This window comes from Rana temporaria, chromosome 4 (assembly GCF_905171775.1).
Source record: "Rana temporaria chromosome 4, aRanTem1.1, whole genome shotgun sequence".
In the NCBI taxonomy this organism is placed as follows: domain Eukaryota; kingdom Metazoa; phylum Chordata; class Amphibia; order Anura; family Ranidae; genus Rana; species Rana temporaria.
This window is the reverse complement of record NC_053492.1, coordinates 395,811,850-395,956,028: the sequence shown is the minus strand read 5'-3', so window position 1 is coordinate 395,956,028 and position 144,179 is coordinate 395,811,850. Positions and strand designations below refer to the sequence as shown.

At 41.8% G+C, this 144,179-nt stretch overlaps 1 protein-coding gene across 1 annotated transcript; it reads right to left on the bottom strand.

Annotated features, from left to right (window-relative positions):
* Positions 1-51,966: 51,966 nt before the first annotated feature.
* EFEMP1 (EGF containing fibulin extracellular matrix protein 1) lies at positions 51,967-143,206 on the bottom strand. Its single transcript, XM_040351156.1, has 11 exons — positions 143,008-143,206; positions 124,990-125,068; positions 116,807-116,855; positions 113,739-114,026; positions 86,515-86,637; positions 80,832-80,951; positions 74,390-74,506; positions 69,786-69,905; positions 63,807-63,933; positions 55,729-55,924; positions 51,967-52,188 (listed from the first exon to the last, which is right to left on the bottom strand). Exons 2-11 carry the CDS (start codon positions 125,065-125,067, stop codon positions 52,027-52,029), a joined length of 1,380 nt encoding a protein of 459 aa, XP_040207090.1. The 5' UTR covers position 125,068; positions 143,008-143,206; the 3' UTR covers positions 51,967-52,026.
* Positions 143,207-144,179: the final 973 nt, after the last annotated feature.

The following is a 144,179-nucleotide window of genomic DNA, read 5'->3' as shown; positions in this document are numbered from 1 at the left end:
CTGAGAGACATGGCATTGTGGAGTCTAGGAATCCCTTAATGCTTAGCAGGGAAGTCCATTTTTTGTTAAATCTATCTGTAGCAAGATCCAAGACATCTAGAGGCCTAATGGTGACCTCCAGATCAGAGACAGCTGACATCCTTCTGAGTAGATTGGGTTACAAGGCATGGTGGGTGTACTGCAACATGAAAAGGTGGGCGCCAAACACTTTTTGAATGCAAAAAGATTTATTGTCTCTTGAACAAAACTGTGGGAGAGAGGGTTAGGGCCAGGACACCCTTAAGTAGATGCGATGATAATTGGCAGACTCCGAGACTTCTATAGGTAGACAGCTATACAGGTGAAGGCCTTCAGTCAGTCACCACTTTTATATAGGTAGGATCGCTGTCTCCTATGGCAACAATCTTGCAGCAGTTACTAACGGTAGTTGTATTCAACTATTGGCAACACAAACAGTTCTCTGCTTACCCCACAGTCACTCAATACTCTTCAAGCATCACCCCTGCTGACCCGCTAGGTCCCTGGCGTGGCACCCACTAATGCTCCAAAAACTTTGCCTCTGCTGTCCCAGCCGGGTCCCTGGCTTGGCAATCCCTGAAGTTTTCCCACTTCTTTACCGTCCCCAGCTGGCGAGAAGACTGATCTGGTACTGGCTTCAGCTTACTCAAAGTGGTCTCCAGTAACAAGGTGGTTGGTCCCTTAATGGCGACAGCTTCCCCTTCTACATCCGACCACAGCTGGTTCCTGTCAGCTACTTCTTGGTGGACTACAAGCCAGCAGTCCCAACCCTACGCAGCTCTCCTGCTTCTGGATAGGCCTCAGACAACCTAGCAGTCAGATGTCCCCGGGATAGGCCTCAGGGTGAACACAGCTGTCCAGGTGGCACAGACCCTGATCACCTGACTCCATCCAAATAAATAGGCTCTCCCAGCAGGCCAAGGGACTTAAGAACATCTCTGCCTATTGGGTGAGACACCCCATCCATTCATGTCTGAGCTTGTAAAGCCCCTGTCTTATCTAATGTCACTAGAATAGTGGCACCCAGTGACAGAAGAGAAAGGGTGCAACAAGTCCAGATTTAGAGAGAAATCAATTGATCTCCTAACAATTAGCCAAGGCAACTATCGCCTGGCAACTACATTTGATAGCAACCCTGCCTAAACATCAGGGTGCTACATATCGCTGGACATGCGATTCATGCTTAACTTGGTGTAAGCCTCAGGACTTTCTCCTCAGGAGTTTCTTCATAAAACAAGTTCTCTCTTGCAGCTGGGTCTAGCTCAGCGTTTGGCTCTTAATGTTGCTGCCCATGTGACTTTGTGGGATCTAAAGTAGTTTACTCCTAGGCTTCATATGGTAAGGTAATTGTTCGGACTGTGGCCTTATCTAACATGGAACCATTCATGGATTTTGCATAAGACAAGGTTGTTGAGACCCAGTTCTCCATCTTACTTGGGGTAATTTCTATCTGTCTCCCCAAACAGGACATCCTTATCCAGTTCTTTGGTCTGCCTCCTGTTCACCCAAAGGAAGTTTCCATCTCTTGGTTGGATGTGGTCAGGTTGGAGAGCCTATAACTTAGCCTTTAATTTCCGTTTGTTTTTCAAGATGGACCCCATACTGATGCTTTGATTTCTAGCTCCACCATGTCAAGTCGACTCAGCAGATCAATATTGTTTTGCTTACATCTTTTTAAAAGTTCTTGCGGTAAAAGCCAAGGAAGCTTAGACTTCTGTAGTGTATCAATGGTTTTACTAAACAGAAAACATACAACTGAACAAAACACAATTCGTAGTTACAAAATATGCCTACAACATGCACAAGCCAATTATTCTTTCTAGCAAAAAAAGCATGTACAATATGTATGCAATAAGTAAGCTAAACAGTTACTCAACTTAGTCCAACTCAAAACTTCTGTTTCCTCCAAAGTCTCCATTACATGTCATCATCCTTTGTGTTCCAAATTAACTCTGTCCTTCGTCTCTCCCATGCCTGGTCAAAAGTGTTAAGCTCCTCCCCCATACTTCCTGTTCCTCTGCTTAGCTCCTAAAGGAATCCGACTAGTTTACATATACTGTATATGTATAGCAATGGTGGACTACAGTTATAATATTGTGCAATTTCCCTATGATTCCTCATCTATAGTTATATCTGACTGTCATCATATCTGTGAGTCCAACCAAAAGGACTAGTAGTCTTTCAGGCTGGCGATCCAGTTGCGTGACATTACATCTGGACTACACATCCCAGGGATATTTGCTAAAACCAGAGGAGACTCCTGGGAGGAACTATAAAAGAGTCAGGAGATCAACCCCACATTCTCGTCTTCCTGGGCCCTCCTTAGGACACATCTCTCTGTGACAGAGAGAGAGAGGCTGCGGCCTACCACACAGTAATCGCGTGATTCCAACCCGGCCCTGGAGGGCAAAACTCTGCTTGCTGTTCATCAAACATCTACGTGGCATCAACCCAGCAGATCGACACTACGATCGTCTGCACTCAGCAGACGTGGGTCATTGCTGGTCGCTCTACTGAAGGACGGCTCTTCCCGGGTCGCTGTCTGCAAGGCGTCAAGCCAGTCCGGTCGTTGGTGAGATGGCAATTGCCCATCTTTTGCAACCTTTACCATGGGAACACTTTACTGCGCTTCTATTTGAACACTGCACATAGACACCTTTACCTAAAGTACCACCAGCCTGTTTAAGCCACTTGGCTTGCTATCACATCACTGTGCCTTATTGGATATAATCTAATGAGCTCCAAATGCAGGTGAAGACTATCAGGCCTGCATCTTGGACATTGCTGTTGTTACTATTTAAAGGGCACTATTCTATCCCTATTCTGTCTGGTCTCTCATTAGGATATAAAGGTTGAATAGGCTGGCCTGGGGTTCCCCTTTAGTGTGTGACTGCCAGTATTAAATAGCTAACCCTTTACTGTCCTTACAGGTCATGCTCAAGGTGGTGTTGTATTGTGTATATATATATATATATATACAGTTGTATTCAAAATTATTCAACCCCCACTGAAATTGATTGTTTTGGCCAGTTTGACATTGATTTTGATCATTCAGTCATCCTGCTTACAATTAAATCAAAGAGGCACGTGTAGGTCAGACAAATATAACATAACATTTATAATGAAATAACCACAAATGTCTTTTATGTGCTCACATCATTATCAGTTTTATTCAACCCCCAAGTGACATTCAATCTTCAACATCCTTTTACAGTTATAACAGCTTTTAAACGTGAAGCATAGCTTGACACAAGTGTCTTGCAGCGATCTACGGGTATCTTCGCCCATTCGTCATGGGCAAAAGCCTCCAGTTCAGTCACATTCTTAGGCTTGCACACTGCAACTGCTTTCTTTAAGTCCCACCAGAGGTTCTCAATCGGATTTAAGTCTGGTGACTGCGATGGCCACTCCAAAATGTTCCAGCCTTTAATCTGCAACCATGCTCTAGTGGACTTGGAGGTATGCTTGGGATCATTGTCCTGTTGAAAGGTCCAACGTCTCCCAAGCCTCAGGTTTGTGACGGACTGCATCACATTGTCATCCAATATCTCCTGGTACTGAAGAGAATTCATGGTACCTTGCACACGCTGAAGCTTTCCTGTACCTGCAGAAGCAAAACAGCCCCAAAGCATGATTGAACCCCCGCCATGCTTCACAGTGGGCAAGGTGTTCTTTTCATCATAGGCCTTGTTCTTCCTCCTCCAAACATAGCGTTGATCCATGGGCCCAAACAGTTCTAATTTTGTTTCATCAGTCCACAGAACACAATCCCAAAACTTCTGTGGTTTGTCCACATGACTTTTGGCATACTGCAGTCGACTCTTCTTATTCTTTGGAGACAGCAAGGGGGTGCGCCTGGGAGTTCTGGCATGGAGGCCTTCATTACGCAGTGTGCGCCGTATTGTCTGAGCAGAAACTTCAGTACCCACATCTGACAAATCTTTTGTCAGTTCCTCAGCAGTCACACGGGGACTTTTCTCCACTCTACGCTTCAGGTAGCGCACAGCAGTCGAAGTCAGCATCTTCTTTCTGCCACGACCAGGTAGCGTTTCAACAGTGCCCTTTGCCTTGAATTTGCGAATGATGCTTCCTATGGTGTCTTTTGGTATGTTTAACATCTTTGCAATCTTCTTATAGCCATTGCCCTTCCTGTGAAGAGTAATCACCTCTTCTCTTGTCTTCCTGGACCATTCTCTTGACTTCACCATGTTTGTAACCACACCAGTAAATGTCTAGAAGGAGCTGAGTATCACAGTCATTTTAAAGCTGCCTAATTGGTGCTTATTAGGCTTTATTGCTGCTCCCTGACATCCACAGGTGTTTTCAATACCTGATTGAATACACTTCAATGAACCTCTGTTCTTCAGAGTGGTAGTCTTTAAGGGGTTGAATAATTGTGTAAATGAAGAATTCACAAAAGAAACATTTACTACTGTATTACAAAACCGATTGATGTCATTTTAGTTGCATATGGTTCTTTAAGAAGTCCTTGTAGGATTTCATTCTGAATACAATTACAAATGTACACTAAATTCCCTAAAACCCTTTACAGCATTGGGGGGTTGAATAATTTTGAACACAACTGTATATATATATCTTGTGTTGTTGAACTGTTCCTAAGCTGTCTTTTTAGGGGAATTCTTCTCCCAAGTTTGGGCTGTTATCCAGGACTCAGTTGACCAATTTCCCTCCTTTGTATATAAATACCACACTACTTACCCCAGTAAAAGCTGAGATACTATAAACATATTTGACTTGTGTGATGTATAATTTAACCACCTCAATACCAGGCACTTTCACCCCCTTCCTGCCCAAGGCATTTTTCAGCTTTCAGAGCTGTCACACTTTGAATGAATATATTTTCCCCCCACAAATAGAGCTTTCTTTTGGCGGTGCTTGATCACCTCTGTGGTTTTTATTTCTTGCACTATAAACAAAAGAAGAGTGACAAGTTTGAAAAAAACACAATGGCCCGGATTCACGTAGCTCTTACGCCAACGTATCTCGAGATACCCTGCGTAAGTGTCAATGTGCGCCGTCGTATCTATGCGCCGTGCCCATAGAACTAGATACGCCTGAAATTAGGCTTCATCCGACCGACGTAAGTTTCCTACGCCGTCGTATCGTGGGCGCATATTTACGCTTGCCGCAAGGGGCGCTTCCATTGATTTACAAATCGAATATTCAAATGAGGGAAATATGCCGATTCACGGATGTACTTGCGCCCAGCGCATTCATATACGCGGCTTACGTAAGTCGTACGTCCGGCGTAAAGCTAAGCCTCATAAAGCAGGGGTAAGTCATGTTAAGGTAAGGACCAGGGAACAGCCGTCATATTTTACGTCATTTACGTAGTAGTACGTGAATAGGGCTGGGCGTAGGTTACGTCACATCGGAAGGCAGTGATTCGACACATCTTATGGAGTATTTTCAACGTGATTCTGAGCATGCGCACTGGGATGCGTCCACAGGACGGCGCATGTGCCGTTCCTTCGGCCCATCATTTGCATGGGGTCACGGTTCATTTAAATGTATCACGCCCACTTCCACCTACTTTGAATTAGGCGGGCTTACGTCGGCAAATTTACGTTACGCCGGCGCAACGTTGGGAGCATTTCCTTTGTGAATACTGTGCTCGCAGCTCTGCGCAGTGTCGGCGTAGCGTATATTCGATACGCTACGCCCGCATAAAGATGCGCCGAGGTATGTGAATCCGGGCCAATATTTTTAACTTTTTGCTATAATAAATATCCCACTTTTTTTTGTAAAACTAATTTTTTCCTCAGTTTAGGCCAATACGTATTCTTCTACATATTTTTGTTAAAAAATTGCAATAAGCGTATATTGATTGGTTTGCGCAAAAGTTATAGCGTCTACAAAAGTGATTCTAACTGTAGGAGGAGGTGACTTACAAGGGGAGGAGACCGATCGGTGTTCCCCTGTACAAGGAACACACCATCGGTCTCCTCTCACACACAGATCCACGGTCCTGCTCTGTTACTGGGTAATCGCGGGTACCCGGCGGACGTTGCGGCATGCACATCTGGTCCCCAGTGACGCCCCGGGCGCGCGCACACCCTAGTGGTCCGGGAAGGTGAGGACGCCATATGACGGCGGACTAGAATAATTGCTACCGCGGTCATGGAGAGGTGTCCTGGAACAGGAACTGGACAGACAGATCTCGTCTCCCCCTTTTTTTCCACCTTTGCTTTCCCTTTACACCCTTTCCCTACCACATTTGCTTCCCAATCATGACCTCTTTGCTAATCTTTTCTTCTTCATGGTCATATAAAAAATTCCCTTTGCATTAGAATTACAGGCGAAGTAAGGAGACAACATCATCTGAGGTGCCAAAGAACACTAATGTATAAATTATTGTGAAATCTTAATTTTTCATCATTGTAATGATTTACTGATCTGTAATGATATTATATCTGGGTATCTGTTGAACTACTGTTAAGTAGCGGGTGTTTGTAGTGATTTTATTATGGATGTTTTTAGCATAATTGTAATAAAGTTTATTTTGTTTATATACATACTGCCTCATGTTGTACCCACAGAGTCTGATATTTTTTGAGAATGTTTACTTTCTCTATCCTTTCTTGGTTATTATATATGCATTAGATCTCAATCTGAAGGTTCGTCATCTCTGTGATTTACATTTTTTTTGTAGAACACATAAGTCAGGACTGAGGAGGCCAGCTTTACTATTCTAATACCAATTTGTCCAATTGGCTGTGATAATTATAAGTATACTTTAATACTTTGCGTCACTTTAACTGACAATTGCACGGTCGTGCGATGACATACCCAAACAAAATAGATTTCCTTTTTCCCCACAAATAGAGCTTTCTTTGGGTGGAATTTGATCACCACTGTGGTTTCTATTTTTTGCACTATAAACAAAAAAAGCAATATTTAAAAATAAATAAATAAGATCTTTTACTTTTTGCTATAATAAATATCCCCAAAAAATGTAAAAAAATGAATTTCTTCATCTTCATCAGTTTAGGCCAATATGTCTTCTTCTACATATTTTTGGTAAAAAAAATCGCAGTAAGCATATATTGATTGGTTTGCCCAAAAGTTATAGCGTTTGTTTTTTTTTTTTTTTACTAGAAATGGCAGCGATCAGTGCTTTTTAGCAGGACTGCGACATTGCGGCGGACCGATTGGACACCGAACTCACATTTTTTACACTTTTTTGGGAACCAGTGATTATATTATAGTAATCAGTGCTAAAACTATACACTGTCATTGTACTAATGCCACTGGCAGGGAAGGGGTTAATACTAGGGGCGATCAAAGGGTTAAATGTGTTTCCTCAGTGTGTTTACTAACTGTATGGGGGACTGTGTGACTGGGGAAATACACAGATTCGTCTTCCTCCATAGCTGAAAGACAGGATCTGTGTGATCTTCCCTGTCAGAACGGAGATTTGCCTTGTTTACATACTGTCACTGCGGGGAACGATCACAGGTGGCTGGCGGACATCGAGTCAGCGAGCCCATAAATCGTTGTGCACGAGCCGACGTACAATGACGGCGATTCGCGAGCACCAGTCACATTGCCGCAGTACAATTTCGGCAGCTGGTCCTTAAGAGGTTAATATGGACTTGAACTCAAAACGTGAAGATTTGCTTTGCAAATCCTATTATTTTCTACCTTATATGTTGTTGGAAGGACAAGGATATTGCTGTATACAAGAAGCTTCAAGTGCATGATTTCAAAACTCTGCACAACATAGGTAACATTTAAAATGTTAATTGTGCCTACACGAAAACATACATTTTTTGGGCTTGAATTCCTACTAATAAATAGCAGAGCATGTCCTGTGTCTATGTACTCCTATGTCTTGAGCCACACAGATTTATATATGCAGTGTGAGAGCATCTAAAGCAGGGATATGCAATTAGCGGACCTCCAGCTGTTGCAAAACTACAAGTCCCATCATGCTTCTGCCTCTGAGTGTTATGCTTGTGGCTGTCAGAGTCTTGCTATGCCTCATGGGATTTGTTATTCTAATGATATTTGATAATGTCACCAATGTTCTCCTTGCTGGAGATAAAACTGTACCTGAGGACATGCAGTGCAAGAATCTCCCTGCTTCATTTATTCTGTGCATCTGTGCTTTATAAAGCTATCTTGTTTTTTTAATATTATTTTACCATTTATCAGATCACCAGTCATTGCGGGGGCATTTCTGAAACAAGGAAGCAAAGCTTTCTCTGCTACTAAAATGGTTGCTTCTACGCAGACACACAATGCAGAAGAAGGCATTGTAAGGCAGTAAAGGGGATAGGACCCTCTGCCTGCCTTTTTGGGAATAACTTCCACAGTTCAGGTCCTTTTTGGTGTAGCTTTGCACACAGGTTGCTCCTATCCATAACAACTCAGATCTCAATTATTCATTTTGACAGGAGCTGTTGTTCAGCCTTGGTGTTTTTGTCCTTGATCAGATGCACAGTCAGCAAATATTTTTGGATTACTAATTCAATGGGGGTGATGATGAGAGTGAGAAGTGTGCAGGCGTAAAAATAACTCTTAGTACTAACAAAGGATTTGGTCCCACATGGACTTAGTTGGCTCGCTAAGTCCTCCAACAGCTGGTCTATAGTTTTAATGATTGCTTCAGAGCAATAAACATTCACCAATAGTGCAAAAGTGCATGCTGTTTGTTGTCATAAAGAACAGAATTCAATAACATCCTTTTTTTTTTTTACAATGCCTCGCTTGTTAAATTATTCCTCTGTGGCACACAATAGCTTTGTAGCTTATCAAATGTGGACAAGGTTCCAAACTGCTATTTTGTTTACTTCTTGTAAATGGTTTTCCAGAGTAAACAGAATGCATAAAAAGTCTTAAGAGACAGTCAGTCTCCAGTGAAAATGATCTTGACGGCAGAATCGCATCATTTTTCTGTCATTAAAAATGTAATTTATAACATCAGTAAATGATTTCATCTGGTTGTATTCTGTAGGAGGATTCTCCCAAAAGATCAGAATAAACTTGGATAAATCATCAAAAACATGTCACTGAGAAACTGACATTACAGATACATAGACATGTAGAATGCATATACCGTACTTTCGAAACCTTTTTCATGTGTTCTGTAGAACACCCGTAAGGACAGGCCAACAGGCAGTTTGCATTCAGACTGAGAGTTTATAGTATGTTTTTCTGTTTATTAACGGTTATATTATGTAATATAATTATTTTCATTGTTTGTGATTGCAATAAAGGGCTGCTATAGCCATTTAAACCCAGAAGTATGTTTTGTCTGGTTTATTTAAATATGTGAAGTGGTATTGGGTATTTGGCATACAGCCGGTACTTGAGCAATACCCCAGGCAAGAACAGGCCAGGAGCGCAGACGCAGCGTAAGCATTGGGCCTACATGAGGGGATTTGTCCAGAGAGGCCATGGTCAGTTAAGGGTTAATTAAAATTTTGGTCAATAAGAGGGGAATTAGGTATTACCTCATCAAAGAGGCTAGGGTGGGGCAGGGTGGGTCCTAAGGGTTCCCTGGTGGAAGACGACCCTTCAAGCTTCAGGTGGCTCATGGGTCAGCGCCGGATATGTTTTGCCCGCCCTCCCTCCCCTTTATTGAATATGGGCCTTGGGCAATTTTATTTCATTCTGTTCTTTAGTGTATTTGGTGGATGGAGATTTCAGGATGTCGTAGCAGCAGGCAGAGGTCGTAAGGTTTTCGAAGGCAGGGATGGTTGGGTTCTTTGGTGAACAATGGGTTGGGCCCATCTCTGGTATGGGCGTTCCTGCCCGAATAATACGTGTTGGGGCAATTGGCTGTATCGGCTGGAGAAGTTACCAAACAATTGTCCCCGAGTCTGTGTAAGTTTCGGCTGGGGGCCATGTAAAGGTAAGGTGGTAGCAGATACAGCTAGTTGGTCGGTCAAGAGTGCCTTCAAAAATCCTAAGACATATAAACAGGCAGTTAAATTCAGGCTGAGAGGTTAGGGTATGTTTTTCTGTTTAATAACGGTTATGTAATAAAGTTATTTTCAATGTTTGTGATTGTAATAAAAGACTGCTATGGCCATTTATCCTTGTCAAAAATATTTATTGATTACACAATAATAAGTACATACATTGGTTATTTATGCAAGCATACAGATAATGACGTTTACATAAAGGTTTTTTAAAAATAAATAATGCATAACATAGAATATTTAAAGAGAATTAATTAGATCTTCACTAACTAGATAGCGGGTGAGTAGCATTGTATACATGACTACCGTGCCTTTAATTATAATTAAACTACTGTCATATTAACTACATGAGTTGTGACCTAACAACTTAAACTTATTGTAGTGAAGAACAATATATCTATAATAAATAGGGAGAGTAAAGAAAAGAAAAGAGTAGTGAGAGAGAGAGAAAGTCCACAAGGGCGATCCAAGAATCAGAACGTTGTGTAATGATTACCATTTCTTAGGTATATGGGGTTTGCATTGAAGCGATTAATCAGCTACCATGGCAGAAGGACCTCATCATTGAAATCCGGAGGTAAATGGTGTTTTATCCAAGGTCCAAAATTTTTGGAATTTCGGGATTTGGTCCCTGTCAGTGGCTATGCTTTTGGCATGTGACATTGTGGTGTTCATTCTATGAATTGTTTCTGTCAACCCCAAAGTTGGGGATTTCCATGCTTTGGCTATCGTTTGTTTTGCTTCAGTTAGAAGTGGAATAAAAAGATTAAATTGAAAAAATGTTAAGCATTCCGGTTTTAGGTTAAGTAGTGCTGTAAACGGGTCTAGTTGCATCTGTTGTCGGAACATTTTTAGCAGGGCGGGATTAACATAGGGGCTATTGGAGCTGCAGCTCCAGGCCCCTTTCTCAAGATAGGCCCATTTGCCCCCAAAAAAATAAAATATCGACTTCGGGGGTTGTAGCTCGACGATCAGAGGTCACAGAAACCCCACATTTGGGGGGTAGCCTCTGTGCCTTTTCAGGATTGCAAGAGTAATTTGCTGTACAGGCAGCTGAATTATTGTGCAACAGAAGGGGAAGACCCACAACTGGTCAAAATTTGGGACGACTATCATTTATGATTTCGGAGATACAGGCCTGCTTGCACAGCCTGTCAGAAGCTACATACAGAGCGGCCAGTATAAATACAAGCTGACACACTGCAGCAGACTGAGAGGATCACAGTGCTTATAATAATTATTTGTATATTACTTATGGTAATTAACCCCTTACCACCCAGGCCAATTCTGACACTTCTCTACTACATGTAAAAATCATTTGTTTTTTGCTAGAAAATTACTCGATGGTGGTCTTTGCAACTTTTTATGTTGCACGGTATAGAGCTGAACGATTCTGGCTAAAATGAGAATTGCATTTTTTTTTGCTTTGAAGATAGATCACGATTCTCTCACGATTCTTGTGGCTTAACCACTTAAGGACCAGCCCATGTACATATACGTCCACAATATGGCACGTACAGGCACATGGGCGTATGGGTACGTCCTCCCCTATTAGCGGGTGGGGGGTCCGATCGGGACCCCCCCCGCTACATGCGGAGGTCGGGTCCGCTCGGGGAGCGATCCGGGACCACGGCGCGGCTATTTGTTTATAGCCGCTCCGTCGCGATCGCTCCCCGGAGCTGAAGAACGAGGAGAGCCGTGTGTAAACACGGCTTCCCCGTCCTTCACTATGGCGGCGCATCGATCGCGTCATTCCCTTTATAGGGAAGACACGATCGATGACGTCATTCCTACAGCCACACCCCCAAACAGTTGTAAACACATACACAGTGATCCCTAACTCCTACAGCGCCGCCTGTGGTTAACTCCCAAACTGCAACTGTCATTTTCACAATAAAGAATGCAATTTAAATGCATTTTTTGCTGTGAAAATGACAATGGTCCCAAAAATGTGTCAAAATTGTCCGAAGTGTCCGCCATAATGTCGCAGTCACGAAAAAAATTGCTGATCGCCGCCATTAGTAGTAAAAAAATAAAAAAAAATAAAAATGCAATAAAACTATCCCCTATTTTGTAAACACTATAAATTTTGCGCAAACCAATCGATAAACGCTTATTGCGATTTTTTTTACTAAAAATAGGTAGAAGAATACGTATCGGCCTAAACTGAGGAAAAAAAATGTTTTTATATATGTTTTTGGGGGATATTTATTACAGCAAAAAGTAAAAAATATTGCTTTTTTTTCAAAATTGTTGCTCTATTTTTGTTTATAGCGCAAAAACTAAAAACCGCAGATGTGATCAAATACCACCAAAAGAAAGCTCTATTTGTGGGGAAAAAAGGACGCCAATTTTGTTTGGGAGCCACGTCGCACGACCGCGCAATTGTCTGTTAAAGCGACGCAGTCCCGAACTGTAAAAACCCCTTGGGTCTTTAGGCTGCATATTGGTCCGGGGCTTAAGTGGTTAACATCATCTTTCACATTAAAACAAAACAAAAACAAAAAATGGGCTAACTTTACTGTTTTGTTTTTTTGGCTTTTATTATTCATTGAAGTGTATTTTTCCCCAAAAAATTGCATTTCAAAGACTGCTGGGCAAATGCAGTGTGACATAAAATATTGCAGCAATTGCCATTTTATTGCATAGGGTCTCTGCTAAAATATATATAATGTTTGGGGGTTTCAAGTAATTTTCTAGCAAAAAATATTGATTTTAACTTAAGAAACAAATGTTGGACTTTAAGTGGTTACATTTAGGCATGTGCAATTTTTTAAGTTACGAATACGTTTTCCGTCAATTTTCGTTATTTTAGTTGATTCGTTAACATACGAATGAACAAATGGTTTAGCGCAATTTCAAAATAACGAATATGAAAAACAACGAAGATACGAAAGATGAAAGAAACGAAAACATAGAAACAACGAAAATACCGAACCCAAAAAAAAAAATAATTACGAAAAACAAAATGAACGAAAATGCAAACTTACTAATTTTCGAAGACCGAAAAGAAAACGAAATGCCGAACAAAGGCTAAAAATTGAAAATCAAAACTAACGAAAAATAAATTACGAATCTTCGGAAAACTGAAATGAAAACAACGAAAATACAAAATAATGTAAATTAGCTTTCGTTAGTACTGAAATATTTCTGGACATTGACCAATAGCCACTGAGCGCTGTCCCTTTCCTCTGAAGAGGTTTGTTCCTTCCCCCAATGAGCTTCTTTATCATTACCTCCTGGCTCATTGTGTCTTTTTCTGTGTTAGACTGCAGTGCACTGCATCTAATTTCTAGATTTGTATTTGTAATATCTGACATATTTTAGTTTTCTTCTACGTCAGACTTCATTCTAGACAGGGTGTGTGTGCTAACTAAGACAGTCAAGTCAATCACAGTAAAATCCGAATTACAAAATTACGACGAGTAGTGTGTCGAATAAACGTAAAATGTATTCTAACAGAATTACGAATGCAATAAAATCTACAAAAGTAAGTTTTTACAATCAAAGGAAATTAGACATGAAAATACGAATGATCATAAAGCAACGAAAATATATTTCTTTACGAAAATACGAATGCGGCATGATGGAAAATATAATGTAAATACGAATAGCAAAACAACGAAAATTAAACTAACGTAAAAACGAAGGAACGAATAAAATCATTTTAAAAATACGAACGCGGCAGAATACAAAATATAACGAAAATACGAATCTCCATTCAACGAAAAATAAACTAACAGAAAAAAACGGAAACGGAAAAAAGAGTGTTACGAAAATACTAAAGAGTACGAATACGATAACTAACGTCTTACAAAATTACGACTCGTTACGAATCACGATAAACGAACAGAAACGAAACAGAAATAAACGAAAATTTTTGCTGTGCACATGTCTAGTTACATTTCCTGCATTTACACACAGAAGATTGATCAAATAAGGAAGTTGGTTACAAGGTTTAATGTTGTTACAAACTTGGCAGACTGCCCAGATTTTTCTTTACACACACAGAAGTGTACCCCTTTGATCCAAGAAGGAAGTGTTAGTTACAATGTTTACTGTTAAAAACTTGTCAGACTCCCCAGATATTTTCTTTTGACAGCTGAAAGTCTCTCCACTTGTTATATGAAAGAATCGGCAAACTCTGCATTGGAGATCGTCAGGGGGGTTGAATCGAGATCATGATTTTTTAATGATTAATTGTGCAGCTCTAGCACGGTATTTGCGCAGCAATTTTTCAAACATGTTTTTGGAAATAAACTGTTTCATTCATTAAAAAAACCTCTAAAGTTAGCACGATTTTTTTTTGGTATCCTAAGCGATGCTTTAAACATTTTTTAGGTTACATGTTTAGAGTTACAGAGGAGGTCTAGTGCTAGAATTATTGTTCTCGCTCTAACCATCGTGGCGTATGTAACCTGTGTGTATCTGGCTCTGATACTAGCCAGTGCCTTCCCAGCCACTGACTATTATCTCTCCCCAGCCTGTCCCCACACACCCTCTCACCTGCTGACCTGTGGATGGGGGAATCACTCCTGCAGTATTATTGTGTTCTGCCAGTGGGTTCAATGATTAGTGTTGCTAACTATAGCTGGCAGCACTGATTGTTTTGGGAAAAACCTAACAGGCTGGTTGTACTCAAGTCAGATAATAGATTGACTTGTGTAAAACCAGCTAGCCCATACATAGATCGACTATGGCTGGTCTCTGCATAATTGGCGTAATTTCAATCCATGTATGTACCGCTTAACCACTACGCATTTCCTAAACATCCTTCCACAAACCTTTTTAAATTTTTCCTTCCCAGATTCCTTCATCCTCCTCTCCTGTACATAGTGCTCACTGTCATACTCTCCACATTCCTCTCCTGTACATAGTGCCCACTGTCATATTCTCCACACTTCTCTCCTATACATAGTACCCACTGTCATACCCTACACACTCCTCTCATGTACATAGTGCCCTCTGTCATACCCTCCACACTCCTCTCCTATACATAGCGCCCACTGTCATACCCTTTACACTCCCCTCCTGTACATAGTGCCTGCTGTCATACACTTCTCTCCTGTACATAGTGTCCACTGTCGCACCCTCCACACTCCTCTCCTGTACATACTGCTCACTGCCATACCCTCCACACTCCTCTCCTATACATAGTGCCCACTGTCATACCTTCCACACTCCCCTCCTGTACATAGTGCCCACTGTCATACTGCCCACTGTCATCCACACTCCTCTCCTGTACATACTGCCCCATCATACCCTCCACACTTCTCTCTGGTACATACTACCCTCTGTCATACCCCCACACTCCTCTTCTGTACATACTGCTCACTGTCATACCCTTCACACTCCTCTCCTGTACATAGTGCCTGCTGTCATACACTTCTCTCTTGTACATAGTGCCCACGGTCATACCCTACACACTCCTCTCATGTACATAGTGCCCTCTGTCATACCCTCCACACTCCTCTCCTGTACATAGTGCCCTATGTCATACCCTCCACACTCCTCTCCTATACATAGCGCGCACTGTCATACCCTTCACACTCCTCTCCTGTACATAGTGCCTGCTGTCATGCACTCCTCTCCTGTACATAGTGCCCACCGTCGCACCCTCCACACTCCTCTCCTGTACATACTGCTCACTGCCATACCTTCCACACTTCTCTCCTATACATAGTGCCCACTGTCATACCCTCCACACTTCTCCCCTATACATAGTGCCCACTGTCATGCCGCGTACACACCATCACTTTATGTGATGAAAAAAAACGACATTTTCTGTGAAGTAAAAAACGACGTTTTTGAAACTTCAATTTTCAAAAACGACGTTGCCTACACACCATCGTTTTTTCACAATGCTCTAGCAAAGCGAGGTTACGTTTACCACTTTTTTCCATTGAAGCTCGCTTCATAACTAGCTTCTGGGCATGCGTGGGTGTAAAAACGTTGTTTTAAACGTCGTTTTTTGCTACACACGGTCAATTTCTGTGAAGTAAAAAACTATGTTTTGAAAAACGACATATAAAATTGAAGTATGCTTCAATTTTTTTTGTCGTTTTTCACAAGACATAAAACGACATTTTCCCCCACACACGGTCATTTAAAGTGACATTTTTAAAAACATCGTTTTTTTTCATCACATAAAGTGATGGTGTGTACGTGGCATCATACCCTCCACACTCCTCTCCTGTACATACTGTTCACTGTCATACCCTCCACACTCCTCTCCTATACATAGTGCCCACTATCATACCCTCCACACTCCTCTCCTGTACATACTGCCCACTGTCATACTGCCCACTGTCATCCACACTCCTCTCCTGTACATACTGCCCCATCATACCCTCCACACTTCTCTCTGGTACATACTACCCTCTGTCATACCCCCACACTCCTCTCCTGTACATACTGCTCACTGTCATACCCTTCACACTCCTCTCCTGTACATAGTGCCTGCTGTCATACACTTCTCTCTTGTACATAGTGCCCATGGTCACACCCTCCACACTCCTCTCCTGTACATACTGCTCACTGTCATACCCTCCACACTTCTCTCCTATACATAGTGCCCACTGTCATACCCTTCACACTTCTCTCCTATACATAGTGCCCACCGTCATACCCTCCACACTCCTCTCCTGTACATACTGTTCACTGTCATACCCTCCACACTCCTCTCCTATACATAGTGCCCACTGTCATACCCCCACACTCCTCTCCTGTACACACTGCCCACTGTCATACCCTTCACACTCCTTTCCTGTACATAGTGCCTGCTGTCATACACTTCTCTCCTGTACATACTGCCCACTGTCGTACCCTCCACACTTCTCTCCTGTACATACTGCTCACTGTCATACCCTCCACACTCCTCTTCATTACATAGTGCCCACCGTCATACCCTCCACACTCCTCTTCTGTACATACTGCCCAAAGTTAGACCCTCCACATTCCTCTCCCTCACCTACACATACTTCCCACTTATATACCGTCCATACAAAAATTCAGAAAAATACTGAAACAAAAACATTAATTGCAGCCTCACTGTGCCATCAATTGCAGCCACTGTGCCTATCATATGCAGCCACTGTGCCTATCATATGCAGCCACCTGTGCCCATCATATGTAGCCACCTGTGCCCATCATATGTAGCCACCTGTGCCCATCAAATGCAGCCACTGTGCCCATAAAATGCAGCCTCTGTGCTCCCCCACCTACCCTGTCTGCCCGGAACTTACCCTATCATAGTGGTGGATCAGGCAGCGGGACAGGCAACGAGCTGTGGGACGGTAGCACGGCAATGGCTCCTGTTTTTCCTATGACTCCTCGTATGTTTCTTCTTCCTGTATTCCTTGCGCCAATGGGAGTGCCTGTGCCTTCAACCAATAAGGTGCTCATTATTACATCTGGGACTCCTCTTTGGTTGAGAGGCGGTTCTGGATTGCGCTCGCAGGTCACCTTTTTTGACGCTTATTAGAGCCTATAGCTCTAATCAGGTGCTTCAAAAACACCCCCCCCCCCGCCTATATAATTCAGATGTCCAGCACCCAAAATAGGGGCCGGACGCCTGAATAGGGGGTGTCTACAGTGGCCGTGGGTAGATTCATGCAATGCATGAATCTATCCATAGTACACAGAGGGGGTGGCTGGAGAGAGGGGGCGGCGCCCGAGCGCCCCTAATGGACACGCCGACACTGCACCTGGCACTGGTATGGCACCCAGTGGCCTACAGTATATAAACTGAAACGCTGCAGATGAAAGTTCCTGGGTGGTCTTCAGCTTTTTATTGTTTATCTGAGACCTGATCTACTGATTCTGCCTTTCCATATATGACCTGACTTGCCTCCCAACCTGCCTCTGGACTTCTACCTCTTTGCTGTGACCTCGGTCTGCCTTCCAAACTCTGTTTACTGACATCTGCCCATACCTTCTTTGCCCAAGCTCTTAGATTCAGGTTTGCTGGACTTTGTCTTTATCGCCTGGTTCATTACCAGACTGCCTGGCTATTCCTGATCTAATTTTGTTCCCCAAATCTACCTCTGTCTCCTGATACTGTCCAGCCACTGTATAGTGTTTGAAATTTGAGCTCATTACAGGTGCATTTCACTTGCAGTTGACTTGCTGTTCTGATTTTGGCTTGCTTTAAGCTGCTTTTGCATTCCTTTAGATATGTATTTGGAAAAAGCTCTGAAGTGAAAATAAAAACTGTTGACGCTGGTTCTTCTTTTGGTACAAAAGTTTCAGTTTTCCTAATTTTGGGCTAAGCCCACTTTAGAGCAAAATACCACTAACCTATCATTTCCAGTCCAAAAAACTACTTACTTTGGCCACTGATGAATTATCATTGGGCAGTGTGATGTAGACCCTAGCACTACAACAAAGTCTGTCCAAAATACTGTAAAGTCAAGCCATAGTAAGAAAACAAAAGCAGAACCATGGGACACCGATCAACAAATATGTGGAAGGCTTTTTTGATGTGCAGATTTTGAATTAATTTCAAAGTTATCTGAATAAGTGGATACATCTTGACTGTTACCCAGAGGGAGAAATGTAGTGAGTTCAGTTACTACATAAGTAATAAAACACATTCACTTTTTCCCAGATAGTAAACGAAAAGTACTTCTTTGCAGATATAGAATAACAGAAGAGATATTAATTATCATATTCCTATGCAGCGCTGTCTAAAAATCCTTCCTATACATCACTATGCTGGAATCTAACTTCATTGCCTGAGGCATCCAGGAATTCCTGCACTTTAGATCTTTCCTGGCAATGTAGCAGGAAATCAAACAAAAAAAAATGTTTTTCTTTGAAGTTTTGTTTTATGAAAAACGATGATCATCTGTCTTTCCATCCATCAACTACAGCTTCCAGCGAACATAACTTTCCAGGGAAATAGCAGGTCAGTTAGAGTTAAAGGTTACATATTCTTGGTAAATACAAACTGATGTCTGAAATGATTGTTCCATTTTTCAAACACGGGGACTTAAAGTCAGTTCAGAATTTTGCCACCACATATCTGGTGAAGTGACAAGTTTAGGCCAAACCTGGTGATCTCATATTTATGATATTTACCAAAAGGGTTTGTGTAGCTAAGAAAATGTGTGGGCAGGTTGGATATCATGTGAGCTGCTTAGTCTAAACTCTTTTAACAAAGCAAAGAAATTTGCTCTTGGTCCCAATCACCCAATCAGTTCTCATACCCATCATACTATTGAGTCAAAAGTAATATCAGTTAAAAAAATAAATACTGTTATATTGATCCTGCTATGTATTTGTTTGACATGTTCAAATGAATGTTTTAAACTTAAAGGGGTTGTAAAGGTACAATTTTTTCCCTAAATAGCTTCCTTTACCTTAGTGCAGTCCTCCTTCACTTACCTCATCCTTCCATTTTGCTTTTAAATGTCATTATTTCTTCTGAGAAATCCTCACTTCCTGTTCTTCTGTTTGTAACTCCACTCAGTAATGTGAGGCTTTCTCCCTGGTGTGGAGTGTTGTGCTCGCCCCCTCCCTTGGACTACTGCAGAGTCAGTTGGAAGCAGGACCATTTTTAAGATATTAATTCGGCCTATCCAGGAGATTGGTCTTTTTATAATCCTTTTTATTTCGTCAAGTAGTGGGATATAATTTATTTCATATATTTTCTTGTTTGAGTTAGCTAGTTTAATTCCTAAATATTTAAGTTCCTTCTGCCAAGGAAAACCAAACTCCGCCTTTAATTGCCATTCTTCTGACTTACTGATGCTCACATTTAGGATCTCCGTCTTGTTAACATTTATTTTAAAATTAGATATATCCCTGTTCTTTCTACAAATTTTTAAAAGATTTGGGAGTGTCGATCTAGGGTTGACAATATAGAACAATACATCGTCCGCGAATGCTGACAGCTTATGTTTTTCTTCTTCGACTTTAATTCCTTTCACGTCGGGACTGTTGCGCACACTGGCCAAGAGGGGCTCTAGGGACAGCACAAACAGAAGCGGCGAGAGGGGGCATCCCTGTCTTGTTCCGTTTTCATCCCGAATGCTGGGGACAAACTACCATTAATTCTTATCCTCGCCATTGGGTAATGATACAACGTCTTAATCCACTTTAACATCCTAGGTCCTAAGCCCATTTTTTCCAGGGTTTGAGTCATGAGTCCCCAGTCTACCCTGTCGAACACCTTCTCCGCGTCAATCGACAGGAGTAGCCCTGGGGACCCCTCCTATTGCATCTTTCTAATGAGCAGCAAAGCTCTCACCCCGTTATCCCTTCCCTCTTTTTCGGGTATAAAACCCACCTGGTCCGGGTGGACCAATATGGTCATCAGCCGCTTGCGTCTTTCCCTTCCTTCGGGATTACTATAATTGTAGCTTCAAGGGCTTCCCTGCTCATTTCATATTCCATCCCTAACCCGTTGTAATATTGGCACAGTCTTGGGATCAGTATCTCCTTACACTTTTTAAAGTAGAGCGTTGTAAACCCATCTGCTTGCTTTTATGGCTGTTTGCTGTGCTGTCCAATAATGCCCTGTGAATCATGGATGCACCCTGTATTAAATACTTGTTTATAACACAAGGATTTTACATGAATAGAAACAAAAAAATTACACAAACAGCAATGTAAAAATCTATATATTTGAAAGTTAAGGTAAATGTGACTAAAAAGTTAATATAGTTATCCTTTAAAGCGGAGTTCCAACCACAATTAGCATTTTTTAAATGTATGTCCTTTCATCCTGCATTTTTATAATATAAACCTGGTCACTTACTATTTTACCACTGCCGATCCGCATAGATACTCAAAAAAGATAGTTTATAAAACTATGTCTACACCGTTGTCATTTTGCTTGTGGGCATTGTGAAGCCTACAAGCACTTACTTCCTGGAAGTCTTGGATGGGGAGTGATAATTGGACAGCGCACTGCATCCTGGGAAATGATGACACACATTTCCCAGGAGCATTAGAGGGAGATGATGTCAGAATCCTAGGTGGTTTCAAAGGCAGATTTCGTGGGACCGCATAGCAACAGGCATTTCCAGATGAGTAAAAAATTATTTTTTTCCTTTTTTAAGTCTAAGGAGCACAATAATGAAAACACTTTTTTTGGGATGGAAACTCCACTTTAATAGTTTGTAATAAACCAATAATTTATTCTTATGTATGTGCCTGGCAATGAAACTTAGAGTGGTTTGAAGGCTTATGTGTTCAATTTGTTAATGAAGCAATAAAAGTAATTAAAAAGTAATAAACGTAATAAAATTGATTTATTTGGCAGTAACTTCCTACTTTGATCTATACTTCTAAATAGTATATGCAAGAACACTAATTAAATAGATACAGGACTTTAAATGAGGCCTGTCTCTGTTAATGAAAATAGATATATGAACTATTTAATTATAATTATAAATGGATTTATTATCCCCATCTCGGTGGGCAGTCCATATAATTATAGGTCACTCTTTGTTCTTTAGCTTGTTCTAAATAGTATAGATATGGCCGAATAAATAATTAGAATTTACAGTACTAGCTATGGTTAAAGTGTAATTTCGGGCTTAAAGTGGTTCTAAACCCCAGTCATGAAATCTGAGCAAAACACAGATATCTGCAGTGTTTACTTATCTCTCTCCAAAGCTCTAAGTGTCGTTTCTCTCAGATGCTCTCGTTCCTTTATTATTCATTCAGTCATTTCCCGACACATGAGATAAATTTGTGTCAGGAGGGAGGGGGGGGGTGCTTGTCTATTCACAACACAGCTCTTCTGCTTTGTGAAGGAGGATGTTTTCCTTTCCTCCAATCAGCTCTCACACGCTGTAACTGCAGTCTCTCCACCCTCTCCTCTGTGCTGCAGACAACTGAAGAAAAACAACAATTTAACACAATCTGCATTTTTAAAAGGTGTGTGGAGCGTTTTGAATAACAAGGAACTTTTTGTTTTCATTCTGACTCGGTTTGCGAGTGTTGTCTCGCAAAACGAGCAGAATTCAAGCTAATGGGGTGTGCAGTACCACATTTGGCCAGAGGTGCGGGGGCGCCGGTGACACTCGGAACAGTTCGGAGCCGTTACTCTGAATCACTTGGAAATACTCAGAAATACTCAGTTCCCGAGTGTTTCCGAACCTTTCCGAGGTCAGTCGAGCTGTCCCCGAGTATTTCCGAGGCTCTCCGGCACCCCCCACCTCTGGTCACATGCAGTATTGCTTGCCATAGAAGTCAATGCGGAACAAATAGTCTTTGTTTCCATTGACTTCTATGGGGAAACTCGCTCTGATATGCTAGTGCTTTAGATTACAAGCATTCTCCTGGAACAGATTATGCTAATAATCCAAGGTTCCACTGTACCTATTTTCAGTCTGCTCTGGCCTGGTCACATGATCCTGCTCTCCTGTGTCAGTCAGGGGAAAGGAGGGAGAACCAACAGCGGATGAGCCTTTGAAGTCTATGGGTGACATCACCACTTCAGGCTGGTCAGAGAGCATGTGACTGGAGCATGCTGAAAACAGATAGGTATATAGATTTTTCTTACACAGATTAGTAGGCATAGGTATTAGGTGGGGGAAGGGGAGATTTTCAGGAGTAATCAGGGTTAGGCCTGGAATTGCACTTTAAAAAACTCCAACTGGACCCTCCAAAACAATAGTATGAGCATTTTTTTTAACTTAAAGCGGTTCTCCACCCTAAAGTGAAGTCGTGCTGATCGGCACCCTCCCCCCTCCGGTGTCACATTTGACACCTTTCAGGGGGAGGGGGGTGCAGATACCTGTCTAAAGACAGGTATTTGCACCCACTTCCTGCCCGGCATTCACGGGCAAAAGACAGGCTATGCGTCACATCCCGTCGCCCCCCCGTTGTGTGCTGGGAACACTCGGCTCCCAGCACACAGCGGGAGCCAATCGGCGGGCGCAGCGCGACTCGCGCATGCGCCGTAGGGAACCGGGCAGTGAAGCCGGAGCGCTTCACTTCCTGGTTCCCTCAACGTGGATGGCGGGGGGAGCAGCAGGGTGACGAGCGATCGCTCGTCCTCTGCTGCGGACGCCGCTGGACTCCAGGACAGGTAAGTGTCCAAATATTAAAAGTCAGCAGCTGCAGTATTTGTAGCTGCTGGCTTTTAATATTTTTTTTTGCCGGAACATCCGCTTTAAAAAGACAAAGCATGACAATTCTGTGTTAAAGGGAATTTAAGCTGGTTTTGTTTAAAGGGTAAGTTCACCTATGTTCACCTTTTTTTTTTATTTTATTTCATCTCCCCTATGTACCAATATAGCATTCATGTTCTTTTTTTGCAAAAATATCAACGCTTTCCATTAAATCTACACACACTTACTTTACTTATGATCATCCATGTTTCCAGACGTATCCATTTGTAATGTCTAACTTCCTAAACAGACTTAAGGTCATGATATAGGAAGGAGTTGACCAGCTGACCTCATTAGCACACACCCTGCATTATCCACCCTTTCCCCCCTCCTACCTACCGCCCATGTCCAAGTGCATGTTTTTTAAATGACATGCAATCAATCAGTGATCACCCTTCTCACTAAATGCACAATATGCAATCAGATTGCATAGCGTATGGCTATTTTTTTTAGAAGTACATAGAGGGATTGGACAGAAACACTCAGCTGTCAAGCCCCTTTCACATCTCTGCATAGTGGAGATTTAATGGAAAACGTTTGATATTTTTGCAAAAAAAGTACATGAATGCTATATTGGTACATAGGGGAGCTGCAATTTAGAAAACAAAAAGTGAACACAGGTGAACTTACCCTTCAACCTCATTTTAGAAAATTTAAGCATTTTATTAACAAAACAGAATACTGTATATACTCGAGTATAAGACAAGTTTTTCAGCACATTTTTTTGTTCTGAAAATGTCCCCCTCGGCTTATACTCGAGTCTGTCTGCATACCTGATGAGCCTGTTATGCATTGCAGTCAGGCGGCGGCAATCGATTCCAGTCAGTGTACAAAAGCCGTGCCTCCTCCTCGTTCTTGTCAGTGATAGGGGAACACTCAGGCCTCGTACACACGGACGGACTGTCCACTGAAAATGGTCCGCCGGACCGTTTTCAGCGGACATGTCCGCCCCGGAGATTTCTGTCTGATGGTTGTACACATCATCAGACAGAAATCCGCTCGTAAACAATACGTGGGGACGTGGCCGCGCCGTCGCCGCCACGATGACGCGGCGACGTTGGCGGGCCTGAAAGTTCAAAGCTTCCACGAATGCGCCGAATCACTTCGACGCATGCGAGGGATGGCGGCCGATCGGACATGTCCGGTGAGTCTGTACAGACGACCGAACATGTCCGACGGACATGGTTCCAGCGGACATGTTTCTTAGCATGCTAAGAAACATTTGTCCGCTGGAAACTGTCCGATCCGCCGGACAATTGTCCGGTCGGCCCTACACACGACCGAACATGTCTGCTGAAACTGGTCCGTTGGACCAGTTTCAGCAGACATGTTCGGTCGTGTGTACGGGGCCTCAGTTTCCCAGCAGAGACTGTGTTCAGTGTTCCGCCTATGACGGATGTCCTCTCGTCCTCGTCCCACGGATGAGGACGAGAGGATGTCCGTGATAGGTGGAACACTGAACACTGACTCACTGCTGGGACGAGAACGAGGAGGAGGCGCGGCTTTTATGGGTTAAGTAACACTTTAAATACATGAATCCCTTGGAGCACCTTCTAGTGTCTGTAATTGGGTCAGGTTACTCTAGGCCAGGATAAAGGGCTCTACAGGGCAGGTCATTGATACCTCCCCATGGTTCTAGAAGCTTGGAGAAGCTTCTGGAAGCTAGTGGGCAGAGACTCCTGACCAGCATACTTAAGGGAATCTGGCCAATCCCCAGACAGAAGGGCCTAGCAGGGTGGCTTTGTCAGCCCTAAATATCTTGGTGCTTGGCCAGAAAGGGGAGTCATGTGGTAGATGGAGTGAGGAAGCTGCGTTGTGTGGCCTAGGATGGAACCCCGGGTAGAGGGGGGCTCTGTCTCCAGGATGGGAGATGAGAAAGGAAGACTTACTATCCCATGGTCTTGGTTGGGAGATACCTGGCTTTCACAGAAGAACCTGTTTAGTAGGAGTCCTGAACAGTCATCTCTTTTGGGCAGCAGAATTTCCAGGGACAGTGTGAGTCCTACATCCCACAGGGAAACACGTAGTTCTGCACTCCTCTCTGCCTGCTGTCAGCTGATGTCACAGAGCCAGTCCAGGCTCTGCAGGGATCCAGACAATAATGTCAAGATCCATCCAGATACTTGACGGGCAGCTGGGTCAGCCTCTTAGCATGCTGCTGAGAGCCTGAGCCAGCTGCTCCCACCCCATTCTCAGCCCTCTGCTCACTGAAGACTAAGAACTGAGTGATCCACTGTCTTTGATCACTAAGTTCTTGGTGTAGAGCCCACAGGAGCAGTTGCAGCATTGGATCGATGCTGCAGCCATCTAGGTGAGTATGTATGTCTAATCTCCACAACATAAAGTAATTCAACGGACGGAGGAGCGTACAGGGAGTGCTCACAGTGCCAACTATTTGCTGGCTGTTAATTTAAGTATTAAAGTTTGCTTTAAAATGTGGCTATAGCCAATAGTTTTTTATTTATTTTTTAAAGAAGGACATGATTCAAATACTAGTCAGAGTTTTTCTTTTATCCATCTTTGTCTTGTTAGAGAGATTTTACTCAATTTCCTGTTTTGGAATCACAACAGGAAATTAAATCTTTCTGAAGTGAACTATAATCCTTTTTAGCAAGTTTTCTGAGAAACAGGTCTTTTCATTAAAGATTTGTAGGTAATTTCAGGTACAATGGCGCTAAGTTACGGCGGCGTAGCGTAGCCTGTTTAGGCTACGCCACCATAAATTAGCTAGGCTAGTAATGATTCTCTATATACTTGCCTGCTAATATACGGCGGCGTAGCCTAAAACGAGCGGGCGTAAGGGCGCCTACTTCAAATGGGTTGGGGGGGGCGTGTTTAATGGTAATGAGGCTTGACCTCACGTTTTTGAAGTTTTTTTGTCACTGCGCATGCGCCGGGCGACTACATTTCCCAGTGTGCATTGCGGTTACGTACGCCGCACGGGCCTATTGATTTCGACGTGGACGTAAATTACGTAAATCCCGATTCGCGGACGACTTACGCAAACGACGTTAAAATTTCGAACCTTGCGGCGGGAACGGCGGCCATACTTTAACATTGTTATTCCACCTAATAGGTGGAATAACTTTAGGCCTGTAAAGGCCTTACGGAAATGGCGTAATTCGACTGTGGCGGCCGGGCGTACGTTCGTGAATCGGCGTACAAACTCATTTACATAATCTACGCCGGCCGCAATGGAAGCGCCACCTAGCGGCCATCCGAAAAATTGCAATCTAAGATAGGACGGCGCAAGCCATTTCACTAAGAAAGTGTAAAGAATTGTAAAAAAAAAACACACACACCGTGGAGAAAGTCCTTTATTAAAAAAAATAAAAACTCCAGCGGTGGTAATCCACTCTTGGCCTCCGCTCCAACGCTGTCAGTATCCTGCAACGGGTGATCTCTCTGCCGGGGTCCAGCGATGAGAAGATCTCCTCTTTATCCAGGTCCGGGATCCATCGATGAGATGTCCATCCAGCGCACGCATCGCCTGTCTCCACCGGAGACAGCCCAGCAAATGATGTGGCTTCAGCCAGTGACAGCTCCTATGTAGGTGAGGGCGGGGCCACCCGTCACGTGACCCTGTCCCCCTCTAACTCAAGGGAGGGCCCAAAAAGGCCCGAGGACACTTTGGCTCATTTTCTGCACCCCTGTACCTCAGGCCAAATGAGGTACTGCAGGCCAATGTTCGGCTTTTCTCGGCTCCTGCGCCCCCGTACCTCAGGCCAAATGAGGTACTGCAGGCCTATTTTAGGCTCTGCTCGGCTTCTGCTCTCCCGTACCTCAAGCCAAATGAGGTACTACAGGTCTATTTAGCTTGAATTCTGCTTGTCTTGCGAGTCAACACTCGCAAACCGAGTTAGAATTAAAAAAAAAGTTGCTTGCAAATCAAAACGCTCTCAAACCAAGTTCCTCTTAAACCGAGGTTCCACTGTACTGCAAATTCACTATGGAGCAACAAATGGTTTTGCAAGACCAGATACTACCTTGTATAAATAGTAGTGGCATTATCACTGTGCTGCACATACTGTGGTTTCTACAGAGAGCAGAGTTGTGGAAGGGACCCAGCAGGCGCTACTCACTACAGACTGCCTTCAGAAAACTTTGGGAGGGGCAGAAACAAGACTAGTCATCCTGCACATTGAGAGCACAGCAGTAACCAGTCTTTATTAAAGGAGGCTTCAAAGTGACAATGTTTCACACTGGATTACTCCACAGCAGGGCTGGACTGGGACAAAAATGCGGCCCTGGACTTCATCCAGACCGGCCCAGGGCACAACACATCAGAGTACAGTGCACATCAGGGCACGGTACAGAGCTCAGCACATTAGGGCACAGCACATCAGGGTACAGGGTACAGCACATCAGGGCACGGGGCACAACAGGGCACAACACGTACAGGGCACATCACATCAGGGCCCATCACAGCACATCAGGGCACACCACATTGGGGCACAGGGCCCATCAGGGCACAGGGCACATTATGGTGCACATCGTTTACCAGCTAGCATGCAGAGTAGCGCAGGAAGCGCGTGTAATATGTTCTCTCTCCTGTCACGGCACTCACTCGGCTCCCTGGCAGCCTCTCCTCTCTTCTCGTCCATCCCAGATGATGTCACAAACAAATGGGAATGGATGAGAAGAGAGGAGGGGCCGCCGGGGAGCAGCGTGAGTGCCGTGACAGGAGAGAGAGCATATTACACATGCTTCCTGCGCTACTCTGCATGCTCGCTAAATCTCGATCTACCTGTCAGGCGCCAGCTGTCGGCGATTGACCGGTAGATCGCCGCAGACCTCCGACCGGCCCACTGAGCCATCGGCCCACCGGGAATCTTCCGGTAGTCCCGATGGCCAGTCCATCCCTGCTCCACAGATCTAGAAGAAACATACAAAGCAGGCTAAGATTCAAGTGTGAATGCTTCTTGTTTAGAGAAAATTAGCTTATTCCAGAGTTCAGTTTTAAGTTACCTACCATACATTTTTGGTTTGTATACTATCATTATTGTAGCTTTACATTGCAAGTTTAAGTATACATTTACATTATTATTTGACTGAACAGTGAATAGGTTTGCCACAATTCTCTGATGTTGGTAATGAGAAAAACAGATTAGTGGCTAGGAACAGTCAACTGGTCTCACGATTTTGTTTGCATTTGGTTGACTATTTACTGCAAAAAAAAAAAAGATATTAATAGAAACGGAATCCTTTTGATCTCCTCAAATGCTGAGTCAATTCTCTTGCAAAGCTGGACAGAAAACTGAGGAATAAAAATGAAAGTTTGGTTCAAAATGAAAATAGCCAGAAGATACACGGACAGTTTTGTGGCGTCTGTCCAAGGTAGTAGATTTGAAAAGCCTGTGCATCTGAGAGCAATCTCTTGGTCGTTCTTGGCACGTTTCAACTTCGTGACTATCTGTATAATTTAGAAACCTTAGAACATAAAGCAGAACATCGGGCTTCTCATTTCTGATATGAACATTAATGTAATAAGTCATAATCAGCCTGGATGATAACATGCTATATGAGGATTATCATAATAATTGGACATTTGCTTACATTGGTCTCTTGGTTTATTCTCTCCAGTGTGGTGCCTATTGTAAAAATCTTTCCTGGGAGGTCTTGGCATTCAAGGGATTGTTTCATTGTTTGTTTTGTAAGTCGAACATCCGTAGTGTGTGACTATTTAACATTTTCATGACTGTCCGCAACAGATCTTGAATGAAACACCTATTCCTTTTAAAGGACAGATTTCTACGTTATGTAGGGGAGGGGTGCTTCCAGTTTCAGGTTTGATCATAGTGTGACTGCCAAGTACAGTTTATGGTCATTATGGCAACCAGTTAAAACAGTACTCAACTCCCCCCACCCCCATGCTTGTTTTCCCACTTAACTGTACTGCTCTAGTGCTCTTCAAAGCGCAGTCACAACCAGGTAGTGAAACCAACACCAGGTCTAATCAAAATTTTTTGGGGGGGCGCAAACAAACTGAAAAATTCAAATAAACCCCCATCAAAATCCATCAATTGCAGCCTCACTGTGTCCATCAAACGCAGCCACTGTACCAAACGCAGCCACTGTACTCATCAAACACTGCCACTGTGCCCATCAAATGCAGCCACTGGGCCCATCAAATGCTGCCATTGTGCCCATCAAATTCAGCCACTGTGCCCATCAAACGCAGCCACTGTGTCCATCAAATGCAGCCTCTGTGCCCATCAAACTCAGTCACTGTGCCATCAAACGCAGCCAGTTTGCCCATCAAACGCAGCCAGTTTGCCCATCAAACGCAACCACTGTGCCCCAAATGCTGCCACTGTGCCCAAAATGTTGCCACTGTGCTAATTAAATGCTGCCACTGTGCCCAAAATGCTGCCATTGTGCCCCAAATGTTGCCGCTGTGCCCCCCGTCTGCCAGGCACTTACCTTGTCTCAGGGGATGGCGGCAGGAGGCGAGCAGTGTCCAGTGTCTTTCATTTCTTCCCCGACCCCGATGTCTTCTCCCGCCCTCTCCTCCTCTCTGCTATGATTGGATGCCCTAATAGGCGTCCAATCACAGCGCCTGACGTTTGAGCCAATCAGGTATCACAGACCCTGTGCACCTGATTGGCTGAAAGGGGGGTTCAATGTTAGCAAAGCAAATTCCTTAGTTTTGCTAACACACACAGCTGAGTGAGAAGCGAATGCACAGCGTTGCGCCTGCTTCTCAAATTTTTGGGCGCCTATTAGAGCCAAAGGCTCTAATCAGGTGCTTCCAAAAAACACCCCCACCACTATAATTCAGGTGCCCGGTGCCCGAAAAGGGGCCGAACACCTGAATAGGGGGTGTCAGCAGCGATCATAGATAGATTCATGCAATGCATGAATCTATCTATGGAGATTAGAGCGATGCAGGAGAGGGGGAGCGGCGCTCCTGCGCCCTTTATGAACGCACCGCCGATGTCCAACACTGTCCTGCTGCGATCCACTGTTCAGATGACACACATAGTGGGTCCCATGCCACCATCTTGGTCCTCTTTAGTTGGCTGCCTCTTTCGGGTGTACCAGGTATAAATCATTCAAGCCTAGGTCAGAATGGTGGTAGGGGTAGTGCTAAAATTAAAGAGTTAAAAAAAAAAATCTGCTTGCAAAAGGTGTTAAAGTGCTGAAACTATTTGCTATTGTTGTTTGAAGTTTCCAATGATTCACATATGGTACTTGGAGCCCTACTTCTGCTCCATAGCATAGGAAAGAATCCAACCAGTTAGTTGGAAGATTTTATTAAAAATCACAAAATCTTTCTCTTTTGCTAATGCACAGTTCTATTTGCCCAGAGTGTGAACATGTGAAGAGCAGTGCTTGCTTCTATCAGGGTGTTATGTCCACCGTTAAAGGAAAAGTTTGGGGTAGATAGAAAAAAAAATGTAGCCAAGTCCCGGGGGCCCCTGAGGACTAATGGTGACTTCCAGGGTTAGGGACAGCTAACATCCTTCTGTGTAGAGTTCTTTACAAGGCATGATGAGTGTTATGCAAGGTAGATTGATGGGCGCCAGACACTTCTTGAATGCAAAGAGATTTATTGTCTCTTAACCTCCTTGCCGGTATTCCCGAGTGTGGCTCGGGGTGAAATTTCAGTACCATTAGCGGTAACCCCGAGCCACACTCGGGATTGCTTCGCTGGATCCTGGAAGAGGTTACTTACCTTGTCCCCGGGATCCTGCGATGTGCTCCCGCTGTGTACGGCGGCTGGATCTTCTGCCTCATGCACTGTGTGCCCTGGCTTTTGTTCCCTACGAGCGCCGCGATGCAGGGGGTTGGAACTGGCGGCAAATTCAAAATTATAGAACATAACACACAGATACATTGTATACCTATTTGATTGCATTACTAAATAAAATAAATTGACCTTAGTTTGCCCCCCAGTGCTTTCTCCAGTGCCCTTGCCTGCAGTTTTACTGTACTTTCTGTCTGGAAACTGCAGAACGACCATGGCATCAAAAAAGCAGGCCTCTACCTCAAAAGCGGTTTATGACCTGCTGGAAAACAGCGACAGTGATACAGAATCGCTTCCAGAATTGAGTGATAGCGATTCGTGGAGAAATTCGTCATCAGACACGGAAAGTGATTTCAGCGATGATCCTGCAACTGTGCTCTGTAATGTGCGGACTTGGTGCTCTATTGACTGCGGTACGGAGCACGTAGCGCTCCCAAGATTCCCATTTACTGTAGCATCTGGTATCAAAGTGGATGTTGAAGATGACAACCCCTTGGCATACCTCCAACTCTATTTGACCGATGAGGTTATTGAAAAAATTGTTACGGAGACAAATCGGTACCAGGAGCAACAAGTTGCTGTGCATCAGGGGTTTTCAATAGACATGTGCACAGAATTTTTTTTGTTCTGTTTCGTATCGTTCCGTAGGTTCGTTCCCGTTCGTTTTTCGTAAGACGCCCGTTTTCCTGTTCGTTCCCGTTCGTTTTTCGTACGACGCGATTTTTTCGTATTCCGATCGTTTCGTATTTTGGTTATCGTTTTATTTTCGTACATGCGGGATGGTTCGTTATTCTGTTTAATTCATGTTCGTTACTTGATAGACAATAATTTTCGTGAATTTTCATCATTTTGTACTTTCGTAAATATATTGCGGGATTCACGGCACTTTCAACACGCGGCTCATTCATATTAACTATTGTTAAGCCCCATACACTTGGTCAGACTTTTTTAACAACAAACATAAAAACGATCGTTTTACCGAACGTTCGTTCGTTTTTAAACTCCATCAGAAAACCATTTTTGGGTTCCAGGTTCAAAAGTCTAGCCAACTGATCTCTCCCTTCAGACAAAAATCCACAGAAAAGTTTATTTGGCTCTACTGTACTACTGTACTCAGCACAAAAGAGAAGCTGCTTCACTAACTAACTACACTCACTGTCCATTCAAAAAAACGAAAATGACATCTTATAACAAAAGATTTGCATTCTGTATTTTGAAACCAAATTACGAACAGAAAAAAGGAATTCAGAATACAGAATACAAATCTTTTGTTATAAGATGTCATATGAACATACAAACAGAAAAAGGATTCAAACAAAATACAGAATGAAAATCTTTTGTTAGATGTCATATGAACATACGACTGAAAATCAAAATACGAACAGAACAAGGATTCAAACAAAATAAAGAATGCAAGTCTTTTGTTATAGATGTCATATTCGTTCTTTTGCCGTTTTCGTTTTGTCGTATTTTCATCGGATCGTTCGTTCGTATTTGCGGTTGTTCGTTATGCGACTCATTCGTAATCCCGTCGTTTTCGTATTTTGGTGCTTACATTTTTTCGTATGTACACATTATTCTGTGGGTACGAAAATGAAAATTTTCGTACGAAAATAACGAACGGGAATGCACATATCTAGTTTTCAAGGAGCAGAAAGTGGGAACCAGTGACCAAAGAGGACTTTTGGAAGTTTCTGGACCTAATAATTCTTCAGGGAGTGGTGGGGAAACCAACAAATTACTAGCCACGCCTTTTTCTGGCACGGTCATGTCGGAGTACACATCTTCTCTGATAATGAAGTATTTTCACTTTGAAAATAATGAAAAATTTGATGAGACTACTCATCCAGCACCAAAACTCAAAAAGATTTGAGAGGTATATCAAATTATTCAAAAAAAAATCCAGCAGAGCTATGTACCAGATCTAATGTCCTACAAAGGAAGACTCAGCTGGATACAGTATATGGCGTCAAAGAGAGCACGATTTGGCATAAAATTATTCTTGCTATGTGAATCGAGCACTGCTTATATATGGAATTTGGTTCTATGCACCGGCAAAGGAACCAAATTCAAAAGAAAGAAAGAAAGATTCAGTAATTATAGAATGGCAACCTCTTCAGTTCTTACTTTGATTGAGCCATTGCTGAATCAGGGCTATTGTGTAACCATAGACAATTTTTACACTTCTCCAGAACTCTATCAGTTCCATCTACAGAACAAGACGGATGCATATGGGACCATTAGGGCTAACTGGCATGACATGCTGCCAACCTTTGGCAATAAAAAGCTCAAGGCAGGAGAAATAGTTGCCTGGCAGAAAGGCAAAATTATGGCACTGAGATGGCGACGAAAAAAGATGTGTGCCTAATGAGTACTATTTACAACACCTCTACTGTCATGGTACACACAAAAGGTGGAAAAGACATAATGAAACCACAAGTCGTGATGGATTACAATACCATGTTGACAGAGATGACCAGGCAATGACATTTTATCCAGCGATGAGAAAACAACAAAAAAATATTACAAGAAAATCTTCAAGCTTCTTCTTTAACCTCCCTGGCGGTATGACTATTTCAGAAAAAAGGTGCTGAAAGCGGTACCATTATTTGCAAGGAAATTTGGCGTTTTATATTGTAGGCCTGTAATTCTTAGGAATAACTCACTTAAATCTGACCAAACAAGAGTCTAGTAGGCATCCCGGGTATGATTTTTTTTTTAAAAACAAAATTATAAATTATAATATAATAAATAATTATAAATAATTATAACAAATAATAATATAATTATAATAAAAATTATTCAATAATGTAATCAACTCAAAATCACTGAAATTTGCTCAGTTGCAGAATTGTCGCTGTCATTACTTTTATTTTTTTATGACGAATTTCCCCACAAATCGCTATCGCACAATTCTGCAAGTGATTCTAATTTATTATCGCTGTTTTCTAGCTGCTCTAAAACCATTTTTGACATAGAGGGACACTTTTGGTTGTTATGGACAATCTACAGTTTGCAGGCAGAAAGAACAGTTTTTATTATATAAAAAAACATGTAGGGCACTGGGCAGACCACTAGGGACAAGGGCGGGGTGTATTTTTTTACATACAGTACTGTAATCTATAAGATTACAGTATACTGTATGTAAGGTGTTTGTTTACCTTTTTGAATTTGGCGCCGTTCTTCGCCCCCATGCGTCGTAATGTCGCAGGGAACAGAGATCGGCGGCACACAGAGGCACTGTGTGAATGGAGCGAGGTCCCGCTCGCTCACACAGCGCGGTGGCATCGCTGGATCCAGGGACAAGGTAAGTAAACCAAGCCTGTGGCTGCAGCGAGGCGAGCCCGAGTCTGACTCAGTGTTACCGATCGTAGCCAAAAAATCTCACCCCGAGTCAGACTCGGGAATACCGCTAGGAGGGTTAACAGTCCCTGTGGAATGCCTTCATTCCGCTAAAAAACAAAGAGTGACAAGCCTGTAGTTCATGCAGACTTTGTTTGGAAAGTTGCCAAACTCATATTTCTGAAGCACCAAACACCAACGGCTGTAAATAGAGCTGGACGTCGTGCTGCTGGCGCTGTCAACCCAGAACGCCTGACTGGTCTTCACTTTATGGACTACGTCCCACCAACGGAAAATAAGTCAGCACCTACAAGGATGTGTGTGGTTTGTTGCTCTAAGCATGATGACACTGGAAGGAAAATCAGAAAATAAACCAGGTTCTATTGTCCTGATTGTGATGTTGGACTTTGTGCTGTCCCATGTTTCAAAATTTACCATACCCAGGATGTTTACTGAAGCATTATGACTATTGCACCCTTGTTTGGCCAAAAAAAAGTCAGTGTTTTTGATTATATTATTGATTAAATTGTATTGAATAAAAAGTATTATTATTATTATTATTATTATTATTATTATTATTATTATTATTATTATTATTATTATTATATTAGTATGTGTTATTATTTATAGTTATTTATTATTTTATAATTTATGATTTTGTGTTTCAAACTTTATCATACCCAAGATGTCTACTAGACTCTTGTTTGGACAGATTTAAGTGAGTTATTCCTAAGAATTACAGGCCTACTATATAAATGCCAAATTTTCATGCAAAATAATTGTACCGCTTTCAGCATCAAAAATCTGACATAATCATACCGCCAGGGAGGTTAAACAGAACTGTGGGAGAGAGGGTTAGGGCCAGGACACCCTTAAGTAGATGCAATGTCAATTGGCAGACTCCGAGACTTCTATAGGCAGGCAGCCACGCAGGTAAAGGTATCTAGCCAGACACCACATATGCATGAGTAGGAATGCTGTCTCCTATGGCAACAGTCTTGTAACAGTTTCTAACAAAGGTTGCAATTAACTTTTTACTTTTTCTACAGTCTCCTACTGTAGAACTTCACTTCCACGGAGCTCTCACTCTTTCACTAGACTTACTGATCCACTGCCACTGGATCCCATGAGCTCTTCCAATCTAGCACTCAGTATCTTCCTCAAGCGTCACCCACGCTTCACCGCTGGGTCCCTGGCTTGGCACTCGCAGATACTCCTCAAGCTTCAGCCTTGCTGACACGTTAGATCCCTGGCTTGCCACTCCACAAGCATCACCTCTGCTGTCCAGCTAGGTCCATGACTTGGAGTTTTCCACTTCTTAATTTGTTCCTCGTCCCCGGCTGGCGAGAAGTCTGCTCTGGTACTGGCCTTAGCTTACTCACAATGGTCTCCAGTAACAAGGTGGATGGTCCCTTAGTGGCGACGGCTTTCCTTCTACCTCCAACCACAACTGATTCCCCGGAACCATTACTTCTGGTTGGACTGCAAGCCGCAAACCCAACCCTACACTGCTCTCTTGCTTCTGAATAGGCTCTCCAACAGCCTAACAGCCAGATTTCCCCGGGATAGGCCCAAGGCTTATGGCCTAGCACCCCGGAACATTACAACACACGTCCACCCACACAGCCATCTAGGTGGCACAGAACCCCGATCATCTGGTAGTGAGCTCTGAGGAGTTGCACAGAGGGGTAAGAGTTTCCAGGGGCTAAACATAAATAAGAGAGGTGAGCAGCCTTAATCAGCTGCATACTGAGGAGATCAGTGTGAGGTCTAATGTCCTGTACACACGATCGGTTTGTCTGATGAAAACGAACCAATGGATTTTTTCATCAGATATCCGATGAAGCTGACTTTCATCAGTCTTGCCTACAGACCATTGGTTAAAAATCAGATTGTGTCCAACGCGGTGACGTAAAACACAACGACGTGCAGAGAAAAATTAAGTTCAATGCTTCCGAGCATGCTTCGACTTGATTCTGAGCATGCGTTGATTTTTGACCGATGGATTTCCCCACAGACGATCGTTTTTTTCTATCGGTTTTTTAACCATACCAAAATTTCTATTTTTTTTCACCGGTGGGAAAAAAACGGATGGGGCCCACACACGATCGGTTCGTCCGATGAAAACGCTCCATCAGTCCGTTTTCATCAGACGAACCGATCGTGTGTAGAGGTCACTAGGAGATGCTCATAAAAAAGAGAAGGGCAGAGGTCCAAGTTGTTGTTGCCTGACAAGAAGAGTGAGAGATATGAGCTGAATGGTCAGAGGAGGAGCTGCACACAGAAGATAAATGATCCGTGCTAAACAAAGATAATTGGGGTGAGAGGTCCAAGAAGCTGCCCATGGAGAAGTATGAGAGTTATCAGGAGCTGCACACAGAGGGGGACTACTTTGTGGAACTGCACACAGACAAGATGGACAAACGATTTAGGGAAAGGGGTGGGGTCTGGTTGAACATGTGAGAAATGTATACTGCATGTATGCAAGAAGTTTCCACAAACTCCTACAGGAAGTATTCATCTCTCTTTATACCAGCCATCCTCGACCAGGTTTCTGTGGAAACTCTAGGTTCCTATTCCTTGACCTGTGGCTAACTTACCATCCACTTGGCAAAGCCAAAACATGACATCAATGATCTTTTTAGCAAAATGCAAGGCTGGCCATACATTATTAAATTCTCTTGTACAATTTTCCTTTAGATTTACCAAATTTATATAATATGAGGTCAAACCTAAACACTTTCAATTTGTATGCAATCAGGCAGGCCCTTGCATTACAAAGTTGAAAGAAATTGAATTAGACAATTGTATAATGTATGGCCAGCTTAAGGGTGGTATTCTAACTACCACTAAAGGGGGGAAGTCTACCTTGTGGTGACTGTGGGGAGTATTGATAGTTTTAAGAGACTCTTATGCTGCGTACACACGACCAGGCTTATGCCCAGCCAAATCACATCTGAATTTTGACGGAATTCAATCAGAAAAATATAGAACATGTTCTATATCTAAAGTCCGATGGAATTTCCGATGAAAAACTCAGGGGCTACACACGATCGGAAAATCCGATGGAAAAAGTCCATCTGACTTTTTCCATTCAGAAGTTCTGATCGTGTGTACGGGGCATTAGATGTGCATCTTTAAGGAACACGACATGCAGGGATATGGTAAATAATTAAAGACACTGACACCTACACAGGTTGAACTGGATGGACTTTTGTCTTAATTCAGCCCTAACTAATATGATACTGTGATACCTATTGACCACCAGTGTAAGGGGCATTTTGTTTATTGACCTCTAACGAGAAAATCTTAGCAGGAGTTGCATGAGACCGGAAAACTTTTTTGAGGGTTCCTTTTGGGTAAAAAAGTAGTATAAAAGCTGCTTTATGCTATGATAGAAAAGGATATAGTCCATTTTCTTGTGCATCTCTTTATGTTTTTTAACATAACTTTTATACATTATTACTACTAGCAAAATATGCTGAGGCTTTGAAGTAGATGTCTTAGCCCTGGTTCACACTGGGCTGCGGGAGTGAAGCCGTGCGAGTTCAGCTGAACTCGCACGGCTTCACTCCCGCCGGCAGTCCCGATTTCGGGCCGCGATTTAAGAGACATCTGTGCAGGTTTCTGCACAGATGTCTATGTAAATCGCGGCCCGAAATCGCAAAAAGTAGTACAAGAACTACTTTTTGAAATCGGTGCAGCGCCGCAGATGCGGCGTCGCACCGATTTGGACGGCGCCATTGCCGACAATTGGAGGCATTTGAGATGCGATTTCACATGTGAAATCGCATCTCAAATCGAATGAAATCGCACCCAGTGTGAACCTGGGCCAAGGGTATGTGTGTAATAAAGAAAATGACAATGCAGTTTTTTTAATTATGCAGTTGACATGGGCACTTCAAAATGTATGAGGAATAACATAACAGAAAAAAAAAAAAATGGAAAATCCACGCAAGGTTTTAATTGTTTTAGGGTAGAAATTCGACTGTGTTGACCACCATTGATTTGAAAAGAAGACCACCTAAAATCTATATTATATTGCAATCAAATGTGTAGGCACAGTATGTAATCCTGATACAATAGAATAATACATCATAGCCTAACTCTCTCAGCACAAATGATGACATTGTTCCATTGTCCAAGAAAGTTTTCATAGACTCTAGAGAACAGCACTACACATGCAAGCAATCTGTAAGGAACTGTAGTTTGTGTAAATGTATTTGCTATCCCGAGGCTACCTCTAGTTTCTTTGATATTACTATTCATTTACAAATCAGAATGCCCTTGAGCGGTTTTATATGTTGCTCGGTTATTACTACGCTTCAGCACCCCAAAGGGGAATACAGCACTTGATGGATTGGGATCAGGATCAGAAGGTAACACTGCAGGAGTTCTGCTGAAACCATATATAGATTAAGATTTCTATTATAGTGACTAGGAAGTAATCATACTTACATAACACTAGGGCAATTGAACAAATGCTTATAGCTTTACTTTGTCATGCCATGTAAACTCATACTTCACTGCCCCAGGTGTGAATGACACCAACATGGTATATATATATAGAATGGATAACACATATATATATGAGTTGTTAGTGCTGCACACCCCAATCTGTAGAATTAAATGCAAGATTCCTCAAGGGTTTATTTTAGCAGCGAGATTGTATTAGAAACAAGTAACAATTCATTTCTGTAAAAAAATTGAGTTTATTTAATGTATCACAATATCAAAAAAGTATGTGGGCATAGATACCTAGTAGTCATAAAAAGCGATTCTGGCCATGACATAAAAGCAGAACTCATCAGTATCGGAATTTTTTCTCATATATTCACTTTCAGCTATGACCATTGATTCATTTGACATTTTTGATATTATGATTGAGGGATCTTCCATTTTTATATATATATCATAAATGATCAGTGATCTGAACGGCTCACCACATGCGGATCGGCACACCACGTGATCCGCAGAGCTCCGCTGCTGCCTCGGCCAAAGGAAAGGCCGCAGCGTTGGCCTTGCTCCTGGAGCAGTGGCCATCTTGGTCCATCTGGCATTGGCCTAGGTGAGCCTAGAGTGGCGCACTGACATCATCACCTGGCCTCAACTACTCGTGTTCGGCCGGCTTCTCTGGTAAGACTAAGCAAGCACTAATCTTCCTATACAGTGGGGGAGATGTGGACCATATTACAGTAGGGAGATGTCTGTGGATATTACAGTGGGGAGATGTCTCTGGATATTACAGTGGGGACTATATATGGTGGTGATCTGAAAAATGTATGTACGTTATAATTAATCAAAATTAGTCGATTAATCAAACACAAAATTTGTAATCAGTAACAGCCCTAATAATTTTACAGTTTTATATATATTGTATGATGAAACCTTCAGGAATTGCAAGAGAATGATGTGGAGTGGGTAGTAGAAAACGGATCCCTTCCATTATTGGACCCCTTTCACACTGGGGCAGTTTTTAGGCACTTTAGCGCTGGAAATAGCCTCTGTTAAGCATCTGAAAACTGCCTCCCATTTGTTCAACTGTGACTTTTCACACTCTGGATGTGCGCTTGTGGGACATTCTGAAAAAACCTGCAAAAAGCATCTGACTGAGAGCGCTGATCGAGAGTCTGTCGGCTGCTGGTTTTCCAGAATTCTTGTCTGGCAGAAGCCGACCAAACTTATGCCTTCTGTTGGACAGACCAACATACACATGGGCTGAATCTTTTTTTGATCCGGCAAATGTTTTCCCGGCTTAAGTGCTTCTTTAAATGGCTAGCACATTTGTAGTTTAATTTCAGCTCTTCTTTACTCCCTCTTGGTCTGTTAAAAATATACCTTTTTAAGCATCAGTTATATCTGACAGAGAATGACTAAGAGCAAATTTTAGCGTAAAACGCGTCTACCTGTGTGTCCCCTCCTCCATCTGTGACCCACCTGTCATTTGGTCTTAAATAAAGAGGATTTTTTTTGAAAGTGCAACCATCCAGAATTTTTTTTCCTGTCTAAGGTATTTATTGGTTTTGAACATAAAATATGAAAACAGACAACAACCAGCAGGTATATAAGTACAAAGAAGCATAAGGATGCATCCAGTCATAACAATTTAGAAGTTGCGAGTCAAGGATGGAAGCCTGTGAGTACAAATCATCTTATTATGCCCCGTACACACGACTGGGTTTCCCCAGGGGAAAACTGCGAGGAGCTTCACGGCTGTGTGTATGCTCCTCGCAGTGCTTCTGATGGGAAAACTCCCAAACAAAAAAAGAGAACCTGCTCTCTTTTTTCCCGCTGGGATTCCCCGCAGACTTTTTTCCCAGTGGAAAAACTCAGATGAAGCATACACACGGACGAGATTACTGGCCAAATCTCTCAAATCTCCCGTCAAATCTCCCGTCTGAAAACCCGCTTGTGTGTACGGGAGAGCAGGTTCTCGATCTTCCGTTGGGATTTCCGACAGACCATGACCCGTCGGTAATCCCGACCGTGTGTACAGGGCATTAGAATTTCAGGTCTGGCTCTTCAGAGGTACACTGAAGAAGGTGGCGTGGGTTATCGTATATGAAACAGACAGAAATCTGTATAAATAACGAGGATAGTAATGAATGTGGAGGCAAAAAACGATAGAGAGGAGAGATAAAGGGAAAACAAAAGAGAGAATAGGGGGAAGTGGAGGTGGGTGTAGAGTGGAAGGGTCATTTGCATAAAAACCTGAAGATAACCCTACCTGAAAAAATAAGTTAGAGAAGGCAAGAAATCAGGTAAGTGTGGGAGAGAACTCCCGAGGAGTCCAGAATCTTTTTATCTCACTCCTTACCACATACTTTTGATCTCACAATACCGAGATCCACTGCACTTGGCTGTCACACACCTATAACATCCTCCAGTTTCCTGATTGTTCAGTGCTCCACAATAAACTTGCAAATTGTGTAAAAAGTACATAAGGGCAAATCCCTCGGTGCTTTATTTTTAAACAATTAAATTTATTGAAAAATGGCACTCAAGTAGAGGGATGAAAGACCAGTACATACTGTACATAGAACACAGCACCCCTGCGAGCCCCCCCCCCGGAATGTGTGATGACATCATGATCCAAGGAGTACACCGATGTTTTCTGTGTTTCATTGTGGGCATAATATTCTTTTCACAAGATTATTTTTGCAGGAAAAATGTGTTTTTCATTTTCAAGCAGGACTTACACCTTCTAATTGTTTGCATTTATTGCTTTCACTTATGAATATGATATACATGTTATGACATAGCATAATCTTTGTCATGTTGGGTGTTTGTAATGATTTTGTTCTGCTTAAAAATATATTTTTTATTTATGTGTTTAAGTCCATTATTTCGTTTATTAATGTGCTGCTGTTTTGGTGTAGTTTTGGCACACTGACCACAAGGTTCATTTGTGTAAAATGCCAAATCGCAAAAGGATATTTATTTCAATTTTCAACTGAGACTTTATGTAGCTTCTTTGCTATACACGGTCACATGGATTTCACTATAAAATAATTGCTTCTGGCTAAATAAGGAAATTGTGTTTCTCAGTTACTAAAGTGACATTTATTTTTTGGTTTACTGTCCACTGTGCAGAAGTTTTTAATTTCCTTTTTTGCAGCTATCACATATTTTGGCACTTCACGTATAATATGTAATGCAGATCCTTGTATTACAAACTGCTTATGCTCATATTATATTAAGAGTCAAAACATTGCCAACAATTTATGAAGAGGGTCACAGAAGCTTAACTCCAGGTGTCGAGTGAAAGTATGGTAAAATCAGTTTACTGTAGTTGCACTTATTATATTGAGGTCAGGATAACCAACAAATCATATAAAAACTATTGATTGCTAAAAAAAAAAAAAATGGTAGGCAAAGCCAGAAGAGTATTTATTCTAAAATAACCATAAATTATACTATACAGTTTACACTAAACCAGATAGAATATACCGGTATATAAAATAAGATATGACTACAAAAATCATGCATCGTTAGTGGGAAGGAGATTACAGTGGCTGGTTCCTTTTGGGCAGAAGCAGCATTAGATGACCTATCTATACAGGATTAGAGATAGGGGGTTCCTCTTCACCTAGCACAGCATGTATATACCTGTATAGTGTAAGGGGAACAGGCCCAACTGGTATTGGCAGTGGAAAACCATGCATGACATAGGAATACAAGGGAATAGTCCAAGCAGTTCTTGTGATTGAATTCAGCAAGCCAGTAAACAAACACAGTTAATCTAACACGTCATCACTGAAGCCCTGTACACACGGGCAAGAATCTCGTCAGGAAAAAACCTTGTTTTCCCAACGAGATTCTTGGCAAGAATCTCTTACCGCCTGAGTGTACAGACAGACCTTTCAAAAGAACCGTGGTTCTCTTGAAAGGCAAGAACGCGGTAATGTCATTGCGTACGACGAGCATGCGCTCGTCACATTCGATGCCGTCGCCGCCATCTTGCTTCACCCTACCTATGTCGTGGAAGCTACCACGCATGCGTCAAAGTCATTTCGAGCATGCGTGGGTTTCCACGGCGACAGGTAAGTATACACACTCTCGGGTTTGTCGTCGGGAAACAGGCCGACAAGAATCTCGATGAGAAAATATAGAGCAGGTTCTCTATTTTTCTCGTCGAGATTCTGGGCAGATTTCCAGACGAGAAACCTGAAAGCCTCGTACACACGCCCGGTTTACTCGGCAGCGGTCCATCGGTTCGATTTTAAAGCATGTTTTAAAAATTTGGACCGAAGGACAACAGACCGATGGGCCATACACACGGTCGGTTTGGACCGATAAAACTGAACTTCGGTCCATTCTCATCGGTTTGAAACGACCGTGTGTACGCGGAGTCTGCAACAGACTGGAGACTGGGGCGGAGGTTCACCCTCCAGCAAGACAACGACCCTAAACATATAGCCAGAGCTACAATGGAATGGTTTAGATCAAAGCATAATCATGTGCTAGAATGGCCCAATCAAAGTCCAGACCTAAATTCAATGTGTGGCGGAAAACTAACTGCACATCACCCTGAAAACACCACTCAGGGTGATGTACAGTGTTAGTTTTCTGCCACACATAGCGTTTTCCTTTTATGCCACAAAGTAAAATTTTGGTCTCATCCGACCAGAGCACCTTCTTCCACATTTGCTGTGTCCCCCACATGGCTGCAAACAGGATTTCTTATGGCTTTTTTTTTTACAATGGCTTTCTTCTTGCGACTCTTCCATAAAGGCAGTGGCGTATCTAGGGTATGGCAGCCATGGCAAGTGCCATGGGCGCCATAGGGAGGGGGACTGTAATCTGAATTGGATACCCCAAGTCAATCAATGTATCCGCAACGCACTGTATTACATCAGGTGTCTGAGAAAGGTCAAGAATCTGTTTTCTCAGTACCACCGGAAAGTTTTGGTTCAATCTCTCGTCAACTCCCGGATTGACTTTAACAACATTGTGTATTTGGGTATGCCTCTAAAGTGGCTGAGGAAAATCCAGCTCGTCCAGAACCAGGCCGCTAGACTAATCTCCGGCCTAAACAGGCGGTAGCATATTACCCCTACCCTGCGATCACTGCACTGGCTCACTGTGGTAGATCGCGTTGAGTTTAAGGCTCTTTGTCTCGCCTATCGCGCTTATCATGGGACGGGCCCGCAATATCTGAATTCCTTGATAACGCGATATGCTCCTGCACGAGCACTCAGATCACTAACCGCTGGTCTTGTCACTTGCCCATCTGCCCGTTTGCTTACCTTTGGGGGCAGACGCTTTTCTGTGAGGGCAGCGGCTCTATGGAATAGTCTCCCTGTTTCCATTCGGTCTCTCCCCTCTATTATGTCCTTTTTGTAAAAGGCTAAAAACTTGTTTTTTTTCAGGAAAAGCAGGCAGAGTCATGTTAGTTCTCCCTATTGTTCCCTGGTGATTTGTTTTGTAGTTTTTTTTTTGCTCTCCTTTTTTCTTTTCCTTCTATTTCTTTCCCTCCCTGATTTGATTTATCCATTTACAGTTATGTTTTCTGCGCTTAGACACTGCCCTGTCGGGTCAGTATTTGGCGCATTATAAATCTATTAAATCAATCAATCAATCAAAAAGCCACCCCTGTATGAAAAAAACCCCACCTGTCCTCCCGCACTAATGTAGCTCCCGGCACCGCGCCCGCCCTGCTGAAGCGTGGCCCCCGGCACAGCAATTGCTAATATTTCTCCTTCTGCCTAGGGAGGGGAGTGACAGGTGCACCCAAGATGGCCGATGACTGGCCAGACCGGATCCACGTAGGGTAGTGTAACAGTGGCCGAGGCTGAGCCTAATGCTGCACCTACCCTCCTCTGTGCGGCATCATCTTTTCCCCAGAGCAGGAAATGGGACGTGAGGTGAGGAGAAGAGAGGACAGGAGAAAAGGAATGTATGGCGGACTGATGGGGAACCCCGGCCCCAGCAGCAACACCAAGTATAGCAGCTAGGTACTACTTGATCCTCATCATCATATTCATGTGTGCCAACTGCCAACCAGAAGCAAGCAGCAAAATATAATGCTCAGTGGATTAAATAAATATGCATAGCCATAGATATCATAAATAAACTGTAATAGTGATTTGTGAACAGATGTTGCACAAATCATTTTATTACACTTTATTAATGATATCTATGGCTATGCATATTTATAATTGATGTAATCCATATTGAGCACTATATTTGATGCCTGGAAAACACGCACAAACGCACATGATAATGACTTAAAACGTTTTAGTTATCATGTGCGATTGTGCGTGTGCGCCAGGCATCAAATATAGTGCTCAATATGGATTACATAAATTATAAATATTCATAGCCATAGATATCATTAATAAAGTGTAATAAAATGATTTGTGCAACAAGCTCATTAAACAGTCCACATTCAGTGAAAGTTCAGGTACTGCAAACTTTGCAGTGCATTAACTTTCACTGAATGTAGACTGTTTAATGAGCAGGGGCTATTGATGGGTACATTAGCTGCGGTTGATTGGCACAGGGGCTGCTTTTGATTGGTACATTGGCTGCGCTTGATGGGCACAGTGGCTGCGCTTGATGGGCACATTGGCGGCAATTGATGGCACAGTGGCGGCAATTGATGGCACAGTGGCTGCGCTTGATGGGCACAGTGGCTGCGCTTGGTGGGCACAGTGGCTGCACTTGATGGGCACAGTGGTGGCAATTGATGGCACAGTGGCTGCATTTGATGTTTTTTTTTCAGTTTGTTTGCGCCCCCCCCAAAAAATTTCAGCACCAGCTGCCAGTGGTCCCCAATGTCCCTCTCTGTCTCCGCCATGTCCCTGGGTATTGGAAATATGGGTTTCAAATGTTTTGACAAGGGCGCAGTTTCAGTGCTTGCCATAGGCGCCATTTTCACTAGATACACCTCTGCATAAAGGCCAGATTTGTGGAGTGCATTAAATAATAGTTGTAGATAGATTCTCCCACCTGAGCTGTAGATCTCCTCCTATCGGCTGCTTCTCTGATTAATGTTCTCCTTGCCCGGCCTGTCAGTTTAGGTGGACAGCCATGTCTTGGTAGATTTGCAGTTGTGCCATACTCTTTCCATTTTCAGATGATGGATTGAACAGTACTCCATGAGATGTTCAAAGCTTGGGATGTTTTTTTATAACCTAATCCTGCTATAAAATTATCCATAACTGTATCCCTGACCTGTCTGGTGTGTTCCTTGGCCTTCATGATGCTGTTTGTTTACGATGGCTTACTAACAAACCCCTGAGGGCTTCACAGAACAGCTGTATTTATACTGAGATTAAGATAACACACAGGTGGACTCTATTTACTAATTAGGTGACTTCTGAAGCCAATTGGTTCCACTAGAATGTAGTTAGAAGTATCAGTAGAGTAAAGGGGGCTAAAAACAAATGCACGACACAATTTTCACATATTTATTTGTAAAAAAAATTGAAAACCATTTATCATTTTCCTTCCACTTCACAACTATGTGCCACTTTGTGTTGGTTTATCACATAAAATCCTAATAAAATACTTTTACGTTTTTGGTTGTAACATGTCAAAATGTAGAACATTTCAAGGGGTATGAATACTTTTTCAAGGCACTGTTTGTATGAATGCAAGTTAGGGACCTTAGATTGTAAGCTCCTTGAAGGCAGGGACTGATGTGAAGGTACAATTTACAGTATATGTAAAGCACTGCCTAAATTATTGGGGCCATATAAGTAACTGAAATAAATAAATAAAAATAAATACTGTACGAAAAAGTTATAAATGAACTCAGCAATCATTTTGTTAGTTTATCATTTATTTCAATAAAAACTTTGGACATTAAAGTAAAAACAGTATCAGATATATCAAAGCTCCTAAAATACATGAATATAAAATAATGCAATGCAATGTAGAATCTTATAAATTTTATTAAAAATATATATCTTTGAAAACATACTGAACAGGCACTTAGATATTAGAATATTTGAGATGAAATAAAAGATGTACCTTAAAGCTGATCTCTAGGCAAACAGCTAAATACACAATGAAAGTATATGCAAATACTTAAAGTTATGTAGATTCTGTTTTACCTGTGAAATAATTCCTAATTCTGTCCAGGCAATCCTGAGATCTGCACAGCCCTGTCAGACGCCACAGTCAGGTTGTTGATCTGACTCTTGTCTGTTCCAGGTAAGCAGGAGAGCTAGGTCACCTTCCTGCCTCCAGCTTGGTATTGGACAATGAAGGACCTCTGTCAGCATATTCCTTGTCATCACATGTACATTACAGTTCACCTAGATGTCTTCTAGTGCTACCCCACCCTCTCCCCGTGTGAGTGCTGCTGTACAGGAGATTGCAAGACATTTATACCAAGCCAAGTTCAAGGGCTTAGGCCTCGTACACACGACTTTTTGTTTTCCTCGACAGAATCCATCAAGAAACTTGGTGGCAGAGCTTTTTTGCCGAGGAAAATGGTCGCGTATATGTTTTTCATCGAAAAAACTGTGGCGGAACTCGATGAGAAAAAAAGAGAACAAGTTCTCTTTTTCCTCATCGGGAGTCTCAATTTCCTCGTCGACGAGAAACACGTTCGTGTGTATGCTTAGAAACCCGCACATGCTCAGAAGGGTGGCGCTAGTGGAATCAAACTTCCCCTTTATAGTGCTGTCGTACACATTGTACATCACCGCGTTTGAGAACGAGGAGATTTGGTCTTGACAGTGTGTACGCAAAGAAAGCTTGTCAAGATTTTCGACAAGCCTGACAAGGAACTCTTCGAGGAAAATGATGTTTCATTTACGACGAGTTCCTCGGTCGTGTGTACGAGGCCTTACACTATTGGTATTCAAATATACATTCCATTATTTCTATTAAATACATAACTGCATTACATGGTGTTTTCTTGTTATCTGCCCAGAGTTTAGCTGTAAGTGTTCTAGACAAGCTTATTCAACTTGTTTGTGTAGTGCAATGCTTCGTTACTCTGTTAATATTGGAAAAAAATCTTTTGTGATAAGAAGAATCAGTTTATATAATGTCCCACCTCCAACCACTTGTGTAAAGGTGGTGTAAATAGAAGTTCATCATAGCGTACCTGCCACTGATGGGAGCTTCATAAAAACATACAGTTTGTCATTGGCTTAATAATTATACCTGCTATAATTGGTCCTGTTTACCATTATCATTAAAAGGGAAATTTTTGGGTTGTTCCCAGAAAAGTACTAGAGGGAAAATCTTCCAATGGGGACACTAGTTCTGGTCCCCAAGGAATTCCCTTAATTTGTAGGGATTTCCTCTCACTTCCTGTTTGGAAGTGAAGGCAAATCTCCACAATGGGACAAAAATGGAAAAAAAAATCTCACTGGGGTAATAACCCGCCCTTACTCTATCCAATATGAAAAAAAATGTTTTGCCTATAGTTCTACTTTAAGTAAATCCACACCCCGTGTGTTTTTCACCTGCATAGGATGTGCATTGATCATGTAGTTTTGTGGTGTCATGTGTTGCCCTGTGTGCACAGCCTATAGTAAAGTAAATCTCATTCCAGTGTCAGAATGACACTGCAAAGGTTAATGCATGACCCATGTCTATAGTCTGACACTTTCTGTGAAGTAACTATATATCCCACAAGCCCTGGGTCTCTCAGTCTAGTGCTTTGCAGATGAGAGCAATCAACAGAGCTGAAAGAGATCTGTATGTTTTATCATATTAGCACTCACACATTTGTGAGATAACACAGAAGAAATGGCAAGGCATGTACTGGATGTTACGCCACCCAGAACAAGAAATTGTCCGTCTGGTGAATAGGGACAAGCAGGTGAATGAATACATAGACATAGGGGACATAGGGAAATCCATCAGTCATGATACTACCAACTGCAGTCACAAAATGTGAGCCCTATCATTACAAGGTAAGGCAAACAAACAACACAGGGAATATAACTACCGGTACATTAATACCTAGTTAAAGGCGTTGTAAAGGTTTGTTTTTTATTTTCTAAATAGGTTCCTTTAAGCTAGTACATTTCTGGTTCACTTACCCTTTCATTCAATTTCCCTTCTAAATGTTTATTTTATTTGTCTGAATTTCTCACTTCCTGTTTCTCCTCTGTAAACTTCACACCATCATCCGAGCAGTGTTTAGTCAGCCAGAACAGCTTACTGAGGAGGAACAGGAAGTGAGAAATTCAGACAAAGAAAACAAACATTTAGAAGGGAAATCGAAGGAAAATAAAAATAAACCAACAATGCACAAGCTTAAAGGAACCTATTTGGAAAATTAAAAAACAAACCTTTACATCTCCTTTAAAACAATGCCTTAAAGTGCAAGTCCAGGCAAAACCTAACTAATGCTAAACCTGCTCTCCCATAAAGCAACAATCACTGTACTTACCTTTTTCTGCAACCAATCCAGTGGCGGAAGCTGTGTGCAGGAGAGGACCGACAACGGCTGTGAAATGGCTGGGAAGTGACATCACCCATAAACTTTCTATGGTGCTTCTGTTGTCAACTGGCTCTCCTGCACCTGCCTACACACTGAAATTGCCATTGACAGCTGATGCTGGGACCTGACTGAGTTGGCATCAGAATAGGTAAGTACAGCGATTTTTGCTTTACAGGGTTAGCTAGATTTGGTTTAGAATGTGGTAGAGAGCAGGTTTAACGTTTAGTTGACCTTCCACTTTAAAGGCTGCAAAGTGTCCCTGTCTCTATTAATTTTTTTTAAAGCACCCTGCGTAAGAAAAACAGTGATACTTACTTACCCCATCGGAAATGAATAATAAAAAGTCACTTCTTTTGAAAAATGTTTTTTTTTTTAAAAAAAATTAAAACTTTGGTGGCAACAAATTTGCTTTAATTGCACACAAGGTTCATATACTGTTTTTTATATTCTGATGCAGCAAAGGGAGCCACTCTGCTGAAATATCCCTAATTAACATTTATAAAAATCCAGTGTACCTGGTACCATAGGTTAAGACATCTCCTCTTGAGAAATATATGAAGATGGTGGTGCTTTGGTCTGTAGGCAAAAAAACTGAGCTAACATATTGGGGTAGTCTGATCCTATTATGTTGCATGCCTCGTACACAAGAGGAGAGAAGAGCTTTTGACTGGGAATCCCGGCCGTGTGTATGCTCCTCGCAGTTTTTCCGACATTAAAAATTGCCCAAAAAACAATGGGAAAACCGGCTGACTTTTGCCCGGCGGTTTTTGGCAATTTTCCTATGGGAAACACTGCGATGGAGCATACACATGGCTGGGATTCCTGGCCAAAGCTCCATCGCAGTTTTCCTGTAGGGAAAACCAGCCGTGTGTAGGGGTAGACTGACTGAGCAGGTTCTCGGGTTTCCCCTCGGGATTCCCGGCCAAAGCTCCATCGCAGTTTTCCTGTAGGGAAAACCAGCCGTGTGTAGGGGTAGACTGACTGAGCAGGTTCTCGGGTTTCCCCTCGGGATTCCCGGCCAAAGCTCCATCGCAGTTTTCCTGTAGGGAAAAACAGCCGTGTGTAGGGGGAAATACTGACTGTGCAGGTTCTTGGCTTTCCCCTCGGGATTCCCGGCCAAAGCTCCATCGCAGTTTTCCTGTAGGGAAAACCAGTCGTGTGTAGGGGGAAATACTGACTGTGCAGGTTCTTGGCTTTCCCCTCGGGATTCCAGGCCAAAGCTCCATCGCAGTTTTCCTGTAGGGGGAAAGACTGACTGAGCAGGTTCTCGGCTTTCCCCTCTGGATTTCCGACGGGACCTTTTCCCGTCGGAAATCCCACACGTGTGTACGGGGCATTAAAGGTTGGCACCGGAATGTCAGTAAGTTAATCACAGTGCCTTTTTTCAAGACAAAACATAGTTCATGGATAATTGCATATTCTAAAGAAAACTAGGCTCTTAAATGCAAGTAGCACAGCTCATTATATTCCGTGTTGTTATAATAATATGTCTATGTGAGGCATATAAAAATAGTAACAATATCAGACACATTACATTTACATTTATCTACTGACAATGTATTTACATGATATGAACACAAGAATAATTGCAATATTTTGAATCATATTGCAAAAAAAAAGACATTACACATTACCAATCATCTACACATGGGAGGCCACCATTTTGTGTTAGCCTATCACCTTACTAGAAACTAGTGACATAACTCGGGAGTCTGTTTAAAAAGTTCAGCTCATTTCTAAAGCACAGCGGTGTGTATTACAAATCTGCATTGCACTCTGCTGGCTTCGGAAACCCATACAAATAAATGGGGCTGTAAAGAAAAAATAATAATTTGGAAAGCTTGGTCAGGTGACCTGTAATGCCCTGTACACACGATCGGTTCGTCTGATGAAAAGGAACCGATGGATTTTCTCATCAGATATCCGATGAAGCTGACTTTCATCAGTCTTGCCTACACACCATCGGTTAAAAATCCGATCGTGTCCAACGCGGTGACGTAAAACACAACGACGTGCTGAGAAAAATTACGTTCAATGCTTCCGAGTATGCGTCGACTTGATTCTGAGCATGCGTGGATTTTTGACCGATGGATTTCCCCACAGACGATCGGTTTTTTAACCATACGAAAATTTTAAAACAGGTTCTATTTTTTTTCACCGATGGGAAAAAAACTGATGGGGCCCACACACGATCGGTTCGTCCCATGAAAACAGTCCATCGGTCCGTTTTCATCAGACGAATTGATCGTGTGTACAGGGCATAAAAGTCACATAATGCCTCGTACACACGATCAGGCTTTTGACCGACCAAACTCACATGGGAATTCCGATTGGAATTCCATCGGAGGAAAAAAGAACATGTTCTCTATGTAAACTTCGATGGAATTCCTTGGAATTTCCGATGGAAAAACTCAGATGGGCATACACACGTTCGGAATTTCCGATGGAAAAAGTCTGTCTGACTTTTTTCATCGGAAATTTTGATCGTGTGTACGAGGCATTAGACTTCTCTTTGCTGTGTACAACTCTGTGAACTACTGCAGGCTAAATACTGCTTATTGAGCAATATTGTAAGTATTATAGAGAGCCGATATGGATATTCACTTTCTGTTATAAATTGGCCCCTTAAACATTATAGATATGAAGTAATGTCACTAGATCTTAGTCAACTGCTAAGCTGTATTCCTGAAAAAAATTGGTTGAATACATTTTGCTGCCTCCACTAAGGATAGAAATTCAGTAACCATAAGCAAAGAAATAACAAAGCTATAGAGTGTGTTGGAAATGTAGTTACAATGGTCCTAAGGTGTGCAAAGGCTACATATAAAATGCAATTCAGACAAAACACCTATAAATAATGAGTGATGTACTGTATATTATATCATTTTATTGCTTCCAGTGTGAAAAAGTTTGACCAAGGCACTAAAATGAGTATGGCCCAACTATTATTGTTAACCGTAAAATGGAACTTGAACGATAATTCATTAGGCTGTTAACTGTCACCATTTCCAGGTCAACGATGTATTCTCTCGGCCCAGTTAATTGCTTTATCATGACAAGCATTGCGCTTACTCCACTTGTTTGCTGGAAAACAAAAAATAAAATGGGATTGTGAAAATGTGCTTCTATTGGGCCTTTGCATCCCCCTTTTGGAATGTGGATTTGATTATTGTGTAGGTAAGGAAGGGAGGAAAATGTTTCTGTGCTTTATTAAAGGAAGGAAAGACCTTAAAATGATTCCTAAGGTTGTGATTAAAAAGGAAATGCAAAAACTGTGATGGAGTGAAATAAAATATCTATGTTATCTTTCTCTTTTAACCACTCAAATATTACTTTCCTTTCTTTTATTCTTTTATTCTTTTATTTATTTTCTTTCTTGTTGCGATATGTATGTATATATATATATATATATATATATATATATATATATATATATATATATATGTGTATTTCAGTATTCGTGTGACATGACAGTGGTATTTTTCTTGACTGAGATATATATAGATAAAAAACAGATGTCTTTTAACTACTACTCCTAACCAACTTCTACCCCTCCCATCGAGCAAAGGGAAGATAGCGCTGAGCTGTGGAATGCAGCCAAGGATAGACGTCACAAGAGAAGACCATATGTGGATGAACCAATCAAATACACACATATGTGATGACGTTTGCTTATGTCACTTTGGCTATAAAAGCTGTAACCTTAATAAAGGGTTTCCTGTTGGAGTTGATGATGGAGACTGAAGCAGTGTGATATTTCTTCTACATGCATGCTCACATCATCATGAATTTGGCTCAGCGGCAGAATAGAACATGCATCCTGGAATTGGACCAGGGAAAAATCTATTACATAACACCCTTACCTGCTCTGTGTTTTGGTTTTCCACAGAGCAGCCTTGACCCTCTTCTTTTTGGGTCCCCCACCAGCAGCCCTGACTTGTCCTGTCCCCAAAAGCAAGCCTCTTGCTATGAGGGCGCTAGAGCAGGCTCACTCCTGTGCTGTGCTCCTGTGAATGGACACATAGAGTGTAGCTCGGCCCCACCCCTCTGAATTCTCCTCATTGGCTTACTGGCTGTGCCATTGGCTCCTGCTGCTGTGTGAGCCAATGATTAGAGAGAGACCCAGGAGAGCCACAGCTCTCATGCACATTACTCGATCGAGATAGGGCTCAGGTAAGTATAAGGGGGGCTGGGGGGGGGGGCAAACTGCACCCGGAAGGTTTTTTACCTTAATGCATAGAATTCAATAAGGTAAAATAAATTCTACCACTTAAGGAAAGGAAGGAAAGAAGAAAAAAAAGATAATAAAAAGTGCATACTGTAAGGAATGTAAGAAGGGCCATTTTATGCACCTAATGGAAGAGCCATTTTATGTGCCATATGGGAGGAAAGAACACACTGCATTAATGTAGCTCATGGCAGAAAAGAAGGAAAAAAGGATGAAAGGATGACATTTTTGTTTAAAAAATATGTCATTGCTTTTACAACCTGGACGCGTTTGTTCAACTAACTAGTGGCTTAACTTTTGAGGTGCCATTAGACTAATGATGTATTTTTATACAGGGACGTCTTACTGTTTTTTTTATTTTAGAGTATAAAGCTAAAGTTACAATTTATCTCCCCATCAAAAAATGTCAATTAAGGACACTGTAATTGTACTGTATTATGTCTGATGAAATAATTTAAAGTGAACTACAGAAAATTGAGTTCTGTACACAGGGCTTAAATTTGTTAAATTTAGGCTTTGAAGGGACAGGCTTTAACTAAATAAAGTTCCTATGTGTAAGGTGCAAGCAGTATCCAGGAAATAATTGATAGGAAATGTTTAGGTGGGAGGTATTGTACCAAAAAAGGTCACAATCCCCAAAAGTGCAATTAGGTAAAAAATGAAGTCTCCCTGGTACTCCTAAAGAGAGAGATATGAATAAATAGGGGATTTTAACGCGCCAACAAAGTACATAAAAATAAGCAATATAGAGTAAAAACAATAATATTTATTGTACACCATTAAATCTAGAAATGCATTCTAAAAACACATAATAGACGCTACCAAGCTTATTATACAACCAACAAAACATTTGGAAGAAATGAGGAGTGGTAGAATCAACGCGTTTCACCAAAAATGGACTTCTTCTGGATCAACTTCTTATTCACAACTTTTTAACTGGTAAGTAACACAAGCAATATAAATATATTGGGGGTTATTCACTAAAGACAAATCCACTTTGCACTACAAGTGAAAACTACAAAAGTGCACTTGGGAAGTGCAGTAGCTGTAGATCCGAGGGGGACATGCAAGGAAAATAAAAACATAATTTTAGCTTGCACATGATTGGATAATAAAATCAACAGAGCTTCCCCTCATTTCAGATCTACCCTTCAGATTTACAGCGACTGCACTTCCAAGTGCACTTTCAGTGCAATTTCAAGTGCACTTTACACTTGTAGGGCCAGATTCAGAAAGAATCGCCTATCTTTAGGCGGGCGTAGCGCATCTCAGTTACGGCGGCGTAGTGTAAATCGGCCGGCGTAAGCCCGCCTAATTCAAACTAGGTAGTGGGCATGTTGTATGTAAATGATTCGTGACCCCACGTAAATGACACGCTTTACGAACGGCGCATGCGCGTGCATGCTCAGTATCACATCGAATTTTCTCTGTAAATTACGCCCGCTCAATGCTTAGTCGACGTGAACGTAACCTACGCCCAGCCCCATTCACGGACGACTTACGCAAACGTAAAACGTGTAAAATTTGACGCTTAACATTGGCTGCGCCTCATATAGCAGGGGTAAATTTACGTTGGTCAGACGCCTTACGTAAACGACGTATATTGATACGCCGGGCGCAACTACGTTCGTGAATCGGCGTATCTTACTCATTTGCATATTTTTTAATGAGAACGCCGAATGCGTCCAGCGTAACTATGCGCCCACGATACGCCGGCGTAGGCAAGTTACGTAAGATGGCTGAAGCCATGTTTTCAGGCATATCTAGCTTTGTGAATCGGCATAAAGATGCGACGGCGCACATTTGAAATTACGGCGGTGTATCTGGAGATACGCCGCCGTATCTCCTTTCTGAATCTGGCCCGTAGTTTTCACTTGTAGTGCAAAGTGGATTTGCCTTTCGTAAAAAAAAAACATTATTCTATATCAACACATGTAAGGAAAAAAAAAAAAAAATCCCTACTTTAAAAAGAATCATGTAGAAACAACAGACTTGGGGGGGGGGGGGGGGGGTTGGAGGGGTCGGCAATGGCAAAAGACAAAAGAGTGCATGACCTCATAGGATAATCACTCAAAAGTAAAAAAAAAAAAAAAAGAGAAGCTGATAGAATTAGATACCTGGCAGGTATAAAAATCAAATCAAATATAAAAGACAACAGCCTTTATATAGTCAGTGAACTCCTCAGAAAGATGTATATATATATATATATATAGGCACCAAATGGTGTACAATAAATATTGTTGGTTTTACTCTATATTGCTCTTGTTTATAACTGTACCTTTTTGGCACGCTAAAATCCCCTATTTCCCCATATCTATCTCCTTGGGAGATCTGGGGAGACATTTTTTACCGAACTACTTGATAACGCAAAAAGCACTAAAATACTTGCAACTCACCCGTAAGTAAAAATCACCATTTTCATTTCCAGTTTTAATCCTGAACGTATTAATTGTATTAGCGTAGATCAATGTGGCTTGAATTTGAAAGACATCAGATGGCACAGGTCTGTTGGAACGGATGCTCATGTATTTGTAGACAATGCTGTATGGTTGGTCCCGACAAAGAGGATTTGTTACATGGCACACACAGCGACTGTAAAAGAGCAAAATGTGTCATGTTAACTACAGTTTGTATAAATACAATTACAACTGCCTTTTACTGCAAGAATAAAAATGCTCACTGATACATTACGCATCTGTGTTTTGTTGATGAACTAGAGATCGCAGATAATCGTTAACACATGAGCAAATGTATTTTCTAGTAACAGCACACAAACAACATGTATTGGCAGGATTCCAAAATGATGTACTATTTTCAGACAAGTAGTAAAAACTAAGGCAGACCTTAACTTGATATAGTGAATTTAATATAATTGTGCCAGTGCCACACACGCTTATCCTTTTCTATGATAGCATTTATTCTAAAACTGTCATATTTGGGTATTTGAACAAAACACCCAACAAAGATGCAAGATACCATTGACATTGATTGTTTTGGATGTACCTCCTCATGATAGCTACAGTATCTCACATAAGTGAGTACACCCCTTTGGCCAATCATGGCTCAGGGGGCTCCAGGGGGAGTCCATGCACCACACTATGTTAGGCCCTACAGGTCTGGTATGCATATTAAGGGAATCCCATGGCGCCAAGAAAAAAAAATGTCCCGCAATGTCCATTCATCTTCGATCACAGCGCTGATGGACTGAGAAAAAAAACTCTGCCTCGATGGGAGGCGTCCCCATGACTGCAGGCTTTTTGCGATGACAGCTGTTATATAGCTGAGGCCACCCGGTGACATAAACGAGTGACCCCGCCCCCTCTAACATTACGTGACATTACGTATGGCCTGGTATAGATTTTGGGGGGACCCCCACGCCATTTTTAAAAAGAAAATTGGTGCAGGGTTCCCCTAAATATACATACCAGACCTGAAGAGGCTGGTATGGATTTTGGGGGGAACCCCACGCAATTTATTTTACATTTTGGTGTGGGGTTCCCCTTAATATTCATACCAGACCCAAAGAGCCTGGTAATGTATTGGGGGGAAACCCATGCTGTTTTTTTCAATTATTTTTATCTATATTGCCGGGAACTCGACAATACATTACAGCCACAAGCAGAAATGTCATTTTGCTATGGTACTGTTCTAAACAAGAGAAAGGTGCGCTACTTTACAGGCAGACTAAGGACACCCCCCAGGCACAATATTTCAAGGAATATTTCATTTTTATTGTTTCACTTTAAGCATTATTAAAATCACTGCTCCTAAAAAAACATACATTTTTAAAACTTTTTTGGGGTTTCATGTTCGGCTCATCCCTAGTGGTGAGTGTACAGCTTGTATAACAGTGTAAACTTGCTGTCCCCTCAAAATAACTCACACAGCCATTAATGTCTAAACCGCTGGAAACAAAAGTGAGTACACCCCTAAGTGAAAATGTGGCCCAAAGTGTCAATGTTTTGTGTGACCACCATAATTTTCCAGCACTAAATTAACCTTCTTGGGCATGGAGTTCATCAGAGCTTCACAGGTTGCCACTGGTTGTCCTCTTCCACTCCTCCATGATGACATTGAGGAGCTGGTGGATGTTAGAGACCTTGCGCTCCTCCACCTTCTGTTTGAAGATGCCCCATAGATGCTCAATAGGGTTTAGGACTGGAGACATGCTTGGCCAGTCCATCACCTTTACCCTCAGCTTCTTTAGCAAGGCAGTGGTCGTCTTGGAGGTGTGTTTGGGGTCGTTATCATGTTTTGGAATACTGCCCTGTGGCCCAGTCTATGAAGGGAGAGGATCATGCTCTGCTTCAGTATGTCACAGTACATGTTGGCATTCCCTCAATGAACTATAACTCCCCAGTGGCAGCATCACTCATGCAGCCCCAGATCATGACACTCCCACCACCATGCTTGACTGTGGGCAAGACGCACTTGTCTTTGTGATCCATGTCCTTAGTCTGCTTGTCTTCAGTAAACTGTTTGAGGGCATTCTTGTGCATCATCTTTAGAAGAGGCTTCCTTCTGGGATGACAGCCATGCAGACAAAATTAATGCAATGTGTGGTGTATGGTCTGAGCACTGATAGGCTGACCCCCCAGCCCTTCAACCTCTGCAGCAATGCTGGCAGCACTAATATGTTTATTTCCTAAAGACAACCTCTGGATATGACGATGAGTATGTGCACGCAACTTCTTTGGTTGACCATGGCGAGGCCTGTTCTGAGTGGAACTGCTAATTGTTAAACCGCTATATGGTATTGGCCACCACGCTGCAGCTCAGTTTCAGGGTCTTGGCAATCTTCTCATAGCTTAGGCAATTATGTAGAGCAACAATTCCTTTTTTCAGATCCTCAGAGAGTTATTTTCCATGAGGTGCCATGTTGAACTTCCTGTGACCAGTATGAGAGAGTGAGAGTGATAACACCAAATTTATCACACCTGCTGCCCATTCACTCCTGAGACTTTGTAACACTAACGAGTCACATGACACCGGGGAGGAAAAATGGCTAATTGGCCCCAATTTGGACATTTTCACTTAGGAGTGTACTCACTTGTGTTGCCATCGGTTTAGACATTAATGGCTGTGTGTTGAGTTATTTTGAGGGGACATAAAATTTACACTGTTATACAAGCTGTACACTCACTACTTTACATTGTAGCAAAGTGTAATTCCTTCAGTGTTGTCACATGAAAAGATATAATAAAATATTTACAAAAATGTGAGGGGTGTTCTCAGTTTTGGGAGATACCATATATTGCAGTAGTTTACCAGTGCTGTGACTGCATCACACGTGTTGATTCTGCCAGTAACAAATTTCCAGTCCTGAGATCTCAACGTTTACTCAGTGTATCTATTAGACACGTGCATTTGTTTTCGTCCGAATGCATTTTCGTCCGAATTTCAGGTATTTTCGTTATCGTTTGAACAAATGAAAACGAATACTCAGAATACAAAAACCGACATAAACAAATGCTTTATTTTTGTTTTCATTGCAACAACAGTTCGATATAGATAGGAGATTCGACATGACACTGACAATAACAATCTGTGTCTATCAAATCTGTGGTCGAATGTGCCTAACCTTAATGCCCTGTACACACGATCGGTTTATCCGATGAAAACGGTCTGATGGATTTTTTCATCAGATATCCGATGAAGCTGACTTTCATCAGTCTTGCCTACACACAATCAGTTAAAAAAACGATCGTGTCAGAACGCGGTGACGTAAAACACATCGACGTGCTGAGAAAAATGAAGTTCATGCTTCTGAGCATGCGTCGACTTGATTCTGAGCATGCAATGATTTTTAACCAATGGATTTCCCCACAGATGATCGTTTTTTTCTATCGTTTTTTTAACCATCAGATAATTTTAAAACAGGTTCTACGTTTTTTCACCGATGGGAAAAAAAACTATGGGGCCCACACACGATCGTTTCGTCTGATGAAAACGGACCGTTTTGATCAGACGAACCGATCGTGTGTATGCGGCATTACTCTATTAGTCCAATATTATTCTACATAGAGAGAAAAGATTTGACATTATAGAGAGAAAAGATTTGACATTATAGAGAGAAAAGATTCGACATTATAGAGAGAAAAGATCGCTGCTGGAATTGGATGGGGGAAGTAAAATAAAAATAATGATGATGATGAATGTTATTGGCTGATTGTAACCAAAGAGGAGGAGCAGTAAAATAGCTAGCACTAACTTGACAATTCAACATGAGCGATGAAGATTCGACAAAGCATCGAAAAACATACAAACGTTGAATCTGTCATTGAAGGCTTATGGTGTCTGTCAAAAGTTCTAAGAAGATTCGACGGAGCAGCTAAACTGTACGACACAGGGGTGGATGTAGTGGCGCTTACCAAAATTAATAAACAAATCCTAATATTAAAACAAATATATCCACACAGCAAATCTATGAATCCAAAAGGCTAATCGGTCCCATCCTATGATTAACCACTAGCCGACCAGCCACCGTCATTATACGGCGGCAGGTCGGCTCTCCTGGGCGAGAGCCCGTAGCTATACGTCCTATCGTATAGCCGCCACTAGGGGGCGCGTGCGCGCCGCCGGAGGCGCGCGCGCGCCCCCCGCTCGCCCCCGACTCCCGCGCGTGTGCCCGGCGGGCGCGATCGCCGCCGGGCACACGCGATCGCTCGTTACAGAGCGGGGACCGGGAGCTGTGTGTGTAAACACACAGCTCTCGGTCCTGTCAGCGGGGGAAATGCTGATTTTCTGTTCATACAATGTATGAACAGAAGATCAGTGTTTCCCCTAGTGAGGCCACCCCCCCCCCACAGTAAGAACACACAAGGGACATACTTAACCCCTTCCCCGCCCCCTAGTGTTAACCCCTTCACTGCCAGTGGCATTTTTATAGTAATCTAATGCATTTTTATAGCACTGATCGCTATAAAAATGCCAATGGTCCCAAAAATTTGTCAAAAGTGTCCGAAGTGTCCGCCATAATGTCGCAGTAACGAAAAAAAATCGCTGATCACCGCCATTACTAGTAAAAAAAATATATTAATAAAAATGCCATAAAAATACCCCCTATTTTGTAAACGCTATAACTTTTGCGCAAACCAATCAATAAACGCTTATTGCGATTTTTTTTTACGAAAAATATGTAGAAGAATACGTATCGGCCTAAACTAAGGAAAACATTTTTTTTTTTATATATTTTTGGGGGATATTTATTACAGCAAAATGTAAAAAATATTATTTTTTTTCAAAATTGTCGCTCTATTTTTGTTTATGGCGCAAAAAATAAAAACCGCAGAGGTGATCAAATACCACCAAAAGAAAGCTCTATTTGTGGGAAAAAAAGGACGCCAATTTTGTTTGGGAGCCACGTCGCACGACCGCGCAATTGTCAGTTAAAGCGTCGCAGTCCCGAATCGCAAAAAGTGCTCTGGTCTTTGACCAGCAATATGGTCCGGGGGTTAAGTAGTTAAGTGACGTTTGGCTGTCAAGATACGCGTGAGGATGTGGACGCGGCCGCAGAGCGGAGACACAAGGATACTACACGCTGTTTACCGTCAGATGTTTGTGAGTGTTATTTTGTTTTTTATGTTATAAATCTTAAAGATCTTATACTATGGAAGCTTCCCTTCCCTTATTTTTCATTGGAGAGACATCGTTTTGATCCATGTGAAGCCGTGGTATATGGGAGTGAATCAGTAGGCTGACTGTGGGATCTTATATACACAGGCTTTATTAAAAGCCCTCCTAAGGTAAGGGGCTGGAACACACTGGTTGCCAGACACTGGGGGAAGCCTTAACGGTGGTATCTACAAGCACTTATGCATGATCAGCATCAAGCACTGAAGGATTGATTGGAGCACTGTTTTCACTTTAGAATTATTATAGATTGGAATTTCTGTGGACTGCAAATTCATCTTCTTTGCACGTTTTGTGCACTGGACACTTTTTGAACACTGCACTGTGATTAACAATGATTATTTGGAATCATTATTGATCAACAATTTTTTTACACTTTTTATTTTGGGCACGCCCACTTGCGCATGATATTGATTTTTTTATTATTACATTATGTTTCAAGAATTGTTTTTCCATTGATGGACTCATTGTTCAGTATCTTACTGATTTTTGCACTATGCACCTTTAAATTGGATGAAGCACTATTGGGATTTTCACATATTTGATTGCATTATTATCATCATGTATGGTGATTGTTTATGTTCATTGTGCTGAGGTTGGCACATTTGGTTACCTTATTAGGGATTCATTATTTACCACTCTCATTACCTTCCACATTAATTCTTAGGCCCCATACACACGAGAGAATTTATCCGCGGATACGGTCCAGCGGACCGTTTCCGCGGATAAATCCTCTCGAGGATTTCAGCAGATTTCTATGCGATGGCGTGTACACACCATCGCATTGAAATCCATGCGGAAATCCTCTGGCGATGACGTGTCGCGCCGTCGCCGCGATTATGACGCGGCGACGGGCGCGACGCTGTCATATAAGGAATTCCACGCATGCGTCAAATCATTACGACGCGTGCGGGGAATCCCTTTGGACGGATGGATCCGGTGAGTCTGTACAGACGAGCGGATCCATCCGTTGGGATGGATTCCAGCAGATGGATTTGTTGTGCATGTCAGCAAATATCCGATCTGCTGGAATCCATCCCAGGGGAGATTTATCCGCGGAAAAAGATCCGCTGGCGTGTACACACCATAGGATCTATCCGCAGAAACCCATTTGCTGGGATTTATCTGCGGATGGATTCTATCGTGTGTACGGGGCCTAAGTGTTGGGTGGTATTCCTTTGACGTCATTTTGAGTGGAACATTTATTTCTTTTCCCACAGCAGGTGACGGCTTTGACCGATTAGCCTTTTGGATTCATAGATTTGCTGTGTGGATATATTTGTTTTAATATTAGGATTTGTTTATTAATTTTGGTAAGCGCCACTACATCCACCCCTGTTTCATATATTGTCGGTGTGTGAGCCCTATTAGTCGTGGCTGCTGCTTATTAGTTTTATTGTATTTTTTAGCCTAGTTGCCCGTGGTTAGGTAGATTTGCGCATTAGTTCCCCCCTTTTACATAAACTGTACGACGCTGCAATCATACATTTCCGGTCAAACACTCGGCCCATAGAAAAATTCTAATGATGGTTGACTAGTAATAATGATTAATAAATATAATTATTTCTAGTCATACAACATTAGAATTCTACTATAGCTAGCTTGTGGGCGGAACATTCGACCGGAAATGTACGATTGTGGCGTCGTATGGTTTCACTTCTCCGTCGAATCTTCTTTGAACATTCGACAGACACCATAAGCCTTCAATGACAGATTCGACCTTAAAGCGGTTGTAAAGGAAACATTTTTTTCCCTTTAAAATAACAAACATGTGAGGCCCCGTACACACGACCGAGTTTCTCGGCAGAATTCAGCCAGAAACTCGATGGGAGCCGTATTCTGCCGAGGAAACCGGTCGTGTGTACACTTTTGGCCGAGGAAACTGAGGAACTCGTCGAGCCAAATAGAGAACATGTTCTCTATTTCCTCGTTAGTCAATGGGGAAACTTGGCTCGCCAAGATCCTCGGCGGCTTCACAAGGAACTCGATGAGCAAAACGATGTGTTTTGCCCGTCGAGTTTCTCGGACGGGTGTACGGGGCCTCATACTTACCTCCACTGTGCAGTGGCCCCGATCCACGTCTTCTGGGGTCCCTCGGCGGCTGTCTCTGATCCTCCCCGCAATTACTCACCACAGTCATGCGAGAGCTCGCATGGTGGTCAGTAATTGCGGCCCCGCCCCTCGGCGCGTCACTGGATGTGATTGACAGCAGCGCCAGCCAATGACTGCCCTGCTTTCAATCCATCCGCTCTAGCCAATCAGCGGCCAGGCTGAGCTGCGAAAAGGAACCCGGGACTTTCGATGGGTCAGGTAAGTAAAACGGCGGCGGCAACACCAGATGTTTTTTCAAGGTGTTTTTTTTAATTTACAACTCCTTTAATTCATTCAGATTTTCGGTCGAATGCAATTTCTAACGAAAAATGAAATAAATAAAAACGAGTTTCGGGAGTAACGAAATACATTTTTCGGACGAAAACGAAATTCCGAAACAAAATATTTCAGTGAGCACAGTATCTATTGAGAAGCAGCACTGTCACCCTAGAAAAGAGATACAAAAAACGTCCCTCTTCTTCATTAAATGGGGTGTTTTGTAGTCCACAGATTGAACTGGGAACAGCGGTCACTGATAACAATCAGAAATAGCAGAGAGCACAGAAAGTTATTGCTGGGTCTCTGGCAGGTTCACCAGGTATTTTCTGAGCTTATTAAACTGATATAACAAAACACTTTCAACTGCATATTTAACAGACCAAAAGCAAGTAAATTGGAAAGGTTCATTGGTTGGGGTTCCATATATTTCTAATTCACATCACAGGTACATTTAATATGCACTTCTACTTACTTATCTGACATGCGTACATAAGGTTCTTGGCAAGGGTTTGCTGGGTAACACCGGAATCCACCAAAGTAGTTCCAACACATGCCTTCTTCACCACAATCATGAGTGTTGCTTTCACATTCATTTATGTCTGAAAATATTTTAAACATTCTCTCATTACATAGAATTCTCCTTCAGTAACATTTATGGGAATTTAAAATGAAATGTATGATTGCTATTAATATGATAGTAATCTTTAACTGCTTGCTGCTCAATGCTGAATCATGTATCTGGTACATGATCAGCGTTTCCGGGATGGGGACACATACGCTGCCCTAGCTGTGCTGTGATTTGTTACAGCACAAGCCGATCAGCGGGTCCCGGACAATAATTTATCGCTGGGACCCACTGATCAGCTCCGTCATTCAGGGAAGGGAGCTCTGTGTTGTAAACAACACAGAGCTCCAAACACTGACCTGAGATTTTACTGTTTATTTATTCCCTGAAAAATAAAAACCCTAGTAAAATCGTTTAGTAAAAGCAGCACATACAGTAATACACACATTACACATTAAGTACAAATTTAACCCCTTGATTGCCCTAGATGTTAACCCCTTCCCAGCCAGTGTCATTAGTACGGTGACAGTGGGCTAGATTCAGGTAGATGCGCCCAGTATTACGGCGGCGCAGCGTATCGTATTTACGCTGCGCCGCCGTAAGTTTGAGAGGCAAGTGCTGTATTCACAAAGCACTTGCCTCCTAACTTACGGCGGCGTAGCGTAAATGGGGCCGACGTAAGCGCGCGTCATTCAAATGATGATGAAGGGGGCGTGTTTTATTTAAATTAAGGTTGACCCTGCGTAATTTACGTTTTTTACAAACGGATCCCAGTGCGCATGCTCGAAATTCCGACGCAAATCGTCATTGCTTTCGACGTGAACGTAAATTACGTCCAGCCCTATTCGCGAACGACTTACGCAAACAACGTAATAAATTCAAATTTCAAAGTGGGAATGACGTCCATACTTAACATTGGCTGCGCCACCTAATAGCAGGAGCAACCTTACGTCGAAAAAGCCTAACGTAAACGACGTAAATAAATTGCGCCGGGCGTACGTACGTTTGTGAATCGGCGTATCTAGGTCATTTGCATATTATACGCCGAAAACAACGGAAGCGCCCCAAGCGGCCAGCGTAATATTGCAGACAATTATACGCCGCCGTATTCAAGTTACGTCGGGGGAGGAAGCCTATTTTTTTAACGTATCTGCCTTTGAGAATCGGCGTACAGATACGACGGCGCAGATTTGAAATTACGGCGGCGTATCTGGAGATACGCCGCCGTAACAGCTACCGGAATCTAGCCCAGTGTATATTATTAGCACTGATCACTGTACAGTAAAACCTTGGTTTGCGTGCATAATTCGTTCCAGAAGCATGCTTGCAATCTAAAGCACTTGTATATCAAAGAATTTTTATAGAGGGTATAAAAGAGAAGAGAGGCACCTCTAAGTGTAACAATAAGTTGCTAAATGTTGTACCTTCATTAAATGTAACCATATTGCTACACTTAGAGGCTCTTTTTTATACTCAGTTGTGACATGACGCTACTCTTATATCAAGACATCGCTTGTATATCAAGGCAAAATGTATTAAAACATTTTGCTTGTCTTGCAAAACGCTCTCAAACCAAGTTACTCTCAAACCAAGGTTTTACTGTATTAGCGTCACTATTGTTATCAGTGCACTCCCAGCCAGCATCAGCTAGTGTCATATTGCTCACCGCACTATAAATTGCTGATCACTGGCATTACTATAAATGACTATAAATTAAATGCAAATTCCAGTATCTATACCAGGTGCTATACTGTAAGTTTTACGCAAAACAAATAATATACACTTTTTTTTTTTTTTTTTAACCAAAGACATGTAGCAGAATACATTTTGGCCTAAATTAATGAAGAATTTACATTTTTTTTCATTTTTATTGGAAATGTTTTATAGCAGAAAGTAAAAACATTGTTTTTTTTTTTTCATAATTTTCAGTCTTTTTTTTCATTTATATTGCCAAAAAAATTAAACAGTAGTGATTAAATACCACCAAAAGAAAGCTCTATGTGTGTGAAAAAAAGATAAACATTTAATTTGCATACAGTGTTGCATTACCAGTAAAATTAGGGCAGCGCCGAATAGCAAAAAAATGCCCTGGTCATGAAGGTGGTAAAATCTTCTGGAGGTCAAGTGGCTTTACAAACAGAACCACTTAATTTTTTTTTTTTTAATTTATTCCTCTCATTTTTACACACCATCACATACAATACCACTACCAAAAGATTTCCAACATGTAAACTCTTAAAAAACAAATGCAGCAATATTTTAATGCTGGAAACTGACCTATTCTCCATGTTGTCAAAGCACGGCTGTATCCAATTTAATTTTGTATGTTCAACATGTTTATTACATTAAAACTTTATTATAAAACAACTCGTATTCATGTATTAATTACGGTAACACATACGGTGATAAGCTAACTGCATGACTTTGCATCAGAATACAAACAATAGTATGGAAGAAGTAATGAAACCCAATTGAACTTTCAGTTTAAAAAATATTCCACGTGCAACAAAATAAAATGTGTGCATTTTTTTTTCTTTAATCAGCCACAGCTTGAGTGGAAAAGCCTGTACCCCGCAGGCAAGCTGCAAAGTGGGACCCGTGCTCTCTGTGTGATGGCACACATTAAATTTGGTTTTAAAAAAATATTCAGAGAAGCACCATAGGCACGAAGATTTAAATCCACGTTGAGTAGTAAAATAGGACATTAGCTAGGACAGAGGGTAGTGTCCTTCCCATCCTTTGGGAGGACTGTGATGTGGGCCTGCATAGTTAAATCTCAGAATTCCTGCACATCTCTAATGCCGCGTACACACAACCAGTTTTTCCGTCGGAATAAACTCCGACGGGTTTTTCAGATGGAATTCAGCTCAAGATGTCTTGCATACACACGGACACACCAAATTCCGATCGTCAAAAAAAAACGTTGACGTACAACACTACAACAAGCCTAGAAAAATTAAGTTGAATGCTTCCGAGCATGCGTCTAAGTGTTTACGAGCATGCATGTTTTTTTCTCCATCGGAATTCCATACAGACGAACTGAATTTCTGTCGGGAAAAAAAGAGAACATGTTCTTTTTCTAAGTCCCTCGGAATTTCCGACAGAAAAAGTCAGATGGGGCATACACACGGTCGGGATATCCGATGAAAAAATTCCGTATGACTTTAGAGAGTTAGAGAGTCAGGCCGCGTACATACGATCGGTCAAAACCGATGAAAATGGACTGAAGGACCGTTTAATCGGTCCAAACCGATCGTGTGTGGGCCCCATCGGTCAGTTATCCTTTGGTCAAAAAAAATGAGAACTTGCTTTAAAATCGAACCGATGGACACCTAACCGATAGGTCAAAACCGATTGTTAGTATGCAAAAGCATCGGTCAAAAGGCCGAGCATGCTCAGAATCAAGTCGACGCATGCTTGGAAGCATTGAACTTCGTTTTTTTTCAGCACGTCGTGTGTTTTACGTCACCGCGTTCTGACACGGTCGTGTTTTTAACCGATGGTGTGTAGGCACATCAGACCATCAGTCAGCTTCATCGGTTAACCGATGACAACGGTCCTTCAGTCCGTTTTCATCGGTTATGACTGGTCGTGTGTATGCGGCCTTAGGCCCGTACACAAGAGAGGATCTATCCGCTGGAATTTATCCGCGGATCACTTTCAGCGGATAGATCCGCTGGTGTGTACAACCCAGCGGATATTTATCCGCAGATATTTTTCGGGCCGATGGTTTTCCAGCGGATCAAAATTTCTTAGCATGCTAAGAAATCGATCCGCTGGAATCCAGTCCAGCGGATTGATCCGATGGTCTGTACAGACTCACCGTTTTTTGGGGGGGAGTGGGGGCTTCGTTAGGAGTGGGACTTCCTGTCCCACTTCCTCCTTCTGCCCAGGGACAGGCTAGACGACGTCTCCTCTCGCCCTAAGGTGGCCCATCCCTTTAGGCAATCTCCTGGGACACGTGACAGGTCCCAGGAGATCGCCTGTCCACTCATACAGCGCAGCGTGACTCGTGCATGCGCAGTGAGTGCCTGGCCGTGAAACCGAAAGCTGTCACGCTGGGTGCCCACAGTGTGAATGGAGGTGCCGGCGGAAGGGGGGAGAGGAGCGACGCTTCGGGCAGCCTCATTGCTGGACCGTGGAGAAGGTAAGTGTCTGTTTATTAAAAGTCAGCAGCTACACTTTTTGTAGCTGCTGACTTTTAATAAACATAAAAAGGCTGGAACTACGCTTTAAGGCATTCGCCAACATTCTACTGGGTATGTTTCCAAATTCATAGAACGCTCTCCTGCCCCAAAACATTTTGGAACAGCCTGGAGAGTGGTGGGAAAAAGAAAATAGATGGGAGGGGTAGAGATGGGGCAAATAAAGAGATGGGTAAAAAGGCCTTCTAAGAGGCAAGGATCAGAATGGATATAATCTCAACAAAGAGTTCTCTCTCTGCTTGTATGGGTTTCCCTTGGGTACACCAGCTTCCTCATACACTCCAAAGATATGCTGCCAGGTTTGTTGGGTTCTGTTTAGATTGGCTTTTGCATCTATAGGTATGCATACACCTTAGGCCATAAGTTCCTTGAGGGCAGAGCCTGCTGTGAATGTACCATATGTAAATAACTGTAAAAATAATAAAAAATAAATACTCCAAGTGATGAGACATAGTAAGAAATGAATACATTTCAGAATCGATCTGAAGTCCACCAAGGTCTGCATCATAAGTGACACATCTGAGTTAAAGGCCATGGAGGTCTGCTCCCAAAGCAGCAGGAATACAAAGACTGGATTTTCTCTGATGTGAAGAAGACCCAAAACTGGTGAACTGGAATGCCTGGAAATACTCTAGGGCCAATTCAGTGCTGAAGGAAAGGGCCATAGACTCACAGTGTTTTTTTCCCATAGCAAACCAATCACTGATGACCTGGAAAGATGGGAATGTATAAATATGCATCCTTTATGTCAATGGATGCTAAGAAGACTTCACAATGAAGGGAGGCAATAACTCGAATAGATTCCATCCAAAAATTCTGAGGAAGAACAAAGGAATTGAGAGCCTTTCAATCAAAGACTGGACTAATGCCTTCTTTGAGTTTTGGAACTGTAAACGGGTTTGAATAAAAATCTTGAAATCTTTTGGTTGAACGAAGAAGTTTGATAACCATAGGTGTGCGCAGCTTATTGCATTAGGGTGTGCACCTCAAAGTTTAAACACACATGAATGCCACCTGCTGTCACAGTAAGGAGGCTCTGGTGGTGGGAGACAGTTGATTGGGACGGGTGTAATGTGCTCCTAAGGTTGAATCTAACCTTGAATTTAATGGGGGCATTTACACTGGCCACTGGCACCCCCCAACCACCCACCTGGTGCCACCCCTGGATAATGCTATTGTACATTGGGTGATTAGGGTGTGCCCAGGCACACCCGGCACATCCTGTGCGCACACCTATGCTGATAACCCCTTGGTTGAGCAATTCCTGAACGAAAACGACCTCACTTACACTTAATAAACTGATTCATCAGATCAAAAGTCTTGCAATGTTTAAAGTTGGCCGCCGCTCTGGGAGCTAGGCGAAGCCACGGCCTTTCCTATGGCCAAGGCAGCAGTGGAGCTCAGTGGATCACGTGGTGTGCCGATCTGCATATGGTAACCCGTTCGGATCACGGATGCACCACTAGTGCCGATCGAAAGAATTTTGATTGATCAAAAAAAATAATCGAGGAAATAATCTTAAATTTCCACAGCCCTAGTATTAAACCTTAGTTAAATTATAATCATCATTATGCTATAGAATTTTTTTTATAGTGATGTTTTATCTAATTTCCTTCCATGAAGAATAATCTATGCTGTATAAAGAAATTAAAGACTCTAAACATTTAATGATCATACAAACCTTGACAGGATCGAGTCCCAACAAGCTGATATCCCTCCGGGCATACACAGGAGAACCTTCCTGGCTCGTTAACACACTGGTACTGGCACAGATAACTGTTTGTTCTGCATTCATCAATATCTGTTAGACAATATGAAAACAGTTAAAAACACAGACAACAAACTAATCACAGCATATCCATAGGCAATTTTCAAACTAAAGAAAATAATGAAGCTGATGGAAAATAATTAAGCACATTTACAAAATCCATTGTGTGTTTTTAAGAGTCAACATCATTAGTAGAATACTTTATTTGATTTTCCATTCTTAACATTTGAAATTATAGTTATTCATTGATTAAGTTAATGTTGACCTATTTTTGATGTTTAATCAGCACCATCTATTCTATGTCACGTTGTAAAGGATCTTTTCTTTTAGACAGTTATTCCATTTGCATACTAAAACTAATGGCAGTAATAGTTATAAATAGGATTTTACAGAGATTCTTGGCTAAAACATTAATTAAGACCTTAAAAAATATCTGAAAAATGCACCATATTTAAAGGCAAATTACAGCCAATATGTGTTAGGGATATAACTACTGTGAGATTTTTTTTCAATTGCTGCCTGCCTCCCTATTTTTTCCCTTTACTTCCTGTCCCGATGAGAGTTTTCTTTTTAAATCAGATTTTATTTTCTATATTTTATATCACAACAACATAAACACAACAACAAAGATTAACATTGAATACTCTGATTTCCTCCGACATGCTGGTAGGTTAATTGGCTTCTATCTAAAATTGGCCCTAGTATATGAATGTGTGTTAGGGATTGTAAGCTCCTTGAGGGTAGGGACTGATGTGAATGTACAATATATATCTAAAGCGTTGCGTAAATTGACAGCACTATATAAGTACTTAAATAATAATAATTGGTAGATGTTTTTGCACATCATTAGTCTTTGTATCGTGTTATTACATATGCCCCCTAATATCCTACGTCTATCTCTCTTGTCACTTAACACGCTTTTTCCCAAATTGAACACCAGCTACATAATGGAAATAATTATCGTGCATCCACCCTGCTCTCATTACACATGCTTTTTAAATGTCACATGTGTTACTTGTTGATACAATATAAATTGGAAACACCAGTTTGTTTGTCTCCAGATCACTTTTGTTTATTCTCTAAACAGATGCAACATTACATGTATTGCCTCAGCATTTGACAAGTTTGAATTAGCGAACATTGTTTAAAATGTGGAAATATTTTTACATCAAGAAAATAATTTTCACGTTTTGTTTTTCTGGCAATGCTGGCAGTTCTTCATAACCTAACAAGGTCATAGATGTAAGACATATCGGGGCAGATCCACAGAGCAAGTACGCCGGCGTATCTACTGATACGCCGGCGTACTTTCAAATTACCCGCGTTGTATCTTTAGTTTGAATCCTCAAACCAAGATACAACGGCATCTGGGTAAGATCCGACAGGCGTACGCCTTCGGATCTTAGATGCAATACTTCGGCGACCGCTGGGTGGAGTTTGCGTCGTTTTCCGCGTCGGGTATGCAAATTAGCGATTTCCGACGATCCACGAACGTACGCGCAGCCGTCGCATTCTGTAACGTCGTCTCTAGTCAGCTTTTTCCGGCGTATAGTTAAAGCTGGTATTTTGCGGCGTATAGATAGACTTGCCATGTTAAGTATGGCCGTCGTTCCTGCGTCGAAATTAGATTTTTTCTTTTTTGCGTAAGTCGTCCGTGAATAGGGATGGACGTAACTCACGTCTAAGTTAAAAAAATGACGTCCTAGCGATGTCATTTAGCGCAATGCACGGCGGGAAATTTCGGGACGACGCATGCGCAGTTCAATCGGCGTGGGGACGCGCTTCATTTAAATGAAAGCCGCCCCCTAATCGCCGATTTGAATTCCGCCGCCAGAAATACACTACGCCGCCGTAACTTACGGCGCGAAATCGTTGAGGATTCGAACTAAAGCCAGGTAAGGTACGGCGGCGTATCGTATCTCTGATACGCTGCGCAGATGTAGTTCTATGTGGATCTGCCCCATTATTTCTGTATGTGCTGCTGGTCTAAAGTTCAGAAAACTGAGGATCCAGCAGAGGGATCTCCATGCTGGAACTCTTGACTTTGTCATGACTGATTGGTGAAGAAGGTTAAAAATTTTTTTTTTTTTTTAGTTCTATGGATTAGTTCTATTTTTTAGTACCTTCCTTAAAGTGGATGTAAACCCAATTCATGAAATTTGAGCTGGGCACATATATCTGCAGTATTTTGTTATCTCTCTTCAAAGAGCAAGTTCTGTAGCTCTCTCCTGACCCGTTCCTCTGTTATCAGCCTAATAACTCCTTCTCGGACACATCAGATAAAAGAAGCCTGACATTTCTGTCAGGGAAGGTTGCTATAAATAGATTAGCAGGCAGCTGGCCCTGTAACAAAACACCTCTGAAAGTCTGGGCCTATGATGAGAGGGGGTTTGTGCCTCTCCTCCAATCAGCAATGTTAGCTATCTTGGTTGTATGCCCAGACATCACACTCTGTGTTAAACAGGAAGAGAAAATATCCTAACGCGATCTGAACTTTCTAAACAGTATATAAATGTGAAGACAGCACACGTAAAACCTATGTAGGAAGATTTGGTTCATTCCTGTGTATCATCTGAGGCTGTTCACTTCACTTGGTGTATGGAGGGTTTACATCCACTTTAACCACTTAAGGACCGCCTCCTGCAGATATACGTTGGCAGAATGGCACGGCTGGGCCCAAGCACGTACCTGTACGTCCTCTTTAAGTGCCCAGCCGTCGGTCGCAGGCGTGCGCTCGCTACCCGGTCCGAAGCTCCGTGGCCACGGGACCCACGGACCCAATCGCCGCTGGTGTTCCCTAATATAGTGGTATAGTGGTTAACTCCTAAACTGCACTGTCATTTTCACAGCAAAAAATGCATTTTTATAGCATTTTTTGCTGTGAAAATTACAATGGTCCCAAAAATGTGTCAAAATTGTCCGATGTGTCTGCCATAATGTCGCCGCCAGTCAAGTTCGGGTCCCGAACCCGGACTTTTTTCCGAAGTTCGGCCGAACCCGAACATCCAGGTGTCCGCTCAAATCTACTAATGATAATTCAAAGGGCCCACTATACGACTGGGCCTAAGCCACCGTGAGTAATTGTTTTACCTTCGACCAGCAGAATCTGAACATCATGGGCATCTTATGCAGTGATGTCAACTGATAGGCAGGACAGCCAAACAGGTCCTCTTTTGGTGCGTTTCTTCGGCATTACTAACAGGCTCAGTAGTCCTCACTACAGCAAATTTTGTCTGGAAGACAGTAATTTCCTCACTTTCTTATAAGACAGAATTTGCTTAAGCTTGTCGCTAGGCATTGGTGTACCACATGTATGTTGCCATTTTGGTGCCAGGAAAACAGAAAATTGTATCAAAAACTTACCATTATTTTCCATTGCTGGCACCGATCCATGGCAGCATACTAAACAAAATCAGTTTATTCCTAGTGTTGCACAGTGAATGGGCTGTTTGTGTGGGTGTCAAAACTCTATAACTTTAAACTGATCCCGCATAAAAGTAGGTGGGGATACTACCACATGTATGCTGCCATGAATTGGCACCAGGAAAATAAATATTACTGTATTAAGGCCTCGTACACACGATCGGTTAAACAGAGAACAACAGTCTGATGGACCGTTTTCATCGGTCAAAACCGATCGTGTGTGGGCCCTATAGGTTATTTAACCATTGGTTAAAAAAAAGCCAATTTGCTTTAAATTTAACCGATGGATTTCTAACCGATAGGTCAAAACTGATCGTTAGTAGGCACAACCATCGGTTAAAAATCCATGCATGCTCAGAATCAAGTCGACGCATGCTTGGAAGCATTGAACTTCTTTTTTTTAGCACGTTGTTGTGTTTTACGTCACCGCGTTCTGACACAATCGTTTTTTTTAACCAATGGTGTGTAGGCGCAACGGACCATCAGTCAGCTTCATCGGTTAACTGATGAAAACGGTCCATCGGACCGTTCTCATCGGATGGACTGATCGGGTGTAAGCGGCTTAAAGCGGAAGTAAACCCATTGATTTACAAGTTTATAAAAAAACTAATTACATTTCCGGCACGTGCCAGGAATAAAACTGTCACAAAAGTTGTGCTCTCAACCACACAATCAATCATAACTGATCACATGTGCAGCATTATGGCAGTTGAAGATCAAACAGAGGCCAAGATGGCAGCTTCCTTGGCTGAAAATTATAGGAGGATTTACTTTCACTTTAAGTGTTTGATCTTTTTTTTTTTTTTATGAGAGGAATGCCAAAACTTCTGTCAACTTTTTATTGTTTGTTTCCCTGTTGCACATTTTTTCTCACTTTCTGTCTGATAAAATGTTGTCCCCAGAACAGAAAGTCTAATGGAGCCACAGATAGCATTAAAATCTGACAGAGATTTTAAATCCTAACCTTTCCCCATTCAATCCAAAATGAAAAAAAATTATCTTGGGTATAGATTCATTTTAGCTTCATTCATTATTGATGCAAATACTATTAGTAAAAAGGTGCAAAAAAACAAAGCGTATGCAGATTTTATTACCTTCACAATTAACTCTGTCCCTGCTGAGCTCATAACCTGGATTACACTGGCAGACATATGAACCAATCATGTTGTAGCATTCTTGTGCACAAGGACTGGTACTACATTCATCAACATCTGTAAAAAGACAAACACCATTCTTTACAAGTCTCAGTTTAAATAATTGTTATATGCATTAAAAAAAAAAAATACAGAAAACTACAGTGAAATTGACATCAATACCACACAAATCTATTCTTAATATTTTTAGAAACAGTTTGGATAGCGTTCAAACTTTCTTCCTGTCCCTCTGCTGTTAGCACAGGAAGTGAAAGAAAATCTCTCCTTTGGAGACACAGACCACAGTAAAAGGTTTTTATTTTTGTGTCAGAAGTAACATGTCTTGGGTTGCTTTTGTTGTCTGTGTTGCCATTGGGGAGACGTCCTATCACTTCCATTCAAAGGAACATTCGTGTTTACAATCCTTCCCGATTCAGGGTGAGAGTTTTTTCTTAAAATAGTGACAGCCAGCCGAGGGAGGAAAGAGCCTCATGGACCGTTTTCATCGGACCAAACCGATCGTGTGTGGGCCCCATCGGTTATTTATCCATAGGTTAAAAAAAAGCAATCTTGTTTTAAATTTAACCGATGAATACCTAACCGATAGAAAAAAAACGATCATTAGTATGCACAACCATCGGTTAAAAATCCACGCATGCTCAGAATCAAGTCGACGCATGCTTGGAAGCATTGAACTTCGTTTTTTTCAGCACGTTGTTGTGTTTTACGTCACCGCGTTATGACACGATCGTTTTTTTAACCAATGGTGTGTAGGCACGACTGACCATCAGTCAGCTTCATCGGTTAACCGATGAAAACGGTCCATCAGACCGTTCTCATCGGATGAACCGATCGTGTGTAGGCAAGACTGATGAAAGTCAGCTTCATCGGATATCTGATGAAAAAATCCATCAGACCGTCTTCATCAGATTCATTAGTGCTGTCACTAGCTGCAGCAGTAGAGACGCTGCAGGAGTGTGAACATGTTACACGTTCCACTCTAAAACAGATGGAACATGTAACATGTTCCCAAAGGCGAACTTATTTCTTAATAAAGACCATTCTGGGCACTTTTTAGTGGGCTGGCACATTTGTTATTTCTTATCTCAGAAGGTTTCCACAAGGGACACTTGTAAGACCATTGTGTGGATGAGGACCTGCCAGCTAAAACCACAAACACTAATGCCGCGTACACACGATCGGTTCGTCTGATGAAAACGGACCGTTTTCATCAGATGAACCGATCGTGTGTGGGCCCCATCGGTTTTTTATCCATCGGTGAAAAAAATAGGAACTTGTTTTAAAATTATCTGATGGTTAAAAAAACGATAGAAAAAAGCGATCGTCTGTGGGCACGTCCATTGGTTAAAAATCCACGCATGCTCAGAATCAAGTCGACGCATGCTCGGAAGCATTGAACTTCATTTTTCTCAGCACGTCGTTGTGTTTTACGTCACCACGTTCTGACACGATCCGTTTTTTAACTGATGGTGTGTAGGCAAGACTGATGAAAGTCAGCTTCATCGCATATCTGATGAAAAAATCCATCAGACCGTCTTCATCAGATGAACCGATCGTGTGTACAGGGCATAAGACCCAGTCTCACTAAACCCTTTACCCAAGAGCCCAGAGCTCCTTATTTTGCTATTACACAAGCAAAAAAAATAAAACTTGATATACTGTATATTTAAAATTTTGCCCACTCTATCCAAAACGAAAAGTTTCATGCTGCAGTTGGCCTTAAAAGGCCAAATAACCTCTCCTATTAAATTAGCTAACTATGGAGCATGAACCAACTGCCATGGAGCATGCACTTTGATGATTACAGAGCTCTAGCTGTGGCTCATAGATGGGCCACATAGATTTTGTTAAAAGCAAGTTTAGCTAATAAAAAATAATAATATATACAGCTTTAGTCATATCACTTACCTGTGATGAAGTACGTCCCACATTACGCAGACAGCTGGAACCTGGGGAAATCTTCACTGCAGGGATACCTGTCCTCTTCCTATCTCTGTACTTCTCAAAACTGCAATGGTAAACAGCTTTGTGTCTTCGGACAGTACAGCAGTACAGATGGTCCATTGGGGACATGTCCCTATCCTTCCTTCAACTACATTTAGAAAAGTTATTTTATCGATTACACTGCTTGTGTCCTAATCTGTTAATGGGGGACAGAATTCTGTGACTCATCAGACTCGCCTCCATTTACAGATTGTGATACAAGCAGTGTAATCAATGAAAGAATGTTTCTAAATGGAGTAAGGGGAAGGGGCATGTACCCGTCGGATCATCTGTACTGCCATTCTGCCTGAAGACCCAAAGCTGTTAACCATTGCAGCACCATAAGTTTAGAAACAGGAAGAGGACAGGCATCCCTGCAGTGAAGATATATCCTGGATTCAGCTGTCTGCAAAAAATTTGACATACAAACTGTGAAGGTAGGGGATGTGACTAAAGCTGTTTTAGTTTTAGCTAAATTTCAGCTGTCACATACATAATTAAATGATATCCAGTCAGAAAGACCCTACAGGTGTTCATAGGTGACAGGGAAATTCAGATCCAATTAAAAGAGAATCTAAATCTAAATCAGAGAAGAGCACAGAAGAGCCTTTTTTTTTGCTGCAGATGTAATAGAAATTGTCCTGTGGTGTTAGCTCCTCTGTAGCCCTTATTAAATTGTAAAATGTAACTAAACTCTAAGAAAAAAAAAATGCTAGGTGGCTGGAATTCTTGGCAGAAACGACATGAAGAGACTAGGTCAGGTGTTGGGGGTGATGTAATGTTGATAAATGTAAAGTTATACACTTAGGGCCAGATTCTCAAAAGAGATACGACGGTGTATCTCAAGATACACCGTCGTATCTCTGTTTTTGGCCCCGGGTATCTATGCGCCTGATTCCTAGAATCATTTACGCATAGATACGGCGTAGATCCGACAGGTGTAAGTCACTTACACCGTCGGATCTTAGATGTAATTCTACGCTGGCCGCTAGGTGGCGTTTACGTTGATTTCTCATTTGACTATGCAAATGAGCCTGATGCGCCGATTCCCGAACGATTTTGCGCCGCCTCGTCGTTGTTTACGTCGTTTCCGTAAGCATAAGGTTACCCCTGCTATATGAGGGGTAACCTTACATCGGTCCGCCGTATGCCATGTTAAGTATGGACGTCGGGACAGCGTCGGGTTTTTCTGTCGTTTACGTCGTTTACGTAACTCGTCGCAAATAGGGCTGTGCGTTAATTATGTTCACGTCGCAACCAATGTATTTGCGGTGTTCTACGGAGCAAGCGCAGTGGCCTACGTTTAAGGCCGGCGCATGCGCAGTTCGTTCGGCACGGGGACGTGCTTAATTTAAATACAAGCCGCCCCCTTTGATTTACACGGGGATACGCCGGGCCATTTAGACTACGCCGCCGCAAATTACGGAGCAAGTGCTTGGAGAATTCGGCACTTGCTCCAGTAAGTTGCGGCGGCGTAGTGTTAATTGCATACGCTCGTAGATACGGGGATCTACGAAAATCTGGCCCTTAGGGGCTAGGAATATACATGCATCATACATACTAGGGTGGAGTGCAACTGGGGAAATCAGTGAGGGAGAAGGATCTGGGGGTTTTGGTAGATCATAAGCTCAATAATAGCATGGAATGCCAAGCTGCGGTCCTTTCTTGTATTAGGAGAGGTATGCCCCTGTACAATTCATTAGTAAGACCTCATCTGGAATATGCAGTTCAGTTTTGGGCACCAGTTCTCACAAAGGATATCGGGGAACTGGAGAAAGTGCAAAAAGGACAACCAACCTGATAAGAGGCATGGAAGAGCTCAGCTATGAGGAAAGATTAGAGGAACACAATGTATTCTCTCTTGAGAAGAAGAGATTAAGGGGTATATGATCAACTACATAAGTGGTCCATATAGTAAACTAGGTGTTAAGTTATTCACTTTAGGGCCATCGCAGAGGACGAGTGGGCACTCAACATTTTTACAGTTCTTCAAAGTAAGAGCTGTGAAAATGTGGAATAGACTCCCTCCAGAGGTGGTTCTAGCAAGCTTAGTCGATTGCTTTAATAAAAGGCTTGGATTCTTTCCTTGATGTACCGTATTTATCGGCGTATACCGCACACTTTTTTCCCCTTAAAATAAGGGGAAAATCGTGGGTGCGCGATATACGACGATACCCGATTCCCCCGCTCAGTTTGAATGCCTGCACCGACATATACCGAGTGCAGTACACTCGGCTACATTTGGCCAGGCTCGTGCTCACGCATAAACGTCACAGAGTGTGAGCACGAGCGAAGCCGAGCCTGGCCGAATGTAGCCGAGTGTACTGCACTCGGTATATGTCGGCGCAGGCGTTCAAACTGAGCGCGGGAAGCGGCGATTCGACGGGGAGACAGTGCGGGAGAAGCCAGGGGGACACCACCGAAGCCGCAGATGGACGCCGGACCCGACGAGGCCGCCGATGGACGCCGCGCAAGACACCAAAACTGTAAGTACTAAAAAAAAATTTTTTACAGGAATTGCGGGTCCACATTAGGGGTGCGCGCTATACGCCGGAGCGCGCAATACCCCGATAAATACGGTAAATAATATAACCGGGTAATAACATTTATAGCTAAAGTTGATCCAGGGAAAATCTGATTGCCTCTTGGGGGATTAGGAAGGAATTTTTTCCCCTGCTGTAGCAAATTGGTTCATGCTCTGCTGGGGCTTTTCGCCTTCCGCTGGATCAACTGTGGGTGAAGGATTGTGTATATGGGAATTTTTTTATTTTATTTTTTATTTAATTTTTTATTGGTTGAACTAGGTGGACTTGTGTCTTTTTTCAACCTGACTAACTATGTAACGCCTGTGTGCATGAGCTAAATAATCAGTGGGAATTTACTGGTGGAGGAAGATGTCTGGGAACCCGGAAGTAGTGCAAGTGGTGACTGCAGGGGATAGAGCAGAGGGCAAGGTCTGCACTGCACAGTGCTGGAGAAGGGTACATTTGTAAGGTACAGTAAGTGTGCCATATTGTAGAGCATGGCAAAGCCCACCTAGCACACATGGTTGTAAGGGATAACAGGATATGAGGGTAAAACTTATGGTAGTATGCAGTACTGTGCTTATTTGGTATGGGAAACGGGGATTAAAGCTGAAGTTTAGCATCACTTCCCTTTAATGAATTACAACATATGTCCCATGTACAGACTACTGGATTCTGTAGAAATCCTCACTGCTAGGATACCTGTCCTCTTCCTGTGCTGTGGGACTTAACAGCTTTGCGTCTTCAGGAAGGACAGCAGCACAAATAGTCTAACAAGGACTTGCCCCCTCTTCCCTCCTCCTTCATCGAGAAAAATTATTTTATTGATTACAATGCCTTTACCACAATCTGTGAATGGGGGAGAGTCTGAACAGTCACAGGATTATCTCCCACTTTCACAGATCAATCTGCTGTGCAGCCAGATTCACAGACATTTGCCCTGGCGCAGCGTATCAGAGATACGCTACGCCGCCGTATCTTACCTGGCGGAATTTCGAATCCAGGAAGATTTCACGCCGTAAGTTACGGCGGCGTTGTGTATTTCTCGGCGCGTATTTCAAATTGGGTGGGTAGGGGGCGTGATTCATTTAAATGAAGCGCGTCCCCGCGCCAATTGAAATGCGCATGCTCCGTTTTAAAATTTCCCGCCGCGCTTTGCGCGAAATGACGTTGCGCCGACGTCATTTTTTGAACGTAGACGTGAGTTACGGCCTTTCCTATTCAGGGACGACTTACGCAAATTTTTTTTTTCAAAATTCGACGCGGGAACGACGGCCATACTTTAACATGGCAGGTCTATCTATACGCCACGAAATAGCAGCTGTAACTATATGCCGGGAAAAGAGAGAAGAGAATGCGACGGCCGCGCGTACCTTCGTGGATTGCCGGAAAAAGCTAATTAGCATACCCGACGCGGAAAACGATGCGAACTCCACCCAGCGGGCGCCAAAAGTATTGCACCAACGATCCGAAGGCGTACGAAGCTGTACGCCTGTCTGATCGGAGCCAGAAGCCGTTGTATCTTGGTTTGAGGATTCAAACTAAAGATACGACGCGGCAAATTTGAAAGTACGCCGGTGTATCAGTAGATACGCCGGCGTACTTCTTCTGTGAATCTGGCCCATTGTTCATTGACAGGAAGAGGACAGACATCCCTGCAGTGAAGATTTCTCCAAGATCCAGCTACCTGCACAATTTTTTTTAACTAGAGTTCAGCTTTAATATAATTTTACCCAAAATAAACTGGAATCTTCATAACTTTTCAGTGGATTATTTGCTTCAAGGCTACATGTGTACTTTTAATGTCCCTGCAAATACACAAGACTATATAACATAACTATTTGATGATACACCTAACTACAATCATGACTTACCCACACAGCTGTAGTTGTTCGCTGCAAGCTGGAAGCCAGAGTTACATTGGCAGTAGTAAGATCCCAGTGTATTGACACACTGATGATGGCAAAATGAAGATAATGAACATTCATCAATGTCTGCATTGTGGGGAAAAGAAAAATACATACAAGTAAAATTGCTGAACATGTTGGTAAATGAATACACTAATACAGCCAAGTATATCTCATTCTATCAATCTATCTGTAGCACCCTCTATCTCTACCTTACGTAGAGTAGTGGGTTTGTTTTTACTGTCAGCGCAGGTAAATTTAGGCAGGCCTATTCTGTGAGCTAGGCCTGTTTGTTTTGATCTGGTGGCAGGGGAGTGGTTTAGTCTAGCAGCAGGTGACTGACATGTGCCTCAGCTCTTTCCCAGGGAAAAGGTTCTGCAAAAGGGGCAGCAGGGCAGAGAGCGGGAGTGACATGGGGTGTATACACTGTATGAGGGAGCCCTGACCAATCCCCAACTAGGCCTCCTATATAAACCCATGGTCAGCCTGCTATGTAAGGTATTGTCGGGTGGATGAACTGGATGATGGAGTGTTAGACTGTCGTGATCTGAGGGAACCCCTTTTCTAGGGGGGGTACCTCAGGTCAGGAGTTGGGCAGCTGGGAGGGAGCCTCTCGTTACACGGTCATTGAGAGGTGTCCTGGAACAGGAGCAGGAAAGAGAACAGTTGGGAGCATGTCGGGAGAAAGTCATTTAGGAGGGATCCATGCCGGGGTCAGTGAGTGAAAAGCACAGTGGAAAGCTCTGGAAGAGACATGCCAGGAGTTGGATGTAGAGCCAGATATATACACAGCAGGGAAAATAATTATTTGATCCCCTGAAGATTTTGTAAGTTTGCCCACTTACAAAGAAATGAAGGGTCTATAACTGTTATCATAGGTGTAATTTAAATGACAGAGACAGATTATCAACCAAAAATCTAGAAAAAAACGATACAAATGTTATAAACAGAGTTACAGTTCAGTGAGTAAAATAATTATTTGACCCCACCAACCAACAATAATTCTGGTTCCCACAGACTGGCTACAGTATGTGCTCATATGGTACACAGATTAGTTCTGTCAATTTAGGAAGCTGCTCCTTATGACAACTTGTTATGTGTATAAAAGACACCTGTCCACAGAATCTCTTTCAAACCTCACCATCATGGGCAAGACCATAGAGCTGTCATAGGACATCAGGGACAAGATTGTAGACCTGCACAAGTCTGGAATGGGCTACAAGACCATCAGCAAGAAGCTTGGTTGGAGCGATTATTTGCAAATTGAAGAACTACAAAATAACCATCAATCACCTTCAGTCTTGAGCTCCATGCAAGATTTCACCTCATGGGGTAAGGATGATCATGAGAAAAGTGAGGGATCAGTCCAGGACTACATGGGAGGAGCTTGTGAATGATCTCAAAGCAGTTGGGACCACAGTCACCTAACAAACCATTGGTAACACAATACGCTGCCATGGATTAAAATCCTGCAGTATCCACAAGGTCCCCCTTCTCAAGAAGGCACATGTAAAGACCCATTTAAAGTTTGTCAATGAACATCTAAATGATTCAGAGAAGGATTGGGGAAAAGTGCTTTTGTCAGATGAGACAAAAATTGAGCTCTTTGGGATTAACTCTACTTGCTGTGTTTGGAGGAAGAAAAAAATGCTGACTATGACCCTAAGGCCTCGTACACACGTCTCAGAATCTCGTCAGGAAAAACCCGTCGTTTTCCCTGACGAGATTCTTGGCAAGAAACTCTTGCCGCCGGAGTGTACATACTTTCATTTCAAAAGAACCATGGTTCTCTTGAAAGGAAATAACACGGTAACGCCATCGCGTACGATGAGCAAGCGATCGTCACATTCGATGACGTCGCCGCCATCTTGCTTCACCCTACCTATGCCGTGGAAGCTACCGCGCATGCGTCAAAGTCATTTCGAGCATGCGCGGGTTTCCACAGGTAAGTATACACACTCTCGAGTTTCTCGTCGGGAAACAGGCCGACAAGAATCTCGATGAGAAAAAAGAGAGCAGGTTCCCTTTTTTTCTCGACGAGATTCTGGCCAGATTTCCAGATGAAAAACCTGAATGCCTCGTACACACGAACGGGAATCCCGGCAAGAAGCAGTTTTCTTGCTGGTTTTTGCAGAGAAACCCGATCGTGTGTACGAGGCCTAAGAACACCATCTCTACAGTCAAGCACAGAGGTGGAAACATTGTGACTGTTTGTCTGCTAAAAGTACAGGCCAACTTTTTGCCGCTTTGATGGGCAAATTTACCAGGCTACGTATTGTAAAATCTTCAATGGGAACCTTCTTTCCTCAGCCAGAACACTGAAGATGGGTCATGGATGGGTCTTCCAGCATGACAATGACCCAAAACATACTGCCAAGGCAACAAACTGTGGCTGAAGAAGAAGGACATTAAGGTCGTCGAGTGGCCAAGCCAGTCTCCAGACTTTTATTCTTTAGAAAATTTATGGAGGGAGCTGAAACTTCTTGTTGCCAAGTGACAGCCTCTAAGAAACCCTAAAAATTTGGAGAAGATCTTTAAAGAAGAGCGGACCAAAATCCCTCCTGAGATGTGCGCAAACCTGGTAACCAACTACAAGAAATGTCTGATTTCTGTGCTTGCCAACAAGGGTTTCTCCACCAAGTACTAAGTCATGTTTTTCTTGTGGATCAAATACTTATTTTACTCACTGAACTGCAACTCAATTCATAACATTTGTATCACATGTTTTTTTCTATACAATAATTATTTTCCCCACTGTAAATTGAGTCCCTGTTAAGCAATTATTGTGTTTGGTTTTTACATTATTGTACGTGTTGAAAGAGCTCACTCTTACAAGTGACTACAGGAATTGTGAGCATGCCAGCATTAGGTAACAATATTTGGTGTCATCTGAAGTGGGAGAGAATAGGTTCACATATGGGTCAGGGATGACTTTATTGCAGTATTTTCAGCATTAGGTGCCTGTTGCGTTGATTCTGGCTGAGGTTAATGTCTAAACCAGATGCCATTGTCAATTCCTGCCACCTGCAGCAAACTGTACGTGTAAATAGAGGATTGTTTTTGAACTAAGACACAATTATGACGTTCTAGAGAAGAAAATAGAATTGAAAATTGAAGTTGAAAATTATGGTAGAAGACAGGTCAGACTTAAAAAAAATGGAGGTAAGACATTAAAATATACCTACAGGCAGGGCCTCGTTTTTTAAGATTTAGTAATTAGAGAATTAGAACCCCTGTCTGGTCTTTATTGCTGTCTGTTTGAAATTCAATCACTGTAAGGCTGGGTTCACACTATTGTGAATTTGGTATGTGTTTCCCCACATCCAATTCGCATGTTAGGAGCCTGTGACCGGCTCACAATAGAACCAGTTCACACAGCTCCAGGACCACTGCAGAGCGAATTGCAGAGGTGTCGTGTGCGTCTTCTGGTCCATTTCATTTTGGACCAAAATTAGACCTGAAATGGTGAACAGTGATGCACTGGACCCCTGCTGTGATGTGAACCCAGCCTCAATGTCCTGAGCACCAGTGTCACCTGGAGTAAAAGTATAGGTAAATCTCAAATTTTGAATAGCCACCAGAAGAGCATTAGAAGTAGAAGTCTTTTGATTCACTTGTTCCTGGGACAACTGTCTAAGGACCCATTCACACTGGCATTTTAAACAATCCTGGATGCTGCTTGTGTAGTATGAGTACTCCGAACTGTGCCCGGGATCTGTTATGTTTATCGTGCCTGGGACCACTTGGACGAAGAGCAGTTCACTTGTGGTTTGGTACGGTTTGCTTCAGTGTGAGTGCCAATTGTGGCAGAGCACAGAACTCTCCATAGATGACTATGTACTGAAGCAGGGAGCATTGGGGGCTGGTTAACATAAGTGTGTCCGAGAACACTTCCTTATGGCCCAGTGTGAGTGCAGCCCAGCAGGGGAGTGGGGAAGTTAAAGTGGTCCTATTGTGAGTGCAGTCTGAGGCCCCGTACACACGACCGAGTTTCTCTGCAGAATTCAGCCAGAAACTTGATCGGAGCTGGATTCTGCCGAGAAACTCGGTCGTCTGTCCACTTTTCACCGAGGAAGCCGACGAGGAACTCGTCGGGCCAAATAGAGAACATGTTCTCTATTTCCTCGTTGTTCAATGAGGAAAGTTGGCCCGCCGAGATCCTCGGCGGCTTCAACACAGAACTCGACAAGGAACTCGATGTGTTTGGCATGTCGAGTTCCTCGGACGTGTGTACGGGGCCTGAGAGGGATTATATCTTCTCACTTCTGCTGATTCTACAGAACTGCAAGTGAGACGAAATCTCCTTAATGAGACAACAAAGAAAAATACCCCCTATTCAAAATAAATAAATGTTTGCTTTAGATATACGTTAACCACCTTACTACCGTCATATTGAAAAACAATGATGAAGTGGTGGCCATCTATTTCTGGAGCACCATCTATACTTCACAAAAGCTATAGCCCTTGGGGGGGCAAGCTTTTTTGGCTATACTTCTCTTCTGGTTTACCGGAGTGTATTTATTTTTGTACTCCTGTGACCCAAATTCAGCCAACAACATGCTATCATAAAAGACCCGTTCTAGTCTCTGAATGTATTGCGACAATAATGTCAGGATCCACCCAGATACCCAACCCCCAGCTGGCTTAGTCTCTATGGAGGGGCAGAGCAGAGAGCCGGTGGAGTAACCATTCTCTGCTCAGTGAAAACTGCAAATTAAGTTATCAGTGGTCATGTGATCAACAAGTTCTTGGTCTTAAGCCTCGTACACACTGGCCAGAATCTCGTCAGGGAAAAAACGTTGTTTTTCCTGACGAGATTCTTGGCAAGAGTCTCTTGCTGCCCGAGTGTACAGAAGCTCCTTTCAAAAGAACCGCGGTTCTTTTGGAAGACAAGAACACGGTGACGTTATCGCGTACGACGAGCATGCACTCGTCACATTCGATGCCGTCACCACCATCTTGCTGCACCCTACCTATGCCTAGGAAGCTACCGTGCATGCTTCAAAGTCATTTTGAGCATGTGCGGGTTTCCACAGCGACAGGTACGTATACACACTCTCAGGTTTCTCGTCAGGAAACAGGCCAACAATAATCCCGACAAGAAAATAGAGAGCAGGATCTCTATTTTTTTCGTCGAGATTCTGGGCAGTTTTCCCAACGAGAAACCACAAAGCCCCATACACACGCACGGTTTTCTCAGCAAGAAAGCCCTGCCAGCAGTTTTCTTGCTGGTTCTTGCCGAGAAAACCAAGCATGTGTATGAGGCTTAAGAATTGGTGAGGACCAATGAAGCATCAAATTGATGGTGCAGCCATATAGGTGATTTTGAAAATGAAGAATTCCTCTTATTTCCTGTTTTGTCTTAAGGACAGGAAGTGATGGGAAATCTCCCTAGCAGGACATAAATATTAAAAAACTATCTGACAGGGGTTTTAACCCTTCTCTGCATTTTTGGTTTTACATACGTTTTAACCAATTGGAAATAAATGTGGATGGTTATGTATCTTGTTAAAAGCTCACATTTAGCATAAATCCAACCTTTTTTTTTTTTTTACATTCAATCAGTACCCCTTTCATGCTTGCTAATAATACTAAAGAATATATTGGTTTTCTAGGAGGAAACCTAATCAGTAATTGCAATAATACCCACCAATGCATTGTTCCCCTCGCTTCTGGTATCCTCTTGGACACAGGCAAGTGAATGTTCCCCTCACATTAGTGCACACTTGATCTGATCGGCAATTGTGTGTTCCGGTGAGACACTCGTCTATGTCTGACACAAAAAAAAAAAGAAAAGAAAAATAACATTTTCATTGTCCTATTTAAGCAGCATTGTATGTTTTATATTGTTTTTACCCAACAATAATCTTATAATGCAATTGACAGCACTATGACAACATAAGACATACCATTAGGGAAACAATTATGTAGTCACTCAGTCATTAAAGAAAAGTATGGAGGAGCCATGAGACCTTAGAGGCTAAAAAAGTCAGACTTTTGACATTTAGAGTAGAAATTAGACTTTTAAAATAAAAATATCTGATTTGTAAGTTAGACAGCTTTTTCATTCTGCATATCTAAGGCCTTGTACAGACGAGCGAACATGTCCGATAAAAACGGTCCGCGGACCGTTTTCATCGGACATGTCCGCTCGGAGATTTTGGTCTGATGGTTGTACACACCATCAAACCAAAATCCCCGCGGACAGACAACGCGGTGACGTGGCGGTGACTTTGACGTCGCCACGTCCGCAAACCCGGAAGTTTAATGCTTCCACGCATGCGTCAAATCACTTGACCAAGCCATGCGCGGGTTCTCGGGCCAGAAACTTTTGTCCGCTGGAAACCTGTCCGCTAGGCCGTAAAATTGTCCGGTCGGCCCTACACACGACCGAACATGTCCACGGAAACTGGTCCGCGGACCAGTTTCAGCGGACATGTTCGGTCGTGTGTACGAGGTCTAAGAATTACTAAGAAGTACATATTAGACATGTGCATTTGTTTTCGTCCGAATACATTTTCCTCCGAATTTTGGGTATTTTTGCTATCGTTTTAACAAACGATAACGAACGTGCAGAATCGGAAATCCGAAAGATCCGACATAAAAAAATTATTTATTTTCATTTTCATTGCTACAACGGTTCCATATAGATAGGAGACTCGACATGACGCTCACAATAGCAATCTGTGTCTACCGAATCTGCAGTCGAATGTGCCTAACCTTAACTCTATTAGTCCAAGATTATTCTACATAGAGAGGAAAGATTCGACATAGAGAGAAAAGATTTGACATTATAGAGACAGTGTTGGGGTAGACCATTCAACATGAACGACTAAGATTCGGCAAAGAAGCGAAAAACATACAAATGTCAAATCTGTCATTGAAGGCTTATGGTGTCTGTCGAAAGTTCTAAGAAGATTCGACAAGCAGCTAAACTGTACGACGCTGCAATCGTACATTTCCGGTCTAATGCTCGGCCCATAGGCTATAGAAGAATTTGAATGTTGGTTGACTAGTAAAAATAATTTATAAATATAATTATTACTAGTATCATACAACATTAGAATTCTTCTATAGCTTGTAGGCGAAACATTAGACCGGAAATGTACGATTGCGGTGTCGTACAGTTTAGCTGCTCCGTCTAATCTTCTTAGAACATTCGACAGACACCATAAGCCTTCAATGACAGATTCGACCTTAATTAATTCGGATTTTCGAACGAATGCATTTTTTAACGAAACAAAGTAAATAAAAACGAATTTCGGGAGTAACTAAATAAATTTATTTTTCGGACGAAATATTTCAGCGTGCACATGTCTATTACATATATACCTGTGTTTAGGTTTAGTAACACTTTATATACAGAATAATCAGCACACAGCTATTTTTTTTGGACTAAGTGGTGTCAGTACCACCCAATTGTCTTTTTCGTATGTAAATCCACCCACATTACCTTCTCTACAACATAGACACTAATCAATCTGTAGTCCCAAAATAAGAACTAGGAGGGACTCCCTGAACTAACACATAAGCATGCACATGACACACATTTATTTCTGAAATGATCAACAAACATTTTTTGCACTAATCACAAAGAACAAAAAAACACTTTTAAAGGTCTATTTGACAGACAAAAAGGTAGCAAATAAGAAAATATATATATTTTTTGTAAAGGGTTACATACACTGTAACAAGTAATCATAGTGTAAAAAAAAAAACACCCTGATCCCACCTCCAGTAATACATTGTCACTATGATGACACTGACAGTATTAAAAAAAAAAAATGGTGAAAATAAAATAAATACAATTTTCCAAAAAATTGTGACAAAAAATTATAACTTGCCATGCTTCTTACTTAATAATTTGGACTGTCTACTTTACAAAAAATGGTAATTTGGGGGGGTATATGTACTGTCCTGGCATTTTAGGGCCTCAAGAAATTAGATAGGCCTTCGATCAGGGCTGATAGTTTGTAGACTCTTTTACACAGACAAAATAATACACACTGATTTGGGGTTATTTGTACCAAAAAGAAAAAAGAACAGACTACATTCTGACTTAAAGCGGAGTTCCACCCTAAAATGGAACTTCCGCTTTTCGGAATCCCCCCCGGTGTCACATTTGGCACCTTTCAGAGGGGAGGAGGGGGCAGATACCTGTATGATGCAGATATTTTCTCCCACTTCTGGGCATAGGTAGCCTCCGTATCTGCGTATATCTATGCCATATCCGGCCTCTCCTCCGTCCCCCCTGCTGACTTCTGGGAGACACACAAGTCCCAGAAGACAGCGGGGACCATTCAGATCGCGCAGCGTGATTTGCGTATGCGCAGTAGGGAACCAGGAAGTGAAGCCGCAAGATGAAGGCGGCAGTATTTGTAGCTGCTGACTTTTAAAAAAAAATATTTCCCAATCAATATATGAATAAAAATTGGCAATGGATAATTGGAATATTGAAAGTCCCAAAGGAAACAATATAAACAAAAAATTTTTTTTTTTTTTTTCTTATCTTTCAATCTCGAGACACTGAATCCTAAGATGCCTCCTGACAATTCTAACAAGGCGCAATCGATACCTCTATCACTGAAACTACTTTCAATCAATGCAAAAGGACTTAACATACCGGAAAAACGGACCAAGCTAATTAATGAAATACACAAACAAAAAGCTAACATTACTCTTATTCAGGAAACTCATTTCAGATCAGACAAAATCCCAAAGCTAGGAGACAAACGATTCCAGGTAATCCTACATGCTACTAACCCTTTGGGTAAGACAAAAGGAGTTTCGATACTGGTATCCAGTCAGACCCCTTTCCAGATAATAGACACCCTAATAGACCCTGAAGGAAGATACATTTTCCTAAAAGGGAAACTGAGCCAACACCCCATCACTATCGCTAACATCTATGCCCCAAATGTTAGACAGGTAGCCTTCTTCCGCAAAATTAAAGAACTACTGACAACTTTCGCCTCTGGCACCCTCATTATTGGAGGAGACTTCAACACCCCCCTAAACCCTCTCATAGATACCTCAAATGGAACTTCAAGTTTAACGTATAGGGCCTTGAAACAAATTAAAAACCAATTCCAGGAGCTGGCATTGCATGATGTCTGGAGAATTCTAAACCCTCAGACCAAAGATTATACCTACTTTTCTAATGTCCACCAAAAGTATTCTAGAATTGACTATTTTCTTCTCTCACAACCGGACCTACCTCTATTGACTAAATCAAATATTGAGTCAATGACCCTATCTGACCATCACCCAATCACCATGACGCTTACATTCCCAGATAGAAATAACATAACTAAAACGTGGAGACTCAACACCACAGTACTGAAAGACCCAGGAGATATTTCAAAGTTCAAGGACACATTGAATGACTATTTTCTACGGAATGAAAATGGGGACACCTCATTCATAACACAATGGGAAGCGCACAAATGTGTCATTAGAGGAGAATTTATTAGGAAACTGACAAGCATAAAAAAAGAACAACAGTCCAAAATAAAATCTCTATTAGAACGCATACACCAATTGGAACGAACACATAAAAGAACTGTGGCGGTTTCAACATTCGAAGAACTAACTAAGACAAGAACGCTGCTGGCAGAAGAACTAAATTTGAAAGTCAAAAGGCAATATATTCTGAGACACAAAATATACTATGAACAGGGAAATAAGTGTGGTAAATTGCTTGCAAAAGCTGTTCAAGCTAAGAGAACTGCCAATACTGTTCACCACATTAGAGACAAGCAAGGCGAGTTGCGGTCTTCGAATGAGGAAATTGCCCAACAGTTCGAATCATACTATCATGATCTATACAATATTCCATCCAACCCAAAATGCCCACAGGGATCAGATAAAAGAAATAAGCTCATCCAAGAATTTCTTGAAAAATATAGTCCACCCCACATTTCCGCTAATATTGCCAAGGAACTGGAAAACCCCATTTCCAGCCTAGAATTTGACAGAGCCATAAAAGAGATGAAAATAGGCAAAGCCCCGGGCCCAGATGGACTGCCCCTACAATATTACAAAACTTTTATTGATATACTGAAACCAAGGTTTTTGAAAACATTTCAATCACTACATTCGGAACAAAATCCCCCCAAACAACTTCTAGAGGCCCACATTGCGGTAATACCAAAAGAAGGAAAAGACATTACACAGGTCAGCAATTACAGACCAATATCACTAATAAATGTTGATGTAAAGATATATGCCAAAATATTGGCAAATAGGATCCTCCCCCTGCTAACCTCTCTTGTAGCCCTAGACCAAGTGGGATTTATCCCGGGAAGGGAGGGGCGTGATAACACAATAAAGGCCCTCAACATAAATCACTGGCTAATGTCGAATCAGAAACAGGGCTTTTTCTTATCCCTAGACGCCGAGAAGGCGTTCGACAGAGTGGCCTGGGACTTCATGGACGCAGTGTTAACACACATTGGCTTTTTACCTCAAATGAGAGCTTACATTAAAGTCCTATATTCTAACCCTACCGCCAGAGTCCGGGTCAATGGCCATCTGTCGGGCGCCTTCAATCTGCGCAATGGAACCAGACAGGGATGCCCCCTATCCCCACTATTATTTGTTTTAACACTCGAACCCCTATTAAATAAAATCAGATCAAATGAAGATATCAAAGGCATTAAGATCCAGAATACTACATACAAATTGGCAGCTTTTGCAGACGATCTGCTCCTCTTCCTTTCAGAACCTCACATAACCTTGCCTAACCTTCTTAAAGACCTGGAACATTTCCATTTATTATCTAATCTAAAAATAAACCATTCCAAATCTAATGCCCTCAACATCTCAATACCTTCCAGTGTAATAGACCTTTGTAAAAAAAACTTTACATTTAACTGGGCAAAACGAAGCATCAAGTATTTGGGAATTGAAATCTCTTCTGAACTGAAAGACCTCTTCCATCTCAACTACATCCCAGCAATGAAGGAAACACAAGAGGATCTGAAGAGATGGAATTCTCTTAATATTTCTTGGTTCGGACGAGCTTCACTAATCAAAATGACTATCCTACCGCGGTTCCTCTACATCATGCAAACATTGCCTATCAAAATCCCCCTTTCATTTTTTCATACCTTCCGTAAAGCTTGTTCCTCCTTTATCTGGAGAGGCAGGCCCCCAAGAATTAGGTTTTCCAGATTGAATCTGCCCAGAAATGGGGGAGGCATAGCTCTACCTGACCTAAGAAAATATCATCAGGCTGCCCTACTAACAAGAGTTGTGGACTGGAACCTACATCATAGGGTGAAAGATTGGGTGAACCTTGAGCAATCCCAATCCCCTCACGATTTAAAATATCTACCTTGGATTAATCCCAAGTATCACTCAAAGTATATCAAAACACATCCCATTATAGGCCCCACTCTAGAGATCTTTCGATACACCTTCAAAAGCATAGATCCTTCCCCTTGGCTAAGCCCTCTAACACCACTTTTAAACAATCCAGACTTTCCTCCTGGGCTGGAGAAATCGTTTCCGACACATGAGTGGCCTCACAGCAATGTCCTAGCTAAACACTTCTTTAAGAACGACAAGTTCCTATCTAGAGACGACCTACTCAATAACATCAAGCCCTGTATCTTATCACACTGGAATTACATCCAAATCAAACACTTTTTAACCAAGAGAGATTATATTCACCATTGGACAAGACCCTTGACAATGTTAGAGAAACTATGCACCAAAAAAACTCCTCAAAGACACATTATCTCATCCCTTTACAATTCCATATTTGAGGACTCCAACGACTTCTCCAGCTCATCATGCAAGGCCTGGGAGAAGGATTTAGACACCACTCTGTCCACCGAAGACTGGGAAAAAATATATCTGTACGCCCAAAAAGGATCACTCAATGTGGCCACACAAGAGAGTTGTTATAAGATCATAACCAGATGGTATAGAACCCCTTCTACCCTACACAAAATTTCACCTCAGATATCTGATAGATGCTGGAGATGTAAACGCGAGGAGGGCTCGATGCTACATATATGGTGGTCATGTCCTTTAATTCAATCTTTCTGGATGTCGGTACACGAAACTGTTGAAAAGGTCACCTCAGAGAACCTGAGCTTTACGCCGCTTCAATACCTACTGCACTATAACTCTATCCCTAAGAAACAATACCTGAAATCCCTCTCCATGATCATGATCAACGCGGCGCGACAGTGCATTCCCTGTCACTGGCGTTCCCCCCATGTACCAACGAAAGTGGAATGGTTTAGGAGAATTAATAACATAGAAAGAGTGGAAGAAATCATCAGCATTTCCCAAGAGAGAATTATACAATTCTCAGCGATCTGGTCCAACTGGACTGCATTTAAGGTATCCCAAAACTATCAGCAGGATATTACATGAAAGTGGTCCAAAGACAGGAAAATACCTTAGATTTCAGTGTATATATAATCTTTCCTTCATCTACAAATGTCACTATGGCTAAAAAGTCTTGGAGAATTATTAAAAATTCTTTTTTTTTTTTTTTTCTTCTCTTTTCTCCCCTTTCCCCTCCTTCCTACCCCTTCCCATACACAGGTAAGAATATGCACTTACATGCGCATACATATATTTCTTCTTTTTTTGCTTCAGTTAGAAAAAATGAGAAAACACAACTTAAGGTGACGGATCTGCTATTTATGCTCGATTTCCAAAGCTATTCCATGTCATAACTGAATGGTTGTATTCTAACTATGCCAAAATTATCTTATTGTCAAATTGCCTTCTTATTGTATTATGTACTATGTATGGTACACTGTTATTCACCCAATAAAGAATTTGTGAAATAAAAAAAAAAAAAAAAAAAATTCCTGACAGCCAGACGCTTCCAAGCATTAGTTCATTAATTGCTGCAATTAATGAACTAATGCTTGGAAGCGTCTGGCTGTCAGGAATTTTTCGGTTTATATTGTTTCCTTTGGGACTTTCAATATTCCAATTATCCATTGCCAATTTTTATTCATATATTGATTGGGACAATTTTTTTTCCACATATTGTTATTTGATCCATTCAGCACAGGGTGTACATTGATATACTCTATTTGTGTATGGTTTTCTATCACTATTTACGGTTTGTGATTTATGTTTATGCACCCTTTGTGTTTTTAACCGACAACGCTTGGGGTTGAGCGCCTATTTTTTTGTATGTAAGAAATATTATTTGTTTGCAAAATTAAAAAATTTTTTTTTTAAACTGTCAGTATTTTTTAATTTATATAAAAATAAAATAAAAAAAACAGTGGTGATTAAATACCACCAAAAAATAAAGTTCTATGTGTGTGAAAAAACTATATAAATTTCATTTGGATACTGTACAGTGTTACATGACTAAACAATTGGCAGGTAAAGAAGCACAGTGCTAAAAAGCAAAAAATGCCCTGGTCATCAAGGGGTAAAACCTTCAGGAGGTTTAGACCCCTTTCACACTGAGGCGCTTTGCAGGCGATATAGCGGTAGAAATAATGCCTGAAAAGCGCCCTGAAAGACTTTCACGCTGGAGCCCGCATTGCTGTGAGTGTGAAAGCACTCTAATGCCCCGTACACACGATCAGACATTCTGACAACAAAACCGTGGATTTTTTTCCCACGGATGTTGGCTCAAACTTATCTTGCATACACATGGTCACACAAATGTTGTCGGAAATTCCGAACGCCAAGAACACGGCCACGTATAACACATACGACGGCACTATTAAAGGGAAGTTCCATACCAGTCATGTTAGTAGAAGTTTGGTGAGAGACGATTCACGTTTTTCAGCCTTGTGCTTTTCAATCCGTTACAGCGTGACGAATTTGCTATCTCCATTACGAACGCTAGTTTTACCAGACCGAGCTCTTCCGTCTCGTACTTGATTCAGGGCATGCGTGTATTTTTGTGCGTCAAAATTGGCTACACGCGGTTGGAACTTTTGTTCCGGCAGCAAATGTCCGATGGAGCATACACGCGGTCGGATTTTCCGACAACAAGCTCACATCGAACATTTGTTGTCGGAAATTCCGATCGTGTGTTCGCAGCAAAAGTGGTTAAATCATTTGTGCGAGAGGTGTTGTTTACAAACATTTATCTGGTGGCACGCTTCCAAACAACGCAACATAACTTTCAGATTAGGTTGATGTCAAATTTTCCTCCAGTGTGAGGCCTCGTACACACGACCGAGGAACTCGTCGTAAAAGAAACATCGTTTTCCTCGAGGAGTTCCTTGTCAGGCTTGTCGAGAATCTTGAGAAGCTTTCTTTGCCTACACACTGTCAAGACAAAATCTCGTCGTTCTCAAATGCGGTGACGTACAACAGGTACTACGGCACTATAAAGGGGAAGTTCGATTCCACTGGCACAACCCTTGGGGCTTCTTTTGCTAATCTCATGCTACTGCGTGTTAAGTAAAAGATTGGTAAGAGACGATTCACGCTTTTCAGTCTGTTACAGCGTGACGAATGTGCTATCTCCATTACGAACGCTACTGTTACCGAAGGTGCGCTCCCGTCTCATACTTTATTCTGAGCATGCGTGGGTTTCTAAGCATACACACGAACGTGTTTCTCGTTGTAAACCAGCCCGACGAGAAACACAACGAGGAAATTGAGACTCCCGACGAGGAAAAAGAGAACTTGTTCTCTTTTTTTCTCGTCGAGTTCCTTGTCAGTTTTCTCAACGAAAAAAACATACACACGACCGGTTTCCTCTGCAAAAAAGCTCTGCCTCCAAGTTTCTTGATGGATTCTGTTGAGGAAAACGGTTGTGTGTACGAGGCCTTAGGGTAGATTCCCTTTCCTCTGCAGCCTGATCTGCTTTAGAAGCTACTAACAGTTGGTGAGGAAGCGATGCAACACCTTCTCACCACCTGTTTTAATCCCATTTTTCCAGACAAACGCTCCGAACTTATATTACACCGAAATCCACCATTGTGGAGTATTTGTGGTGCCTCCCCATTTGCTTGAATGTGTAGCAATCGGTGGGTGTGCCGCCAGACGATCCTATCATGTCGGGTAAACCTTGCTGGGGGCGCAAATCGAAGCAATGCACCCATGACATGGCATATAACACGCACAGGCGTATAACACGCACCCTAACTTTAGGAGGGAAGTTTCAGGAAAAAAAATTTCCACAGCCCCCTGCGTATAACACGCAGGCACAGTTTACCCTCCATTTTCAGGGTAAAAAAGTGAGTGTTATACGCCAATAAATACAGTAATCACCCCCATCCGCTGCCTATTGGACGTAAGGGGGGTAGGTTGGTGGGTGGCAAAAAGGCTGCTCAATCGTGCATTTTTGCATCCCCCAAACGCAGGTCTAAATAAAGCCTAAGTCAGGAATTTGTGCTTTTGTCCTAATACGTATTTTTAAGTGGGCTGTGAAGTGTATGTGTTTGTATATTGTACAGCACAGGCTTCCCCCCCACTGGTGTCACAGAAGTCCCATATGCATGTGAACAGCCTTGGTTTGGCAGTTATTTCATAGCATGCAGAGCATATTGCAAAAAAGATTTTTTGTGCAACTTCCAGCTAGCTTTCCACAGGATAGAGTGTATTGTGTAGAGCAATATGGAAGGAATTCCTAATTCCCACATACCAGTCATAGTTATGCTCTGATCTGTCATCCACACCGTGGTTCTTTACTCTCCCCCCACACATCTCCAGTACTGTTCCAAATAACACCATAAAGAGGCGAACCTCAGAAAGGAAAATTAACATCAAATAGGGAAAGTGTGAAAGATGATCCCTCATGTCATTGTCTTGCTGAGGACATATAAGCAGACCGATATCAGCCTTCACTGAGGAGTGCAGCTATCCCATTCTGAAAACATAGCACATATCCAACAAGACATGTTAGCAAAAGACAAGGTCTTATCTTAATCGAATTCTAGAATTAACAGTATAAAGTCATAATTCAGATTTTTGCTATAAGTAAAATAAAGCCACAATACAAAAGCTTATCAGCAGATTGCCCATTCAAAGTAATGGCATTCCTTGTTTCAGAATAAAATAATATAATCGCATGCACAGTCTTGTAAGCCTGGAATGTAAATAGATGGTGTTACGCAATTGTGCGAAACAAGCCTGGGAGAGTAGAACTTCTGTCAAGAGTGAACATTTCTGTCTTCTTTTAGGTGCTCTGAATACCAAGAATGCTTAGTCAAGGATCTTCTCAGTCACTGCTATGTGAGATTTTGGCCTGTAGTCAATAACAGTACTATTAGTAATATAGTACTATATAGTACTATTATGAGTGCTGAGGTTATCACATCACATCTTGTACTGGCAAATTAAATAATAAATTATTTGCTGCTATAGGAGAGAACATCAGTTTTCATAAATGAGCTCTAGAATACCTTTAGGGCTAAGTCACTTTTTTTTTCTAAATTCCAATTTCCCTATGTACCAATATACCATTAATGTTCCTCTTTTGCGGAAAAGAAAAAGCTTTCTATATGTTCTAGGATATTTCAGTAAAGAAGAAATATGCACAGGAGAATTTCTGTTATCCAAATCCAGAGACAGAGAAACCCCGTTAGCCTGATTTGCGCGCATGCCAAGTGGTACCAAGTGGGCTATTTATTAAACACCTCTGCTGCGGTAGAACTTTGTCTTATGGTCCTCAGCATTCTGCTACCTTCTACCTACTCTTGTGTTTGATCTCCTGTTGCCATTCTGATCTGTCTGACCACACTTGTACTCTACCTGAACCAACCCCTGGCTTGCTCTTTGACCACGTCTCTGCTTTACCATTCTGTCTGTCTATTTGCCATTGCCAACTCCAGACTAAACCTGACTACTCTACTGCCTACTGTTCTGTTTCTGACATGCGTGCTAGTGACCGACCCGGCTTGCCTGACTCTGCTCTGTGCCCAGCCTGCCAAGTACCTGCTGCCTGTGACCTGCCATCTTGTCAAGTACCTGCTGTCTGCCACCTACCAAGTACCTGCTGCCTGTGACCTGCCATCCTGTCAAGTACCTGCTGTCTGCCACCTGCCAAGTACCTGCTGCCTGTGACCTGCTAGCCTGCTAGTACCTGCTGTTCTGTGTCATGATCCAGCGTGTTTTCATGTACGCACAGACAGACCCCTCATCTGCAGCCATCACCATCTGAACTTCTAGGCACTTGTGCCACTCCAGGCTTCTGTGCCTTCTGTTTACTTTACCAGGGGTACCAGGCCGGAGGTGTAAGAGATCGCCTTCCTCTCTACGTCAGGCTTCATCTCCAGGTACGTGACAGGACAGGCTTTACTTCAGCCTCCAGTCTCCTAAAGAAACCTCCTCCATTACTTCCTGCTCCGTCTTGGTATTTGGTATTTAAGAAAGGAAAACTATTGATGAACTAAGGAAGTAGTTCAGCAGCGAGCCTCATCAACACACACCCTGCACCTGCCCTCCCCTCCAGGAGATTGCTCCCACCCAACTTTGCAGTTTCATGATTTTCCATTACAGACATTGTCAGTGAGCACAGTTTTCCCTCAATACACAGCCATCAATTGTTTTGTACCTTCTGAAGTATTGAAAACAGAAGTGTATCCCCTGGAATTCAATGGGCTGCTCTTTGCGCGTTGCGGGAAAAAGGCACTAAAAAATGTGCACTCCCACTACACTTTGTGAACAGGGCCTGAAAGTGAAATGTATGTTTACACCCCCCCCCCCTCCCTGAGCCAGACCTGAATTACAAGAACATGACAGCTGAATGTCTCCCTCCTATCTACTTATGTAGTGCTGTCAGTTTAATTTGTATCAAATCATGCAGTCCCTTTCATTACATACGGTAGTTAATAATAGATCTAAGGGAGATTATAAAATCAGATTGTACTGTGTATGGCCACCTTAAAGGAAGATGTAAGAAAGTGGGTGGAAATAAAAAAGAGGTGGTATAGTAAAGAGGGAGGTGAGGTCAAGAGTGGTAAAACATACCCTATTCTGTGATGCATAAGAAAGTGCATGATGGTATTGAAGTTTCCTAGAAGGTCATAGGATTCTGCAGGAAGTGAGTTGTCAGAATTTTTTTATTTGAACAGAGAGGTGAAAACTGAAAGCTTCCATGGACGAGCCAAGTGACAGATAGACACATTGGGATGGCTTGGGTAGAAAAGACATTAGAAAAGGCTTCTATTAATTAAAAAAGTGACATTCTGCCTGACAAGGTGAATTTAGCCCTAATTACTGCCTAATTCTCTGACAGTAGTTAAAATGTATGTATTGCCATATTTTATTTTTTTATAGAGTAGGAAAGAGTGACAGCTATTGGTAGTTTTTTTTTCTTCTATCTGTGTACCACTGTGGAAATATCCCTTTACTTTAAGTTAGAGGAAATCACCCAAAGATAGAGGAAATCCCCTCTTATACAGCTGTCCTCAGCAAAGGTGTTACCATTGGAAGATTTCCCCACACCTCTTATTCTGGGGACCACTCTAAAATGATGGATATCCCTTTATTTCTTCATAGTCATCAGTGCAAATAGAGGGGTAAATCTCCCTAATAGGGACACAGACAAGGTCAATCTTCCCCACTATATCTGTATCACCCTCGTCCTAGAATAGGGTTAAAGGTAAACTTAGTTGTGCTGGGTGGTAGCCATCCTGACTGTTTGGTGTTCAAATGGCTTCTGCCCTAATCCTGTTTAGCTGTGGTTTCTCCCTTTTGTCAGTAGGTGGTGCTGTTGCCTTTGACATAAGTGTGACGAGCTACAGTGAGTTCAGGTTATGGATAAACACATCTTTCTCAGCCACATTCACTAATGTGGATGAGAAGGCCATGCTCACAGTCTCCATTCTACAGTAATTCATCCTAGAGGTGTTCTGTTGGGTTGAGGTCAGGACTCTGTGCAGGCCAGTCAAGTTCCTCCACCCCAAATTTGCTCATCCATATCTTTATGGACCATGCTTATGGACTGCAAGCCAGGCCTTCTAGTCCACATCAGTCCACAAGTGTGCTTCTGGAAGAATGGTCAAACGTTCGCATAGACACACTCCTAAACCTTGTGGACAGCCTTCCTAGAAGAGTTGAAGCTGTTATAGCTACAAAGGGTGGGCCAACTCAATATTAAACCTTACAGACTAAGATACCTTTCACACCGAGGCAGTTTTCAGGCCTTTTAGCGCTAAAATGAGCGCCTGTAAAGTGCCTGAAATCTGCCTCTCATGCCCCAGTGTGAAAGCCTAAGTGCTTTCACACTGGGGCAGTGCACATGGGGAACGTGAAAAAAAGCCCTGCAAGCAGCATCTTTGGGGTGGTGTAGGAGCGCTGTATACAGCGCTCCTACACCGCCCCTGCCCATTGGAATGAATGTGGCAGGCGTCCCAATACTTTTGGTAATATAGTGTATATCAGTGTTCATTAACTCGCGATCTGCTTGACTTTTTCTGCTCGTCAGCTATGTGTGGTCCAAGACTATTCCTCTTCTTCCAATGTGGCCAAGAAGGTTGGTCACCCCTACTTCAGCCCTTGCGGGGAAAGGTTATTTTTGTCACATTCCTGCAGTTAGGAATCAAATTAAAATATATATATATATATTTATTGCGCTAAAATAAAAAAGTACTTCCTGTATGCAGTGATATTACACACAGCAGTCCCTTACCTCCTCTTCTGGAGTCCCCTATTGCTGCCTGTGTCTCCTGCAATACCAGGCAGTGCTGCAGCAGGATTGTGCTGCCTCAGTGAGCGGAGCCAGGTAATTGTTTAGCGATGGGGAGGGAGCTAGTACAAGTAGTAGACATTTTTAATTTGAATGCATAGAATGCATTAAGGTAAAAAAAAATTTGACTTGAAAACCACTTTAAATGTGTTTTAAATGCAACTGATATACAAACCTGATTTTGACCTGATGTCACCTTTCTACAAAGTTATTCAGTCTAAGAAGAACAGACTGGAAGCCAATCAGAATCCGCTGGTGATTAGTGTTCTGCTATTCTTCCTTTGTCCAGTTAGCAGTGTGTTCTTCACCATGTTGTGCTACTGTAACAGTGGAGGTCAAGGACAATGCTGTGCTGTCTGGCAGGAATACCTAACTCACGAGACTGGCTGAACAAAACCACATATCTTTTGGCAGGTACAAGAGCTCCCATATGTATTGTTAAGCTCTGTATTTGGCAGAAAAATGGAACACAAATGTAAATCTCCATTTACTGAGTTTCATCAGCTAAGTCTTTAGTTGGATGGTGAAGTCTCTTGCCATATGTTCTTGTTTGTGTTGAGTTGATGAAGCTTGGGGGGATACGCTGTACTTTGTATTAGTTCCCACAATTTTCATACTTTTGGCTCTGTATGCCACCAGAATAAAAATACAGCGGAAAGAATCCAAATTATTTTGAAGTGAAGACTTTCAGCTTTAGTTCAAGGGGTACACATTTTAGGAACTGCAACTTTATTTATACAGACCCCCCCCCCCCCATTTTCAGGGGCTCATATGTAATTGGACAAATAAATATAATCATAAATAACATGTTTATATTTTGTTGAGAATCCTTTACTGGCAAAGATTACCTGGAACCCATGGACATTACCAAATACTGGGTTTCCTCCTTTCTGATGCTTTGCCAGGCTCTAACTGCAGCTTTCTTCATTTGTTCTTTGTGGGTCTTTCTGCCTTTAGTTTTGCCTTCAGCAAGTGAAATACATGCTCAATTGGGTTGAGATCAGGTGATTGACTTGGCCATTGCAGAATATTCCACTTCTTTTCCTTGAAAAGCTCCTGGCTTTTGCAGTGTGTTTTGGATCATTGGCCATCTGTACTGTGAAGCGCCGTCCAATCAACTTTGTGGCATTTGGCTGAATCTAGGCTGAAAGTATATCTCTAAACACTTCAAAATAAATTTGGTTGCCTCTGTCTTCTCTCATATCATCAATAAACACCAATGACCCAGTGCCACTGTAAGCCATGCATGCCCATGCCATCACACTGCCTCCACCATGTTTTACAGAGAATGTGTACTTTGGATCATGAACTGTTCCAAGCCTTCTCCTAATGCCTCGTACACACAATCGGTTTTCCCGGTGGTCAAAAGTCCGCCGGGAAAACTGAGGGGAAAACCAGGAACCTACTCGGTTGCTTTTCCCTGTGTACACACGGCGGGTTTTCCTGACAGGAAAACTGCCATGACAGCTTTGGTCGGGATAACAGGCCGTGTGTATGTTCCACTGCAGTCTTTCCCATAGGAAAACTTCTGAGCAAAAAACACAGAGAATCGCGGCAGGAAAAAAGTTCTAATTTTTTTGCTTGCAGTTTTCCTGTCAGGAAAACTGCTATGGACCATACACATGGCCAGTTTTTCCGACCAAAAGCAAACATGGCAGTTTTCCCGTCGGGAAAACCGATCGTGTGTATGAGGCAGCATTACTTTTTTCTTCCCATCATTCTGGTACAGACGAATCTTAGTTTCATCCATCTGAAGAATGTTTTTCCTGAACTGGTCTGGCTTTCTTCGATTTTTTTTTTGGCAAAGTCTAATCTGGCTTTTCTATTCTTCAGGCTTATGAATGGTTTGCACATTGTGTTGAACCCCTGTATTTCCTCCCGTTAAGTCTTCTCTTGATTGTAGACTTTGACAATTATACGCCCACCTCCTGGAGAGTGTCATTCACTTGTCTGGATGTTGCGAATGGGTTTTTCTTTACCTTTACCAGAGAGGATCTGCGATCATCCACCGCTATTGTCTTCCATGGACATCCAGGCTTTTTTATGTTGCTGAGCTTACCAGTGTGTTCTTCCTTCCTCAGAATGTACCAAACCGTTGATTTGGCCACTCCTAATGTTGCTGCAATCTCTCTGATGGATTTCTTTTGTTTTTAAAGCCTTACAATGATCTGTTTCACTTGCATGGACAGCTCCTTTAAATGAATGATGTAGGTTCAAAGCAATAGATTCCAAATGCAAATACCACACTTAGAATCAACTCCAGACCTTTTACCTGCTTAATTAATATGGCCACACCTGGCCTGGCCATGAAACAGCTTTTGATTCAGTTGTCCAATTACTTTTGGTCCCTTGATTAAGGGGATGACTATTTTTAAGAGCTGTAATTCATAAACACTTTCTCTGATTTGGATGTACATACCCTAAATTGAACCAGAGAGTGTGCACGTTGAGCCAATATGCATTATATAACTATAGCTTGAATATATTTTGGTAAATACCTGAAAACATCTAAATTGTGCCTGTTATCAAATATATGGACCTAACTGTAGATCTTGGAGTTGCAAAAACATGCAGTAAAGCTTGTGTTTTAGCACAACAAGCGGTAACGTGCCAAAGGTGGTACATTATACCTGCACTGTAGCATACTATGTCACACTGTGGTGTGCAGGATACAGTGTAACTAAAGGTAAAACTTATTTTTAAGTGTTTTTAGAATAGAAAGGGATTAGAACACCTGTCACCTCAACTACCATTAGGGAGATTTATTTGTCCTGTTTACCATTATCAATGAAATTAAATACCAGTAATTGAAGGAAAATCACATTCTTTGGGTTTCCCCCAGATAAGTAATAGAGGCAAAATCTTCCAATGGGGACACTAGTTCTGGTGACCTGGGGGCCCCAAGGGATTTACTTTATTTGCAGGGAATTCCTCTCACTTCCAGTTTTGACAGAAAGTTAAGGGAAATCTCTCCAATGGGATACAGATGGCAAACACAAAACTGACAGGGGTTATAGCCCTCCCTTACTCAATCCAAAAAGAAAAAAAGTTTTGCCTATAGTTCTAATGTAAGAAAATGGAGTAAATGTTTCCAAGTGGTGCATTTTTCAGGAGTCTATTTTTCAAAATGAATGGGCTACCTTAATACTACCTTAATGCAGCATGCCATAATGTTCCATAACACAATGCATTACCACACTTGCATCAACATAATGCATTGTGTGAATGGGCCGTTGAACCTTCTGGGCCTGAGTTACTTAAACTTGTTATGATTGATGTACAGTAAAGTGCAGTGAAGTTGAATAAACCTGTGTTTATTTTAAACATCCATTACGTTACATGTTAGTATATCAGACTTTCAGTGGCAGATTTCCTGTCTTACAATCCTAATGAAAGTATTTTTAGAAAGGAATAAAAAACATTACCTATTTTTAATGTCTACTGCCAAGTACACACGACCGGGATTCCTGACGGGAAAAGGTCCGTCAGAAATATAGAGGGGAGAAACGAGAACCTGCTCTCAACTTTTCCCCTGTACAGATGATCGGTTTTCCCATTGGGAAAACTCAGATGAGAGCTTTTCCTCGGGAATTCCGACCAGGCCCGGACTGGGACAAAAAATAGGCCCGGGCATTTTAGACTGAGCAGCCAATTTTTCCAGGGAGCGGGGGGGATGTCGGTCCTCCACACTGTAATGTGCAGGGACACTGTGATATAAATATAAAGGGGACCACACTGTAATGATTACAGTGCCCCTTTACAGTGTCATCTTAAGAGAATTATAGGCCCCCGGGCAATATAGTGCACTGGGGCCCTGTCTACACAATCTACGAGAATTTACTGACAAAAATTATAAAATTTACTGGCAGAACCACATTTTTTACTGCCACTGCAAAAAAAGTACCTAAAATTACAGTTTTCAGTGTCGAACAATGCAAATGTCAGTATTTAAACTATAAACATATAGATAGTGCTATTAGCAATGTGTTTAGGTTAAACAAAAGTAAAAACAAAAAAAAATGTCTTCATTGACATGAAGGTCAGGTTACTATAACCCAGCCAGCACAGAGTTTCCTCTTACATCAGAGTCTGCAGCATTCCCCCTTACAGTAAAAGGGAACTCTTATGTAAAGGGGAACACTGCAGATCATGATCTAAGGGGGGAACTCTGATGTGGAGGGGGGCTCTGGTGACCAGAGACCACCTTATATCAGAGTCCACTGCTTTCTCTTTCCCACTTACATCAGGGTCCGCAGACTGAGTTCCCCTTGCATTTTAAGGGGGAATCCTGCAGACTCTGATGTAAAGGGGAACTCTGATGTGGGGGGCACTCTGGTGACCAGAGACCACCTTCCGTAGAGTAAATACACTAAGGTAAGGGGGGTCACTAATATAGGAGGGGGAACCTTTACATCAGTGCCCCCTTACATTTTTGCATTCACTCCCCCCTTACATCAGCAACCCCCCGCATTCGTGGAGGACCTGATCTTCTCTGTGATTTCCGCAAACTGGGCATGGGCAGTTCTAACCTGTCACTCTCCACAATATCGGTGGGCCCCCCAGGCAAGCGGGGCCCCCGGGCAACTGCCCAGTGTGCCCAATGGAAAAGATGTCCCTGCCCCTTTACAATACAGTGTCCTTGCAATCATGCACCCCCCTAACATGAGATTCTGAACAGACCACCCATTACATCAGAGTCCACACTGAACCCCCTTACATCAGAGTCCTCACTGAGCCCCCTTACATCAGAGTCCGCACTGAGCCCCATTACATCAGAGTCCACACTGAGCCCCCATTACATCAGAGTCCACACTGAGCCCCCATTACATCAGAGTCCACACTGAGCCCCCATTACATCAGAGTCCACACTGAGCCCCCTTACATCAGAGTCCACACTGAGCCCCCATTACATCAGAGTCCACACTGAGCCCCATTACATCAGAGTTCACACTGATCCCCCTTACATCAGAGTCCACACTGAGCTCCCATTACATCAGAGTCCGCACTGAGCCCCCTTACATCAGAGTCCACACTGAGCCCCAATTACATCAGAGTCCGCACTGAGCCCCCATTACATTAGAGTCCGCACTGAGCCCCCATTACATCAGAGTCCGCACTGAGCCCCCATTACATCAGAGTCCGCACTGAGCCCCAATTACATCAGAGTCCACAGAACACCCCTTAAATGCGTTTTATATATACACTGAGAGGCAGGAGAGAGGGTGATCTTACTCACCCGAGGATGGAGGCTCAGGAGCAGGCTGCCTGCAGCTTTTAATCTTGTGTTTCTTCTTCATATACCCCTGGGATGTGTGAACGGGGCAGACACGGGTGTGGGTGGTACAGACACAGGGGGTGTGAGCTCAGCACATGGCAGATCGGTCAGCTATAACTGTTAGGCGGAGGCTGGAGCTGTGTGTGAGAGAGACACACAGCTCAGCCGCTCAGCCAATCGGCACTAACGATGTTGCGCCGGAGCCCTGAGATGACACAGGCGCGGCCGCATAGCGGTAGGTGAGCGGCGGCCGCGGCCTGTGTTAACCCTGTCCAGGCCGCGGGCGTCGCTTTCCTCCCGCTGTGCGGCCTGAACAGCAACAGGCCACAGAGCAAGCAGCCCTGGCCGGCCGGCCCACCGGGCATAGGCCCGGTCTGCCCTATGGCCAGTCCGGGCCTGATTCCGACCGTGTTAATCCTCCATCTGAGTTTTTCGCCACAGGAAAACTGAAAAAAAAAATGCCCGGTTTCTGTTACACACGCCCGGGTTTTCTTATGGGAAAAAGTCAGTCGGGAATCCCGGTGGGAAAAAAGAGAGCTGGTTCTCTTTTTTTTTGTCCGGCGGGTTTTGTGGCACTGGTGGCACTGTGTTCACTGGTAGGTGGCACGGTGGGCACTGGTAGGTGGCACTGATGGGTACTGATAGGGGCCGATGTCCCTCTGACAGAAGCCGGTGATTGGCTTTTTTTTTCCTCGCGCTGGCAGCGGCAGGGAAAAAAATACAGATTGTAATTCTAGCCCTAGACCTCCTCTGTAACTCGAAACAAGCTACCTGTAGAATTTTTTAAACGTCACCTATGGAGATTTTTAAGGGTAAAAGTTTGTCGCCATTCCACGAGCGCGTGCAATTTTGAAGCGTGACATGTTGGCTATCAATTTACTCGGCATAACATTATCTTTCACAAAATAAAAAAAAATTGGGGTAACTTTACTGTTATCTACTTAAATAAAGTGTATTTTTTCCAAAAAAAGTGCACTTGTAAGACCGCTGTGCAAATACGGTGTGACATAAAGTATTGCAACGATCGCCATTTTATTCTCTAGGGTGTTCGAAAAAAAATGTATAATGTTTGGGGGTTCTAAGTCATTTTCTAGCAAAAAAAAATTGTTTTTAACTTGTAAACAACAAATCTCATAAAGAGGCTCGGTCCTTAAGCGGTTAATCTCATCATTTTAAAAGTACCAAATACAATGTATAAATAGGAAAGTTGAACGTCCGCTGATGTATGATTCATGTGCGAGTATCCATGAGTATCCATTTATTGGGAGCCAGAAATCAGGGGAAAGCTGTATTGCTTTCACATTATCAGATTTAAACCCTGCAATGCTCAGAAGGGAGTGGACAACTGTATCTAAACAGAAGGTCCTTCAGTGTTTAGTATGATGTCAGCAAGAGCATTATAGCTCCCTTGAGTCAACTATTATTTTTAAAATAGGTCCCACAACATCACGTTGCTCGTAAAACATAATTTAGTGCCGCTGGAGTGGAAGAAAAATGTCATACATCTGCGGGTAATTACAACAGGGTGCACATCGTGTTTTCATTAACTCCATAATAAAATCAACTTAAAGTGTGACTCTTGCCGCATGCAGGCATTGCTGTTTGTGTTCCCTGATGTATAACACCTTTATCAAACACACTAATGAAATATAAAACTCACACTTCGGTCCTGGGATGTGATTACTACTTAAATGGAAATGGTTGAATGTTTTTAGCAATATTGTTAAGGTGCTATGGTGCAATTAAAAGTATATATTCACATATGTGTTGACTTGTTTGGTTTGCTAATTTACTTACTTATATTAATATACATATGTGCACATGGTTGAACACTGCGTCGAACTATTAATATCCTTATGATTATTTTATGCACTGAGAGTGCCATTGAGGGGAGTTCTCATATTTAAGTTTTTGGCAAACATCAGAGCTTTCTAATGCTAGTCATACACAAACTACATTTCTCTTGACCAAAAGAGTAATTCAACCGATTCATTCATCAACACTAAATAGCATGAATGGAGGAACCTCCATGGCCGACTATCAGGGCTTTTTTTCTCAGAAAATAGGTGAAGGAATTCAACCACAAATAAGTCATTAACCTGCTGTAAGCTCCAACATGATCCGATATGAGCTTACACAGGGTCATAGGCGTGCACAGGGGGTGTGCTGGGTGTGCCTGGGAACACTCTAATCAACGCTTGAGGTGCAGATTAAACTGAGCTGCAGCACAGTGGCCAAGACCATACAGCGGTTTAACAGGACAAGTTCAACTCAGAACAGGCCTCACCATGTTTGACCAAAGAAGTTGAGGGCACGGGCTCAGCGTCATATCCAGAGGTTGTCTTTGGAAAAATAGACGTATGAGTGCTGCCAGCATTGCTGCAGAGGTTGAAAGGGTGGGGGGGTCAGCCTGTCAGTGTTTAGAACACACGCGGCACACTGCATTAAATTGGTCTGCATGGCTGTCGTCCCAGAAGGAAGCCTCTTCTAAATATGATGCACAAGAAAGACATGGATTACTGGAACCATGTTCAGTGGTCTGATGAGACCAAGATAAGCTTATTTGGTTCAGATAGTGTCAAAAGTGTGTGGTGGCCACCAGGTGAGGAGTACAAAGACAAGTGTGTCTCGCCTACAGTCAAGCATGGTGGTGGGAGTTTCATGGTCTGGGGCTGCATGACTGCCGCCGGCACTGGGGAGCTACAAATCATAGAGCGAACCATGAATGCCAACATGTACTGTGACATACTGAAGCAGAGCATGATCCCCTACCTTTGGAGACTGGGCCACAGGGCAGTATTCCAACATGATAATGACCCCAAACACACCTCCAAGACGACCACTGCCTTGCTAAAGAAGCTGAGGTTAAAGGTGATATACTGGCCAAGCATATCCCCAGATCTAAGCCCTATTGAGCATCTGTTGGGCATCTTCAAATGGAATGTGGAGGAGCGCAAGGTCTAAAACATTCACCAGCTCTGTGTTTTAGTAATGGAGGAGTGGAAGAGGACTCCAGTGGCAATCTGTGAAGCTCTGGTGAACTCCATGTCCAAAAGAGTTAAGGAAGTGCTGGAAAATACTGGTGACCACACAAAATATTGACACTTTGGGCCCAATTTGGACATTTATACTTAGGGGTGTACTCAGCCGTTTAGACATTAATGGCTGTGTGTTGAGTTATTTTGAGGGGGCAGCAAATTTACACTGTTATACAAGCTGTACACTCACTACTTTACATTGTAGCAAAGTGTAATTTCTTCAGTGTTGTCACATGAAAAGATATAATAAAATATTTACAAAAATGTGAGGGGTGTTCTCGCTTTTGTGAGAAACTGTATATAAGGACTGCAGCTGATGGAGGACAATGACATAGTCACAGTCCCAAAGACATGTATGAAGCTACCCATTTAACCATTAACAAATTCAGACGTTTGTTATGATTTTTTTTTCAGCTCCTCTGTGTTGTACTTTGGCAAAACCTCTGTGAACAAAAAAGTGAACCGTGAAATCACAGCACACAAAAAATGCACAGAGTACAGTATGGCCAATCTTCTGAAGAGAAAGGGTCTCTAACCTTGAACCTCCTAGGGCACAAGGCTCCTGACAGAGGCAAGGTACATAACAGTCCACCTAGTCGAAGCCAGATGAACCCCACTTCTGAAGCCCTGTACACACGATCGGTCCATCCGATGAGAACGGTCTGATTTTCATCAGTTAACCGATGAAGCTGACTGATGGTCAGTCATGCCTACACACCTTCGGTTAAAAAAACGATTGTGTCAGAACGCAGTGACGTAAAACACAACGGCGTGCTGAAAAAAACGAAGTTCAATGCTTCCAAGCATGCGTCGACTTGATTCTGAGCATGCGTGGATTTTTAACCGATGGTTGTGCCTACTAACGATTGGTTTTTAACTATCGGTTAGGAATCTATCGGTTAAACTTAAAACAAGTTGGCTTTTTTTTAACCGATGGATAAATAACCGATGGCGCCCACACACGATCGGTTTGGACCGATGAAAATGGTCCATCAGACCGTTCTCATCGGTTTAACCGATCGTGTGTACGTGGCCTTAGGGAGGCTGGTCCACCAAGTACTTGGAGTTCTCCTGAAGAAAGACCCTTCAGAATGGGGAAAGGCAGAAAACATGAAGGCCACAGAACCTCCCCCTGACATCAAGACAGGCCCCCCGATGACCTGCACTCTCCATCTCCATGCAAAAGACACAAAAAACAACACATATGCAGTGTAAGTACTTGTGAATAAATATGTGATACACGCTACAAAAAAAGGTGCCATGTGTAATACACAGCAGGCCTTTAGAAGTTTGTTATATGATGCTTCATATAAGTTCCAGTTGCCAGATCAGATTATATATGTATCTATATATATATAAATATATACCGTATTTTCCGGCGTATAAGACGACTTTTTAACCCATGAAAATCTTCTCAAAAGTCGGGGGTCGTCTTATACGCCGGGTGTTGTCTTTTAGCCAGTATGCGGCGTGCTGAAACTTCAGGGACAGTCAGCCACCCTCTAGCTGAGCCACCGTGCTCTGCATCCTGGCCAGCCCCCCCCCCTCCCTGCTCCATTCTGTACTCCGGGGGTCGCCTTACAAGCAAATATACGGCGTGCTGAAACTTCAGGTACAGCCACCTTCTAGCTGCTTCTGGAGCCGCCCCCTCCCCCTGCTCTCTGTCTGGTACGGCTGCAGCTACAGAGAAGGAGGCACTCAGTTCAGTGTGTGGGCTGTATAAGAATTTAGAACACGGGGTAGTGTGACAGCTGGGGAAGATAAAATGCTGAAGAGCTTCTCCTGAGTGTTCTGAGCATAGTGCAGCTCGCAATCTGGTGCCCCCTCTCCTCCCTACCATGCCTGCAAGGACTGCTCACGAGCATCACTTGTTGTTGTGACGCTGTCTGTGACTGACATCATGATATCAGAGTGGCAGATTACAGAAAACACATCAGAGCAGAGAGAAATAGCCATGCGTGATTGGCTGGTTGTATACTGGGATTGGCGATTCTGAGGAAAGGCAGTCTATCTGGTGAGCAGATACATGCAGTGAATACAGTAAGCATTTGAATTTAAAATATTAAAATCAAATCTGATGTTTTAAATTTTTTATTTGGTGTGCGTTGGAAGAGGGGTAGTCTTATACGGCGAGTATAGCCCAAACCCTATATTTTAACAGTAAAAGTAGGGGGTCGTCTTATACGCCCAGTCGTCTTATACGCCGGAAAATACGTATAGATATATATTTTGTGACAGGACGAGACGCTGTCACTGTGAAATTGGTGATTTAAAGGGCACAGAGTGTGCAGGACTACAGAGTATAGCTGTGAAGTAGAGAAACTTCTTTTGCAGCTTTCTCCAGGTTTTGGTATACCTGGATGGAGCTATGTAGTTTGAAGATTCCATAGTGTCTTGGATGGGATGGAATCTCCAACCCTGTGTCCAGGTTTTGTGGATGACCAGCAGGGTGTGTGCTCAGGTGCACATAGGCCTAATAATGAAGGTATAGGAATACCTCAGGGCTCCCAGTTGGAGAGTACTCCACCCAACAGACAGGAGGTCTGTGAATGGGAGTCCTCTCCAAGATTCAGAGAGGCTGCATGTGGCAGCCATAGTGGGTGTGTCTGCAAGAGGTCTAAGGCCTGATGAGCTGTGTGCGTTAGAGTGTACCAATCTAAAGAACCTGTGGTCTGGGTTTAGGGTTGCCACCTGTCCAGCATTCACCTGTCCGGGTTTGAATCATGTGTCCGGGTTTCAGTCTGCCCGGACACAATATTCAGACAGGAATGTGGCTCAGAACAGGGCCTGACAAGAGGATGAGGGGCACTAGGCAAGCCGCATTACTATTCTTTTTGAGCACCCAAAGGTGTCCCAGGTTTAGTAAAATCCTATAGTGTATGCTCACATTTTTTTTGCTTTGCGCTTCTCAGGTTTGGCTTGAAGAAAAAAATGTCAAACCTATCTGGGTTACCAGTGTAAAGTGAAGAGGTACTGTAGATAAAGCTGAGTGAGAGCTTAAGAGCCACGTAGACTAGCATTTTCTATTTATGTATACAGTATATGCTCGAGAAGAACCCCTGCGTGGGAAACCCTATATGTTTTGGACTTTCCAATTGCCGTTTTAATCAAAATGGGCTACCAAGGCCTTAAAATATAATTCCTGACTACCGTGAATCACTTGAAAATGCAGCTACCAATAGAGCTAATGATCCCCTATGTTACAATATATATATATATATATATATATATATACAGTATACACAGTATGGGCCAGATTCACAAAAGAGATACGACGGCGTATCTCCTGATACGCCGTCGTATCTCTGTTTTAGGGCCGTTCTAACTATGCGACTGATTCATAGAATCAGTTACGCATAGCTAGCCCTCAGATCTGACAGGTGTAATTGAATTACACCGTCAGATCCTAGGATGCAATACTTCGGCCGCCGCTGGGGGGAGTTTGCGTCCTAAACCAGCGTCGGGTATGCAAATTAACAGTTACGGCGATCCACGAAGGTTTTTCCCGTCGTTACGTCGTCGCAAGTTTTAGATTCCCGTCGCAAAGATAGGGCTGCTATTAACATGGTGTAAAATTACTCCACCATGTTAAAGTATGCCCGTCTTTCCCGCGTCGCTTTTGAATTTTTTTGTTTTCCCGGCGTAAGTTCGTTACGCACGTCGCAATTCTCAACACGTCGGCGCGCCGTAATTTTGCGCAAAGCACGTCGGGAAACTTGCGACCGGAGCATGCGTAGTACGTCCGGTGCGGGAGCGCGCCTAATTTAAATGGTACCCGCCCCATTTAAATTGGGCCGCCTTGCGCCGGACATGTTTACAATACACCGCCGCAAGTTTCCAGGTAAGTGCTTTGTGGATCGGGCACTTAGACTTAAAACTTGCGGCGGTGTAACGTAAACGGGTTACGTTGCGCTGCGCCGCAGGTATGAGAATCTGGCCCTATATCCGCAGTGTTAAGTGAAGGGTGTTCAGTGTGACATTTTAGCTTAACAAGAGGAAAAAAGGGTATAATAACCTATATTTTATTTTACCAACTTTATTTTCCTCCGGCCAAATACATTTTCAGGACATACTAGGTTCACATATACGAATCCAAAGGTTTGAGTGTGTTTTAAAGACAGTTCTTATACATGGTTTAAGTGGACGCAATCTCTTAATGAACTGCTTGGCAAACAACTAAATCAGCCCTCTCTTACAGTATATCACCACTCATATGTCTTATGTGAGCCTTTAATTGTCTGGCCTTTGTGCCACAGTCCTCTCTGTCTTTATTTGACATCCTTATTGAGTTATGTGCTATCTCTCTCCCTCTCTCTTCTTAAACATATCAACTTATCTTTGGCTGTCTCTTTATATCTCAGTATGTTACTCTATAGTGTTGCCAAATTTCTTTCCCGTATGCTTTCCTCCATCTGTCACTATTTGTATTATACTTTCCATGATATTCCTTTTATTTCACCATGTACCACTATTAAAATTTTCACCTAGCTGGCAAAATAGCAAAAGGACACTGAAGACTACTAAAGTCTATAAATATCACACAAAAATATGAAACTATTTAAGTTATACTCAAAACTTCAGGGGAAACCAAAGCTCAGAACTGGCTTTAACACACAAAGTGTTTCAGTGATTCTAAAATTAAACAGAAGTATCTAATTTATATTAAAATGTAGAATACCAAAATAACAGGAGATGCCATCTGAAAGAGAAGAAGCCATGACACCTACTTAGTCGCCTCCATGGATCGACCATGTGTTCAGAGGTTGAACAACTAATGCAACGACTTCCCCAGCTGCGCATCCAAAGTGTTATACTCTATTTACTCCCTCACTGCTATATATACTCTACTGGTTTCTGTGTATTTTGGGGTCCATTCTTGTAAATACCAAATTCTTATAAACTGAAAAAAATTCTCTTACCTTGACACAAATTTTGTGCATTTAGTTCATAGCCAGAGGGACATTGCATCAGCTGAGGTTGGTTGGGTACTGGCCGTGCTACTTCTGGAGGACTATTGGGTCTTTCCACATATGTGTTCTGACTGCCAGTTTGCTGTGGTCCTGCGGGCTGGGAGGATGCAGAATCTTCTTGTCCATTATTTACCAATATTTGGGCTGTTCTTGGTAGACAAAGGTATCCTCCATAATGGTTGACACATTTCATTCCTCCCTTACAAGGTTCTTGCATTATTCCACATTCATCAATATCTGCAATTAAGTGGAAATAGGGAACAACAAGATCACATTCTGGAAGGCATGATGCTATAGAAGTTAGCATTATCCTAGCTTTAAAGTGTAGGCTCACCTTTGCTTGTATAGCTAAGCCTTAATTTTTACAACTCAATGTCAAAAGGGCAGGCATCTCTATATGCCTAATTCTTCTTCAGAGCATTCAGGACTCTCAAAATCCAGACATTCCCCTGCTCCCCAACAATCAATTGGGTGGCTTAGTGTCCAATAGGAAGACAAGGGGCCAGATTCACGTAGAACTGCAGCGGCGTAACGTATCGTAGATACGTTACACCGCCGCAAGTTTTCATCGCAAGTGCCTGATTCACAAAGCACTTGCAATAAAAACCTACGCCGGCGGCCTCCGGCGTAAGCCTGCGTAATTCAAAGGGGCGTGTGCCATTTAAATTAGGCGCGCTCCCGCGCCGGACCTGCTGCGCATGCTCCCTTTTGAATTTCCCGCCATGCTTTGCGCGAAGTGACGTCATTTTTTCGATCGGCGACGTGCGTAGCATACTTCCATATTCCCGGACGTCTTACGCAAACGACGTGAATTTTTAAATTTTGACGCGGGAACGACGGCCATACTTTATACAGCACATACGTGTGCTGTGTAAAGTTAAGGCACCAAAAACGACGACTAACTTTGCGACGGGAAACTAGACTAGCGGCGACGTAGCGAACGCGAAAAACCGTCGTGGATCGCCGTAACTCCTAATTTGCATACCCGACGCTGGTTTACGACGCAAACTCCCCCCAGCGGCGGCCGCCGTATTGCATCCTAAGATCCGACAGTGTAAAACAATTACACCTGTCGGATCTTAGGGCTATCTATGCGTAACTGATTCTATGAATCAGTCGCATAGATACTCTGAGAGATACTCCGTCGTATGTCCTTTGTGATTCTGGGCCAAGGTTCCATATTACATGCAAGATATAGCAGATACTTGAATAACAGAGTGTCTAGGTTTTGGGGAGCTAGAGGTGTCTGCTTTTTTAACTATGGGCAAAAAATCAATTGTAATAACGTAGAAAAGTATTTATTTATTTTTACTCCTGTATCTGCATTTTATTTGTGTATGTATGGTACAGAAGAAAAAAGAATATCCTATAAATGTATGGGCTGGTGGCAGGAAATTAAGCTATTTAGTGCAGATAATAAAATCTTATAGTAAGCCATCACCAATCAACAATTGGAAACATTCCATCTGCTGCAAAGAGTTTATTTATACATCATTACCATCAATTAGGTACTTCTACAGTTCACATTAAGCAAAAGAAAAAAAAAACAAGTGCATTAATCCTAACATTACAGTATATAAATGTAATGATAAGTTTCCTCCTGTTATTCTTGGACAAATTATTAATCTTCATATAAGAAAAAGCTAGTGCATACTGATTTCAAAGAAGTGTCATAGCAGATCTTGTAATGCATCCCTTAAACCTTACCCCCCCCAAACAACAAACTTTTATTTTTAGTTTGGAATAGAGTGAAAAGTTTTTTTAATATCTGGCAGGTGGTTTTTATATGGGGGAGATCTCATTGGGGAGATTTTTCCTCACTTCCTGTCCATGTCAGATCCCATACAAAAAATTTAGTTGTGCATGTGTACCGTAACTTGCACAGGAAGGCATGGACAGCAAAACTAATAAAAAAATAAAAAATTCTACCACATTCTGTCTGGATTATAAATCTACAAGATAGGAGCAGAGACAGCAATACAAATGTGAGATTTGTACCCTTCCTTGCTCTATTCAAAATGAAATAGAAAGGTTAGAGTAGGGCTTTAGACTTAGACATTTTATAATAGCTTAGCATCATAAATTCTACTAGAAATGTGTATTATTATATGTCTATGTAGATTAGCTGTAAGAGGGGACATGGGGGATTCCTCCAACAGCTCAGCTCTCCCTGCTAATCTACATAGACATATACATCCCATAATAGGTTGCTCTCAAGGCAGACAGACACACAAGAGCAATGGGATACAGCCACACCTAACAAACACATAGCAACCCCCACCCCACCTCCAGCCATCTAGCAATGGACTCCGATGAACGGTGGACTTTATCTTCATATATTCTTAAGGTCAGAATGGGGTTCTCGGTCACCCTGTGTCCCTAATAGACACTGAGTTATTTAGACATAGGAGGTGCATGGGGAGCTGGGACAAGGGTTTCCCAACCTCTCCAAGGGATTCTGGGGTCCCCCAGCCCAAAGTGACTCCCGTCACAGTTGGTATATGTTTTTTTTTGTTTTTGTTTTTTTTATACTGAATGATGCACTTTCCTCAATGTTTGTATCCTGCCTTAAAAATCGTAATAACAATTCATGGTCTAAAAATAAATAACAAATAAATGCTTATTTTTTACCTATTTTTCTTTTAATTCTAATGTTAATATTTATGGAAGAACAAAATGTATTCTAAGAATAACTCAACCCATGTAATATATTTAGCAATGCAGTAGGCAATGGTTGTTGAGATTCACTAACTTAGTTTTTTATCTTCATGGAAAATATTTTGAAATATTGAAACGTGTGATGAGGTACAACAGGGATTTAGGAGTGTAGACCAGATTTATCCCTTTCTATGGACTATATTTATTCCTCCTTTCAGATGTGCCATGCAGAAAATGTTTGCCATGTACCATAAAGAAAATATACGTGTATCCCCAATGGTACATATCACACACTTTTTGAAACAATAATCTACTGGGAAATATAACAAATTCTCCTACTGTAGCAGAACAAATCTTACCTTTACATTGCTGTCGCAGTGGGTCCCACTCATACCCATCGGTGCATTGCTAGAAGGGAACATAAGTGATATATTTATTTCTATTTTTTATGGATCTCAGTTTCTGACAAATCAATTGGTGTAGAGTTCCAGGAAAAAAACGAAATGCCTACAGTAGCTAAAATATACGAACTAAATCACCTTACAAATTATTTTTAGTTTTGGATTCACAGAGCCGGGCTGCACTGCATAGAAAGGAATTTGAGTCTTCTATTTCTTTGTTCAGCTTAACAGCTTCCTGTGTCATCCATCTGCTCATAAAGCAATATCATTAGCAAGATATCGTTAATTCATTGGCCACAGAGCATGTTGAAGAGAAAGAGATTACACCTCTTTGCCTCCAACAGAATCAAAGAACGGTAATCATCACCTGCCTGAATATAACAGAAGTGTGCAAATCACAAGACTAGCTGAACAGAATGACAAATCCTTTTGCGTTCAATAATTAATTTACATAAAATTTAAGTGTGTATTTAGCTGTTCACATGGATCTCAAAAAATGTAACTGTCAAAGCAATATCTTAAGATATAAGCCTTGTGAATGAAATGCATAATTTATTATGGTACACTATCCAGCTGCAGTGTCAACAATTCTCTCTTGTACGAAGATTTACTCTGATTATTTTCTTAGCTTTCATATTAAAGCCATAATGCACCCTTTTGGAATCAATTGGAAACTTGTGTTGTTTCTTGTAAAATAGTATCCAAGGTATCTGACACACAGATGTTCCACACCGCTCCATTTTAAGGTTCATTGCACTTACTGTAAGGGAGTAAAATAAAGTTTACTAGATCAGCAGTTTTATTGCTCTTCATTCAATTGTATTTTTCTTTTTTATGAGACACATGCATTTTTCCCACTAATACCTGATTTATAAAAATCAGTGCTGAGTGAAGTGCAGATTGTTGAGATTAAAAGGAGGACTAACAAAGTGCACTGCACACTACATACAGTAACAAATATACAGTATGAATTGCTATTAACCTGCGTGTACTCCAAATTAAGATTAGAGATACTGATGTAAATTCATTGACCGTTATTTTATACTCAGTGGAGTCCTCCTTAACGCATTTCTAATTTATTTGTGTATGTATCTAGTCTCCTCTTTTTTCAGTTTTCTTTGCGAAACCCACTGTGACATCACACAAATCAGAATGCTGCTATTCATTACCTTGATCCACTTTTGCAAGTTCCTTGAAAAACCCAAACTTCTGTATATGGGACACATGTGCATTATGTATGCACTCTACTTTTTATACTATGGAGAGTTTGTACTCTGTGCTCTAACAATACAATTCCTATGGGACTGAATAAAGAGCACACAAAGTATGTTCTAAATATTGTAAAAGATTTTTACAAGAAGATGCGCAGCCTCGTTGCTGATATCTCACTGAATCATGGGCAGGGGGTGGGCTCTTCATACTGAGCCAGCACCCACAGCGGAGTCTACTGAATTTTGGATGCTTAAGATGACATGTGCCTTTATTGTATTTTTTGCATGTTATTTACCCTCAAAAGCCTCCATTTTGTGCACATACAGAAGTCGAGTGGCTGTTGCTGGGCATCGCCATTTTGGATGTGATGTCAGCCACCCCAGCAAACTCAGAGCTGTCACTCAAGTGACACTCTATTTGCTTCACCCCTGGAAGCTACAATACATACAAGGTCAGGACTTTTTTTCAGGGGGAACTTGGGGGAACTCAGTTCCACCACCTCTGTCTCAGACCCTTTGGTGTCTGCTCACCACAATCACTTGTAAACAACAAAGTCTGGTTTCTGTGTTTACAAGTGACAGCTCTGCACTCTGTGTGTAACCCCCCTGAACTCTGCACTCTGTATGTAATGCAATCCTGGTATTTATTGCACTTTTAAGACCCTTTTACTGTTTGTGAAATCTGAATGGGGTTGAGGTTGAGTTCCTGCACCTATTTTCTGAGAAAAAAAGCTCTGTACAAGGTTATGTAGGGTGTAGAGGGGAGGGTGGCACGGACAGTATAGCACAGAGAGTAATTAGACGCTCTTAGAATGGAAGTAGGATTTTCCATGGATGGAGGAAATGGGCTGTACAAAGGAACTGGCTAGTCAATGGGTGGATACATTTTTTTTATGGAAAGGAAAACACTGCAAGTAAGCATTTAATATACTTTGGTTTTGTGCGTTTTTTTACATTAGTGGCAAGGTGTCTTTAGGAAAAACAAGTCATCTCCTTAAATCTTTGTAGTTCATAATCCGTTTGTGTGCCCATGTTTGCCCAGGATAGGGGCATAACTCAAGACTCATGTCTGGTGCAGACAAGCAAGAGAACTAATAAAAAATGTTTCTTCGTTTCTCATCTTCACTATTAGTTTTCATGGGTTACTTCTGTATTGAAAATACCTAGATCAACCTAATGATGATATTTTATAATAACAATAATAATTTGTACTTGCTCATTTTTGATAAATAACTATGGTAAAAGTAATATGTTTGAATATTAAGATTCCATCTCTATTAATCTGAAGTCATCTGTCCTATTTGCACTCCATATGATTTCTGATTTTAGAGATTATATGGGGTCATTGTAATTTGACAGATGGTACAGTATTTTAGCAATTACAGAATGTATGTGGCCAACACATTATCATTGAGAAAATCAAAATGGTTTATATAATGAGAATTAGCTTTAAGTAAATTACTTATGTAACCCCTTTTACCATATATAATAAATGTTTAAGTGTAACTTATTTTCTTGATAATGTTTTACGAAATGTTGAAAACTCTGTAAACTAGCTGAGTCAGCCTGTTTGTCATTACTCGAGAGTTCTTCCTGCTTTTCATTACTCATCTCTCTTTAGGGATGCAAGGGTGAGGTCTGATGAGAGACCAATTTAACAAAGATTTATAAGATGCACACTACAATATGCAACAGAAAAATGAATAACTTAGTGACAAAATTCCACCCCACCCCATTTCCAAAAGCTTTTTGTCAATTGCATATTTACATATCAAATGTATTCCATATTATTACATATATTTCCCAGTATAACATATTGAAAAGTCATTAATATATATATATTTTTTTAAGTATGGGTCAAGGTATTATAATTGAATTGTATTGCCAAGGTTTCCTTTCTAGAGTTCATGGCTCTACCATGGAGTTGTATTTCTTCTTTTCCAGTCACTTTCATTTATGCTAGCCAAATATACAACAGGAGGACAAAGTTCTATTACCATAGTCCCCTGGGATAAAAGTAGCCTTTGAGTGAAGCCATCAGTATAAGATATTAAATAGTCTTTAAATATCCACTGGTAGAGTTTTAAAGTTGTAACCCACTGGCACTTGGTACCAGACGCCTCTCCAGAATGTACCCTCGGAATGGATTCCTCAGCCCTCTGTTTTTGGGGCTGTGGATAAGCAAGCTCAATGTTCCAAAAGTGGTGGTCTTGTTGTAAAGCCAAGCGTTTTTGGATATGAGTTCATGCCCTGATATACTCCATCACGATTGTAAATATTATTAAGAACCCCAGAATAACTTTACTCAATAAACCTGTTTAGGGGGTGCCTAGATACACCCAGAGTCTAACTTACATTATGTTCCTAGCTGCCAAAACAGCCATTGCAACCACTTGGAAAAAGCCACTGGTTGAACTGGCGGCGATGAAGCCCAAACTCACTTGGATTACGACAAATGAAAAGCTGGTCAGCATACTCAGGGATACCTCTCCAAGTTAGGAGAGAGTCTGAAATCATTGGATACTCTATCTTCAATGTCTTTAGTGATGTCTTCTGTGGTGTTGACTGGGATTGGTGGCTGGATAGGTCATGGCTTTTTCTCCCCCGTCTTTTTTTCTCCCTACCCGTTTCTTCCAATTTTTTCCTTTCTCATGCTTTTCTCCTTCCTCCTGTTGATGACTCCATATACTTTTTATTATTCCCTATACAACGTTTTTTATTTTTGGTTGGTTATGCTCTTTGTATAAGGCAATTGGTACCTTATGCTTGGGATTCATCCTACCCTATTGGAGAGTCCCCAATTTATTTACCAGTTCCTTCTCCTATATGCATTGCTGTTGTTATTCTTTCACTATGTTCTGACACATGTAAACTTGCAATTATTTATTATTATTGGTGCTTCTACTTATTTGTTGGCAACATACGCTACCTGCGTTGTGGACTCTCACTTGCTTTTTCCTCACAAATGATGATATACCTGTTTTGGCATTTGTACCCTTTTTTCATGAAATCCTGGTAAATACTGTGCAGGGTTCCACATGGCAAGATTTGAAATACTTAGTTTTCCAATAAGCTTGTGGTGAGTTATGGCGCCTTTGTCTAGGCAAGAGCTGGTCTCCAGTAAGTACTCTCCTTGTGCCGATTTATTTTTTTATTTTTAGGTTTCTCAAAAACTGTACTATCAGTACCTGTAATGAAAAGCACTCTATAAATGGAGGATGGGTGAATGACTGAAAGGTCTAACGCCTTCATTCACAGAGCACTTTTCATTTGTGGGAACTGATAGTTTGGCTTCTATGAATGGAGCAGGGGGGTAGGCATAGTCTGCACTTTGTCTAGTGCTTGTGACATGAGCCGTTCATATTAACCATCACAGTACCGGAAGATCACAGCTGTTGAGGTATCCAGGAAGGGCACAGAGGAATGAAGATTTCAAGGAATAGAGCAGCCACCAGCACACAAGACACACATTTTTTACAGTCATATATTCATGAGTACCTTGTGCTGATTAAAAAAATAAAAATAAACCACTAAATTAACATATTTAACTAGCATTTAACTAGTGTTATTTTTATGGTGGTGGGGGGATAATAAATGGTACATATATTATCTACCTATGTGATATCTAAATATATACCACTTTCTTATTGTTTGGCATTAAAGGCTGCTAACTATCTTCTGTAGACTTTAAAGCACAACGGTAAAAAGGTTCTATTTTAAAATACTTTCCATTTATCTAATAGATTTTTAATAAATTGATGCCCCTTTATTATATACTGCCTATTGCTATATAATGACATTGTTACATAAAAAGCTATTTTGAAATTCCTATGGATAAAATTATTGAATAATGCTTTTAAAAGCTCCCCTAAATTTTCCATGTATATTGTATATCAAAGTATCATCTGTACTAGTCACTAATTATTTCAGTGAGAGATGCATTGACTGGTCCATATGGTGAATGTCAACCTTAATGACACAATCTCTGTTTCATGGAGGTCTTCAATCACCTACAGTCTGTTGGTCACTAAGTAATGGATAATACTTTATCATTATGTGTCACAATACATCTAAACCTTATAAGTATGATAATGTCATGTTCAATTTCAATTTCGGGAACCTATCATCCTAAAAAATCATTATTCATCAGAGTAAAGAGAGTGAAAATTCATGAATAAGTAGAAGCAAGAAGAGATAACTGACAAATGATGAATATAAGACAATGAACAGGAGAAGTAACAAACTTTGAGAGGTGATTTACCAAGGATGATAGATGAGAGACAGTGTATGAATAATGCATAAATGATAAGTGGCAAGAAAACAGATGTGGGCAATGATAAACTATATGCTAATTAATAATTGAAACTTCATACATATAACTGATAAGTGCATCCCAGTGGCTAAGGGGTAGCACTTATGTCTAGTTGCACTAGGGTCATTGGTTTGAATCCCAACCATGGCACTACCTGGTTCTTTTCTAAATTTGTATGAATGTGAGTTCTATATAATTACCTGTAATAAATAATAATAATGGCACATTATGGAGTAGGATCTTCCAGAAATTACATTTTATTTTATAGATGGTGTCTAAATTACAGACTTATGCTGCGTACACACGATCGGTCAAACCGATGAGAACGGTCTGATGGACCGTTTTCATCGGACCAAACCGATAGTGTGTGGGCCCCATCGGTTAATTATCCATAGGTTAAAAAAAAGCAATCTTGTTTTAAATTTAACCGATGGATACCTAACCCGATAGAAAAAAAAAAACGATCGTTTGTAGGCACAACCATCGGTTAAAAATCCACGCATGCTCAGAATCAAGTCGACGCATGCTTGGAAGCATTGAACTTTGTTTTTTTCAGCATGTCGTTGTGTTTTACGTCACCGCATTCTGACACGATCATTTTTTTAACCGATGGTGTGTAGGCACGACTGACCATCAGTCAGCTTCATCGGTTAACTGATGAAAACGGTCCATCAGACCGTTTTTATCAGATGGACCGATTGTGTGTACAGGGCTTTACCCTCTTGGTCCTTGGGCACTCCCCTTGGGACTTATAGTCTATTCAGCTGCCTGCACATTACACAGCTGGTTTGATGGGTTGAGAATAAAATTGTTTTTATATGGGGCCAGAAACAGTTGGTCAAGGCCCTTTTTGCTGAGCCCTGTCTCTTAACCCTGTTAAATTATTTACAGTATTTATGACATAGGAATGTGATATAGGATAGTGCCACCTAATTAGGTGAGTCAACTCAAACAATATTCAGTACACTGGTTGCCTTTTACAGTAATTTTCTTTACTGGGCCTAGAGCTCTTCAGTGGGACACTTATGACACTGTTCCTTTCTTACTCCATAGAACTGCATCACAAAGATCAGCGTTCAGCCTTAAAATTTAGTAATGAATTCTCTTATGAACAAAATATTTACATGTACAAGAGTTTTGATACACCAACAATTTGTGTTGCTCCAAAATATCTATCTTAACCTCCCTGGCGGTATGATTATTTCAGAAAAAAGGTGCTGAAAGCAGTACCATTATTTGCAAGGAAATTTGGCGTTTTTTACTGTAGGCCTGTAATTTTTAGGAATAACTCACTTAAATCTGGCCAAACAAGAGTCTAGTAGGCATCCCGGTATGAAATTTTTTTAAAAACAAAATTATAAATTATAATATAATAAATAATTATAAATAATTATAACAAATAATAATATAATTAAAATCAAAATTATTCAATAATGTAATCAACTCAAAATCACTGAAATTTGCTCAGTTGCAGAATTGTCGCTGTCATTACTTTTATTTTTTTATGCCGAATTTCCCCACAAATCGCTATCGCACAATTCTGCAAGTGATTATAATTTATTATCACTGTTTTCTAGCTGCTCTAAAACCATTTTTGACATAAAGGGACACTTTTGGTTGCTATGGACAATCTACAGTTTGCAGGCAGAAAGAAAAGTTTTTATTATATAAAAGTACATGTAGGGCACTGGGCAGACCACTAGGGACAAGGGGTGTGTGTATTTTTTACATACAGTACTGTAATCTATAAGATTACAGTATACTGTATGTATTGTGTTTGTTAACCTTTTTGAATTTGGCGCCGTTCTCCGCTCCCGTGCGTCGTAATGTCGCAGGGAACGGAGATCGGCGGCACACAGAGGCACTGTGTGAATGGAGCTAGGTCCCGCTCGCTCACGAAGCGGTGGCATCGCTGGATCCAGGGACAAGGTAAGTAAACCAAGCCTATGGATGCTGCGAGGCAAGCCCAAGTCTGACTCGGGGTTACCGATCGTAGCCAAAAAATCTCACCCCGAGTCAGACTCGGGAACACCGCTCAGAAGGTTAAGAGCCCATTCACACAGGGGCAACACGACTTCCAGCACGACTTTGGGAGGCAACTTGGACACGACTTGAGTATGAATCATCAAGCAACTTACAAGGCAACTTCAAGTTGCTCCAGGACAGGAGGCTTTCCAGTGGCCAATCAAACAACAATCAGCTCTGTGGGGGGAGGGGGAGGGAGGGGTTTGCCTGAGAAATGTATGTTATCTTCCTGTATGGTTGCTTCAGTTAAGACAGTGATCCGACTTCTGAGGCGACTTCCATTGAAATCAATGGGTACAAGTTGCCTACAAGTCGCCTATAAGTCGGATTCAAGTAGTACAGGAACCTTTTTTGAAGTCAGAGCGACTGCAGTAGTCTGCATTAAGACGGCTCCATTCACTTACATTGATTTTCTCATGCAGCGCGACTTGAGGCGACTAGGGGCGACTTGAAGTCGGATCCAAAGTCGTCCCTGTGTGAATGAGCTCTTATTCCAGACCATAATTTATTTTCCAAACATTACAGGTCAGCTTAGTTTGGATCAAGACAGGTTAAAAAAAACAACACATCAGTACATTCAATCAATTTCTCACCGTATAGGTGATAGTCTCATCTGTGTCCTGTGTTGATATTGATTGGATCAAGGTAGCAAAAAACAGAATTCCCAGCATGCTGAAATAAAAAAAAGGAACAACTTATTTTTGTTCTCCTTACAAATAATTACATTTCATCTATAACCAGCTTCTAAATGTATTCATCTATACCTTATGTCACTTTCATAATTCAAGTAAGGCATGTCAATAAATATTAAAGATGAACTCCAGGCAGATAAAAATGCTAGTTAATGCAGTTATGTAGTCATTTAAAAATAATAAATTAAAGCAATACTAAAAGGTAAAGATTTTTTTTCAAATAACAAGCATGTCATATGCCTGCTCTGTGCAATGTGTTTATACAGAGCAGACCTGAGCATCTTCCTCTCAGGTCCCCCGATGGCGCTCCTGTCTCCTTCCTCCTGCTGATTGTCCCCATAGCAATCCGCTTGCTATAAGGGCACTCTTTCATGCTCCTTCCCAAGCCCAGCTCTTTGTATCCATAAAACACAAAGAGCATGGTTTAGTCCTGCTCCTTCCTCCTCACTGGATGTGATTTAGAACAGCGGGAGCCAATAAGGAGGAAGAGAGTTGATGCTCTTGTGCACATCACTGGATCAAGATTGAGCTCAGGTAAGTATGGGGGGGGGGGGGGGTCAGAGGGGGAAACGGTGAGAGAATGCATGCAAGTAAAAACCACCAGTCTTTAGAACTACTTGAATTTGTAAATATAACTAGTGTTAGTAACTGAAGTTTTATGTAATCCCCTGGGAAGGATTATCATTAGGAGAATTCTGGAAGTAAGAGAATGCAGGGGAATGACCCATCGCTGGTCCCAAAAATGTGTCAATAGTGTCCGATGTGTCCGCCATAATTTCGCAGTCACGAAAAGCTATGCCCTATTTTGTAAATGCTATACATTTTGCGCAAACCAATCGATAAACGCTTATTGTGTGTTTTTTTTTACCAAAAATAGGTAGAAGAATACGTATTGGCCTAAACTGAGGACAAAAAAAAATGTTTTTATATATTTTTTGGGGATATTTATTAGAGTAAAAAGTAAAAAAATAGCATTTTTTTCTAAATTGTCGCTCTATTTTTGTTTAATGGCGCAAAAAACCCCCCCAAAAAAACGCAGAGGTGATCAAATGCCATCAAGAGAAAGCTGTTCCCTGTCATTGGAAACAGTGATCTCTGCCATGTCAGTGGTAGCTCATCCCCCTACATTTAGAACACACTGAGGAAACTTAACCCCTTTATCGCCCCCTAGTGTTTAACTCCTTTCCTGCCAGGGACATTTATACAGTAATCAGTGGCTATTTTTATCTCTGATCGCTGTATAAATGTCAATGGTCCCAAAATAGTGTCAAAAGTCTCCGAACTGTCTGTCGCAATTTCGCAGTCTCAATAAAAATCGCAGATTTATTACTAATAATAAAAACAAAATAATAATAAAAATGCCATAAATCTATCCCCTTTTTTGGAGACAATATAACTTTTGCACATACCAATCAATATACACAATTTGTTTTACCAAAAGTATGTAGAAGAATACATGTGAGCCTAAACTGGGGATGAATTTCGTTTTCTTTTAATATATATATTTTCTGGGGATATTTATTATAGCAAAAAGTAAAAAATATTGCTTTTTTTTCAAAATTGTCTGTCTTTTTTGTTTAAATGCCACCTAAAGAAAGCTCTATTTGTGGGGGAAAAAAAGGACGTAAATTTTGTTTTGGTACAGCGTTGCACGACCGCGCAATTGTCAGTTAACCACTTAAGACCTGGACCATTATGCAGGTAAAGGACCCGGCCAGTTTTTGCGATTCAGCACTGCGTCGATTTAACTGACAATTGCGTGGTCGTGCGACGTGGCTCCCAAACAAAATTGGCGTCCTTTTTTCCCACAAATAGAGCTTTCTTTTGGTGGTATTTTATTACCTCTGCGGTTTTTATTTTTTGCGCTATAAACAAAAATAGAGCGACAATTTTGAAAAAATGTCACTATTATTTACTTTTTGCTATAATAAATATCCCCAAAAAAAATATATAAAAAAATGTTTTTTCTTCAGTTTAGGCCGATACGTATTCTTCTACGTATTTTTGGTAAAAAAATCGCAATAAGCGTATATTGATTGCGCAAAAGTTATAGCGTTTACAAAATAGGGGATAGTTTTATGGCATTTTTTTTTTTTTTACTAGTAATGGCGGCGATCAGCATTTTTTTTTTCGTGACTGCGACATTATGGCGGACACATCGGAAACTTTAGACACATTTTTGGGATCATTGTCATTTTCACAGCGAAAAGGGCTATAAAAATGCACTGATTACTGTGAAAATGTCAATGGCAGTGAAGGGGTTAACCACTAGGGGGCACTAAGGGGTTAAGTGTGCCCTAAGGGAGTGATTCTTACCAGATGATCAGTGACACTGCCACACAGAAGAACGGGGAAGGTGTGTTTACCCAATCCCTGATCGCGGGACACCGGCGGTGATCGGGTCCCGCACGCGCGACCCATGGCTGGGCTCTTAAAGGCGACGTACCTGTACGTGCCTGTGCCCAGCCGTGCCATTCTGCCGACGTATATCGGCGTTAGGCGAAGGCGGTCCTTAAGTGGTTAAAGCGACGCAGTGCCGTATCACAAAAAATGCTCTGGTCCGGGGCTGAAGTGGTTAAAATATAATCCAATTTAAATATGAAAACAATAGGATTATTGAAAGATCACCTAAAATATTTTGGGCACTGCTAGAAATAGTCACGTCATTTTCCAAAAAGGTTGCATATTTATAGTGGCTGTGGGAAAGCATTGACAGCTCTTATTAATGAGAGTTTCATATACTGTGTGAGATCCATAGATCTCATAGATTACTTATAACTGGTATAATGAAGAGCTGAATATGCCTCACATTGGTCTACTGACATCTTCTATAAAGTTAATATACAGTATTAAACATTTTAAGCAATTGCTAGTTACTTAGCAAGGACATAGATGGTTGCAGCCAGGTAAGGTGTTGTCGGGGGGGAATCCCTCCTGTGGAGCTACTGTGTTCTCCTGGTGGGTGGGGGGCATGAGGAGCCATCCCTGCTAGGAGAACACAGTGAATATTGCTAGCAGCTATAGCCACTGGCAATAATCACATTTTAAAATCCGGGCATGCTGGTTGTACCCAAGTCGATGGATGGATTAGTGATTATGTTAATACAACACTTTGAGTCACAATTCTAAAACAAGTATTCAAATTAGGGATGAGCAGAGTAGAATGAATTTACACCCGAGCAGAAACTCTGACATTGAGATGATTGGGTGAAACATTGAGATGATTTGGTAATTTTTTCTTAAAAATATCTTCTATTTTTATTTATTTAGAAGGTTTTGAGGGTAGTTTAGATGATTTGATTTACTGTTCTTTGTATATGTTTTCATTCCTGTGTTTATCACTTAAAACATTTATTTTCACCTTTTTTGTTCTGTGAAAAAAAAAAAAAAAAATAACGAGGCTGATAAGAGGCTGTTTTGGCAATAAGATTGGGTCTAGAATAGTTGAAAAGAGCTTTCATAACAAGTTAGGAACCTTGTAAGCCTTTATTTCTAAAAAACGAACAAAATTAAAATAATAACGCTGATTGGATCCAAAATTAACGAAAGAGCTTCTATTACCAGTTTGGATCCATTTAAAGCATGATTCGCCTCTAAAACCCCCCTTCTTCCCCATTGATCAAAAAAATCTCACAAATTTTCCCCCTTTTAAACATTTTTTAAAGAAGGTCAGCCATAACAGCTCTGTGGGGGAGTTTAATAAAACTGGAGCACTACTGATTGGCTACCACTCACTGCAGCTGTGAGTGGTAGCCAATCAGCTTCTAACTTCAGCTTGTCCAATTCAAGTGGTTCTAAAGGCAGAAGTTTTTTATTATCTTAATGCATTGTCTGCATTAAGATAGAAAACCTTCTGTGTGCAGCAGCCCCCCTCATCCCCACTAATACTTACCTGAGCCCCATCTCGATCCAGCAATGTTGCACGAGAGACTTGGCTGTCCGGGACCCTCCCTCCTAAATTGGCTGAGACACAGTGGGCACCATTGACTCCCACCGCTGTCAATCAAAATCAATGAGCCAATGAGGAGAGAGATAGGATGGGGCCAAGCCACGGTTCTGTGTCTGAATGGACACACAGAGCTGTGGCTCGGCTCAGGTGCCCCATAGCAAGCTGCTTGCTGTGGGGGTACTCGGCAGGAGGGAGTGGCCAGCAGTGCTGAAGAGGGACCTGAGAAAAGGAGGATCTGGGCTGCTCTGTGAAAAACCATTGCACAGAGCAGGTAAGTATGACATGTTTGTCTTTTTTAAACAAAAAAAAACTTTAGTATCACTTTAAAGCGGGAGTTTACCCGAATTTTTTCTTTTTTAATTCCAATATTTTTTTTATTGAAAATGAACAATGTTGCCTCAGACATAGGTAACAAATATGAAAAGAACAATCGAGCTCTATCAGATTATATTATTCATACAAAGAGTCATAAGCCTAAAACCTATAGACAAAAAAAAAAAAAAAGAGAGACTCAACATAAAATGCAGTTAGCGGGAAAGCCCGTTAATATATCTATATGACATAAGGATAACCAAGGAAAAAAACCAACACAATGTTCCCTTTAAATCGTATCCCTCCCCTCTTCCGCTGTAAAATCATTCACTGAGTGGTAATAAAAATAAAAAAACAAAAAAGAAAATACGAATAAAGCTAATGAGCCATATTCTCGACACCCTAGGGTCCAACTAGTGGTTGTCCCAGGAAGCCACACTACCCCAGAATCACAAGAATGATTCATACCAGGAGCAAGATGTATATAAAGAACAGAGGAGGAAGAGAAGAGGGAAGAAAAAGGAGGGGAGGGATTGGGAAGGGTAGGGAAAGATAGGGAAGGACAAGGAAAGGTAGAGAAGGGGAAAGAAAGGGAAACCCCTCCATATACTTCCACCTACATCATGTTAACCTAGAGACAGAAGGTCCATTAATGCATCCCACAGTTGGCAACAATAACAACAATAGCCAATTCAACATTAAACGTTTTTTTTTTAAGAGGAAAGAGAGAAAGAAAAGAAAAGAGAAAACAAAGAGAGGGAGAAAATAAGAGGAGAAGAGAAGAGAAGAGGGTCAGCCGGAGACATTTTATGACGGAGATAGGTAACGTATCCACGGATCCCACGTTATATCAAATTTCTTAGTAGAATCGCGAAGGACACAGGCGAGTCTGTCGTTAACCATGATCCAATTAAGTTTATTCTTCACGTAATCAAGAGGAACCACCGACTGCTTCCAATATCTACCAATAGTTATTCTTGCTGCCAAAAACATATACGTGATTAACGTCATTGATTTTTTGGGAATCTCACTGGGTAATTTATGAAAAAGCGCTGGTTGCGGGGATCGACGTATATTAACACCCGTTACCGAATAAATTAAGTTAAATATACGAATCCAAAACCTTGTGAACACGGGGCACTGCCACCAAACATGAAGCATTGTACCCATCTGTCCACAACGCCTGAAGCAATTGGGCGATGCGGACGGGTGCATCTTAGCGACTCTGGTCGGGACCAAATACCAACGTAGAAGTGTCTTATAATTTGCTTCAATCGAATTTTTTTTTTTAAACATTAGATTGATGCTCATTTTGTCAAGGGGAATTGGGTAATTTTTTTAAAATCGAAGCAGTACTTACCGTTTTAGAGAGTGATCTTCTCCGCCGCTTCTGGGTATGGTCTTCGGGACTGGGCATTCCTATTTGATTAACAGGCTTCCGACGGTCGCATACATCGCGTCACGAGTAGCCGAAAGAAGCCGAACGTCGGTGCGGCTCTATACGGCGCTTGCGCACCGACGTTCGGCTACTTTCGGAAAATCGTGACGCGATGTATGCGACCGCCGGAAGCCTGTCGGAAGCCTGTCAATCAAGTAGGAATGCCCAGTCCCGCAGCCCATACCCGGAAGCGGCGGAGAAGATGCATCTCTAAAACAGTAAGTACTGCTTCGATTGTAAAAAAAACACCCAATTCCCCTTGACAAAAGAGCCTCAATCTAATGTTAAAAAAAAAAGGTTTTTGGGTGAACCTCCACTTTAAGCTTTGACTAAAAAACCGTGGAAGCTGATCAGTTTCTATGAACAGCTGCACCAGATTTTGCACACTCCAGTTTTAGTAAATCTCCCCTGTGTGTCTTTCATTCCAGATTTCCTTCAATGTTTAAAAACAGTGAGGCCCAAAATTCTGCTTTATTAAACTAGTATACTATGGAGCTAAGTTCATATAATAAACCTAACATGAAATAATTTATTGTATATACTGAAAATGTTCTGAATAATACAAGCCAGCCTTGTGCCACTTCTTAGATCCTCTGAAAAGCACAATCATGTGGTAACTATACATTTTATAATGTCCTCAAGAAGTAACCATGCAGTGTAAGGTGCTATTTGAATGATTTTGAAAGTTAAGAAATACTATTGTCATATAACACATTTTAAAACCTGATACTGTGCATTTTTATATAAACTGCTTGCTTGAAAGATATACATTACCTAAATCTAGAAAAATTAAAGACAGGTGCTTCAAGTCTTTAATAATGTAAGAATAGCAGGAAAACTTTGGAAAGATATTTATGGATTCCGTCTAAATGGCTCCAGCTCTACCATTCTTCACAAATTTTCTGACTCATTTTCAGGCAATTTGGAATATGTATTATATTAAAAACCTTATGGTATAGACTGCATCAGATTATTCTTGTTTTACAATAGCTGAAATGGAGCTAGGCAATATTTGAAATTGTGTTATGAGCAGATATTACCCTGGTGATTGTTTATCTGGCAATATTTTACCACTTTGGTGAAGTTGCCACTTTACCTAAAGGAGGTGGCTTCTTCATTTACTAAAATGTTGGAATGTTCTTGATGGCTAGCAAGGGAGCAATGAGGGAGTGAAATCTTGCCGATGCGGCTAGTGAGGTAGTAGTGCCATTAGAGGAGATAAGTTTAGCAGTTCCTTTGTAGGTGATGAGAATGGGCCTTAGGGTGGTCACAAATGGCTTTATACTATGCCTGATCTGATCATTTCAATGCTAGGACAGGAAACAGACTCGAGGACTCTAAATTAAAGGGTGAAAGAAAAGCACATCTGACATCTCCAAACTATAGGGCTGACCTTTCCATCTTTTTCATGAGAGAGAAGGTGTTAAAGACCAATTAGAGATTGGGCAAATCCCCCCCCCAGCTTCAAAACTCACCTCTTCATTGCCTCGCAGATTTACCTACTCACTGTTCCAGCACCGTTCCTCAGAATCATTACCTGCTAACTTAGGACATCAAGGTCTCACCCACAGACCCTTCCCCTACTGTACACCACCCATCCACTACTGAAGGACGAGGAAGGGGAAGAGCACATTCAGAAGAGAGAGGGTGTCCGAATGAGTTCTGAGTAAAGCTCCAGGGTTGGTACTATCTATCTATCTATCTATCTATCTATCTATCTATCTATCTATCTATCTATCTATCTATCTATCTATCTATCTATCTATCTATCTATCTATCTATCTATCTATCTATCTACTGTATCTATCTATCTATCTATCTATCTATCTATCTATCTATCTATCTATCTATCTATCTATCTATCTATCTATCTATCTATCTATCTATCTTTCTAATATTTCACAGTGAATACGCACTTGTATTGTACTAGTAGTTGAATTGTGACACAAAAATGGTTTCCTCTGTCTGCCACGGAAGGTTATAGTGTACCTTGTAAAGTGCTGCATAGTTTGCTTTACATAAGTGAATGTTTGCTTCTTCTTTTTTTTGGAAAAGATGGGAAAGACCTAGAAATTCTAAGGCCTTGTACACACGACCGAGTTTCTCAGCAAAAACCAGCAAGAAACTTGCTGGGAGATATTTTTGTGCCGAGGAAACCGGGTGCGGGTGTACATTTTCGTCAAGGAAACTGTCGAGAAACTCGACAAGCCAAAAAGAGAGCATGTTCTCTATTTCCTTGATGGGAATGGAGAAAATTGGCTTGTTGAGTTTCTCGACAGCCTAACAAGGAACTCGACGAGGAAAATGATGTGTTTCGCCCGTCGAGTTTCTCGGTTGTGTGTACGAGGCCTCAGTCTAGCAGAGGTCCAAACCCTTCCCCATAGTACTAAAAATTTGTTTATGTTATCATCTTTGTCTGGTCCCTACTGGAGAAATGCATCAGTACTGCCTGTCCCTCCATTTGAGTCCCTGTCACAGGGACAGAAAAGAAGAGAAAATCTCTCCATAGTTGGGACCTACAGCAATAAATACGACGGTGGCAGATATTACTATCTTAACCCAAGTGTTGTATGTTGTATGGTCTGTTTGGAGTTGGGCTTTATTATATTCATTCATAAAGCATCACAATATTATATCATTGCATTCACAGTTCTAGCTTACTTGTTCTTTTTCTATTTAAAGCCAATGACAAATCAACAGCTTTATAGCCTGTACATTTAATGAGCAAAAAAGTAAAAAAATCGTAAAAGGGAAAAAGCCATCCTCATTTGATTTTTTTTTTTTTTTATAAAGAACACCAGTAAGGAATACTTTATCATTATTATATGCCTTGTTGATAGAGACAGGACTTCCGCAGAAACTCCCTTTCATACAGAGACTTGAAAACTACCTTCTTGCAACCTCAAAAAAAAAAAAAAAAAATCATTATTTTTGCGCAAAAAGCTTCTATAGCATGCAATCATTAGAAAGGAGCCGGTCTAGGGGGGGCAGGACCTTGTTACAGCGCCGCCGCTGAACACAGATCCAGCCAGCTCAGTGATACACGTGAGGAGATGCCGGCCCGTACAGCACGTCCTGTGTGTCTAAATAGGAGGATCGGCAGGGAGGCCACATATAGAGGAAATTACCTTTCTATATTCCTCCATGCAGCCACTGAATGCTTGCAGGAGGAAGAGGAGGGCATTCTTTCCCCACCCATGTGCTCTCCAACACCACCAGTGCCCTCCGCCCACCCATAGTGCTCTCCAGCCCCCAGTGCTCTCCACTCCTGTTCTTTCTGGCCCCCACTGGTGCTCTCAAGCTCTCCCCAGTGCTCCCCGCTCCCCACCCCTGTGTTCTCCACTCCCCCTGCTTTTTGTCCCCACCCATGTGCTCTCTAACCCCGCCAGTGCTCTCCGCTCCCCCTTCTCTCCAGCTCCCACCCAGAGCTCTCCACTTCCCCAGGACCAGAGGAGAGGGCTGACTGGGGCCGCAAAATTAGGACGCCTGAAGGTGCAGGTGGCCAAGGACCACTCCATCTCACAGCAAACAGATCCTCTGGAAGGAGCACTGTCCCCATCCAAAACGAGAATAGACCCTGCTTGCTGCTGACCATCATGGATATCCTGCTGGCATGGAAGGTACCGTACCATCAACAGCACGCCTTCCCACAGACAGGGACTGCAGACTGGGACATGGGGCACAGGAGGGGCTGCATTCGTGGGCACAGTGAGGCTGCATTCATGGGCAGAGTGAGACTGCAGTCATGGCATTGTTTTCCCTTTCATGAACAAGAAAATAATGACGTTATACTGTTGCACTGGTATAATAATGCTATGGGGCTGGTATGAAATTTTGTCCATGGCTGGATTTTATTCCCAGTCCGGCCCTGGACATTGTGTTGCATATTTTTTGGGATTGCCCAAAACTTACGATCTTTTGGAACATTGTTAAACCATGAAAACTCTAACAGGTGTATCTCTTGGATGAAATCCTTTGGCTTATTTATTCCATGATACCCCCCTATCTGCCCAAAAAATATAAAAATTCCCTGTTAAAACATCTATTTAATGCAGCCAAAGCCTGTGTGCTGGCGATGTGGAAAACTATTATCTCCTCCTACCAAATCACACTGGACTGCCAGAATTGAAGAGATTCAGCAAATGCAAATTGTCACTATGGCAATGAAAGAACAGGAGGATAAATATTGGCAGACCTGGGCGCCATATTTCTTATAAGTGTAAAATGGATGACACTTTAAGTATCAAACTAATGACTTTCTGAAGCCCACCTCTATTTCTCCACATCTTGCCCGCACCTTCCCTGTTTTCTTTTTTTTTTTTTTTTAACTTTCCTTCCTTCTTTCTTTTACCTGGTTCAATCAGGTTAACTACAAAAATGTCAAAATATAAATTTAAATCGATTTCCTCCTGACGACGATCAAAGTCACCTTGATCAGGCCATGAGATTCATGTTAGGCCTCGTACACACGACCGGTTTCCTCGGCAGAATCCATCAAGAAACTTTCTGGGAGATATTTTTTTGCCGAGGAAACCGGTCGTGTGTACATTTTCGTCGAGGAAACTGTCGAGGAACTCGACGAGCCAAAAAGAGAGCATGTTCTCTATTTCCTTGACGGGAATGGAGAAAATTGGCTTGTCGAGTTCCTCGACAGCCTAACAAGGAACTCGACGAGGAAAACGATGTGTTTCGCCCGTCGAGTTCCTCGGTCGTGTGTACGAGGCCTTATTGACATGTATGCCTTAGGCATTACCAGCCCCAGTGACTTCTGTAGTCTCCCTACTATTTATTTGTTACAACTGTACTTCCAGATGGCCTGTACTTATATTATCTTCGTATCTGTTGCTCCTAAAAAAAGAATTTCTAAAAAATAAAGAAAGAATTCACAACTATTCCATAATAAAAAAAATAATCTCTTATAATATTTGGAATACATATTTCCACTGATACATTGTTGTCAAGGTGTAATATCTGTCAGTAAATCGAGGAAAGAGGAGTCCCAAGTGATAATCATATTTTTGACATTTACACATCAAAGATCAGTCATCCTGACAGCAGGTTGATTTAATTTCCCCTGCTATGTGATGTTTCGGTTTGTTGGCAATATCAATTGCATAGCTCAGGAGTCTGTTACAAAAAAAGAATGCAGGAGAGACTTGTAATCAAAGCCACATGGTTAGTATTCCTGATATGAGAGAGCTGTATTGCAAGGTGTATGTTGCAGTGATTCCCAGTCCCAACATAATTCAGTGCAACATAACACACACATTGGCACACTGATAGAGTCATAGTTACTAAACATACATAAAGCATTACTTTGGGTATTAGATTCAAGAATGAAAATGCCAAGCAATGTTTTATAGGAAACAAATAAAGCTCTCTATAAAGAGAAAAATCTTTTGGGCAATCGCCAAATTTTCATGGCAGACCTTTAATGTGAAAATGTGGTCCCGCCATGGACAATCAGATATTTAAACATTTTTAGCAAGAAGTAAATTAACCTTTAAAAGCCCAGAGAGTAGGGAAATTACTTAAAGTAAACCTTCCCAGGCTTTGGCCATTCCTGTATTTACAGTAAATATTCTTAACAGGTAATAAATAAGCTTCAAAACAAGTCCTCACTGACATCTGTGGCTGCAATGTAGAAGAAATGAGGATAAAGGATAAAGGAGCGCCCGGTGATGAAAGAGGTAAGTCATTTGTATTTTACTTGAAGTTTCAGCAATAAAAAGAGGCCAGTGCGTTTCGGGGGACTAAAGGGCTGCTAGCAAAAATAGTTGTGAGATGATTCTGTTGGAGGGTGCCTTTAGCACATGGATCTGGACTGTTAGGCCGCGTACACACGATCGGTCAAAATCGATGAAAACGGACTGAAGGACCTTTTCATCGGTCCAAACCGATCGTGTGTGGGCCCCATCGGTCAGTTAACCTTCGGTCAAAAAATGTAGAACTTGCTTTAAAATTGAACCGATGGACTGGTAACCGATAGGTCAAAACCGATCGTTAGTATTGAAAACCATCGGTCAAAAACCCGCACATGCTCAGAATCAAGTCGACGCATGCTTGGAAGCATTGAACTTCGTTTTTTTCAGCACGTCGTTGTGTTTTACATTACCGCGTTCTGACACGATCGGTTTTTAACCTATGGTGTGTAGGCACATCAGACCATCAGTCAGCTTCATCGGTTAACCGATGACAACGGTCCTTTGGACCGTTGTCATCAGATGGACTGATCGTGTGTACGCAGCCTTAGAGATCTGGACTGGTGGGAGTGACTTAGTTTCTCCCACCAGTCAAGCTACAAATCCCTGGGGCAAAAAACACTTCTCATTGCTGCCTCTGAACACACAGCCAGCGCTGAGGACTTCTAACAGTCCAGGTCCATGTGCCAAATGCACCCTTCAACAGGATCATCCAAAAACGATTTTTACTAATAGCCCTGATCATCCAAAAACGTATTGGCCTCTTTTTATTGCTGAAACTTCTACTTAAATACAAATTACTTACCTCTTTGATCACCGGGAGCTCTTTTATCCCTTTATCTTCTACATTACACGCTGAGTCTACCTGAAGCTCTGCTCTCCCTGCTTCCCCTTCTAGGAGCTCCTGTTCTGTGTATACATTAGAGATGTATGGGGGGAGTAGGGGTGTAGTTGTGAATACATAGGTCTCCCTACCAAGTATATGGATCCCTCCTCCCTTCTTGAGTTTTTGTTCCCATGTTTTTAACAAGTATACTGTCCACCATTCCCTGAGCTTCACTAATATGCTCCCTTTTTTATGTTATAGATAATCCTTATTATCTAAGATTGGCTTGTACCTTGACCTACGATTCATAGGCCTAATGGACTGCCCTATCTGCTGTGTGTTTTAAGTTCATATGATAGGTATGTAGAGCATACATCCTAATATTGGTGTAAATAGCTATATTGAACATTTGTGTATTTGTAATGACAAACTTGTATTCTTCATTATGATACAGCTTTGCTGTAGTTTTTCTTCCTGATGAAGGGGGCAGCGTCCCATTAAACGAGTCAAAGTCACACCAAGCAACCCATCACCCAACTACTGCAGGAGATTAGAAGGCTAGAAGGCTGCAAGTAATTGCTCATGCAACCCTTGTGGTGCTCCATTAAAGCCTAGTACACGCCACTAGTTTATTCGCTGATTTGAACAAAAAAAAACTGACAGCTCCAGCTGGAACCGCAGTACTAACAATCTGATGTTACAGCAATCTCCCCTGCTGTTCTATTGTGTTCTGACAAGGGGATGCCCCCCCCCCCACCAGAACACTCCAGTCAGCGCACCCAGCCATTGGCTGAGAGCGATGATCGGGAGCATGTCTTCTGTCGGACTGGCTGCGATACACATAGGCAGAATGTCGCCCAACATTCAGGGCAAAAGGGTCAGTGGGAGTGTACATCCTGGAGCTTGTGCTATGTGCCTATCTTTGGTTTAAATTTGATTGGTGGCTTTGGGAAAGCTATTAATACTGTCCTTTTTTATACCAAAATTTCTCTTTGTGAAATGTAGCAAGGAGGTGGTTCCAGCATCACAAGCAGGCATGGATATCCAGATTACCAAAAAAGGGATTTTGCACACCTGAGGAAGTAAAGCAATGCATGGATGAAAAACTGAAGTACAGAGCAGGTAGGCTGTGTCCCCTGTGCAAATCTTAGGATTTTCATTTTTAAAGTGAACCAGGAGAGGGAGAGGAGCTGGCCAAATCAACTTTGCTAGTTAGCCCACAGGTGGCTGGCTGCTAGGTCCTAAGCAACCAATCACCAGCTTGTAAATATGAAAAGTCACTCAGCCAGCTCTTTTCCCCTGTACAGAACTGTGCTGCCTCTCGGTCTCATGTGTGCACAGGTAGGATGCTATGGAACACTGCAATGGGAGGGAAGAGAACACTACTGTGTGTGTGTGTGTGTGGGGAGTGATGTGAAGGGGGCAGTGAACATTGTTATGGGCAGGGCCACCCCCACAGCAGTGTCCTCTACCATCCTTCACACCCCCCTAATCCCTGTATTCTGAGGGTAACACACTCCTGATCCCTGCATTCTGAGCATAATGCACTCTTGATCCCTGCAGTCTGAGCGCAACATACTTCTGATCTCTGCATTCAGAGCGTAACACATTCCTGATCCCTGCATTCTGAGCACAATGCACTCCTAATCCCTGCATTCTGTGCGTAACACACTCCCGATCCTTGACTTCTGAGCGTAACACACTCCTGATCCCTGCTTTCAGAGCGTAACCCAAATTCCTTAACTTTGCATTCTGAGGGTAACGCACTCCTGAACCCTGTATTCTGAGCACAACACACTCCTAAACCCTGCATTGTGACTGTAACACACTCCTGAACCCAGCATTTTGAGCATAATGCACTCTTGAACCCTGCATTATGACTGTAACACACTCCTGAACCCAGCATTTTGAGCATAACGCACTCTTGAATCTTGCATTCTGAGCGTAATGCACTCCCATACCCTGCACTCTCTTGTAATACTTATTTTTTATGTCCACTGTGTTTGTGTTCTACATTTGGGGTTAACACTGTATTATCACCTGCAGTAGATCACAAAGGCAGTGCATTTTGAACACAGTGCAGGAAACACACATGGAACATGCCTTTCTGGCATCGCGTTGTGGTGTGAACCGGCCCTAACAACAGGACACTGTGCCCAGTGATCTTTGACTTCATCAGTGTTATTCAAGTAGATCTCTCTAAGGTTGCCTACCCCTGATTTAGTATATTTTTTCTGTATAAAATGTAAAAGACATAAATAAAGTGAAAGTCATGGTGGGACCCCCTGACCTCATTGGTCCAACAGTAGTTGCACATTCTGCAGTTACAACCTAGCATTCAGACCCATTTAGTGGTGAAATACAAAGTGCAATGATGTGAAATATTTTTATATAACCAAAAGGATTTTTATTAGTTTGGAGCAATCAGTACAGCTAAAGATCATTGTCAAAGTGGAACTCCAGCTACTTCTTTCGCAGTCAGTGTAATTAATGAAAAATGAGCAAAATCTACTTTCCTTTCTATATTGCGCTTCATTTGTTATGATATTCTTGCTCATTGTTGCAAATTATTATCTATGTTGGGAGTCCTTTCAGCCTTGTACCAGTTCTCAGGTTCATGTATATACTTGTTTAACCTAACACTTCCTCTAGTAAATTGTCAAAATTTGTATTCCTTTGATTTGTCACATTTTTCTGTAGTAAAATATTATATTACAAAATATGAGATCATACGTGTTTTAAAAGGGGCAAGGTGTAGTAATGGCAAAGTGCAGTAACCCATACCAACCATTGCCAGTGTACTATAGTTAAATGGCGGGGAAAAAAAGGCATAAAATCTGATTGGTTCGTTTTGCAGTACTCTACATGATCATGTGCTTTTGCTAGATCAGACGTTTGTGTAAGGTTAAAAGTGACACTAAACTCTGGGTAAAAAAAAGAAAATTCTATTCATATATGTGTTCTTAAAACTCAAAAACTTTTTTTTTTTGTTGCTGTGATCTTCCTTGTTAGAAGGTGCCGACGCTCATTCTCTATGTTCCCCACTATGTATGTATGTATGTATGTAGGAATGTAGTCACCCTCTCTTGCTCACTTCCAAGATGGACTAGGGACTATGGCAGTATTTCTCAATCTTTTTTCAGCCAAGGCACCCTTTACACAACCTCGAGGCACCCTATTTAAAAAAAAAATAGTTTTACATGCAGTGGCATTAACAAACGCAGGACACCCAACATTAGGGGTGATTTATTTTTACAAACAAGTATATGCTTTCACACTGGTACTGACTGGTATTCCAGTGTGTTTCTTCTCCCTGAGATTTTCTCCCTCATTCAGCTAATGTGACCCCAGTGCTGACGAAGAGGTGAAAACAAGGACATCCTCAGGTGCCCAATGTCCTCCTTATTATCCTATGACATCATTGGTTGTTAGAGTGCCAGCAGCTGGCCCGCTTAATGCCCAAGGTTTTAATGCTGCACATTTAAAACCCGTGACTTTGAGAAACAAAACAAAAAGGGAGGCTTAAAACACCTGTTGGCTTGTTGAAATTTTCAATTTGAGGCAATTTTTAGGCATTTTGCCAAGGCACCCCTGGATATCTCAGAAGGCACCCCTGAATATCTCAGAAGGCATCCCCTGAATATCTCAGAAGGCACCCCAGGGTGCCATGGCATCCTGGTTGAAAAAGGTTGGACTATGGGATTTGTAGTGCAACGTGAAATGCTTGCTACAAAAAACAGAAGTGAGGGGGGGGGGGGAAGAGAAGTTTGGATGTCAGTGGAGGACATTACAAGGAGGCAGAAAAACACAGTAAGAAGCAATTTCATGAAAAATAGATTACAGTCTCATTAAGTCGGGGATGAATACAAATTATTTTTGGAGAATAAAGGTATTGTTTCCTGTCACTTTAAGTGATAAGGTCAGGTTAAATGTCAGGACTTAGGGGGTTATTTACAAAAAGAAAATCCACTTTGCACTACAAGTGCAAACTACAAGTGTAAAGTGCACTGGAAATTGCACTGAAAGTGCACTTGGAAGTGCAGTCGCTGTAAATCCGAGGGGGACATGCAAGGAAAATAAAAAAACAGCATTTTAGCTTGCACATGATTGAATGATAAAATCAGCAGAGCTTCCCCTCGTTTTAGATCTACCCCTCAGATTTACAGCGACTGCACTTCCAAGCGCACTTTCAGTGCAATTTCAAGTTCACTTTGCACTTGTAGTTTGCACTTGTAGTGCAAAGTGAATTTGCCTTTCGTAAAGAAAGTTAAATGTTGAAGCACCATTTTATGGGTAATGTAAAGTATTAGGGTGAGGGTTAAAGTATTTCTATAAAATTAGAAAACATTGGAATCTTCTATTGTTTTTACCGCTGTATCCGTATAAATTTTCCTTCTCTAGTTGTCCTGGTGATTAATGTCAACTGGACAGAAATTATTGGGGAAATCCAGCTGTCACCAGAACACTAATAGAAGTAAAATATTTCAGTGAAGACACCTGTTCCAGCAGAAGCAATTTAAGAGATTATTTTGTCACATTGGAGAGATTTTTCCTTTTATGTTGTGTTCTTAGGACAGGATATGATGGAAAATTTACCAAATCGGACAAATATAACAAAAACAAACAGATTTTATCTTAAAAAAAAAAAAAACTTTTGATTATCGTACTTTGAATAGGGTGAAACATTTTTTTTTTACAGTCATCTCAAACAATCAGTCGTACAGCTTTGCAACAAAATATCACACTATTGAAATGGTTTTGCTGGCCATACACAAGGCAATTGTTAAGCACTTTCAATAATAAAATGAAATAATAAAAAAAAAGGAATAAAGCAACCTACACGTTTAATCCATTTTTATAGGTATTGCTATAAATCTGGTTAAAATTGTCTTAAAAATTGTCATTTGTATGACCAGAATGATAGTAATATCTGCTGGCCAGTATTTAAAATTTTAAAAGTTGTGATCGTTTTTTTTACATTAATATGATATTAATTTCAATTCTTATTCAAATTATATATTAATGTGTAACAGGCAATCCAATTAAGTGAAATAACAAGACAATCAGCGCAAACAACTGTTAGGTATAAGAAAATGTACACTATAGGCTGATCACAACACCCCCAATGAATATAGAAACATAAAATTAGTGCATTTCAATAAAACAAGGTAAGTCCATAAACAAATATAAAGGGACAAAAAAATCCCATAATTAAATACCTATATGTGTCATCTCTAGTATGCCTATATTATATGCATATAAAAATGTATGAACATCTAAATAAGACTATACCCAATACATGAAATCGGTCTCACGTATTAGATTGTCAGCTTCTTGGCTCACCCCTTCATGACCTTCGCGAGTCAGTAATACAACCTGGAGATGCTCAGGTTTTCTGTCCTGGCACAAAAATGAAGAATCCCTGTATGCTGTTTTATAACATTTCTATGGCTACAGTTGCATTCTGACAGCAAAAATAAAAGATAGACAACAAGTAATGTAATCGCGAACAGCTGAGCTTGCACTGCGCAGTAAAAAAAATTAAAAAAAATAAAAATAAAACTGTATTACACAGCTAACAAACAATAACTTTGCTCGTTTTGGCCAACTGCGTAAGTTCCCAAAGTAACAAATTGTCATATTGTAAAAATGAAGCTGGCGGAGAACAATACTAAACAGCTCATTCTCTTACTTTCAAACAGGTCAGCTAACGTTCCAGTTGGAAATCATAAACGGGGTTTCCGGTGCAGGTGAGACAATGCAGGCAGGCGTACAATCAAGGCATGCAGTGCTCGGGGACTAAGAGCAAAGACTGAGGCAATGTGGGAGCTGAGGGAGCAGATCAACGCTCGGCTGCTTCAGGCATGTGGATACTGTGTTGAAAGGAGGTATTCATTTCAGCTCAACTGCTGGGACACTCCTCTTTCTCTCTCTCGCTCTCTCTCTCTCATACATATCCTCCCATTATTGAAGCATATGTGATGTGTTAACTGACCTTGCCAGCTCACATGCGAACCACATCTTCCAATGAAAACAGTATGACCCACGTTTATGTGAAAATGTGTATATTTTTATTATTTGGCGTTAAATGTGCCGCAGAATGTAGCCCCCTTTTTTATTGCCCTTAGTCATAAGCCACATATCGAGCGCTTTATTGGCCTTGATTTCCAAAGCTGTTTGCTCGAATTTGGCTGCCAAACATACAGAAGTTAGGCTCTGTTAGTTGTGATTATGACTAATAAGTTTTCTGAACTGTGAGGTTATGTACACATGGCAGATCACGCTGTTTGTGGTATAGGCTGCATTGGGATTAACAAGCAGTGTCAAAGAAACGTGTGCTGAGAGGTGTATGGAGCTATTGCCAGACCTCTTCTAAAAATACTAGAAAGCTTGCATTGGAGAAGGTGTGGAGCTGTCCTTGCTGACCTAGCCAACTAGTTGCGTGGCTGTCACTTTAAAGCGTAACTCCGATCAGTATTAAAATCATTAAAATCGCCCCTGACCGAAGGATCTATTATTCTTTTTTTTTTCTTCTAGGAGATGAGATAAGTTGCCCTAAATTGATACTAAAGTCTTGTTTTTTTTTTTTTTGTTAAAAAAGACAATAATTTTATAGTTACCTGCCCTGTATAGTGTTTTTTGCACAGATAAGTCCAGATCCTCCCCTTCTCGGGTCCTTCTTCATTGCACCTGGCTCCTCCCACCTGTTGAGTGCCCCCACAGCAAGCAGCTTGCTAGGGGGGCACCAAGCTGTGCTGCTGCTCCCTGTGTCCATTCAGACACGGTGCCATGGCCTGGCCTGGCCCGGCCCCATCCCCTTTCTCTCCTCATTGGCTCACTGACTTTGATTGAGAGCAGCGGGAC

What these genes read in the sequence shown, in the direction of transcription:
- EFEMP1 (XM_040351156.1), bottom strand. Translation starts at nt 125,067, where the DNA reads ATGCTGGGAATTCTGTTTTTTGCTACCTTGATCCAATCAATATCAACA. An exon ending in ACTGCGACAGCAATGTAAAG is followed by an intron (nt 114,027 to 116,806) that starts GTAAGATTTGTT and finishes ACTTAATTGCAG; the next exon opens with ATATTGATGAATGTGGAATA. An exon ending in TGGGACTCGATCCTGTCAAG is followed by an intron (nt 63,934 to 69,785) that starts GTTTGTATGATC and finishes AAATATTTTCAG; the next exon opens with ACATAAATGAATGTGAAAGC.